Source organism: Melanotaenia boesemani, chromosome 10, assembly GCF_017639745.1.
Source record: "Melanotaenia boesemani isolate fMelBoe1 chromosome 10, fMelBoe1.pri, whole genome shotgun sequence".
In the NCBI taxonomy this organism is placed as follows: Eukaryota; Metazoa; Chordata; class Actinopteri; order Atheriniformes; family Melanotaeniidae; genus Melanotaenia; species Melanotaenia boesemani.
The window spans coordinates 37056301-37195469 of record NC_055691.1 but is presented as its reverse complement, the minus strand read 5'-3'; the positions used below and the strand labels follow the sequence as shown (position 1 = coordinate 37195469).

The 139169-nt window shown below is 44.0% G+C and overlaps 8 protein-coding genes across 21 annotated transcripts in view; 5 read left to right on the top strand and 3 right to left on the bottom strand.

Moving 5' to 3' along the window:
- Positions 1-20916, top strand: part of LOC121647387 (Fanconi anemia group A protein-like) — a 33202-nt gene extending 12286 nt beyond the window's left edge. Inside the window, exons 12-42 of one of the 5 annotated variants that reach the window (XM_041996748.1) lie at positions 1835-1976; positions 2222-2355; positions 2606-2716; positions 3199-3294; positions 3432-3491; positions 3842-3930; positions 4272-4332; positions 4448-4497; positions 4614-4684; positions 5177-5275; positions 5433-5563; positions 6247-6317; positions 6406-6505; positions 6621-6802; positions 7822-7918; positions 9111-9308; positions 11853-11926; positions 13771-13899; positions 14392-14473; positions 14932-15098; positions 15169-15274; positions 15388-15447; positions 15535-15639; positions 16340-16455; positions 17989-18145; positions 18513-18575; positions 19240-19333; positions 19419-19494; positions 20137-20293; positions 20357-20455; positions 20545-20916. In XM_041996748.1, the coding sequence (XP_041852682.1) occupies positions 1835-1976; positions 2222-2355; positions 2606-2716; positions 3199-3294; positions 3432-3491; positions 3842-3930; positions 4272-4332; positions 4448-4497; positions 4614-4684; positions 5177-5275; positions 5433-5563; positions 6247-6317; positions 6406-6505; positions 6621-6802; positions 7822-7918; positions 9111-9308; positions 11853-11926; positions 13771-13899; positions 14392-14473; positions 14932-15098; positions 15169-15274; positions 15388-15447; positions 15535-15639; positions 16340-16455; positions 17989-18145; positions 18513-18575; positions 19240-19333; positions 19419-19494; positions 20137-20293; positions 20357-20455; positions 20545-20643 (3276 nt within the window). In that variant the 3' untranslated portion in view covers positions 20644-20916. Of the gene's footprint in view, positions 1-1834; positions 1977-2221; positions 2356-2605; positions 2717-3198; positions 3295-3431; positions 3492-3841; positions 3931-4271; positions 4333-4447; positions 4498-4613; positions 4685-5176; positions 5276-5432; positions 5564-6246; positions 6318-6405; positions 6506-6620; positions 6803-7821; positions 7919-9110; positions 9309-11852; positions 11927-13770; positions 13900-14391; positions 14474-14931; positions 15099-15168; positions 15275-15387; positions 15448-15534; positions 15640-16339; positions 16456-17988; positions 18146-18512; positions 18576-19239; positions 19334-19418; positions 19495-20136; positions 20456-20544 lie in introns of all 5 variants that reach the window. The other 4 variants (XM_041996746.1, XM_041996747.1, XM_041996749.1 and 1 more) reach the window with 4 other exon arrangements.
- A 574-nt stretch (positions 20917-21490) lies between these two features.
- Positions 21491-31013, bottom strand: znf276 (zinc finger protein 276). 2 transcript variants are annotated; one of them, XM_041996751.1, is made up of 12 exons: positions 30691-31013; positions 30083-30359; positions 29686-29998; positions 29554-29588; positions 29053-29466; positions 28217-28289; positions 26819-26902; positions 24938-25057; positions 24742-24817; positions 23155-23272; positions 22333-22432; positions 21491-22231 (listed from the first exon to the last, which is right to left on the bottom strand). In XM_041996751.1, the coding sequence occupies exons 2-12, from the start codon at positions 30297-30299 to the stop codon at positions 21961-21963; spliced, it is 1821 nt and encodes a 606-aa protein (XP_041852685.1). In that variant the 5' UTR covers positions 30300-30359; positions 30691-31013; the 3' UTR covers positions 21491-21960. The 2 variants fall into 2 exon arrangements, with proteins under 2 accessions (XP_041852685.1, XP_041852686.1); XM_041996752.1 differs by having other exon boundaries at positions 29554-29585.
- Positions 31014-45316: 14303 nt separating this feature from the next.
- On the top strand, positions 45317-46912 carry LOC121647502 (C-C motif chemokine 3-like). Its single transcript, XM_041997015.1, has 3 exons — positions 45317-45748; positions 45836-45959; positions 46582-46912. The coding sequence occupies exons 1-3, from the start codon at positions 45685-45687 to the stop codon at positions 46688-46690; spliced, it is 297 nt and encodes a 98-aa protein (XP_041852949.1). The 5' UTR covers positions 45317-45684; the 3' UTR covers positions 46691-46912.
- An 8364-nt stretch (positions 46913-55276) lies between these two features.
- Positions 55277-100841, top strand: vps9d1 (VPS9 domain containing 1). 2 transcript variants are annotated; one of them, XM_041997012.1, is made up of 17 exons: positions 55277-55381; positions 57085-57157; positions 58644-58841; positions 58984-59140; positions 63553-63664; positions 70176-70238; positions 70711-70763; positions 71713-71800; positions 72139-72221; positions 74367-74515; positions 78069-78437; positions 78537-78666; positions 81055-81260; positions 82250-82334; positions 84573-84677; positions 95966-96081; positions 98771-100841. In XM_041997012.1, exons 1-16 carry the CDS (start codon positions 55289-55291, stop codon positions 96075-96077), a joined length of 2076 nt encoding a protein of 691 aa, XP_041852946.1. In that variant the 5' UTR covers positions 55277-55288; the 3' UTR covers positions 96078-96081; positions 98771-100841. The 2 variants fall into 2 exon arrangements, with proteins under 2 accessions (XP_041852946.1, XP_041852948.1); XM_041997014.1 differs by lacking the exons at positions 95966-96081; positions 98771-100841 and adding an exon at positions 85197-85476.
- Positions 100842-104637: 3796 nt separating this feature from the next.
- On the bottom strand, positions 104638-113803 carry si:dkey-238o13.4 (uncharacterized protein LOC560780 homolog). The gene is made up of 6 exons (XM_041996594.1): positions 113650-113803; positions 110161-110268; positions 106760-106899; positions 106496-106592; positions 106034-106158; positions 104638-105687 (listed from the first exon to the last, which is right to left on the bottom strand). Exons 1-6 carry the CDS (start codon positions 113732-113734, stop codon positions 105511-105513), a joined length of 732 nt encoding a protein of 243 aa, XP_041852528.1. The 5' UTR covers positions 113735-113803; the 3' UTR covers positions 104638-105510.
- A 732-nt stretch (positions 113804-114535) lies between these two features.
- On the top strand, positions 114536-120220 carry spata2l (spermatogenesis associated 2-like). 3 transcript variants are annotated; one of them, XM_041996588.1, is made up of 5 exons: positions 114536-114643; positions 114884-115036; positions 115762-116120; positions 116212-116505; positions 119286-120220. In XM_041996588.1, the coding sequence occupies exons 3-5, from the start codon at positions 115764-115766 to the stop codon at positions 119889-119891; spliced, it is 1257 nt and encodes a 418-aa protein (XP_041852522.1). In that variant the 5' UTR covers positions 114536-114643; positions 114884-115036; positions 115762-115763; the 3' UTR covers positions 119892-120220. The 3 variants fall into 3 exon arrangements, with proteins under 3 accessions (XP_041852522.1, XP_041852521.1, XP_041852523.1); XM_041996587.1 differs by lacking the exon at positions 114884-115036; XM_041996589.1 differs by lacking the exon at positions 114884-115036 and having other exon boundaries at positions 114543-114643; positions 115747-116120.
- A 1132-nt stretch (positions 120221-121352) lies between these two features.
- pdf (peptide deformylase, mitochondrial) lies at positions 121353-129547 on the bottom strand. 4 transcript variants are annotated; one of them, XM_041996591.1, is made up of 4 exons: positions 129454-129547; positions 128847-128925; positions 122025-122646; positions 121353-121861 (listed from the first exon to the last, which is right to left on the bottom strand). In XM_041996591.1, exons 3-4 carry the CDS (start codon positions 122626-122628, stop codon positions 121704-121706), a joined length of 762 nt encoding a protein of 253 aa, XP_041852525.1. In that variant the 5' UTR covers positions 122629-122646; positions 128847-128925; positions 129454-129547; the 3' UTR covers positions 121353-121703. The 4 variants fall into 4 exon arrangements, with proteins under 4 accessions (XP_041852525.1, XP_041852527.1, XP_041852524.1 ...); XM_041996593.1 differs by lacking the exons at positions 128847-128925; positions 129454-129547 and adding exons at positions 122879-122986; positions 123263-123297; XM_041996590.1 differs by lacking the exons at positions 128847-128925; positions 129454-129547 and adding an exon at positions 128150-128810.
- Positions 129548-129722: 175 nt separating this feature from the next.
- Positions 129723-135497, top strand: LOC121647289. 3 transcript variants are annotated; one of them, XM_041996583.1, is made up of 7 exons: positions 129725-129990; positions 130721-130944; positions 131086-131187; positions 132336-132437; positions 132976-133089; positions 133470-133578; positions 133805-135497. In XM_041996583.1, exons 1-7 carry the CDS (start codon positions 129885-129887, stop codon positions 135316-135318), a joined length of 2271 nt encoding a protein of 756 aa, XP_041852517.1. In that variant the 5' UTR covers positions 129725-129884; the 3' UTR covers positions 135319-135497. The 3 variants fall into 3 exon arrangements, with proteins under 3 accessions (XP_041852518.1, XP_041852517.1, XP_041852520.1); XM_041996586.1 differs by having other exon boundaries at positions 129865-129990; positions 130545-130944; XM_041996584.1 differs by lacking the exon at positions 131086-131187 and having other exon boundaries at positions 129723-129990.
- The last annotated feature ends 3672 nt before the right edge of the window (positions 135498-139169 follow it).

The window sequence follows — 139169 nt, the reverse complement described above, 5'->3', positions numbered from 1 at the left end:
CATCTTGCAGCAAGGAATGCAGCAGGACATATCTGTCTGGTAAATACTCGGCGTACCAGCTATAGTCCGATATAACGTTGCCGTCCTTGACTCGGCTTACATATCTGTACATGTCCCTGTTAACAGCTGTACATGTGGCAAATGTACCATGATGAGGTGGAAAACGTCTGCTGCCAAGAAATAGATATGCTAATGATGCTATTTGCTAACACTTTCATATATTGTTACACTGGTAACTGTATTTCCAGCCTCCTCCATGTACATCTATTGTTCCATGTGGCTAACCAGCTGGGTGTTTTTAGCCTGGTTGCTGCGTTTGTAGCTTTTCCATCTACAGTGCTGATCGCTAACTTTCTGCTCGTCATGTGTTACCTGCTGGTAGCGATCAGGTAAAAAAGTGTGGGTTGATTCCTTTAGTTTGACCGTTGCTCACACACTATCAAAACCAAACAGGCAACTTATTCGGTTTTACTTCCAGCTTGTGGCTCAGGATCGGAAAGGTGGCCGTTGATTGTAGGAACAGACCCTCCTTTCAGCTAAAACCTGGTAGCAGATCCCTGGTTGTCCCGGCCCTCTTTCACCCAGCCGTCGGTGAAGTGCTGGTCACAGATACAAACGGTGAAGCAACACTCTGTCTGGCTTCCAGAAACAAACTCCATCCATTGCTTTCTGACTGTTGTTTCCTTCTGGAATTTGAACAAATGCAGCTTTCCCTCACAGCCGAAGAAGCAGTTCTGGGTGACATGTTGACACTGAAAAGGTTGCGATGTCCACCGCGGTGTCTTCCACCTACACGGAGCCGTGAAGGTGGGGATGCCTTTCTTCTTATAAACGTGCACAACCTGGAGAAGATGAGCAATTACTGAGTTGTCGAAGCAGCTCAGTGGGCGTAGCGACACACTGTAAAACTATAGAGAAAATGATATATAAAAAATAATAAAGAAAAAAAATGGCGTCATCGTACAACCTACATATCCATAAAACATAATGGGGACGAATGAATTGTTGAACAGGTTTTTGGAAGCCGATTCCTTCTACTAGACGATAGTAACTCGTATTCAGGATGAAGCATGTGTGATGGATTGGTACAGACTGGTGATGGATGGGTGGAGGGAAAGGTTTCCAGTCCTCCCATCACCTTCATGCCAGATTGTACAAGATGAAGGTCTTCGGTTAATAGACTGTTTAACACACTTGATTGGTTTATATTTAGGTAATGGTGATATTTCAGCCTTTTAACGGCCTTTAATCTACACGTTATGAGCTTTGTTGTAATAAAACATTTAAAATCTTTGTACCGTACATGCTGATGACAACTTGTATGTGGGTCCGCTGGTCCTCTGGGTCCACTGGGTTTGCAGGGTTTGCTGGGTCCACTGGGTCCGCTGGTTCTCTGGGTCCGCTGGTCCTCTGGGTTTGCTGGGTCCACTGGGTCCGCTGGCCCTCTGGGTTTGCAGGGTTTGCTGGTTCCTCTGGGTTCGCTGGTCCGCTGGTCCTCTGGGTTTGCCGGGGTCGCTGGTTCTCTGGGTTTGCTGGGTTCGCTGGTCCTCTGGGTCCACTGGTCCGCTGAGTTTGCTGGGTCCGCTGGTCCTCTGGGTTTGCAGGGTTTGCTGGGTCCTCTGGGTTTGCAGGGTCCGCTGGTCCTCTGGGTCCACTGGGTTCACTGGTCCTCTGGGTTCGCTGGTCCGCTGGTCCTCTGGGTTTGCTGGGTTCGCTGGTCCTCTGGGTTTGCTGGGTTCGCTGGTCCTCTGGGTTTGCTGGGTTCGCTGGTCCTCTGGGTCCGCTGGTCCTCAGGGTCCGAGGTGTGACTCCTCTGTGTTTGTTCCTGTAAAAGCTGGCGTCGATCTTCAGCGTGGAGCAGCTGCTGGGTCATCTGCAGCAGGTTCTGGAAAGCCATGAGGTCAGCTGGAAGCATGTGCTGAGCTTCCTCTCCACTCTGCTGGTGTACGACCAGTCTGGACCGCCCAGTCTGAAAGGTAAACACGAGAGAGCTCTCCACCAATTCCAGCAGCAAAATCACGTTTTATCCTTCTGCTGAGTTTTAAAATCTTCCATGGAAGAGAATATTTTCTTAACCACAATTAACACCATCAGTTTAAACTAACTTAATGGATGGTGTTTAACTCTAAATGAGGAAGCTGCTACGAGGGTTACTCCAGTTTTTGCTCCAGTAAACTCAGCGTAGATGTGGAGGAACATGTTTGTTCTGTGTCTCCGTCAGATCTGCTGTCCAGACTGCTGAGCTCTGCATTTGAAGGCTACGACCTCGAGAACTTGATAACTGCCTTCTTATTGGCTCGACAGGGTGCTCTGGAGGGTCCCTGCATCTTCTCCTCCTACAGTGATTGGTTTAAGGTTTCATGCCTTATTTTTCCTTATTTCATGTTTTTTAAATAAGTAATACTTTTCCATTAACTCCCAGAGAGCTGCAGAGGTACGCCCTGGGGTACAAGCACCCTGAGGTGGAATCTTGGACATAAACTGTGGACGTGGCTAAAGCCATGGGGATAGATGGATGGATGCTTGGGGTCAGAGACGCAGGTCTACGGCACAGCTTTGGGTTTTCCATTTTACCAGCAGGTTTCTCCTTTTTCTGCCTTTTCAGATGTCGTTTGGTGGAGGTAGTGGCTACCATGCAAGCAGTAAGAAGTCTCTGGTGTTTCTGCTGAAGTTCCTCTCTGATCTGGTGCCCTTCGAGCCCCCACAGTACCTGAAGGTAGCTCACTGTCGCTTCTGATCCCGGCTTCTTTTACACATGTGGGGAAATGTAGCTGAATGGTCTTACGTGCTGAAGGTTAGAATATATATTGTAGTTTTGGTTAAATGTGTATTGGTTAAGTGAATTTTTTTAACTTAATGTTTGGATTTATTCAGTGGTACTTTTGTCTTGGGGAGTTTTGATGCTGTGTGTGATAGCTGTGTAGCTGTAGCTGTGATCCCAGATGTTATTTATTCTGAAGATGGTGGAAAAGGTACTCTTTCCTTTTTAACCTACAGCAGATGGAGCTCTCTTGGTCAGTCCGTGGTTTTAAGCTAATTCACAAACTCATTCACTCATTTTTTTTATAAAAGTTCTCTGATATTCTGACAGAAAAAGCTCGACTGTTAAACGACTTTTCTTCAGCAAACAGAGAAGAATTGAAGAAAAGAGCGGAAACGGGCAGGAATGACTTGGTTCTGATGCTTTACACCCGACAGGTTCACATCCTGCATCCTCCTTTCGTGCCAGTGAAACACCGGAGCCTCCTCATGGAGTACGTGTCTCTGGCTAAGACCAGACTAGCCGACCTCAAGGTACAAACGTAAAGCTGTACGTCTGTTATTGCTGTGCCTTTTCTCTTTACCAAAGTAAATATGATAAGATGGGGTGATTAGATGGCTTCTTCAGAGGGGTTTCTATCACGACGGTGTGTGTGTGTGTGTACATGCAGGAGTCGCTGGAGGACATGGGTTTGTATGAGGACATCTCTGCTGCAGGGGCATCAGTGCAGGTAAAAGTACAATGGCGGATATTTGGATTTGACACTGAATGTTGATTTAGTCAGATTCACACTCATCTTTGCTTGTTGTCTGTATGCTTCTTGGGCGCCATTAACTCAGTCCAAAATGCTCTATTTAACTTTTTAATAGTGATGACATAACATTTGTTAGTTGTGTTGTTTTAATCAGAACTGAAGAAAAAAGTGCAACCTTACAATACTGAGCTGAGAGGAAAGCTCTGCAGTCTGTTGGTCTGTCAGTGTTTCTATAGAAGAGACTGTCTTACATGTCGAGATCAGATATGTGGTTTTTTAATGATGAATCCTGGCCGGGTAAGATTGTCATTTCTGTGTGGCTGCAGCCTCAGTGCCAGGCGGCGCAGGATGTGGCGAAGGCAGTGTCTCTGTTTGAGAGCACCGGCAGGATCCCCGCCACCGTCATGGAGGCCAGGTACAACTTCTGGCTTTGACCCACCTGCAGCGTGTTCATGGCACACAGACCGATATGATCAGTGGTCAGAAACGGTCAGATTTATGAGTTGAGTCTCTAAATGTCAAAGAAACAACACTATAACCAGAAATAGAACAAAATGAGCACAGAGACATACGGAGTTACAGCAGTTACACGAATAACCTCAGAAAAGACACGACTCGCCCACATAGCAGCACAAAGGACTACAGGAGACTTAAAATCTGATCAAACAGAAGAAAATCTCAGGATTTGAGGGACCGTTAGAAGAACATTATGAGAGTTGATGTAAGATCAGATTAAACACGCTCTTGTGTTTTCAGTATTTTCCGGAGGCCGTATTTTCTAACACGATTCCTTCTTGCTCTGCTGAAGCCGAGAGTGGTGAGTGTTTCTACCTTTTATCGCTCGTTGCTTCATCTGCACATTTCCTACATGTGAAGCTACTTTCAGCCGGATCGCGTTCATGGATCTTTCTCACCTCGCCTGTTAATTACAGCTCCCGGTGAAACCTGACGCTCGGATGAGTTTCATAGAAGCTCTGAGAAAGTGAGTTATAATCAGAGCCTTGAACTTTGGCACATCTTTCCACAACAACTTTATTCATTTGACTTTTAAAGGAATAAATCTTTCAGTGCGTATAGAGATGTGTTTTCTGTTTGCAGAGCAGATAAGATCCCCGGTGTGCAGTATTCCTCCTACGTGGAGGCCTGTCTGACACACAGGCAGCGGAGTAGTGAGTATTTGTTCAGTTTCAATTTAACAACCACAGGAACCACCTGATTTACGGTGTTCCCCTGGCCTCTCACACGTTTATCTACTGAGATGAACCTGTGATTTTATGAGTGCAGGTCCTTGTTCAGGCCGTTTTCCACCAGCTCAGAACTGAGACTTCTGGCCAGATTTTGTGCTACGGTGTAATTGGACGTGAGAAATAGCAGAAATAAAACTGAATTAGCTCTGACTGATGCTGCAGCTGTAATTTTTACAACTCTGTTCAGCTACGTTCAGATGTTTTAAATCTCATTTCAACCCAACATGTACGTAGCTGGTGTAGAAAACGGCTCGAGAAACGCTGAGAAGAAGAAATGCAGACGTTTGTCGCTTGTAGGAAATGGGTAACGGGATAAAAGCGGATCATTTTCTGGGCTGTTGTCATCTTGCAACCTGGACTTACATGAAACACACCTGCAGTCCAGAAACACATGATCCCGTTGTGTTTATTTAGAGAGCGAAGTGTGTTTGGACACAAATGATGATCCTCTGGAGGTCTTGAAGATCCAGCTGCAGGAGTTCACCGAGCTGGTCGTGGATGGAAATGATGGAGGTGGGAAGATGTCCGTGCTCTGAAATGCATGTGCCTGGTTTCCTGTAGGCGGGAACGCTTCATTTAATTATATGCTGATTTAAAAGCTGTTAATAATATGCAGACTGTCTTCGTACACACTGTTTCTGTATGTGTCATGTTGGTCATGTGTCGTCAGAGATGTCAGCCCAGCTGTCCAGGATCTCACACACGCTGAGCATCATCTTCCCCGGATCTCCTGACGAGCTGATTGGACAAACCGTCATCCGGCTTAACACAGACTCTGTGTTTGCTGAGCTGCATGGAAAAGTACGCACCGATCAGAGTTTTCACCTACTGTGCTCTGTTCCTGCCTGTATGTGTTTCACTATGTATTCTTTACTGTGGTGGTTCCCAAAGTGGGGGCCCGGCCCATAGGGGGCCCAGAGTTGTGACAGGGGGAGCAGCAAGGCTAAATTAAACCTCTAGATTTTGCATTCCTAATAAAACATGGACAGTTTTATAAAAGTACCGATGAGCAAACGACGGTGAATCTATCAACCGATTAAAACTAAAAGAGCAGAGAAGAAGACGAGGTGTGTGTCCCTTGGGCAGGTAATGGTCCAGTAACGGCGGGTAATGAATCATCTGACAGAATGAAGCCGCTCGGCGACGTTTGATCACAAAGCCTGCTGGTCTCTTCAGGATAACCTGCCCATCTGTGGTAAACAGCAGTTATTTTTACTGAAGCAGCATCCGTCTCGTCAGACGTTCAACTCGCCTCCATTTAAAGTCGTTTCCTGGTCTGTAAACCTCAGGCTGCAGCAGAGGATCCCCCCCCCCCCCTCCTCTGCTGTGGTTTAAACAGCCAGTAAACTGAAGACTGTTTCACGGCTCATTTCTGCTGCTGGGGGGGGGGGGGGGGGGGGGGGTGATGTTGTCGATGGAAAGGGGGGCCTGTAGAAAAAATCTGGAAACGACTGCTTCATTTGATTTTTCTGTACTGTCATCAGGTCGTAAATATGATCCTGAGAAGCTTCTGTCAGTGGCTGTTAAAGGCTTCACAAACCAACCCTCCTAATAAGTGAGTCAGATTTCTTCATGAAACGTAGACGAATCCACGAGAAGCAGTTTAATTCTTGCCCTGAACTCTCCCTCTGCTCTGTCTCCAGGCAAAGCCCCTGGGCTTCCAGGTTTGTCTGCATGCTGCTTGGGAACAAACAGCTTCTCTCCAGCTTCATACAAAGACTGTGGGATTTATTTCACCACCAGGTACAGAAATCCACATTCACTCTCTGTATTTTACTGTTAGACAAGATTAAATCCCTCCAGCTCCTTCATATCGACTCAGATAAACACATTTGCTTCAAACCTTTTCCCCTCAAAGGGACCGTCACTGAGTGCAGCACATTTACTCGGTTTAGCCGCATTCATGGTCCACCTGTATGCCTCCCCAAGTCCTCTGGTTCAGCTGCCATCCCCCATCCCTTCCCAGCCAGCGCCGCTTGGAGAAGCTCTCAGCTTGGCCCTGGTGTGCAACACCAGCACCAACATGCTCTTCTGTGTCAGGTGAGGCAGCTTATATGGAGAAAGTTTTTCTCTTGGAAAAATCTGAGCACCTTTCTCAGATATAAACACTTAAACATGCAGACAACTACACACAACTTCACTTTCAGTGAAACGCCTCCGTTGAACATGCAGAGGACGTGGTCAATGAGGTGGGGACATACTGCAGTTTTAAATCTAATTTATTAGAGGAAAGAACAGAATATTCATGAAGCCTGAGGTCATGTAGCTGGAGACGGCCACCAGGAGGAGAGTCTTTACCAATGAACTGATTTACGATCAGAAGTTATTTTTTCATTTTTCATTTCACTTCATTTATTAAGATCCCCACTAGAAACATCAGTAACTGTTCTTCCTGGGTCTCCTCTATGTTACATGACCAATTTTATTATTTACATAATTTTATACACCATGCACACCCACCCACATACACAAACACACACACACATATATATATATATATACACAAACATAAAGTCTCTTACATGTTAGATCAACGTATTGTGTCATTTAGGAACCACAATGCACCATGTTCGTAGACAGCTGTCAGAGCGTCCTCACCTCAACTCCTGCGCATGTCGGGTCACGGCTGCAGCCCGATGCTCTGCACATGACCAGCGGCTTCTGTGTCAAATTCTTCCTTTAAATATAACCTGGAATTCTGATATTTACCTTGTTCCACACGGTTCAATCTTCTTCTCCAAATCACATCCCCATAGAAGCCTTTATTATACAAATGCTGGTTTATTTTCTTTTGCCCAAAACCTGGTTAGAGAGACAGAGTGAGGCAGAAATGGAGAGAAGTTTATTCTACAAGTGGTGATTCGTATTTACTGTTTGCAGATGTGCTCATTGGCTCATATTAGCAGCCACGTCTTGTGATGGGAACATGATCAGAAGATGTACCAGCTGATAGGAAGCTTTTCCTTCAGGGCGTGTTCCTGCTCTTCGCTCTCGCTAACCTGGCTGCTTGGAAAGGCCTGAACTGTGGTCTGGTTCACATTTATCTTGTTGCTGTGCAGGTTGTGTGTTGCAGCTGTGTGTTACGGGATCTGTATTGGGGAGTCGTTGCCACGACAACAGCAGCAGGAGTTCATCCCCAGCAGCCTCTATAAGAAGGTTTGTTATAAATCACGAGATTTTCTTATTGAATAGGAAGTAAATGAGTTTGATCATTAATTGAAGTTTCGTTATACTCTGCCGTCCGTCCACACACACCATGTAGTTTTAATCATCCCTGGTCACGGTCCAGCCCTGCTGGCATGAAAAGGTGTGAAAAGGATTTATCTTCTGCTGTTTACGTGCTGATGTATCTGAAATGTTCATGTTATCTTTACAAAACCTAAAACGTTTCGGAGAAATGTCCCTTATTTTTCATAAGGGTTATATAAATGATTAATTTATTAATAGCCTCATAACAGTAGCATCAAAATCTTAAATTATAATTATCTGTGTGAAACTAATCATCTCAATCAATCCAAACAGCCGTTACTCTTTCATAACACGTATCTGGACAAAGCGACAGGATGATTCAAAGAGCTTTACAGAAAACAAGAAGCATCATTTAACATTAAAAACAAAAGAACATTTAATAAAAACATGATCCAGCTTAAAGAACCAGATCCAGACCTGGACTGGTTCTTTAAGCTGGTTTAAATAAACTGAGTGTTTCAGCTGATCTGAGGCTTTCTGGGAGTTTGTTCCAGACATGTGGAGCATAGAAGCTGAATGCAGCTTCTCCATGTCTGGTTCTAACTTCTATACCCACCTCAAGTCAGCTTTTCCCTCTGGGATTCCTTTTTTTAAGATTTTATTTCATTTTTAATGATAACATTTTGATTCAACGTCTTTAGTTCGAGGACTGTAAATGAAGTGTTTATTAAACCGTATTTTTTATTCATTTTATCAAATGATTATTCATGTCATTTAAAACGCTGATAAAACATGGTCACTGTATCCTGGAGCATTTTTACTCCAAAAACCTCTGAAAAAACAGTTCATTCATGGATATAAGCCAGGATAAAGAACATTTCCACATCTGAGGAGCCAAATTAAGAGCATTTCACTGAAGCTGCTTCATCTTGTTTCGGCTGGAGCAGAACTGTGGTGTTTTTACGCGTGTAAGAGGTAGAAAATGGCAGAAAATGCACCATCACACTGTAAAGCAACTTTAGGCTGTTTACAGAAACAAACACGCGCAGTTGTTGGCGCATCACGTGAAAATGAATCACAACAGCCAAAATAAAGCAAAGAATTCAATGTGATGAGTCAGAAAATGAACACCTCCTCCTCATGTGTCTATTTCCATCAGCTTCTGTACCTCATCCCACGACTGATGCCCGAGGCCAGAAGAGCTCCTGCTGACGGGTGTATGACTGACCGTCCGGAGGAGGAGCTCATCAGCCTGTGGAGCAACATCACGGACAGCGCCACCACCTGGAGGAAGACTGCCAGGCACCTGTGGAGACATGGCACCTTCCAACAGCTGGAAGAGACTCCACAGTATCAGGTAAGGTCTCCCATGTGTGAGACGCACTAAGGTACTTCATAAGCGTTCACAGCCAAATGTTCAGGTGACTCATTAAATTATGCCGTTTAAACGGGCATCTTTTAGATATTTAATCATCCCTTCACACAGCAACATGGGGCTACAGGAGAAATCCTCTGATACATGGAGGAAACAGGTGATTTAAAACGGACTGTGATGCTCCCAGCACCGAGCCCCATTCACCCACATCTTCCATTTTAAGAAGTTTTTTTTCTTTTTATTACGAAAACCCTCCGTCAGATTCATAAACGTGTCGGTGGACCGGGGAATTGTTCGGATTTTTCCTCTCAGACTGGTGAATACCAGTCTCTCTGTAAGCTGAAAGGACAGATCAGCTGATTTTACTTTGCAGGTAAACACCTGAAAATGCCCATAAAAGGTCCAGACTGAGGGGTGGTGTGCAAACACACAGCAGAGAGACTCGCCAGGAAAAGTAATAAACATGATGCCAAAGCAATGAATGAAAACAAAAAGTAATTAGAAAGATGTGCAATGAAGCCTGATTGTTCTCGTTTTTAATGTGATAACGTGATTGTAAATGATCACAGCGAGATTCAGATCTTAGAAAATCAGTTTTTTGTACAAATGGGCTGTTAAGTCCTCCAGAACCTGGAGACCAGCCCGCAGTCTGGTCCTTGAACGCATCAGAACCAACGTCCTGGTGGTGACGCCAGCCCGCAGTCTGGTCCTTGAACGCATCAGAACCAACGTCCTGGTGGTGACGCCAGCCCGCAGTCTGGTCCTTGAACGCATCAGAACCAACGTCCTGGTGGTGACGCCAGCCCGCAGTCTGGTCCTTGAACGCATCAGAACCAACGTCCTGGTGGTGACGCCAGCCCGCAGTCTGGTCCTTGAACGCATCAGAACCAACGTCCTGGTGGTGACGCCAGCCCGCAGTCTGGTCCTTGAACGCATCAGAACCAACGTCTTGGTGGTGACGCCAGCCCGCAGTCTGGTCCTTGAACGCATCAGAACCAACGTCTTGGTGGTGACGCCAGCCCGCAGTCTGGTCCTTGAACGCATCAGAACCAACGTCCTGGTGGTGACGCCAGCCCGCAGTCTGGTCCGTGAACGCATCAGAACCAACGTCCTGGTGGTGACGCCAGCCCGCAGTCTGGTCCTTGAACGCATCAGAACCAATGTCCTGGTGGTGACGCCAGCCCGCAGTCTGGTCCTTGAACGCATCAGAACCAACGTCCTGGTGGTGACGCCAGCCCGCAGTCTGGTCCTTGAACGCATCAGAACCAACGTCCTGGTGGTGACGCCAGCCCGCAGTCTGGTCCTTGAACGCATCAGAACCAACGTCCTGGTGGTGACGCCAGCCCGCAGTCTGGTCCTTGAACGCATCAGAACCAATGTCTTGGTGGTGACGCCAGCCCGCAGTCTGGTCCTTGAACGCATCAGAACCAACGTCCTGGTGGTGACGCCAGCCCGCAGTCTGGTCCTTGAACGCATCAGAACCAACGTCTTGGTGGTGACGCCAGCCCGCAGTCTGGTCCGTGAACGCATCTGTTTGTAAAGCAGATTTCCTCCCGACGTCCTCGCCGATGGAGTGAGTGTTGTATCAGATGAGATGAAACTTGCAGAAACCTGATAGTTGGTCAGTGGTGGTTTTAACCAGGTGATTAGGACATTAAGCGCCAAATAAAACTAATGATTATTATAAAAAGACACTGTTGTAGTAAATTTTTATAATGAAAGACCACATTCAGCAGGTAGATCTTGGGGTCTCAGGTAAGTTGGACATTTATGGAGGGATATTTCGGTGAGGGGGTGCCCAGGATATTCCACAAATGCTTTTAGTAAGACCCGTAATAGAATAGAGCTGATCAGCTGATCACTGAAACCCGTCATGATTGACAGGAGGAGGAGGAGGAAGAAGAGGAGGCAGCTGCAGACACGGAGAGGAAAAACTACTGAAAGTTTTTTTTTTTTATGCGTGGAAGTGCAGGTGTTGAACCGTCTCACCGGGAAAAGCCTGAGTGTTAAAACACCCGCCTCCCCATCGGGCGTGACGCCCTTTAATCCGTCCGTTGAGCCGTCTTTTTCCATCTGGCCAGACACCTCCACGTCTCCTCGGCATAAATGACGAACGCCTGAAATGCTTTAAAAATTTGTTCGGAATATTACTCCGATAAGAGTTGATGTTTTCATGAATGACAACATCTTTGTATAAAGTTGGTGAAAGGGGGCTGGTGAGCGGAGACCCGTGTGCTGGCTGCAGATCAGGCAGAAAACATGTTTAACAAAAGGCTGAATGAAGTTTTTCTTTCCTTGCAAAGAAGCTTTGGATGAAGAATGAAAAGTTAAGGCAGCTTTAATCCTCTGCTCACACTTGTTGGATGAATTCTGTTCAAATGTCATTTGTATTATTCTTGCCATGTTATTATTGGGTCTGATTTGTTCGTGGTGGTAAGTTGTAAAATTACAGGATTTCCTGTTAAAACTTTGTTTGTTTGGATTGTTTGAGTTGATGACAAAGAATTATTGATCCTTGTTGTTAAGTTGTGTTTCTTAGAATGGCTGGATCATGAGCTCCGAGTACAACGAGGTGAAGACGCTCTGTCTGACGCTCAACGGTAAAGCAACAAACTCGCCCACCTCACACATACAAGTACAATCAGTATTTTAGATTAGATTCAGCTCTGTTGTCTTTACACGTGTACAGAGTAATGAAATGCAGTGTGACGTCTAACCAGAAGCAGTTCTACAAATTTACAGTATGTACAGAGTTTACAGACTTATGAGAAAATACAGATATATGTATGCATAAATATAAGGTTCAGATTAAAATACTGATATTTATACCAGAGCTGGGCAGGTTGATGCATTAACATTTTTCTGTTGGAACACTGCTGAGCTGCAGTAGATCCTCTCTGAACCAGAGGAACCTCATACAGAGGAGGCTGCATCCAGGCCTCTTCCTCCATGTCTGGTATATTTCAACTGTTGAGAAAACTGCTGCTAAACCTGTTTATGTGTTTAGTGCAGGGGTCTGCAGCCTTTCCAATCCAAAGAGCCATTTTTCCCTCAGCCAGCTAAATAAAACTCCTTTAGAGACGCAGATGTTACCAGACCTTTGGAAAAAGATGACTTATACCTTCTGATAAATTTCTACTATAGGACGTTTTTGGTCATTTCTGAAGAACCACATTTTTTCTAATTTTAGGTTTTAAAATTAAGAAAAACAAAAAACTTTTGCAAAAAGAGGACAGACAGACTTTCTTCTTTGGGACGTAGATATTTGTGGAAAATTAGTAAAAACAATTTTAAAAAAATAAAAAGGTACTTTAGTATTATGTTGTGGAAATTTAATGCAATTATTCCATGAAAATTTTTTAAAAATTGTTAAAAACCTGCATTTGTTATTATATCTATATTTCATAAGATTGTTAGCCGTGTATTAGAAGCCACTCTGGAAGGTCCAGAGACCCACTTGCTGCTCTGGAACCGCAGGTTGAACCCCCTCATTTAGTGTTTGTAAACCAGAAATTACTGCATTTTTTTCATTTAGCAGCAGGCCTTCTTTAAGAGGAAAAAGACATTTTACACATTTTAAACAATCACAACTAAAAACTTAGTCCTTGCTAAGTTATATACAGTAGATTCTAATAATATGTGGAACGATTTGCTGTAAGCTTACTTCACAGGCTGTGGTATAGAGATCAAGGTGCAGCAGACAAGTGCAAATATATAGATGTGTAGGTGGGGGCAGAGTTCAGTAAGGAAGTGGCTTTGGGGAACAAGCTGGTCCTCTGGTCTGGTGGTCCTCGTCCGGAGGATCCTGAAGGAGTTGGTGGGTGAGAGGAGTCCTTGAGGATGCTGTGAGCTCCGGCAACTTTGACTACAGAGATGCAGTAGATCCTCCCACAGAGATGCAGAGCAGAGAGGACGGAGTTTACCGTCTATATAAGACGAACCTGAAGACCAGGGTCATGTTTGGCTCTGACACCTTGGGGAAGAAGCTGTTTAGTTTTAGATCTGAGTGTCCAGAATCAAGTAAAGCTAGAGTGTAAAAATGTAAATTTATGGATGTACGACAGAAAAAAGTCGTTTTCTTCTTTGTGGTGATGCATGAAGCTTCTGCACAAAGACACAACTTTGTTTAAATTATAAATAAATCACATAAATACACAGAAGAATGAATTAAAGCAAATAAATTTGTTTTAAAAAAATAAAGGCTAAAAGCGATTTGTTGTAAAACAGGCGTTGAGGGGTTGAAGAGTTCTGCGTTTGCTCACTGAGGAAAATAAAATGTTGTGCCGGAAGATTATTGATTAGAATATAAGTTGTTAATAAATAATCAATCAGTAGTGCGTGAACTTTGTTTTTATTTATTCTGGATAGATTTTCCCTTTCATCTGCTAGGAAAGAATGAAAATGATAACTAATGTAGATGTCCATCCCACTCTGCTCTGTGTAGCCAGGAGTACCAGCGGTGGGCCTGCCTGGAGCGCTACCTGGCCCGCCCGGAAGGCCGGGGAGGATGTGGAGGAGACGTGAAGAAGCTCTGCTCCCAGCTGCTCGGCGCCGTCATGGACCAGCAGTCAAGGTGCTTTTTATACCCCCAGCAGCAGCGACGCCTGCAGCCTCCCGTTAATGTCGGGCTGATCATCAGCTGACGTGTTCACATGGACGATGGATAAACGGATCCGAGCAGCTGTGTTTACACGAGGGACAGATTTAATACCATCAACGCTGACGAGCAGTGCTGCTAGTTCAGAAGAAGCTTTTTTATTTTGAACCTTTTGACCATCGAGATGCTCAGAGAATCAGAAGTCAGTTTAACATTTGGTTGAGCTGTTAGAGAGGAATAGATCGGCTACAACTTCGTAATGTATGAACATTAATCATGTAAACATTAGCTTACAGGATTATCTATAATTATGTTTATTCCTTTTGTTTAACAGTTTTATTAAAGGCAATAAAAACTTCAAAGAAAACACATGAAAAGAAAAGCAGCTGACATAAAAAAGTGAAGAAATTGCACATTGATCGTCATGAAATGACATAATGAAAGCGTAACTCTGCTGTTCGCCAACAGTGACCTGAGCCTGGAAAAGCCATGCCGGACGGGCGTTGCAGGAACAGGGACGTGTTTGCCAGACATCCTGTCCAGACTACAGGTAGCTGCTGTTTTACCTGTGCTGTATGTGTGCAGTCCAGCCAGAGCGCTTTACAGATGCAGGGGAACATTGTGGGATATTCGCTGGGAGCAGACAGTCTGGGATAAAGTAAGAAAACTGTGGTGTTTGGATGTGTAGGAAATAAGCAGGTGTGAAGACATGAGGGTCTGAAGGGCCAGACCATCTATGGATCTGTAGCATCAGATCAGACGGTCCACGACTATCGACGTCAAACAAGTTTGATCCAACACGGAGCCAAATCTCATGATGGTCTGAGCTTTGGTGGGTCTGAAAGTGTTCGGTCTGCGGATTCAGAGGTCATCGTGTCTCATGTTTGTATGACTTCAAGTCAACTGCTGAGTAAGGCAGTAAAATAAAAAGGCAGAGAAGCTGTTAATGTTCACAGTGAAGCACCAGAGTAAAACGCTCCTCAGGAAGACGTGTGACTGTGTTTGTAGGAGCTTGTATATGAGATGGAAGTGGCCAACCTCTCCGGCAGCAGAGCGGATCTGAGTGACTTCCTGTTCGACGCGGTGTCCCAGCGATGCTCCTCCATGGCAACCTCCTCCTCTCTGAGCATCGGAGCTGAACTCGGTCTGCAGCGTGCTCTACTCACATGGAACAGGTACGAATCATGGAAATCTTTCCAGACCAGGGAAAACGGTAACGGTGGAATAAACTATGATTTTTCTCAGAGTGCTGCTGGTTCTGCCCGCTGCGCTGTTCATCAAAGTAAAGCCTGAAGGGGGGAGGATGACTCTGGACTGCAACAAGCTGATAGAACATGTCAACCAGCATCAGGTGAACTGACTGAATTCATTTTCTCCATCAACCCAGATCAGCTGTCTGGAAAAACAAACTACAGGTTATTCACCTTGTTCTCTGTGTCTTTGTCTCTCTTTTCTAATACTCAGCGGGAGGTGTGTTCACCAGCTGGTTTCCTCTCCTTCCACATCACTGCACACTTCTTAAAGGTGAGAATTCTTCACTAAAACATTAAAGAGGTGCTTTTGATTGGAAGAGCTCTGGTGTGCAGCCTGTTCACGTGGCCTCTGTTTCAGGGTCTGTTATGTGCCAGCGTTCGGTGTGGACATCCAGGAGAAGAGGTCAGCAGAGTCTGGTCCCAGATGAGTGTTCGCTGTCCTCTGCTGCTGGTCTCCACTGCTGTAAATACATCTACTCTTCACCTAAACTCTAGACGTTTTACCCACATGTCAGAAAGGCTTCACTTTCAGCCTTCATCAAACCTTTTAACACAAGACACTTTATCTTTAAACTACAAACATAAAAAGTAAAAATTCAACCCCCTGACCTTCAATATCTCCTGAAAATTCCAGCCAAAGCGTGTTGGATTTATTATTATTATTATTGTAATTTACAGTTAAAACTGCTTTAAATTTATAGGCAAACTAAAATAATACCACTGTCTGAAGATTAGAGTTTATAGCTTCAAGTTGACATTTGTAGCCTTAAAATGTCTCAATGTTTTATTTGTAATTATTAATTTTCATAAATGTGTCTTCGCAGTAAAACGCTACCAAGGTTGGTCATTTCCTCTAATTCAAAACACTAGCAGTTCATTAAAGACCATTATACAGATTAATAAATAATATGTATTAATGAGCATAGAAAAGTGTCATTATTAGACAGATTTAAACCGTGGAACTGAGCCCAGGTGTGCATAAACACCTATGTGCTGCTTCACAAATAGTCTCCAGTTTTCTCAGTTAAAAGACATTTTTTGTGTCTCGTTAAAATCCTGAAGTTGGCAGTGAGAAGTGTTTCTGTTCAGAGCTTCAAGCTGTGATGTTAAATGTTTAGACGGTGATGAAAGAGGTGCTATGCTGCTTTTTGTGGCCTCTGCAGCGCTGGTGGCAGCATCTGTCTCCACTGCTGCTGTCGCTGTGGCGCCGGCTGCATGACGGAGCGTCTCCACCCGAACAGCTGCAGCTCCTCACCGACTCCCAGCACTGGGCCTGCCGGTAAACACACATCCAGCTGCACCACATTAGCATGCCACCTCCAGCCAGCGGGGTTATTTGGATAAGAGAAAACAAGGTTTAATGGAAACTTTATGCATCTAACTCACATTAAAGAACAAAAAATGTCAACTCAAGGAATTAGAGCGAGTTTCAAATAAAAGCACAGATGTTTGTGGACACACCAGCTTACAACAGTTTTTTCTTTTTATGAAGAAAAACAGCAGTTTGCATTCAAACAGAAGTATGCCAGGTTTTCCTTCTTCATGCTTGGACCTGGGCTCTTAAGGTCACACACTTGTTTTCTCCTTGTTCTCGAGACCATAAGAAAGAAGTTTGTCTGTGACGAGCAGGATTACTGCAGGGGGTGTTTTTATGTCAAACAGCTGACCGGCTTATTTCGTACTTAACGAGAAGCTCCGTCCGCGGCAGGGCGGGTTGTGTCTTTTAATCCAACATGTTCTTTACATTTACATTATTTCTCACCATAGCGATCAGCTGTTCATTAAAAGTGGGATTTAAAGGGGGAAATGCAGAAACCACGACTTTCCGCATTAACCACGCCCACATCTAATGTCCGACCAATCACACGATACTTCTCGGAGCCCCACGAGAAGTTCTGCTTGGCTGATGAGAAGCGTCCCCATTCACGTCCACGAGAACAAAATGACGTAATTTTGTTCTGAAGGCCTCAAGAACAAAGTTCTGTTCGGGCGGAGGATGGGGCAGCCTTTATCATCCTAAATGAGCACGAGGAACCATGTTTGATCTTCATAAAGCATCTGCAGGATGCGACTGCAGCAGCTTCAGCCCCGTTTCCACTGGCCGCTTCGGGCCAGTAGCTATTTTGGGTGTTTCCATTATCATCATACGCACCATTCATGGACCACCATTCAAGACGGAGCTACTGGCATGTAACGATAAAATCCATTGATTATGGGACAGAAAAACGTCACTGCCCACAACGTTGCCGTTCAGTTCGTGGTTCAGCCAGGTGTTGGAAGGATGATAAGAAAAGGTCTGGTCGTAGGACGCGGCGTGTATCGTTCGTACCGCGAACCAAAAGCCAAGCAGAACAACAACCAGCTGCTGATCGGCCTCCATTGTTGTTTGTAGTGTCGTGTTTGTTGTCGTCCCGCTAGTATGACGCCATGCTAGGGATTTGGTGTAAACCCTGCATGCCCGGTGCCGGTTCGACTTGCAGTGGGAACCCTGACCTGAATTGGCCGGACCATTCTAAAACTTCCGAAGCGTACCGGTCCGGACCGAGCCGCTCGGTGGAAACGGGGCTTTAGTTGCAGACCACCAACAGGTCTACATCCTGTTTCAGCTTGTGGTTGTAATTTAGTTTTGTTTTTTTTGCAGAAATTCCCTAAATATATAAATATAAATGGTTCTTCGTGGTTTCCTGCTTTTTGCCATCATACTTCAGTATCTTGGAGGGTATTTAGATGAACTCTTATGAAATGACATTTTGTGTTAAAAATCAAGTGTTAGAGGAACCCTGCAGAACGTCTCATTGTGCCTGGTCTGCAGTCTGGAGGAAGGTCGGGTGCTGCAGACGCCTCCTGCTGCAGCTCTCCTGCTGGCGGCCAGCCTGCATCGTGCCTGGCGAGGCTGCGAAGGAAACCGGCTGAGCTTCAGCGCTGCTCTCAGTTCCCTGCGACCAGAGAGAGATGCCAAAAACAGACAGGTTAGAGTGAAATGCTCGCCCAGGGGTAGAATAAAGTGGGAGCCATTCCAGGATCATGTGTTGTCTTTTTGGGGATGAATCAGCTTGTTAGAACCTATTCGGAGGATCAGGGAGTGGATCCTTGGCTAATTCATAAACACTGATGGATGATTGGTGTAGTAATCTAGTAACCGTAGTAACACTGACTCCTCTGAACAACAAAGTGAGGATTTGGACTCTCACTGTTTTTGTCTCCTGATGGGCACCTTTTATTTCCAGTCAGCACCTGTGCACTAATGAAAACGTTCTGGTCTATGATCTGTATGTAACTGTCTGGATTATCCATCTTTTAGGTATTTACCTGCTGCTGCCTCATGTCTGCTTACAGGTTCTAGTTTTTCTGCTCTTCCTGTGTGTGAACGACTACCTGTCAGCACTCCTGTATCCCCAGGTAACCGACCTTCCACACATCATGCTCAGGTTTAAGAAAAAAAGAGTCCAAACACAACTTTCCAGCTGTGGCTTGTACGATTAAGTCATGAGCCTCAAAGAACACAACGCATGTTACTCATTCCCTCGGGACATAGCATGCCTACAGAATTATAGAGTTAATGTAGTATATGAGCCTGGAAACACGTTTTTAAAAAAAAAAACCTCTGCTACTGTTTGCTGTTTGTTTTATCAGAAACAGGGACGGAAAGTTCCTTTAACAACCACATGAGGAAGCAGATCAGGTGTTTGTTGTTTGGATGTTCAGGGCGCACAACAAACAAGCAAAGCTGCTGTTCACGATGCTGAAGGAACCAGAACGGATCCCCTGCATCATTTAGAAGATTTATTCATTAAATAAATAAACAAAAAACGCTGAAAAATTCATGTTATTCTTTTCAAGAAACACCAGGAACATTAATTAAAAACTAAATGTAACCCAAGAGTGGACTGTGTTCAGGACTCCCCCTCAAAGCATCAGCTGAATGTCTTTAGGGGAGCTCCTCTGCCTTTTAGGGGAGCTCCCCTGCCTTTCAGGGGAGCCGAGCTCCCCATAACTCCCCATAGCTGAATATAAATACGACCAGACCATTTCTTATCATACGGTTTCCATGTTGGCCGTGTAGGAGCGGAGTCACGAGAAAGCTGGAGGTTTCTGCGCAGAGCTCCTGACCGTGTTGGCCGAATCTGCTGATTGGCTGCTCATCTTCAGGTCTAACGGTACAGCATCCAGCTACGTCTCTACACTCAGCGCGTCATTATCACATTAATTAATCTAAGGTTATCGGATATTTTCTTTTTCTAGAGCACAGTGTTTATCAGTCAGTAACCATGGTAACGTCGGATGAGCGTGCACGGCTGATGCCCCTGGCTTTCTGCAGGTGAGTTTTTGGAGGAATAATTCTTCTAAATCTGGTGTAGCTGTTTAAAACCTTCATGTTTTATATGTCTGGGTCTTGATGTCATTCATTCATTAATTTATTTCCGGTCCCAAACTTTGTGATTTCTGCTCTTATCGTTGAGTTGTGAGTCAACCAGTCATCTGCTCATGGCTGCACAAGGCTCTACTCGTGTTCCCTTAAACATGGATGAATAAGAAAGTTGAATGGTTCTGTTTCATCAGTTTTGTGTAAACACTTCTCTGTATCAATGTGGGCCGAAGATGTTCTGGAAAAAACGAGGATCAGGTTCCTAAAGCAGAACTACAGAGCACCGCGTCAGGCCCAGCGTCTCCGAGGAGAAACTGAGTCATGGCTGTTCTGCCGTTCAGAGCTCTGCTTTAATTCAAGAGTTAATCACTAACTCACTCCATAGCTGCGCTGCTACCATCAGACGATATGTTGTTCTGAAGTGAGCTTGACACAAATGTCACTGCCTCCAGCAGTAAACTACCACCTCAACCATCATCATCATCACTTCTGTTTCACACTCAGACGACATGAGCAGGTCTGAGATGTAGTCACAATATTTAAAGAAATATATCTTTTGTAAGTTAACAAGTGAAAACCTTGCTGTGTGTCTAGCCTGCTCCCGCAGCAAAGCGCTGAGCTGCTTCAGACGCTGGTGCGAGGTCCGGGCTTCCTCCATGCTGCCATCCTCTGCTACCTTTCTGTGCTGCAGCTCTGGCTGGACGGACACATCCCGACACCAACCACGCCGCTCTCTAAGGAACAAGCCATGGTGCGTACGGTTCTGCATCTGAAAAGAGCGATGAAAACAAACACTATCACCCTGTATCGCCAGGCGGAGCCCCCCCAGATCCTGAGCCACACCAAGCAGTTTCTTCTCAGCTTGATCTCGCAGACGTCTCCAGCTGGACTCGCCTCCAGCCAGCTCAGACAGGTAACCGGCGACATTAACATCCGCACTCCTCTGTCCTGCACACTCCTCCATCACTTCCTCCTGTATTTTGTCTCTGCTTGTTGCTCCAGCTGGAGTCCCAATGTGCAGACCTGGACCCAGAGCTGGCTGCTGCTCTGTCGGTGAACCTCGAGCCTCACAGTCTCAGTCCGGAGATGGACTTCCTCTGACCTGCTGAGCTCTTCTACAGTCACAGTACAAGACCAGATGCTTCGACTAGTATTATACCTCAGATACAACCACTGCTTCACATTCATCCAGCAACGCTTTACGGCCCACATGTTGCTCTGAAACAAAAATCTACACTTTATTTACATGTTCGTTCTTAGCATGGCAGAATAGACACTTTTATTTCACAGATATGTACATCTGAAGCCTTTCCTGCTACAATTCAGAGATAAACTCTTAAAAAGGGTAAAAACTTAATAAAAACTTTCATACTGCGTCTTCTTGGAGATCATTCGGTGCTTCACAGACAACAAAAATGTTTCTTTAGATCCATAAATGATAAAAGTACGAAAGCCTGCAGCTCAGCCGGCACGTCGCAGCAAACAGAAGCAGGTTTGCTTCTTTCATTTAATCACCCTGCTCCAGTTTACTCGTTTTATTCTACTGGTGCATGTTGAGCTGTTTGGCTGTTCTATACTGGTGGTTCCCAACCTAGGGTCCCTGGACCCCCGAAGAGGACAGGGGGTCCTGAGGCTTTGACTGTTCAGAGCCAGTGTGATTTAAATGAAGTCCATGTCCACACAGAGACCAGTTGAGGTGGATTCTTGTAAGCATGGTTTCGTTCACATGGAACCAGCGTTCGGGGAGCCTGAAAAGCGTAAAACCACAGATGGTTTCAACACGGGCGGCCGGGGGGTCCACAGCTTTCTGGTAGCTACATGAAGGGGGTCCTCAGGGAAAACAGGTTGGAAAGCTCTGGTCTAGTGAATGAAACGGCAGATTTTCATGAAGTCAAACCACTTTTTGATCCAGTTTATGGTCACCTGTTTTTCGGGGGGGGGGGGGGGGGGGGGGGGATTTGGTGCTGGTGCTGATCAGGATCATACATCCAAAAGGAAGCACCAGCAGGATAAACCGGAACCAGCACCAGGCCTGGTTTTCTGCAGGACCATGTTTAAAACATGTCGGATGTTCAGCTCTAGTTTGCTTCTGTGTTGACCAGTTTATAGAGAAAGAAAAGGACTGACCAGGTTTACTGTGGATCCCAGAACGTTAGCCTGCTGCCATCAGACTGCAGGTCTGTGGTGCTTCAAAGAAGTTGGAACGAGTGCTTAAACAGATGAATCCTGGAATAAAAGTCATGTTTGGAGTAGCTTTGAAGGGCTGGTAATGTGATGGAGTGTAACTAACAGATGAGTTATTGTCCACTAAAATGAAACGTGATGCCATGATGATGTGTTATGTGAGACTGGAACCACGCAGCAGGTCTGGATGGGATCCTGGTCTACAGTCTCTGTACATCTGCAGCCAACCTGCTGTCATCTGTCCTGGTCCTGCTGGACCACCTCCCCTGTCAGGGTGATGGTGTGGAGGTCTGCGTACTGCTGCTGCTGCTGGCTGCCGCCCCTCTGAGCCTCAGCCTGAGTCAGCGGATGGACCATGGACATGTGCACGTTCAGGTTGTGGGCTTTCTCAAAGCGCTTCCTGCACATCAGGCACTCGAACTCCAGGTCCGCCTCAGCCTTGTGCTTGGTCATGTGGTATTTAAGAGACGCTCGCTGGCGACACTGGAATCCACACACCTCGCACCTGAAGAGGACAAACCAGACAAGTAGCTTCAATAAAACAGAAACCCGTCCACATCTGGCTCATTAGCTTCACGTTTGGAAATGATTTCTGGTTTTGCTTACTGGAGGGGTTTGGCTCCCGAGTGCCTCATCTGGTGGACAGACAGGTGTTTTCTCTGTTTGAAGGTCTGACCACACTGGTCACAGATGTAATTCCTCTCGTCTGGGATGGAGACAAAGCAACGTAAGAACCAGCTGGATGTGGAGCAAAGCGCGGTAAACGTGATCAGTTCTTTCTTATTCTGTACCGCTGCAAGCGCCCGACCCAATAAATCTGATTCAGCTTGTATGATGAGGAGAGGCAGCTACACGTGTGGAAATGGACACGTATGTACATTTAAAATCACATCTAGATCTGGAAGTTATTAAATGTACATTTGTAGATCTATAGTTATCAGGAAGTTGAAATGCAAGCAAATGAGTCAATAAGCAAAAGATAAATTAATGTATAAAACATTTCATATAGATCGTTAAATTAAAAAATGTTTATATTTAAATATAAAAAATACAACATAAAAGTAAAACCTGTAAATAAAAAAATGTGTAAATGAGGCAAAATACAGTAGAAACAAATTTCAGGTTGATGTTTTATAAAATGGAGCCAGCTTGATGACGTTCGTGTATCAACCCGTACTTATTAAGCCGTTACTGGTCCGGCGCAGACCACATGAACCTGGACATACATGTAAACCGAGCCCCCTGGTTTGGGGGGTACTGGGCTGAAAAACTATTCCAGCAAGGAAAAAGTTGGAGAACCACCTACTTCATGTATTTGTGGGAACAATTCCACCTTTGCTGGACACCTGAACTATTTTTATGCTGAAAAATCCCCCGAATGACCCAGACTCTGACCTGAAGAGGGATGAATATCTGTGCTGGGCTCACCTGTGTGGATGAGCTTCACATGTCGTTGCAGGTAGCGGTCAATCATGAAAACCTTGTTGCAGCCAGGATGAGGGCAGGGTCGCTCCCTCACCTCCTCATGATGCTCTTTGATGTGTTTCTAAAAAGCCACGACAAGAAGACGACCAGTCGTTTAGACGAAGAAACTTTCTGTCAGGTGTCAAACACCTGCATGATCTCACCTTTTACACATTTTCTCTTTATTGCAAAATACACTGACTGGCCAAAAAGAAAAAAAAGGGCTCCACCAAAATGAAAAGGTCAGACACAACATCTGGTTGGACCAACTTTATCTCTGATTCCAGCAGCTTCTCTGAAGCATCGTCTCTAGAAGCTTCTGCAACGTCACCAGATTTATTTCACCCAGTGTTGCATTAATTTCTCTCCAAGATCTGGTGTTGATGATGGAGAATCCGACTGCTGAGCAAAGTCTTCTCCAGCACATCCCAAAGATCCTCCATGGGGTTCAGGTCTGGACTCTGTGGTGGCCGATCCATGTGTGGACAAGTCTCCTGTTCCCTGAACCACTCTTTCACAGTCTGAGCCCCATGAACCCTGAACTGAACCATCAGGGAAGATGGAATAACCTGCTCATTCAGGATATTCAGGTATCAGCTGACCTCATTCTTTGGACACATAATGTTGCTGAACCTAGACCAGAACCTAGACCTGACCGACTGCAGCGACCCCAGATCATAGACATTTGGTGGGGTGGGAGCATCACTATGGAGGACAAAAGCCAAATGAACAAACTGATTAAAAGGCCAGCTCGGTGGTGGGGCTGAGTCTATTAATGTTGGGTTTATGTTGTCTGTTTTTTGTGTGTAAAGCGTCCTTGGAAATTTAGTTTCCCCCCAAGGGATTAATAAAGCATCCAAGCATGCTGGTCCATCCATCCATCCATTTTTTCCTGACCAGATTTCTTCCTGGAAGACGATGGTTCCCTCCATCCTTCCAGTTTTAATGATGGTTGGACAGTTCAGAACCCAGTTTAGTTTCTGCTTCTCCCGACATGTTTTCTCTGCTTGATGATCTGACCCCTCTGGACCAGACTAGCATCTTCTCCACGGATGGTTGTTTAAGACACGAGAAGCTGCTCATTGATCAGTTGGGGTTAAACACCTTGTTGCAGCTGAAAGATGATCGCCCTGCAGGAATTATCCAATAGGAGGCTCCGACCTGTTAGCTTAGTTATATCCAGGTGAGGCAGGTGATGTATGAACTGTACAAAACAGTAAACAGTCATTTGGAGCAAAACAATGAATGAAACTGAGAACTTTTCTTTTTTTTTTTTTTTTACAAACGATTCTGAACCAATGAAAACTCTAAGATGAAAGAAATGAGGCTCGATAGAAGCACAGGTGATTTCACCTGGTGGGACAATAACGTAGAGAAGAACAAATCAGCCAGCTTCTTTAAAAGCAGGAGGAGTTTGCTGTGATGCTATTCAGTGATGATTTAGAGTAAGAAAATAGATTCATGCTGTGAAGCTGCATCACCGCCGAGAGGAATGTAGAAATATTAGACTGCAGGTGAGAAGGGTGGCAGCCTAGACCAGTAAGTCCTGACCTTCAGACCATCCGGCGCTCTGTAGACCGCGGTGCAGCCCTGATATGGACACTTGTAGATGTTGGGAAGCTCCTCTCTTAAAAAAAAGAAAAACAGTGGAACTTCAGCATTTTAAAAAAATAGCTCAAATAGCTGTAAGATGTTGTGTATCTAAAAAACTACAGTGGTCTTTAGTAAAGCTGCATCATCTACACACCCTTTAGGTTTGAACTTGTTCTTCCAGCCTGGTTTGGGTCCAGGTTTCTTTCTGACTTTGGGCTCGTCTAAGGACTTGGGACTTTGTCTTCTCTTGTTCGGGACGTTTTCCCTGCGAGCTCTGAAAGGAAAAAGAGGGTACTACAGAAAAGGGCTTTATAAACACACCTAGTTGAAGCTTTTCCAGATATAAAAAGTGACCAGGACCTAGTTACAGCTCAAAACAATTAGCCAATAATTCATGTTAAGCTTTTAAAAGGTTTGTAATAGACTCTAGAAAACTACCTGCTCACACCTAAAGACAAATGTTTAGAGTTTTAAGTCTCAGCCTGAGATTTGACAGACTGAATCACTATTTACAGACTACAACTCGATTCTTTCAGCATTTTTTGTGACATGTTGGACAGCTGATATGGAGCAGGGCTGATCAGCCCACAGCAAAGCAAACAAGGGAGGAGTTTCCCTCCAGGAGGGAATTACATCAATATTAAGTGTTGCTCACCAGATTTTACACCGACTCATCAGAATCTGGAGGATGAATGAGTTTCTGTTCTTCTCTCATTTGTTAGATCATGATCCACAGCAGACGTTTACTTCTTAATAACATCCGCTCCTCTTCCTGGACGCCCACCGACGACGTTTCATCTCCGCTTCTTGTTTGTCTTTTTCTTTTTTTCACCATTTTTTTGTCCATTTTTGCCGGTGTTCTCACTTTCTGGACTCCTGTTTCTGCTTTTGTCAGAGCTCATCTGTTGGTTGTTGATCATGATTTCGTCACTGCGATTTGCAGATCCAAGACTAGGGAAAGCCTGACGTTAAACAGCACAGATTAGCAGTTTAAACCCAGCGATGGAGACGACCGGAACGCGCTGACTCCAGTAAAAAGACTTCCGATTTTAGTCTGCCACCATGAAAATTGGTGTGAGCCCAGCATGAGTTGGGAATAAAAACTGGGACCTGATTTGCTTTCTAAAAAGACAAAAAGGATATCATCACCTAAGAACAATTATCACAGAGAGCAGAGGACGTAGAAGCGAACACGCCTGAAACCAGTTAAACTTCCGCTGAGGCCCAGTACCTTCGTTACTTACTGACCTCGGTACTTATTGAAGTATCACAAACACACAGAGAGAATTAACTGCATGAGGGTCAAAGTGGTTTTTAAATAATCCTTTAAATTCAACCAGCCAGCACGAGTGAAAACTACACAACCAAAACTTTGAGAACAGCCGTAACAAGGTGAATCCTGTCAGCTCAGCTGATCCGACCGCCTCCATCACAACTTTCCATCCGATCCAGAGGGACGGTTTAAACCAGAGGTCCCAACCCTGGTCCTGCAGGTCTTAGATGTCTCCCTGCTGCAACACAATTCATGGCTCATCAGCAGGCTTGTGCAGAGCTGGTCAGAGAGCCGTTTAATTTGAATCAGGTGTGTTGCAGCAGGGAGACATCTAAGGCCTGCAGGACCAGGGTTGGGACCTCTGGTTTAAACTGTTCCACGATCACATCAGCAGGAAGAAAGTGATTCTGAGCTGGATGATGTTTCTGAGCGTGCTTGGACCAGGTGGGAGTTCGCACACCTGATGAGTTTCAAGGAAGACTTGGAAAATGATGGAACTGAAACTGAAGCAGGATCTTTGAGCATCTCCTCGGTTCTTCTGAATCTGTACGTGTTGCACGTCAGAAATGTTCAGACCAGATTAAATCTGCCCATCACGTTAACACACCACTGATCAACCACTTTACCAGCTGGATTCTGATCAGACTGATTTCTATCGAGTCCATGAAGACGCATCGTACGACTCGTCCTTTCTTCATCACACTGCCACACGACTGGACGACGGAAGCATTTTCTTTTTATTCACAAGGAATCTTTCTTTACCTCTTGTCTGAGTACGGCTCGAACAACTCTTCGTCTGAGAGGCCTCCTTTCCCACGCTCCTCAAACTCATCCTCAGAGATGACCCTGAACACACACACACACACAGTTCTAGTTATTGACCTGTCTCACTTTATTAATCAGGTGAGACAAGTTAAAAGTTGTTGCACATCATTTTAAAAAATGGTGCCCACAGATGTCCAATCAACACAGTCCAGATCATTTTCAGGGCGGAGTGTCGCTCCACTGGCTGAGCAGCCGTCTCATGTAGAGAGGCTGCAGCTCCGCGGTGGCCGGCCCAGGTTGGAGTCCCGGCCTGGGCCCTTTGCTGCGGATCATTCCCTGCTCTCTCCGACCCCCCCATCCTGTCCAGCCACGGGTAAAATGAAGGCCACTAGAGCCCAAAAAGCTTTTTAAAAGGAAAAAAAAGTATAATTTTCATTTCTGTCTTGAGAATCTATTTCAGTAAACCTTTCAGCCATGAACTGTTTCAGTATAATTTCGCTCATCTTCCGCCTCTTCTGTCTCTAAATGACGCCTGGCCTTGTGTCCACCGAGCTTTCCAGAGATCAGCTGATGTCTGAAATCCAGATGCTGTTTGCATGTGGAACCTGCAGAGCAACATGGCTGCAGCCAGGCTGTCGGCTTCCTGTCTGGACTCCAACATAAGAATCATAAACTCTGTTCTGGAGTTAAAACGAGACACAAAACTAAAAGCAGGTTTCACAAGCGGGTGGAGAGATGCCGTTGTCATGACAACGACAAGCCTCAGGATCAGGGTCCTGCAGGTTTTAGATGTTTCCCTGATTTAACGAAACAGATCAAGTTCAACTCAGACTCATTGATTTGAATCAGAAACAAGGCAAAAATCTAAAACCTGCAGGCCTGCAGCCCTGTAGGGCCGAACCTGCCTACTCCTGATCCAGTGGCAAAAGTTTGGAAAATGCTAGAAAATACATTTTCTCTTTGCTAATGTTCTTGAGTTTGAACTCCAGGACGTAGGGAGGCAACACGCTGTAGTCTCATCATGTTTCCAGCCGACACCTCAAAGCTGCAGTTATTTATGAAATTCAGAGGGAGATTATATATTTTTTCTTCATGTCTTTGAGCATCTTAGTCATTCTGCCTGTTTGGACTCTTTAACTTTAAACCTTTTTCCCAATCTACAGCCTCTCTCTACATTAGGTGAGCCGTGGCTGTTTAAGGATTTACTGGACGGGGTTCAATCATTTCTGACCATTTTGACTGGTGACTGTCTTGGATGTAACTCCCTTCTTTCCCGGTTGTATATATGCGATGGGGTCCAGATCCAGATGTTTCACCTCAGCTGGATGTCACTGCAGCGCTACCTAAGAAAAGGATCTGAGTCATCCCACCTGCACTGAGCATGAACTGACCAACCTGTCAGACAGATCGCTGTCAGCAGTCACGTCATCGAGCTGGACCAGAGCCGGAGACATCGCCTCCTCGTGGCCTGCAAAAGGACAGCCCAGTGTTATGGATGAAAGGGAAGGGGATCAGTTAAAGAAGCAACTGCTGTCACTAACTTTACATTTGTGGTGATATCTGCAGAGGAAAACTTTCTGCTCTGTCAGCACATCAGTCTAGAATGTTCTGCATGACGTGAATAAATAGACACGGCGATGCTGATGTTCTGTGTGTCTCAGCTTTGTGTCTCAGCTTTGTGTCTCGGCTTCGAGTCTCGGCTTCGAGTCTCGGCTTGGTGTCTCGGCTTCGAGTCTCGGCTTCGAGTCTCGGCTTGGTGTCTCGGCTTCGAGTCTCGGCTTCGAGTCTCGGCTTCGTGTCTCGGCTTCGTGTCTCGGCTTCGAGTCTCGGCTTCGTGTCTCGGCTTCGTGTCTCGGCTTCGAGTCTCGGCTTCGTGTCTCGGCTTCGTGTCTCGGCTTCGAGTCTCGGCTTCGAGTCTCGGCTTCGAGTCTCGGCTTCGTGTCTCGGCTTCGTGTCTCGGCTTCGAGTCTCGGCTTCGTGTCTCGGCTTCGTGTCTCGGCTTCGAGTCTCGGCTTCGTGTCTCGGCTTCGAGTCTCGGCTTCGTGTCTCGGCTTCGTGTCTCGGCTTCGAGTCTCGGCTTCGTGTCTCGGCTTCGAGTCTCGGCTTCGTGTCTCGGCTTCGTGTCTCGGCTTCGAGTCTCGGCTTCGAGTCTCGGCTTCGAGTCTCGGCTTCGAGTCTCAGCTTCGTGTCTCGGCTTTGAGTCCAGCATCTGCAGCTGGAAATCTTCTCACCTTCACTGCTGCCCGTCCAGTCGTCCAATGGCGAGGTTTGTGTCTGGGCTGTGACTGCAGGTCCGCTGTGTTGAACCAGAGTGTTTACACTTCCATTTCCACCAGACTGCTCTTCTTCTTCTTCTTCATCCTCCTGTTCCCGCTCCTCCTCTTCTGACATCCCTCCATCGCCACTACTTAGCCCTGTACTGATGAATGTCGGCGTGTTCCCTGAATTGGACGCAGTGGTGCACTTGGTGTCCATGATGTATCTGTGACCGTCAACGCAGCCCCACACGGCCTTAACGGAGCCCAAGCACTGGCCCTCCAGCACCTCCTTCAGGTTGGGGCAGGAGCGGCAGGCCTCTCCATGGTGGTGCGCCCACGACACCAGGCTGTGGAGGCACTTTGGGTCTGAGGTAAAGGATGGAGGTGCTACAACAAAACAGGAAAAATTGTTAACTGAGTAAACAAACTGTTAACTTTGGTAAAGAGTAAGAAAGAAGGATTGCTTCCACCTACTCGCACTGTGGTTTACTGGACACTTTGAATTTCTTCTGAAAAGGAAACAAAAACTCACTCGTAGTTTCATGTTTTCTAAGGAAATCCTGGCTTTTATGAACTGACTTAGCTGGATGTTGTTTCTAAACTCACCGGCTTTCGAGGTTCTCCCTCCCAACTGGTGGGAGGTTGACTCTCTGCAGAAACCTGATCAGGATGCTGTGGCACTTGTAAAACTTAGCGTGGCACTTTTTGCAGATAAACTCAGATAGTCTGGGGTCACGGTCCACCTGGACGCCGACCAAGTGCTGGAAGTCTGTATGAAATAAAAGGGCAGATTGGGTCGTCGTGTCTGACTCTTCAACGGTTTCCAGGGAGTCCTGAGGCCATTTGTTGAAGGCGTGCCGCAGGCTGCGTGGGGAGAACTTTCCATGGCAGAGTCGACAGAGGGCAGCTGACACTTTGCCTGCAGGGAGATACAATATATAACTTCTCCATGTACTTGCAGCTGGGAGAGCATCTCCAGTACGGCATGGGTTCAGCCACTCACCTGAAGATCTGGACCTGCTGTCTGGATGTTTCGGTTCATTTTCTGCTGTCATCATGCTCAAGTCTGAGTTGGTGTTGACATCTGTTCCCGCACTGTCACTAAACAAGCCATCTGTTGCTGTGGGAAGGGTCTTCCGGGGTCTTCCTCTGTTGCCAGATCTTTTTCCCCCCTGCCGGGAACTCTCGGATGTCCTTGGACACTTGCTTTTCTTTTTCATGGTTTGTTTTGTGGGCTGTCAGCAGCTGATCTGGTGAATCGAGCCCTGCAATGCGTGCTACTGTAAAAATAAACACAGCAGCAACATAAACCAACAAGTCCTAAAACCCAGGACTCTATACAGTTCTGAGAATTTATAAGAACCCATCTGAAGGTTATTGTAAATAGAATATCAATAATACACTATTTGCTTACTGTTTAATGTTACTTGTTTGCAGAAAAAGTCTAACAAATAATAAAACGGGCATTTTATTTAAAGGAACAAGAATTTTAATAATGTTTCCCTTTTTTAAGGGTTTGTGTATTAATACAGAATCACTGTTAGGATGTTAAAGTCCTCCAAGAAAAACCTAAAACATAATAAATGTTTTCTCTTTACATTCATTACTTACCAAGTTTAATTCTTGTGAAAGCCAAGTATTACCGTCACCTATTTCTCATATTTCCACAAGCAATCGCACAGAAGCATTCGGGACATTTTACATTGATTTCTGATGCTAGCTGCTTAGCTGCTTAGCTCGACTCCGCTACGTTTGCTAACTACTGAGCAAAATATCAAAAGGTTTAATTTATGCTGTTTTCATGTACAACTGATCTAAAACGTGCAAAAATCCCAAGGCTTGAAGAACGTGTATGATATGACAGATGAGTTGTTCACCAAGCAGAACAAACTCCAGCTGCACCGAAGATCCAGTTGTAAACACTAGAACCCGGAAGTGTTACCGGAAACACGGGCGGAAATATTTCATAGCGCCACCTCTTGACCACAAAACTGTCGTCTTCATAATCTTTCATTGTACCCACAAAATAATAATAAGCATTTCTTCTCAGCTGCCACATATTTACTGACTGCTGTTAAAAGAAGAGGAGAAACTATTCAGTAGTATAGATGGATGGATGGACAGATAGACAGACAGACAGACATTAAAATAAGGATGTGCAAACCACCTAGAATGTAAAAAGTAGAATAAAAGTGGTGGATAGAAGCAGCAGGTGGAGCCTGGTGTCTGAGCAGAGCGGCCTTATTGATCAGTGGTGGACAGGGTTCCTATATCGGAGCCTCTCAGTCTGGTGGAGAAGGAGCTCCGCTGGCTGACCAGTGTGGTGGAGAGGAAGCTCGGGTTCTCCATGATGGTGAGGTATCTAAGCATAGCATTTGTATGGTACACACTTAAGTCTTTACCATATGGGGTTCTCTGTCCTACAGACTGGATTGACACACAAACATGCATGCCATGCAAATGAGCATCCTATAGGCAAACTCTATGATTGGAGGACACAGGACTGAGGAATTTTCTTTGTTTAAACCCTATATAAGACAGAATGACACATTAGGTCTTTAGGTCTTCGTTCTGGCTTTGGGACCTCCAGATTTTGCTGCAGAAATCTGTTTTGATGTCTGAACTTTTGTAATAAACTTCTTTTTATTATTCAAGTCAGCGTCCAGAGACGTTTTTGCCTGAAAGCCAATTTTTCCACATCTCCTGATCAAGATACATCAAATTTGACGTCACGAAGTGCTGGACGTGCAGTGCCTTTTTTCCTCCACGCTGACTTCCAGAGGGCAATCTGAAAGACAGGTGTGTTTTTCTCTGCTTTTCTGGGGAGAGGAAAGGGGGTCACTCCGCAAAGTTCTCTGTGTGGGTATGTTGGTGGATTTGTTGTCTGTACAGGTGTCTCTGCTAAATTTATTTTAAGTTGTTTTTCTCTCCACATCGCAGGCGAAGTGGAGAAAGGGGGGTAACTGATGTAGAAAAAAGACAAGACAAGAGAAAAGAAGCAGATAGACAGCATAAAGGCTGCAAGGAAATTTATAGTGAGGACAGAGATCCTGCACTTGTAACAAGGGAAAAGAGATGGTTTAAGCCTCAGAAATAGTGAAGTGTTGTGAGTTTTTGGAGTTTCTAAAATGTACATTTGAAAGTTTATAAATTTATGCAAATTCAGGGTCTGGGCCCGAAACCCTTTGAATAGTAAGACATAAGAATAAATAAATTGTTCTGTGTCATTTGGACTCCAGTTAAGAGCGATTAGTGGTGTAAATTTAAAAGCAAGAGTGTAAGAATCTCAGGCCTGGGATAAGAATTTGATAGATAAATTGTAGGATTTTTAAGGAATTAAGATTAAGATGAGAAGAAGATTTGGTGAGGCATATAAAAAGGTAAAAAGAGTTGAGTTAGCGCTGACTGAGAGGGTGTTGGTGTGAGGTTGAGTGAGAACAGCTGTGTGTGTGTGCGTGTGTATGATAGGAGCCGAGGTGTGTGCATAACTCTGCTAGAGTGTCTGACGTGTGTGTGTGTCCAGCTGGGGTGTGGTCTGAGCAAAATTAAAGTTTTCAATGCATGTTTGTGTTTCTATAACTTTTTAATGATAAATTCTTTTCGAAGGGTTTTCTAATAAGTAATAATCTAATGAACTGCTATTGAAATGCGTCTGTATTTCGATGAGCAGACTTTTTAGAAGTAACTCAATAAACCTTCGGAAAAATAAGCCTTTTATGAGGAACTTTTTCTAAAAATTTTAATTGTAATAATGAGCGTCTGCACTTTGGCAGACAGACTATTATTTTGGCAATAATTTAATAGATATTCCTCAAAAAGGACTTTTATATATGTGTGAATGTTCTGTTAGTGGCTAAAATATTATCAATTGCCTTGCGCATATCTGGACACATATCTTTTGTGTTCTTTTCTTATAAACCACTACAGAAAATTATGAGGGGTGTTTCTTTAACATCACGAGAAAATGAGTTTCTGTGTCTAATTGGGATGGAAAACAGGGACAAAGTTTATTTCACTGTGTGACAAGAAAACATGCACATTTCACTTGCTTCATCTGTACTGATATAAAATATAGGGATGAAGTGTGTGTCTGTGTGTGTGCTGTGCAGTGAAGACAGCTTTTGGAGTCAGCACGTGTGGGTGTGTGAGCGTTCTGCTGATGTGATTTAATGCCTGTAGCTGATTTTCTGCTTTACATGTTTGCATAGACAATGTTTAGTCTTTACTATTTTATGCAAAGGTGTGCATTATTGGTATGATCTCATTAGTGGAAGTATTGGTAAGATAGTGCATTAGTCCTAAAAGAGGATTTAGAAGTATACTTAAGGGGTACAGGAGATTATAAGAGATGACTGTTAGACTATTTTTCCTTAGGGTAGTCACATTTACTACTTTTACAGCTGTCACAGCTGCTCTCTTTAAGTGGTAGAGTGGGAGCAGATTGTTTATCTAAGTTCAACCGGCTCCGGGATGCTTATAGAATTATCAGTTACACTACGGGAAGGTCTGTCACCTCTGACCCTTTTCCCTCTAGGCAGAAGATAGGCCTCTTTTCTCTTTTTTAAAGAAGTTTATCTCTCTCTCTGCCATGAGCAGCTGAGGGGTGGCAGACCCATTACTATTTTTATTTTTTTACCTTTTCCTGTTTTTAGATTTAAACTATGAGAAAATAAAGCCTTATATTTCTTGTAATTTTTTCCTTTTTCTTTAAAGAGGCCAACAAAGCCTAAAATTGGTTTATTAAAAAAAAAAAAAAAAAAAAAGGAAAGAGAGAGAGAAAATGGAGGGAGATTAAGTTAACTCCTCCTTTAGCCTTTAATAATCTTTGTGTTGTTAACATTTGTTTTGAATTGTTTTGAATTATGACATAATGAATTTTTGTTTGTTTTTTATATGACTTATTTGGATCGAGAGTCGAATCAGAGCTGAACAGACCAGGCTCTCCGAGGCCTCAAGGGTTGGCAGTCACCCATCTGTGAGCCGGATGACACATCTCCCCTGAACTGCTTAAGGCTAGTGTGCATTTTATCCACAAACATCTTGTTACCTGCTTTATATATATATATATATATTAATGCATAGTTGTTTCAATACATACAAACATGGTATCGTTTTTCTTAATTTTTGTTAAAACTCAAGTGAAAATAACACACTTTAGTGGTGCATATACATACTAGAAGACACATATCAGAGAGTACATGGTATGTTTACTCCGACAGAAAAGCTTGGCTACTGATTGATTATTAAAATATTTTATTCTTCATTTATTCGTATTAAAGTGATAAATCATTGACGGTGTAAATGGACTATTGAAAGAATGGTTTATTGATGTTACAATGCGGTTTTTGATGTGATTTTGTTCTGTTAATAAGTAAAGGTTTTTGGTTCCCTCTGAAGTTGGTAAATTTGTTTTGCAGGTTTGTGAAAGCGAAATAAATAAATAAAAACAACACAAACAAAAAGAAATTGAGTGTAATAACATAGTATTGGATATACTACTTTTTTAGAAGTTTCCTTTTAATTCATAAATTAGAAAATTATAGAAAGTTGGCATCATGTCAGAGAAGCATGACAAAGCTTCAACTGTAATTACTCCAGTTGATTTAGTCCAGCAGAGCAACCCTCTTATTAAAGGTATAGCCAAGATTTCAAAAAAGTGGAACCGGCGCTGGCCAAGCATCGACCGCCCATGGCCGATCGAGGGGACACTTAATCCAGAGGTAATTAAAACAGTTCAAGTGCTGGTGACTACTTACAAAGCAGACCAGAAGAAAGGAAGGAGAGGACAGAAACGTCATGACAAGCGACAAACGGAGCTGGAAGTTCTTCAGCTGTTCGATAAGGAGCGACAGAGAGTTCTGAAAGCAACAAAAGAGAAGGAAGAAAAACAGAGAGAAGACATCTCGCAGATCAAAAAGGCCACAGAGAAATTAATGGCAGAGATCAACACGCCCTTCTCTCACACCGTTGCAGTAAAGAGCCCCCCCACCGTGTGAGAAAGAAGTGAAATTTCAGGATGTTTATCCTCAGCTCCCAGTGATTTCCCATGAAGGCAGTTATCATGTCACTGATGATGCCAACCAAATAATAGAAACGAAACAAGCAACAACGACCATTCACATGTATCCAAGCCTCAAGAGTAAAAAGAAGACAACAAAGAAGAAACCTGGAGACAAGGCTCAGAGTGATCTGGAGGAAGCCAGAGACGGATACAACTCTGCCATAAGAGAGATATTTGCCAAAGCAGAGAGGAAAGGAGCAGAGCTACTAAAGACAAAGGATCTCAAAGATGACACTTCTGATAGCTCTGACACTGATAGCGAGGAAGAAGAGAGTGAGGGCCTTTCAGAAGAGTTCTACCCAGCTACCACAAGTACAGGGACCAAAGATGATAGCCAACAAGTGCTGATAGAACTTGAAAAGAGCTTAGATCGATGTCTTTCATATTTGGAGGAAGCCAGCAGTCAAGAGGACCAACAGGCGCTTGAGGACCAGTTACAGGAACTTCGGATACAGAAGAAGAAGCTGCGGAAGAAGCTCTCTAAAAAGCCGCAGGCGACATATTTCCTCCGCCCAAGAAGAAGAAAGTCGGTCGGCAAGATGTGTCCAGTGGTCGTCCGAGGACAGAACTTGGAGTATAAACCCTGGCAAAACACTGATTTGTCTGACATTTTGGAGAAATTACCGTCTCTTCACGATGGAGCACATCCGTGGATTTCTAAATTGGAGCAGATCTGCGTGGGAATACAGCTGGCTACAGGAGATGTAAAACGACTTTTGGCTAACATCTTAGGAGTTCCTGCTATGGAGGACATTCTGCAGAAAGCGGGACTTGGTCGTTATGTGGGGACATCTGTATACGACCCAGAACTGTTTGCCGCAAATCGAGGCAGAGCATGGAGAGCTCTAAAAGAGACATTTCCAACAAATGTCCACCCTGACAACATTTTTATTGAGCCATTGGGCCAGGAGGAGAATCCAAGATCCTATGTCTCTAGAGCTCATCAAACATGGAGAGATGTAACAGGAAATGATCCAGATCTGAACCAAATGGAACAATCGATTCTGCGGGCCAAGATTCAGAAGGGGCTGCCACAACCAGTGAGAAGCAAGCTGGCAGAAGTGGTCGGTCTTAATAGCATGACCAAAGCAGTTCATACAGACCACATTGCTCACCAAGTGGAACTGTTCAAGAAGAAAGAGCATGATCAGAAAGAGCAAGACCAAGAGACTCTCAGGAAACTGAATCAAATACAGCTGGTGGATTCGAAAAAGAAGGAGAAAACACAAGCAGTGGTTATCCAGAGCCTGCCATCTTCAAATCAACCATCACCACAGAAGCAGCCGGATAAAGTACAGTTCCAACCACCTCAGTCTGCACCATGGCCTCCAGTTAACTGTTTCCCACCACCGGTTTATGGCCCCCCACAGACCTGGAGAGAAAATTTCGGGAGTTGAAGAAATTTTGCTCCATGCTTCCAACAGCAGCCTGAAGTGTGCTATAATTGTGGTTCACCTGACCATTTTATTCGCAACTGCACAGCCTGCTGAACTTGTAGGTTTAACTGAAGCATGTCCAACCAAACACAAAGATGCACAATCTGTGGCCAAGTTTTTGTGTCATAAGGTCATAAGCAGGTGGGGACATCCAGACAGGATGTCCTCAGACAATGGCAAGGACTTTGTGGATAAAACTGTGGTTTTAGTGTGTATAATCAAGTAGGGAATTAGATATCTTATACTTACTTAATTATCATCTATATTCAACTAAACCTATGTTATGCCTCATTTTTATGCTTGAAATATTTTTGATTCAACCTGTTATTATGACAAAGATACTGGTCATTGTTCTTTTTCTCTCTTCTCAGTACACATGGGGACGACCACCCGGTGGGTGGTTAGTTATTCAGAGGCCCCAACATTCTGGATGGACTCAAAAGTATATATAAGGACACTAAACATGGACAGTGAACCCTGAATGTCAACGCGATGACATCTGCGGACTGAAACATCATCACCATATCGATTTACCCATCTGGAGGTTTCGGAGCCATATATTTTTGTTTGCCTTATTTTGTTTCAATGTTTACTCATATACTGTATTAATCTGAGTGTTAATCTGAAGTTGTTGTGATGTTATGTGTGCTATTGCTATGTATTTCCTTTTTAGGTAGATATAGACGGGGTTTAGCATTAGGCGAATAGATAATATTCTGTGACTCTTATTATGTGGATACATATGGGTGACCTCGAGTGCTTATTTTTTTGTTTCGGGAGGTGAGACTTGCTAGGCAGGACTTAGGCCCGGAGGGGTCCGATGGGTCGACTAGCCTCTTTTGGGCATTTTATGATTTCTTTCGGGGCTCTCATATGTGTTTATTTAATTTGAGTCTTATATAGTTCGTTTTTTTCGGGACTGTTAATTCCAGTCCCGAAGGGGGGAATTATGAGGTATCTAAGCATAGCATTTGTATGGTACACACTTAAGTCTTTACCATATAAGGTTCTCTGTCCCACAGACTGGATTGACACAAGAACATGCATTCCATGCAAATGAGCATCCTATAGGCAAACTCTATGATTGGAGGACACAGAACTGAGGAATTTTCTTTGTTTAAACCCTATATAAGACAGAATGACACATCAGGTCTTTAGGTCTTCGTTCTGGCTTTGGGACCTCCAGATTTTGCTGCAGAAATCTGTTTTGATGTCTGAACTTTTGTAATAAACTTCTTTTTATTATTCAAGTCAGCGTCCAGAGACGTTTTTGCCTGAAAGCCAATTTTTCCACATCTCATGATCAAGATACATCAATGGAAACCAGGTTGTTCAGCACCTCCTCTCCACCAATTCCAGCCTTCTTTTTAAGGTTGTTCAGGCTGCTGGTGCTGCTGCTTCCCAGCACACAGCAGCAAAGAGAAGCTCCTGGAGATGACAGGCTAGTAAAACATCTCCAATATTGAAAGATCTGAGTGTCTCCAGAAGCAGAGCATGCTCATTCCCTCCTGGTGCACAGCATCTCTGTTGGATTCCAGTCCAGTGTGGGGTCCATGGTCCCTCCCAGGTACTTCTAGGTCTCAGCAACCTCCACCTCCTGCCCCATGATCTTCAGTGGAGGTAGAGGAGTCCTCTTCATGTTTAAATGAAGGACAAATAACTAATAATAATAATAATAATACATTTTGTTTAAAGCGCCTTTCAGGGCACCCAAGGACGCTGTACAAAACAAATAATAAAAAATTAACAGTACAGGAAAGGCACACATGTACAACACAATCTAAAAACTTAAACATAAAGGGCAGAGTGGCGAGGATGTGATTGAGAATAATGTTACAGACAGTATGCTGTTCTGAAAAGATGGTTTTGAGTTTGGACATGAAGGTGAGGAGAAAGTCGGTATTGCGGAGGTCAGGAGGAAGAACGTTCCAGAGCTGGTGCTGAGACGGGCAGGAGGGACAGAGAGATGGATAGAAGAGGAAGAGCGAAGACATCCGAGAGGTAAGGGGGTGAGAGTTTATGTATGGATTTGTATGTATGGAGGAGGATCTTGTATTCTATCCTGTACTTGATGGGAAGCCAGTGGAGTTCTTGCAGGATGGGGGTGATGTGATGAAAGGAAGGAGTTCGGGTGATGATGCGGGCAGCAGAGTTCTGAACCATTTGGAGTTTCTGAAGGGATTTTTGTGGGAGGCCAAAGAGGAGAGAGTTACAGTAATCCAGGCGGGAGGTGACAAGTCTGTGCACCAGGATAGAGGTGGTGTGGGGGGTGAGGGAGGGGTGAAGACGGTTGATATTGCGCAGATGGAAATAAGCTGAGCGGGTGATGTTATTGATGTGTGAGGTGAATGATAAGGTGCTGTCGAGGATGACACCCAGACTCTTGACCTGAGGGGAAACTGAGGCGCTGTTGATGGTGAGGGAGAAACTATTAACTTTGGAAAGGGTGGATTTGGTACCAATGAGGAGAATTTCAGTTTTATTACTGTTCAGTTTTAGGAAGTTGGTGGTGAACCAGGATTTTATTTCCAGGAGACAGGCAGAGAGGGAGTGTGGAATTTGGTTTACAGGACAGGTAGAGCTGGGTGTCATCCGTGTAACAGTGGAAACAGATATTGAATTTACGGAAGATGAGACCAAGGGGGAGGAGAATAGAATAGTGATGAATAGAAGAGGCCCCAGGACAGAACCTTGGGGCACACCAGTGGAGACTGGGGAGGGATCGGAAGTGAAAGATTTGAGTTTGATGAACTGAGTGCGGCCACTGAGATAAGACTGGAACCAGAGAAGGGGAGTAGAGGTGACACCGATGGATGAGATATGGTGTCAAAAGCAGCACTTAAGTCAAGCAGGATGAGAATAGAGAGAAAACCACAGTCAGCTGCAAGGAGAAGGTCATTGGTAATTTTAATAAGGGCTGTTTCTGTGCTGTGACGGGGGCGAAAACCAGATAGAAAAGGCTCGTAGAGATTGTTATTGGATAAATGGGAATGAAGTTGAGAAGCGACTGTTTTTTCCAGGATCTTAGACAGAAAGGGCAGATTGGAGATAGGACGGAGGTTATTGAAGTCATTGGGATCTGACCCAGATTTTTTCAGAATGGGGGTGATTGAAGCAGTTTTGAAGGAAGATGGAACAACACCAGTAGAAAGGGAGGAGTGAATAATGGCAGCTATGAGGGGAAGCAGAGAGGGAAGTAAGGATTTGACAAGAAGTGTGGGCATGGGATCAAGATGGTACGGCAGGGCTTAGATTTTTGAATGAGGCCGGTAATCTCAGATGGATCAGGGAGTTGAAAATGAGAAAAAGGTACAGTCTGCATGACGGGATCAAGTGTGTGAGGAGACATAGAGTCGGAGCAGAGGTGTTGGTGGAAGTTGGAAATTTTCTGGATGAAGAATAACAACAGAGAATTGTCAGTGGAGTAGAGATGGGGTGGCAGAGATGGGGGGGTATAAAGATGTTGTGCAGAAGAGAGAAAAGGGTTTTAGAATTTCCTTCATTCGATGAGATGAGTCCAGAGTAATAAACAATTTCCTTTTTGAAATGGAGTCCTTATAGAGAGTTATGTGAGTAATGTACAGTTCTTTTGGTAAGTCCAGTTTTCTTGTATAGCCGTTCCAGTTGAATTAAAAGTTCCACATTAAAAGCCTGTAAGCTGCTGAGGAAGTCCAGGTGTTAGTCACTGCTTCCACGTTGGCATCAAACTTCAGCTTGTCTAAAACCAGACCAGAATCTCTCTGCTGTTCCACTGCTCATGTCTGTCATTTTACCCCGGGTCAGAACCAACTCCAGCCACCGTCACATCTCAGCTGAAAACTCTGCTGTTGTCCTCTGCCTTTTGATTGATTTCCAGCAACTGCTTTTCTTTCCTTTTTATCAGACGTCTTTTACCTCTTTATCTCTTTTTTCTACTTCTGTAAAGCAATTTGAATTGCCTCAGAGTATGAAAGGTGCTATATAAATAAATTTGCCTTTTGTGAGCTCAAGTGAGATGGGTTAGGCTACTGGTCTGAAGTCATCTACATCTGACTACGTGAACAATGACAGACTCTTTCCACAGCGAGGCCTCTCTGCTCCAGTGACATGTTAATGTGTCCAGAACAACATGGCCGAGCTGTTGTTTAACACTGACTAATGAGCCTAAAACGAGACGGAGGGACGCCATGTCTCACATGTCTCATGTCGGGTTTATACCCGTCTTCTTTTCTAGGAACATAAAAATTTCCCCGTGAGGAAGAAAAGTCAAACTGTGAGGAAAACAACAGCTCTCTCATTGACACGTACATGCAAACCAATAATCACTGATGGCTGGGGAAGTGATGTCACTGCACATGCACGCTGAATGTTTGAAATAGGTCGCAGATGTGTTACTGCATGTTACCGAAAACAGCTGCGATAAGATCAGCATCTCTTTCCTTCCTACCACACATGCACCACACAGAAGAACTGAGTCATGAAGAGTCTGCTTCACCCTGGAGGAGGCAGAAGTTTGCATTTTTATTTTCAACGTCAGTGTATTTATGGCATTCTTACACAGAAGATTATGCAAACACAGGAGGAGGAGATGCTTCTTTTCTAAATGTTTGTGAGTTCACTGCAGCAGATAGAAAATATAAAACCTGATATAAAAACGAGGACGTTGGGATGATTTATTGTGGTTATCAGAGTGGTGGATGAGTACTCTGATATTTTCTGAATTCCTCTCATCATCATCATCATAATAATAATAATAATAATAATAAAGGAAGCAGGTATTTAGCAGATGAATTAAAGTTAATATGGTGGTTTTAGTCACACTAACACCACGGCTGGTAAAAAAAAAACAAGAGATACTGCATTAATTTGATTTAAATTAGTACACAAAGAACCTAAAATATTTCCTGTTTTGCCTCATCAACTGTATTTCATAGATATACACATACATAGAACGACACGTGCACAGAACCACTGCATCGGGGAAACTAAAAACTGGGAGTTTAAATATTAGATAAAAACAGACAAAGAATAAAAATAGAAAAATAAAATAGTTAAATATGATAAAAATAATATAAAGTAAAACATAAAATAAATTAAACTCTAGAAAATGGAACAGGTGGGTCGCGGGGGCAGCTGCCTAAGCATGGAAACCCAGACTTCCCTCTCCCCGGCCACATTCACCAGCTCATCCGGAGGGATCCCGAGGCGTTCCCAGGCCAGCCGAGAGATGTAGTCTGTCCAGCGTGTCCTGGGTCTTCCCCGGGGCCTCTTTCTGGTGGGACGTGCCCAGAACACCTCACCAGGGAGGCGTCCAGGAGGCATCCTAACCAGATGCCCGAGCCACCTCATCTGGCTCCTCTCGATGTGGAGGAGCAGCCACTCTACTCTGAGCCCCTCCCGGATCACCAAGCTTCTCACCCTATCTCTAAGGGAGAGCCCGGCCACCCTGCGGAGAAAACTCATTTCGGCCGCTTGTATTCGCGATCTTGTTTTTTCGGTCACTACCCACAGCTCATGACCATAGGTGAGGGTGGGAACATAGGTCGACTGGTAAATCAAGAGCTTTGGCTTTTGGCTCAGCTCCTTCTTCACCACGACAGACCGATGCAGAGTCCACATCACTGCAGACGCCGCACCGATCCGCCTGTCCATCTCCCTCCATCCTTCCCTCACTCGTTAACAAGACCCCGAGATACATGAACTCCTCCACTTGGGGCAGCACTCTATTGCAGACCCGGAGAAAACAGTCCACCCTTTTCCTGCTGAGGAGCATGGTCTCGGACTTGGAGGTGCTGATTCTCATCCCAGCCGCTTCACACTCGGCTGCAAATCGCTCCAGTGAGAGCTGAAGATCACGGCCCGATGAAGCCAACAGAACCACATCATCTGCAAAGAGCAGAGACCCAATACTGAGGCCACCGAACCGGATCCCCTCAACACCTCGGCTGCACCTAGAAATTCTGTCCATAAAAGTTATGAACAGAATCAGTGACAGAGGGCAGCCTTGGCGGAGTCCAACCCGCACTGGAAACGATTCTGATTTACTGCCGGCAATGTGGACCAAGCTCTGACACAGAGGAGCTTTTTAACCACCTCAGCGACCTCAGCCCCAGAGATGGGAGAGCCAGCACCAGGGTCCCAAGATTCTGTTTCCTCATCGGAAGACGTGTTGGTGGGATTGAGAAGGTCTTCGAAGTATTCCCTCCACCACCTCACAACGTCCCGAGTCGAGGTCAGCAGCCCCCCATCCCCACTGTACACAGTGTTGACGGAGCACTGTTTTCTCGTCCTGAGCTGCCAGATGGTGGACCAGAATCTCCTCAAAGCCATCCGGAGGTCATTCTACATGGCCTCTCCAAACTCCTCCCTTGCCCGAGTTTTTGCCTTAGCGACCACCGAAGCTACACTCCGCTTAGCCCGCCGATACCCATCAGCTGCCTCTGGAGTCCCGGTATGGTATTGTACCACTGAGGTATCTAAGCATAGCATTTGTATGGTACACACTCAAGTTTTTACCATATAAGGTTCTCTGTCCTACAGACTGGATTGACACACAAACATGCATTCTATGCAAATGAGCATCCTATAGGCAAACTCTATGATTGGAGGACACAGGACTGAGGAATTTTCTTTGTTTAAACCCTATATAAGACAGAACGACGCATCAGGTCTTTAGGTCTTCGTTCTGGTTTTGGGACCTCCAGATTTTGCTGCAGAAATCTGTTTTGATGTCTGAACTTTTGTAATAAACTTCTTTTTATTATTCAAGTCAGCGTCCAGAGACATATTTGCCTGAAAGCCAATTTTTCCACATCTCCTGATCAAAATACATCACCATCATCATCAAAAACTGCATCCATCACTCCTCTGCTGAAAAAATCTGGTTCAGATCCAAACAATTTCAATAACCACTGCCCCATCTCTCACTTACCATTCATCAAAATTCTAGAAAGAGTAGTAGCCACCCAACTCCACTCACACCTGTCTCAGAATAACCTCTACGAGCTCTTCCAGTCGGTTTTCGCCCCCATCACAGCACAGAAACAGCCCTCATAAAAATGACAAATGACTTCCTCATCGCAGCGGACTCTGGTTTCTCTCCATTCTCATCTTTCTTGATCTGAGTGCTGCCTTTGATAGAATCTTCCCATCGGTATCACTCCCTTCGACTAGTTTAACTCGTATCTCTCCAGCCGAACTGAGTTCATACAGTTAAAATCATTTAGATTCGACCCCTCCTCAGTTAGTACAGGTGTGCCCCAGGGCTCTGTCCTGGGGCCCCTTCTCTTCATCATGGACCTCCTTCCCCTTGGCCATATATTCTGCAAATTTAACATTAATTTTCACTGTTTCACGGATGACACCCAGCTCTACCTCCCATTCAAGCCTAACTTCACACTCCCACCCTCCTCACTCACCTCCTGTCTATCTAAAATAAAAACGTGGTTCTCCTCAAACTTCCTGAAACTAAACAGTAATAAAACAGAACTCATTCTAGTTGGAACAAAATCTATGCTATCCAAAGTTATCCAACAGTTTCTCTATAACCATCACTGACTCCATAGTCTCCCCTTCCCCTCAGGTTAAGAGTCTGGGTGGCATCCTCGACAGTATATTGTCATTTCAGTCTCTAAACTTGCTTTTACTTAGTTTTATTTGTTTTTATTATCTCTGTATTACTGTTATTTGGTGTTTTATCTTGTTGTTAAGCACTTTGTGATTTTATCTTGAAAGGTGCTATATAAATAAACATTTACTTACTTACTTACTTTCATCAATTTCTATATTTTCTCTGTTCACATTAGTGCACTTTGTTTTTATTCTTGATTGCTTTTTATATGTTATTGTTTCTATGTTGTAAAGTGTCCTTGGGGTTCTTGAAAGGCACTTTGAAATAAAATGTATTATTATTATTATTATTACTAAAAAATAGAAGTTTCTTTTTAGAATTTCTCCACTCCTGGCTGCCCTCGGTCTGGTCTGGAAGGCTGTTCCACAGACAAGGACCATAAAAACTGAAAGACGCTTCTCCAGGTCTTAGTCCTCACCTCAGGAATAAATAAGAGACCAGCCCCGATGACCTGAGGTCGTAGAGGCTCGTAATCTGAAAGCAAGTCTGATGAATACTGGGAACCAAAACTTTAAGAACTAATAGAAATATTTTAAAATCAATACTTTTCATTGATTGATTTTGACCTTATTCATTAAACTATTTGATGAATCTGGAGGAATTTATTGTGTAAAGGGATGCAAACCTAAGCTGGACACCTGTGATCACTGACACAGGACTGCATCAAGAATTATTCCTGAGATAAGATTAGATAAAGCTACTGGTGCATGGATGACCGTGGTAGAACTAAAAAGCATTTTGATAAGAAGGTTCACTTGCAAAGACTACGTAAAACTTTACTGTGCAGAAAGGAGCCTCATGTCCATAGAGGTGACTCTGATGGACCATCACACAGTAGAAACTTATATTTGGGTCTCATCCATCAGTTTGCAACATGCTGTTTGGGAGAGATGGACATGACGGGTTCTGGATCAAAGGAGACGAAAACAGACCATCATCAGCAGCTCATCTTCAGGCCAGGCTCCGTGACGCTGGGGTGGGCTACCATCGACATGCTCATGCAGGTTCCAGTAAAACAATGTGAAATCATTCTGCTCACATTATGAAGGCTAACTTGTCCTCGCAGGTGTTGCTGTGGAAGACAGCAGGACAGGTACAGAACTAACCTGTCCCTGTTGCATCTTGAGAGCTTTTTAAACATTTAGAGCAAAATATTAATGCAGAGTAGAATTAGAAGAAGGCTTAATAGTTTCTGGTTAGTGTGTGTTCTGTCTTAGCTGCACGCTGATCTTTCCACGGAGTGAACTCTGATCTAACCTGCCTTACACGAGCTAGATGAGATCAGGGAGGAAAGTAGCTTCCTTCCTCAAAATCTAATGCAGAGGAAACAAACTGAAGCTGGGGAGGTGTTGGGTTTTCCAACCCATAGATTTAGAAACGGGGTATTTTTAAGGAGGAACTGACATCACAAGCATGTACGTTGCACAGGGGTGCAGCATTTATATGGGCTACCTGACAGTCAGCAGCATCATCTTCCTCTTCATCTCACCGCTGACATCATGAAGACTCTCTGCTTCAGTCTGGGGCTGCTGCTGCTCGCCGTCTGCTGCTGCAACGCCATGCGTCAGTCTTTGTGTTCCTTCACTCTTTTATTCTATGGCTCCTTGCGAATATGTTGATTTTAATCTGATCTTTTCAACCTCCTCACAGCTGAAGCAGTGAAGTACAGGGCTCCTGTTAAATGCTGCTTGAAGTTTAGGGATAAGCCCATTGATGCACAGCGTGTGGAAGACGTGTACAAGACCCACAACTCCTGTATGAAGAAGGCATTCATGTAAGTTTATGCTTTTAAAAATCATAACTGTTACTGTGATTATAAAGAGGAAAATGGATAAACATGAACAAGCAGATATTTTGGTTTTAATTCACGTGTTATATTATTTATCTAAGCAGGAAATAAAATGATTTACATTTAAACTGACTTGTAGGATGGTTTCCAAGTCCTGAAACGCAGCAGCTTAATCAGCTGCTTTTAATGTTGATAACGAATGCATCCGCTTCATTATGCTTGTAGTGAAACTTGGTCAGACTCAGGGGCTCTGAAAGGAGTCAGACCTCGTCACGTCACAGATTTCTGCATATTTGTAATATTTGCTAAGTTTTTAAAACTGAATGAAAGACTTGTCTGAATGTGGAACATCAGCTGGTTTAAAATGTGACCTGACTGAACTGTGGTGGCAACACACCACATTTTTAACACAACAGCTTCACAAAGGGCGGATTTTAAGCCAGAGCTGGTGGGAGGCATTTGTACGGAGTCCAGCCGTTAGTTAGAAGCTTTTTCTGTAGGAATCTTTCCTGTTTTCCGTTTTAAAGAAAGAAAAGCCTGATGAAACGTGTAAACCTGACGCTCTGTCCAGCCCAGCAGTAACCTGTTTTACATGTGTGTCCTGCAGAGTGACGACGGTTCGGGGAAGGGAGATTTGCTTCCGTCAGACTTTTGATTGGGCCGTGAAGCTCTTCAATCAGCACCGCGGCGCTGAAGGCAGCGGTCAGCACAGCTGAACATCGTTTATTGGATCATTTTATTCTTACTTTTTACTGTTGGATAGTACAGATCAAAGCAGAATGAAAAAGTTCTCAAGTATATTCAATACTTCAGACACATTTATTACTTATTATGTGATTTTGTACTTTTTGAGTATTTATTCATTTATCAGTGTTTTTCTTTACACTTCAGTTTTTTTCTCTTTGTGTTATTTCAACAAATAAAATTTGTACACCGGCTTCTGAATCCACTTCTGCATTATTATTGGTATAAGTTCTTTCTTTCCTAACAGGCGTTTGAGCGTTAGTTTGTTCGTGGTACCACAGCGAGCTCTTTCCTCGCTCTGCTTGTGTTGATGGGGATGTGGGGAGGATGTCAGGTGATGGTGTCCCACAGGGATCCATTTTCAGCCTAATTCTCTTTCCTTTATATGTGCTCCCCCTGAGCTTGGCATCTTCCTTTCTTGTTATGCAGATGGAAGCCAGATCTGTGCTTAAAAGAAGGATGGGCTCTCTGTGAACTCTCTGCAAACACGTTTGAATCTTGGATGGCACCAAACGTTCTTCATAAAACCTGAGCTGATGGTGTTTGGACCCAGTTCTGCTGCTGTTCCTCCTGTAGATCTGGATAGTTTGAAATCATTTAGCAAGCCAGAAATTTCAAATCTGGGTCTTGAAATGGACCCTGAACTAAAGCTTGAAAGCCAGACTGGGTCTGTTGTTAGATGCAGTCTCTTCCACCAGAGGCAGCCGGCCAACATGAAGCGTTTTCTAGCACAAGATGATCCATGATCCACGCCTTTGTAACCACCCAGCTGGATTACTGCAGTGCACTTTATTTTGGGCTGAGTCGGACCTCTCTTTCTATTTACTGGCTGTCCGCCCACTTTAGGATTCATTTTAAATTGTTTTTTTAATTGGTATTATTTTGCTTGTGAGTGGTGCTGCCCTGCTGAACCTCTCTGAGCGCCTCTGTCCTGCGGGCCCTAGAAGGTCTGGAGGTCTAGAAGTGATGCAACACTCATGAAACACACTAGAGGTGGATTTCCTTTATTTATTTATTTATTCTTAAACAATCCTTTTGTAATTGTTGTCCCAATTTTTTTTTTTTTTTAACTTGTCCTGTCCAGCATCATAGCAGCAAAATGATAATCTGGTTTCTGTGTCGTGCTGAACAAATTTGCTCTGCCAAGGGGAGAGCTATGGGTAAGGCTCCTCTTGATAATCTGATTTATTTATTTATTTATTTACTTTGAATCACGGAATCTATGTAATCTTGCTGGACCTGACCGGAGGGGACAGAAAAAGATGGAAAATAGCAAAAAGAGCAAAAGAAGAAATGAGACAAAAAGATCACAGAGAGAAGGAAACGACCCTTCAATCCACACCATCACCAGACAACAAACTGTTACACCTGTACATGAACACACCAGAAAATTTCCTACAACTTTTACAAAAACAGAAACACACACACAGAAAAAAACTAGTCATTAAGAGTTTTTAAATAATAACCAAATCAAAAAGACATAACAGCGACCAGATACTAACTCACAGGAAAAATAAAAAGAAGAATTATCTCTTAGTATAAAAACCCACTGGACAACTCAGTGACTGTGTCAGCATGCAGAGGATGAGGAAGAGGAGGGATCGGTGATGAAGAGTGGTGAGTGAGATCGTGAAAATGTGACCCCGCCTCCAAGGAGGCCAGAGGCAATTGGACAATTTTATTTTTATTTTTTATTGTCTGATTTTATAGATCAAATAGATAAAAAGCTGCAGGTCATATGCAATTAAAATATATTTAATGCTTTAATAATGTGTGTAGAAGCAAACATTGAAAAGGCTGCTGCAGAGTTCAGTCGGGAGGGGAAGCTAGAATGGCACAGGCCGCTTCCCCTCACCTTAGTTACTGTGTGTTTGTATTGTAGGAGTGAGGCTGGTCAGCGCAGGTGGCCTCAGCTCCGAGTTTGGCAGACGTTTTGGTGGCATAGCTTACTGGGTTTCTACTGTGCTATTTGGTGGTCTTGTGTGTGTTGGACTGTTCGAGTGTGTGTTCCCCGTGGGGGAATGGTAGAATAGTCCGTTTAGTTTAGACGTACCTTTTTGTAATACACTCAGTTCGTTTCAGGCCTTGCTACACTCCAGTTTGTTTTCTGCCATTGTGTTTAATTTTGTTTTGGTGTTGGGCTAGTTTAGGGTTTTTGTTTGTGACAACGGTCACGCTAGTTTATGGAACTGCTGTTTTTTGTTTGGTTTAATTTCCCTCACCGAGTTTAGTTATGTCGTTGTTTGCACTCCGTGGGTCCTGGGGTATGTTTTGTGAGTTTGCATTTTCTGAGTCTTTTTATGAATTTCTGACTTGTTTGTGATAATTTCAGCAAAAGTGATGAAATCTGGAAAACACCAACTTCAGTTATTTTGGTCCTAAAATCTAATAATCCTGGAGAACTGAATGAATTCAGACCAGTTGCTCTAACATTCCTGGTGATGAAAAACTTGGAGAAGATACTGAAAGAGGAGATTGTGACTCGAATTGATGGGAAATTAGACCTACTCCAGTTCGCGAACCAAGCTGGGGAAGGTGTGGAGGATGCTGAGAGTGTTATCTTAGCAACAGGTTAAACAAGCACCTGGAAGAAGCCAATTAACATTCAAGACTTCTATTTGCAGATTTCTCATCAGATTTGAATAAAATGCAACTTTAGTTGAGCGACCTGCTTCTTGACTCCAACATCAGAATCCTGTTCATAGACTTCAGTTCAGCATTCAGCACAATCGTCCTCCAACCTCTCATTCTGAAACTGGACCAGCTGGGAGTTAATGCCTCACTGTGCAGCTGGACTTCCTGACCGGGAGACCACAGGCAGTTCGGATAGACAGGAACATATCTAGCCTCACTACACTGAACACGGGTCCCGGAAGGATCTGTGCTGAGTCCTCTCCTCTTCACTCTGCTGACCCACGACTGCACACCGTCGCCCAGCTCCAACCTCCTCATCGAGCCTGCAGACAACTCGACTGTGGTGGGTCTCATCAGCAACGAGGATGAGCCAGTCTACAGGAGTGAGGTGGACCTCCTGGCCTTGTGGTGGTAACACAACAATCCGAAGGTGAAGAAGATGAAGGAGATGGTTGTGGACTTCAGGAGACCACGCCCCCAGCATGCAGCTCTGACCATCAATGGTGCTACGGTGGATAGAGCAGCACCAAGTTCCTGGGTGTGCATGTCACAGAGGACCTCTCCGGGACCATCAGCACCACATCACTGGCCCAGAAAGCCAACCAGCGCCTCTACATCCTCCACAACCTGAGGAAAGCTAGAGCCCCGCCCCCATCATGTGCACCTTCTACAGAGGAACCATGGAGAGCGTCCTGACCAGTGGCATCTCCATGTGGTACGACGCCTGCTCCACGTCCTCCAGGAAGACCCTCCAACACATCCTGAGAGCAGCTGAGAAGATCGTCGGTGCCTCTCACCTCCCTGCAAACATCTCCACCTCTCCTCACCTGTACAGCCCTCTGCATGAAGAGAGACTCCGCCCACCCGTCACACAGCTTCTTCAGCCTGCTGCCATCAGGAAGGACCCTGCAGGCCGGGACCAGGACCAGGACCAGTGCTTCGTCTGTTTACTATCCTGTTTATTTACTCGGTGAACTAACCGGTTCTGTTTGTTTCATCACACCAAAGTTTGAGAGAACCATAAGTTGAGTTCTTAGTTTGTCCTGTACGCTGCAGAATTGTTGACAAAGCTGACTTTGACTTGTGTTTTCGGGCTTGTTTTTATGTGCTTGTACATGTCTGGCTGTGGCCTTCCTCTGCCTCCTTCTGGTCTCTGTGGTGGCTCCTGGTTGCCCGGGGCCTGGGGCCCTCTCAGTCTGCCTCTGATCCTTGGAGGGGATGTGGTTGCATTAGTATGATCACTCAGCACAACGCACCCCTAATGCTTAGTACACGTCAGGTCCTTGTTTTTCTCTTTGCTGAGTCAAATAAGTTTTCATCTCTGAAACTATCTTTATCTCTGAAACTATCTATATACTTAGTTTAATCTTTACATCAGGCAGCTGCAGAGGTGTTGGTTGCTGTCTAATGTTTTTGGTCTCAGTGTGTTCAGTAGGTGGCGGGACGTCCCTTAAACTTCCTTCCACCCACGTAGACGACTTCTCTCCCCGTGCTGGTTTCTGAGAATCCTGTGATAGCAGATGGGAAAGTGATCAGCGCTGATGACGGAGCAGAGACAGGTGAACGGTGAAGTCAGCATGAGGCCTCGGTGTCAGAGAACAGCACTGCAGATAAACGCCACCTTTAGACACAAGAGACAAGAATGAACTTTAAATGGTCCCTGGCTGTAAAATGCTTTAACATTTATTTCAAAACCCCTTTAGATTTTATTTAACTTAAATTCCAAAACCAATTTATAGCGAACTCAGAGTAGAGAACAATACAGAAACCAGGAGCAGCACTGTAAAAAGAGCTGAACCAACTGAAATGGATCGTTTCAGTTGGTCAGAAGTTACTGAACTAAGTTTATCCAGGTTCAGTCATTCAGTTTGTTCAACTCAATAGTTTGAAGTCAAACTTACTCAAATAATTTAGTTTCTTTCAAAGAATCTAAATGACTCCATTTCATGGAAAGTGGAAACTCCCCATTAAACATGTTAAATACTTCCAAGAATGTCATTTGTTAGTAAAATAAACATCTAAACTCCAGCATGGTGATAAATATTAGACCAGAATTCAGCCTAATTTAAAAATCTGCTGCTTATCCAGAGTCAGGTCGCGGGGGCAGCTGCCTAAGAAGGGAAACCCAGACTGCCCTCTCCCATTCACCAGGTCATCCGGGGGGGGGGGGGGGGGTTCCCAGGCCAGTCGAGAGATGTAGTCCGTCCAATGTGTCCTGGGTCTTCTCCGGGGCCTCTTTCTGTTGGGTCGTACCCAGAACACCTCACCAGGGAGGCGTCCAGGAGGCATCCTGACCAGGTGCCTGAGCCACCTCATCTGGCTCCTCTGGATGTGGAGGAGCAGCAGCTCTACTCCAACAAGACCCCGAGATGCTTGAACTGCTCCAATTAGAGCAGGACCTCATTCACCGACTCGGAGAAGGCACTCCATCCTTTTCCAGCTGAGGACCATGGTCTCGGACTTGGAGGTGCTGATTCTCATCCCAGCTGCTTCACACTCGGCTGTGAATCGCTCCAGTGAGAGCTGAAGATCACGGCCTGATGAAGCCAACAAAACCACATCATCTGCAAAGAGCAGAGACCCAACCCTGAGGCCACTGAACCGGATCCCCTCAACATGTCGGCTGCGCCTAGAAGTTCTGTCCATATATGATGTCCGCCTAGGCAGTGTTGCAAATATTTTTATAAGCATTTTGATTCATTTACTCATTTATTATTCATTTACTCATTTAAGCATTCTTATTCATTTATTCATTTACATTTTATCCTTAGATTTTAGTAACATGCATTAGGCTTTGCTTTTAATAGAACTACAGCTTAATTGTCATCATTGCTTTGCAGGTTACAGATAGTGTATTCACATAAACTCATATAAGGTTACTGAGTTCAATACTGAGAAAACAGCTGACAATTAGCGGCCTTGACAATGTTCTAGATGGCCACTAGGGAGTAAATCGTAAATATTTTTGTATCTCTTTGCTTATCTATTCACTCCTAGCAGAACGGAATTTCCCAGTAACTCAGAAATCATTAAAAAGTACAGCCTTTTGTGTAAAACGGTGGGAACAGGTAGAAGGAGGTCAGCACAGAGAGGCAGACAGATAACAGGGCAGAGCGAAGTATCTTTTTCTTTTCAGCTCTGACGTACCCCAAAAGGAGGACCTGGAGGAATCAAATTCCCGGAAGAAGGATGGACCACCTTGCAAAATACACATTCACATGAATGCTCACCACATGCACGCACATAGCCACAATGCTTTGTATCACTATAAATGAGGAGGATAATTTAGTTAGGCGGGTCTTTTGGCTGAACAGAAGGTTCCCGACACTTCTGTGTTTTAGTGGACCAGAAGCTAAGCTAACAGGCTTCCTTCTCGAGAAGATATGTATTGTTTTCTTATTACTGGCTTAACAAAGAATTGTCAATTCTACTCAAACTCTGGTGTTTTTGCCTTCTTTTAAAAATGTGGATTTTTGAACACTCTTCCTTCTGATGATTGATTTACAGGTGGTGAACAAATCTTTTAAAGCCAACAAAGAATATTTTAAAACTTCAGCAGCCACACACATTGAGCCCGGTCTGGTAACTTTTTTCTTCATTTCAGTCAATTCAATACATATTTTATTTGTAATACTTACCATTTCTTTTATAGTTCACATTTTTTTTAGCAAGTTTGACAGGGTGGTTAACTAATTGGGTGCACACTTTTAGTTGACTCATTCTTGTCACCTGTTAATTTGGTTTATTTTCAGTTAATATACATTTTCCTGGGGAAGTTGCTGTGTTGGAGGCCCAAGCCGGCAAAGAGAGTTAGATTTTCTATTTTTTTGTATTACTTTGTTTATAGTTTCCCTTGTGTGTCAGTTTGTTAGGTCAGTTAGTTTTCAGTTCCTTATGTTGATGTTCTGCTCATTTGACCTCTTTTATGAGCCCAGAACTTTTACTTAGGAATTTGTATTTTTTTTTTGTGTGTGTGTAAAATTAAATGTCAAAGACTTTTTCTTAAAAAACCTCCTGTGCTCTCTTCATACTTGGCCTCGGTCCCTCACACCATAAAGGTTATGAACAGAATCGGTGACAGAGGACAGCCTTGGCGGAGTCCAACCCGCACTGGAAACAATTCTGATTTACTTCCGGTGATGTGGACCAAGCTCTGGCACCGGTTGTACAGGGACCAGACAGCTCGTACAAGCGGGTCCGGCACTCCATACTCCCGGAGTACCCCGCACAGGAGTCCCCGGGGGACACAGTCGAATGCCACAAAACACATGTAGATTGGTTGAGCAAACTCCCATGCCCCCTCAAAGACCCTGAAGAGGGTGTAGAGCTGGTCCACTGTTCCACGACCGGGACGAAAACCACACTGTTCCTCCTCAATCCGAGGTCCGACTATCTGACGGACCCTCCTCTCAGCCGGGCAGGCTGAGGAGTGTGATCCCCTGTAGTTGGAGCACACCCTCCGGTTCCCCTTTTTGAAGAGGGGGACCACCACCCCAGTCTGCCAGTCCAGGGGAACTGTCCCCGATGTCCATACGATGCTGCAGAGGTGTCAACCAAGACAGCCCCCTCTGGGCGGACCTCATCAACCCCCCGGGCCTTGCCACTGAGGAGCTTTTTAACCACCTCAGCGACCTCAGCCCCAGAGATGGGAGAGCCAGCACCAGCTACACCAGACTCTGCTTCCTCATCGGAAGACATGTTGGTAGGATTGAGAAGGTCTTTGAAGTATTCCCTCCACCGTCCCGAGTTGGGGTCAGCAGCCCCCCATCCCCACTGTACACAGTGTTGACGGAGCACTGCTTCTGCCCCGACAGGCCCTGACAACCTTACGGCCACAACTCCAGGTGGCCGCCTCAACAGTAGAGGCACAGAACACAGCCCACTCAGACTCAATGTCCCCCACCTCACTCGGGAGGTCTGCCTGCTCTGCCGGAGATGGGAGTTGAAAGTCTTTCTGACAGGGAACTCATCTGATACATGAATTACAATAAAAAAAAGGTTCCAAATCTTACAGTATTTTTTTTTATCTGCAGACGTGAAGTGATGCTTTACTTTTAATTTTATTTAGCTTTTTATTTATTTTAGCTATTCTATAAAGTATAAAATAATAATATTGAGTGATATTTTTAATAAATTTATTCTATTAAAACACAGCTGGATTATTTTCTGTTCCTTTTTTCTCACTGAGACAAACTTGGTCATTGTGTATATAAGAAAAAACTATAAATATTTTATTTATTCTACTGTGAGTGGCAGTGTATTGGATGACCAGGACGTCCAGTAAAGTGATTAATTTGCAAATAAACCATCCTCACTCATGCATATACTAGAAAAAAGCCTTTCAATATGCCTCCCTTGTAGCAGACCCTATGCATGAAAGGACTAGATGTAAGAAGAGAAACTGTCATAATAAAACAACTGTTATATTGATGTGATGTCTTGACTTCATCATAACTGCCCTTTCTTACTGTGACTGTGGTTCATCATGCTCAGGAAAAGTGCTTCTGTATGAGAAGAGATGTTTAATTTCTTTCTTTTCTCTACAGACCTCCCTGATTTTAATCATTCAGTGACTTTGAGCTTCATCAGAAACGGAAGGGAACAGAAGGAAATTCTTTAGTTAGAAACTTTAAAAGCTATTAAATGAGCTATTGAATGCATACAAGCCCTATTGCAATGCTAACTGTACTGTAGGTAGCCAAGGAAGTACTATCATAGACCTTTCTCAAGAAATGATGATCTTCATTTGGTCTTTCATCTGTTCTTAGTCAAGAAATCTGAGAGAAAATCAAGATACTGGTTAAGTTTTTACATTAAACTGGACCCGATCTGTGATAGCAGACTGTAGGCGGAAGGGGGCAGAAATGCGCCATCAGTGTATCTCATCTTATTTACTGCCGTAGAAGAAGAGAGAGGAGCCCAGACCCGGATGTAACATGGCTACAGCTGATAGTGGAGTGAAACCCCTTCAAAATGCCATGAAAATGGCCAAAGTTGCAATACAGCTGGACGGAGGGAACAAACACAAGGTACTGAGTCAGACAATTGGGCTGTGAAAATCTCCCGCCTTCCAACATGACCGGAAACAGCGGTGCGTGGGAAAGTAAACAGAGACAGAGGGGGCGGGGGCTGTTAGCTAGCCAGCTAGGTAGCTAGGTAGCTAAACATCACAGCAAACAGTAAACACACCTGCTGGGACTGATAACCGTCCTCAGACGACTCATAACAGTTATTATGCGAACCGTTCTTACTTTACGTATTTTAGTTAATGTCAGTTTTAGTTTTCAACACTGTAGTAAATTAATCGCCATGACAAACTCTGAATATGTTTTTTTGCATTACAAATGCTTTAAAATATAAACCAATAGGCCCCAAATCCCCTTGAAATAATGTGTCTTAAACGTGACGCTAAAACCGACAGTAATGCCAGAGGCGTCATTCACATACAACTTGAGGGGCCACGTGCCTTTTCTATTTAACTGATGGACTTTATATAGAAGCTGCTGTAAATTTGTTTTTTGTTAAAATATTCAATTATTTTATTAATCATTTTTAAAAAGAGGGACTGGAGGGTGTGCTCCAACTACAGGGGATCACACTCCTCAGCCTCCCCGGTAAGGTCTCTTCAGGGGTGCTGGAGAGGAGGGTCCATCAGATAGTCGAACCTCGACTGAGGAGAAGCAGTGTGGTTTTCGTCCCGGTCGTGGAACAGTGGACCAGCTCTACACCCTCTTCAGGGTCTTTGAGGGGGCATTGGAGTTTGCCCAACCAGTCTACATGTGTTTTGTGGACTTGTAGAAGGCCTTCGACCGTGTTCCCGGGGACTGCTGTGGGGGGTACTCTGGGAGTATGGAGTGCAGGGCTCCATTTGGGTGGATGGGTGGGTGGATGGGTTTTAGGAATGAATGATTAGTTTTCTGTATTTTCCTGCTCTGGTAGACTACCTACTCTCTTTTTTACCTTGTCCTGCTCTCTGATAATTGCGTTACCAGCAGAGCTCGTGAAGCTGATGAAGCGTTGCTGCATTTGCTCGTACTTTACGTTCGGCACAGGACCATCTTTCAGTTTTTTCCAGCTGTGTGCTATGATGTCTTAGCTGTTGGTGTTCCTTTTGACAAGCGTCATGAATTTTCTCAGGGATGTTTCTATTAAAGATGGCTAAACAAAGACTGATTCCACTTCCAGACATCCCAACAGTTCACGTGCAAACTTTGCTGATAGTGAAAAAGTCCACCAATTCCAGTTTTAAGAATTTGGGAAAGTTAGCCACAATTTTATCACCTTGCAAAATAAATTAATATTCATAGATGGGTAATAGCTGCGGACTCTACATAAAGAACAGTCAAAAGCAATTTGCTCTGAAACGAGGTGTTTAAATGACTATGTGTCATAGCAGTAGGTACTTAGGGGGAGGTGATGTGATCATAACACCAGCCAGTCCTGATCGGTACATTTACATTTGCTTTTAAGGAGGAAGCCAGAGAGCACATCTCATGGTGAGGTAAAGGCTATTGTGAATGAAAACTGTTTTTTTTAAGGGAAATTAATGCAAGTTAATTACTGCTTTTCCCTCCCGTTTCCTTTATGTCAGTATGTGAAGTACTTTGCTACTCTGGGGTTGTACAGCCTGCAGCTGAGTCTGTTAATGCACCGTATAACAATCTCTGTTTATTTCATTGTTTATTCTTTACCCTCATGGTTGGCTCATGTCCTCCTTCTGGTCTCTTTGCAGGAAGCTTACTGTGAATACCTGAGAACCATCAACTACATATCACATGCACTTTTGGAGGAAGCTGGGCCTCAGAGTAAGATCTGAGTAATGTGAAGTAGTAGAACCAGAATATGCTGTATTTATGGTATAAGATCCAAGTTTCTGGTTATTTCTTTTTCTTTAGCAATTTAAAATTGTGCAAGTTGTTCAAGTAAATACATTTTGGTCTAAATTGTTAAGTTAACAACACTTTAAGCTAATTACTTTAGAGTATTTTAGCTCAGTTGGTTGGCCATTTAAGTGAATTACATAACTGCTAACAAACATTTGTTTACAGAAAAAGCATGTTTTTCTGCTGCTTTATGGGTAAACGTGCACAGATTTAAAATGATAAAGTTCTAACTCCAGAGATGCATCAAATATATTTAGTGTAGCTGAGCAAATGTGTGTTGTGGTTAAACTTTGTTTTATCATAAAAGCCCTGTAATTATCCAGACAGGAACAGAGAATAAAACTAGAAATGTCTCGTCTCTGCTGTCACCTCCTTCTCATTTCATATGACATTCAGAAAATGGGAGAAACACAATGCAATGACTTCCGAATCACATGAACTCCATATTTAATTTAATATTTGATCCAAATAACTTCTCAAACGCAAAGCTTTCGTTTCTTTTTTTAAAAGCGAAAGCTTGTTTATGATGACGGCAGCTGTTTAGACGGGAGTTTGCTTCTCTGGTGTTGCGACACATCTTTTAACAACATTCTTCAAATCTTTGCAAACTGAGAAGACAAATTGCTGTACAAATGAAATTGAAGCATCTAACTCAGGGGTGTCCGGTCCTCGACGGCCTCAGTCCTGCAGGTTTTAGATGTTTCCTGCTCCAACACGCCTGATTCCGTTTAAATGGATCTCAGCACCTTGTTCTGCACCTTGCAGTCTGATTCAGCTGTGCTGGAGAAAACATCCAAACCCTGCCGGACAGCCTCCCTCGAGGCCTGACTTTAACTCCGCTGATCTGACCCAAGGTAACACAATCTGTTTGAAGAAGTCACAGATTCCCCTCATTTTTCAAACATCAACTTTTCCAGCATTTTGTTGGCCCAATCAAACTTTTTTATAAATACTTTGTTGGCATTAACTCCTGCATGAGCCTCTAACTTTTGAAAACCAAGAACGTTTCCCAGAGTTTATGTTGTCTTTCTTCTACTTTCCAGGTCAGAATAGGGTTCAAATGATTTGCATATCAATGCATTCTGTTTGAGTTTGACTGTTTTTCCCAGTTACATGGGTAATATGTTAGCTACTCCTGACACTAACAGATATGTATATTAGCAGAAGCATTGGAGGTTTTTAGTGTTTAGCTTCAGTGACACCAGACTTTCTTCACTGGGACCAGAAGAACTGGAGCAGAACCCCTTCCCAGTTAATCATTCCATCGTTCACTTAAACTAATCAGCTTGAATACAGTAGCTGATTGTTATTAGTAAAATGAAATCAGATCTCAGGAAAGCATGCGCCCGGGCACATTCTCTGAAAATAATCCCTTTTTCTGACTTCCTTTCTTCATGTGTGGCCTCAGAGGAGAAGGAGATGGTGGCGGTGGAAGTAGAGCGCATGCTGAGGCTAGCGGAGCAGTGTTTGGAGCGAGCCAAGTCATTTATAGGAAAGAACTCTAACCCTCCTGACCTCTCCGCCTCCACCTCGTCTTCGGGTTTACCTGGCCTATCAGAGCCCCATCAGACCGCTGCCCTCCCCGCCGCCACTGCTGCAAATACTAGTGAGTGCATTCCCCTCCAATCAGAAGCATCTCTTCTATAAACACACCAGTCAATCACTGCTAACTTTAGACCGGAGACCAGCCAGTGTATTTGCCACGTGATTTTACCCGTGAAGCCAATCACCATTTGTTGTCTCTGCAGCTGATACTCATGTTGATACGCAGCACAAAGCGACCAGCCCGACAAAGACCGGCCACCGCAGGGTGTTGTCCGATGGCGGCGGAGAACTCTCCCCTTTTCTGCCTCCCGAAGTCTTCCAGAGATTACAAGCGGTGGCGTCACAGGACACATGTAAAAAGTAAGGGCTGGTTTCTGCCAGTCTGCTCATGTCGCCACCAAATGACAGATACCGTCTGAAGTCAATAACAAAGCACTGATATGCAGATTTATTGGAACCAGGTACTTTTGTATTCAGTCTAAATGACACTGGTTTAAACTGGAACCTGAACCAGATGCGTACTCGCTGAGATGTTGCAGTAATAATGGCTGGCGTAGGTTTCGCAGCTGTGGGAAGAATTCAGACGTTAAAATCATACACGTCAACATGAATTACCTGAAGGGTTAAAAGGCAGTGAAATATTACAATTTATTCCCAAACATGGCATTTAACATAATCTCGGTGGGTTTATAACACATTTATTAAAGCATTTTAAATCTTTTTACATTTTGTGTTTCAAATTAATAATAATATAATTTTTTTTTAACATTTTCTTATTCATTAATTAAAAGAAAGAATAAAATATAAAGTTTCCAGAGTTTCTGGACCTGTTTGTTGTGATAATCAAAGCTGAGTTCTGGTGGTTAGCTCTGCCTTACCCAGTGCCTGGCCTAACACGTCCTGGCCACCATGAACTAGAGACAGCTGAACCTTACCGACGTGGTACCAGTCAGCGTTCCTTCTTCAGTCACCCGAGCAAGAAAGTCCTGTAAGAGTTCGCCAAAACACATCACTTCTTTTTTAAGGATTTTTGGGCCCTAGTGTCCTTTATACAACAATAGCCTGGAAAGGGGGTCAGAGAGAGCAGGCAAAGACCTGCAGCAAAGGGTCCCAGGCCGGGACTCAAACCTGGGCCGGCTGCGCCGAGGACCTGTGGCCTCGGTACGTGAACTGTTGAGGCCTAAAAATGCTCGGAGTGTAAAGACACCTGAAAATAGCTGGTTATTCTTAATATTTCTGTTAAGAGGGGATGGAAGAAACTCTCAAAGATTTGTCAAACTTCACTTCAGGTTGTCATTGCTGCCTACGGTGCTTCAACCAAGACAAGGCAGGTCCGTCTGTACGTCACATTTCATGTACAAGACAACTCAACATGCTTCACATTAAACTTATAACCATTACAGCGAAGGGCAGAGGAAGCATTGAGTAGGAATCGGTTGTAAAATGAGAAATATGGCAGAATTTTCAGTTTTCAGTTAAACTCAGAGATTTCCTGTCTGAGCCAAATGGAGAAGAAACGCAGGACGAGAGTCAAAGCTCTGCAGCTTCCTGTCTGCACGACGTCCCCTGCAGGACTCAGCGACGCCTAGCCCATGTCCAGGAGGCCTTCCCGTAGAAGATCCGTCCACGTCCAGGAGGCCTTCCCAAAGAAGATCCGTCCACGTCCAGGAGGCTGTCCCAGAGAAGATCCGTCCACGTCCAGGAGGCTGTCCCAGAGAAGATCCGTCCACGTCCAGCAGGCTGTCCCAGAGAAGATCCATCCATGTCCAGGAGGCTGTCCCAGAGAAGATCTGTCCATGTCCAGGAGGCCGTCCCAAAGAAGGTCCTTCTACATCCAGGAGGCTGTCCCAGAGAAGATCCGTCCACATCCAGGAGGCCTTCCCAGAGAATATCCGTGCACGTCCAGGAGGCTGTCCCAGAGAAGATCCGTGCATGTCCAGGAGGCCTTCCCAGAGAAGATCCGTCCACGTCCAGGAGGCCTTCCCAGAGAAGATCCATCCACGTCCAGGAGGCCTTCCCAGAGAAGATCCGTGCACGTCCAGGAGGCCTTCCCAGAGAAGATCCGTCCACGTCCAGGAGGCCTTCCCAGAGAAGATCCGTCCACGTCCAGGAGACCTTCCCAGAGAAGATCCGTCCATGTCCAGGAGGCTGTCCCAGAGAAGATCCGTCCACGTCCAGGAGGCCTTCCCAGAGAAGATCCGTCCACGTCCAGGAGACCTTCCCAGAGAAGATCCGTGCACGTCCAGGAGGCCTTCCCAGAGAAGATCCGTCCACGTTCAGGAGACCTTCCCAGAGAAGATCCATCCACGTCCAGGAGGCCTTCCCAGAGAAGATCCGTGCACGTCCAGGAGGCCTTCCCAGAGAAGATCCGTCCACGTCCAGGAGGCCTTCCCAGAGAAGATCCGTCCACGTCCAGGAGGCCTTCCCAGAGAAGATCCGTCCACGTCCAGGAGACCTTCCCAGAGAAGATCCGTGCACGTCCAGGAGGCCTTCCCAGAGAAGATCCATCCACGTCCAGGAGGCCTTCCCAGAGAAGATCCGTCCACGTCCAGGAGGCCTTCCCAGAGAAGATCCGTCCACGTCCAGGAGGCCTTCCCAGAGAAGATCCGTCCACGTCCAGGAGGCTGTCCCAGAGAAGATCCATCCACGTTCAGGAGACTGTCCCAGAGAAGATCCGTCCACGTCCAGGAGGCCTTCCCAGAGAAGATCCGTCCACGTTCAGGAGACCTTCCCAGAGAAGATCCATGCACGTCCAGGAGGCCTTCCCAGAGAAGATCCGTGCACGTCCAGGAGGCTGTCCCAGAGAAGATCCATCCACGTCCAGGAGGCTGTCCCAGAGAAGATCCGTCCACGTCCAGGAGGCTGTCCCAGAGAAGATCCGTCCACGTCCAGGAGGCCTTCCCAGAGAAGATCCATCCATGTCCAGGAGGCTGTCCCAGAGAAGATCCGTCCATGTCCAGGAGGCCGTCCCAAAGAAGGTCCTTCTACATCCAGGAGGCTGTCCCAGAGAAGATCCGTCCATGTCCAGGAGGCCTTCCCAGAGAAGATCTGTCCATGTCCAGGAGGCCTTCCCGAAGAAGATCCGTCCACGTCCAGGAGGCCATCCCAAAGAAGGTCCGTCCACGTCCAGGAGGCCTTCCCAGAGAAGATCCATCCACGTCCAGGAGGCCTTCCCAGAGAAGATCCATCCACGTCCAGGAGGCCTTCCCAGAGAAGATCCGTCCACGTCCAGGAGGCCTTCCCAGAGAAGATCCGTCCACGTCCAGGAGGCCTTCCCAGAGAAGATCCGTCCACGTCCAGGAGGCCTTCCCAGAGAAGATCCGTCCACGTTCAGGAGACCTTCCCAGAGAAGATCCATGCACGTCCAGGAGGCCTTCCCAGAGAAGATCCGTGCACGTCCAGGAGGCTGTCCCAGAGAAGATCCATCCACGTCCAGGAGGCTGTCCCAGAGAAGATCCATCCACGTCCAGGAGGCTGTCCCAGAGAAGATCCATCCACGTCCAGGAGGCTGTCCCAGAGAAGATCCATCCACGTCCAGGAGGCTGTCCCAGAGAAGATCCGTCCACGTCAGGAGGCTGTCCCAGAGAAGATCCGTCCACGTCCAGGAGGCCGTCCCAAAGAAGGTCCGTCCACGTCCAGGAGGCCTTCCCGAAGAAGATCCATCCACGTCCAGGAGGCCTTCCCAGAGAAGATCCATCCATGTCCAGGAGGCTGTCCCAGAGAAGATCCGTCCATGTCCAGGAGGCCGTCCCAAAGAAGGTCCTTCTACATCCAGGAGGCTGTCCCAGAGAAGATCCGTCCACGTCCAGGAGGCCTTCCCAGAGAAGATCCGTCCATGTCTAGGAGGCCTTCCCGAAGAAGATCCGTCCATGTCCAGGAGGCCATCCCAAAGAAGGTCCGTCCACGTCCAGGAGGCCTTCCCGAAAAAGATCCGTCCACGTCCAGGAGGCCTTCCCAAAGAAGATCCGTCCACGTCCAGGAAGCCTTCCCAGAGAAGATCCGTCCATGTCCAGGAGGCCGTCCCAAAGAAGGTCCTTCTACATCCAGGAGGCTGTCCCAGAGAAGATCCATCCACGTCCAGGAGGCCTTCCCAGAGAAGATCCGTCCATGTCCAGGAGGCTGTCCCAAAGAAGATCCGTCCATGTCCAGGAGGCCAACCTGGAGAAGTTCCGTCCACAAACCTACTGGAGGAGAATGTGACGCGTATAACAAACAAAAATATTAATTACAAGTACGTTTCTGGAGCTAAGCTCGTCTGGCTGACGGCTTATGTCGTCGCCAGAGACCACAGCTCCTCCATGCTGCTGGTGGAGGTTCGATTACCGACCTAAAGTCCTTTGCTGGAGGTTGCCCCCTCTGTCTTTGACCCCTTTCCTCTCCAGCTACTGTTCCATAAAGGCCTCTACAGCTAATTAATATCTTTGAGAAAATTATCTTTTTCTTGGTGAACAGCTGAGTTTTTCTACATCCACCTCATGATCCCACACGTTCACCTGGAAAATGTGAGGTTATGGAGTTAAACAGAATTCAGGGGAAGAAACGGAAAACGTGGCATCTGGGAAGAAATAAAATGGATTTCTTTTTTTTCCCAGCCAGTTAATAAAACAATCCAAGTCTGTGTTTTTGAAGATAAGAAGAAGTCAGTGTGGATAGCGAATGACGTTTGATATTTCAAACACAGCTTGTATTGATCAGCTTGCCGTGTTGACAGGTGTGCAGAGAATGGCTCGTTTGCTTGACCCTGCTTGTTCTTGCTTCTGTGTGCACCGCAGGGAGCTGACACCGATTGAAGAAGCATCACGTTTGAACCAGAAGTTGAAAGCAAACTATGAAGCTCGTCTGGCAAGGCTCACGCCTGGTCAGGCCTACCAGAAAACATCCTTAGTAAGTATGGAGTGAGACAAAGCAGGACAGAACCCTCTAATCAGACTTTACTGAATATTTTTTCTTTCTAACATCTGTCCAGAAACCTGAATGGAGTATTTATGGGTTAATGACAAAAGTTAATGATGCGAATAGTTTGAGGCTCAGAATCATTTACAATTTTTAGGAATTACCTTATATTTATTTACAGCTGTGACACATAGGCTGTGGAGTATGTGTGAGACATTCGTTACTGTCCTTCTGATTTATGAACTATAAAAGGGAAATTTGTGAAATGCCATGACTGAGGTGTGGCTGTTCGCTGACTTCCACATCACTAATGTGCATCTTCATTTCAGAATAGGATAAAATGACTGAGACCGTCATGAAGGAGTTGAACCTTTGGCGTGTTTTGTCCAGTTGCTGCTGCTTATGCTTGAGGACATCAGTTTTCTACATAATTTAAAGCTTTCAAGTGTCTGAGTTTTTCCAGACACCTCAGCTGGTCTGTATAATAATATTCAGCATTGATGTAATTTTGTGGCACAAAGAAAGATGGTGCAGAAGAAAAACAAGCTGACAAGTAAACTTGTTTACTGCATAACAAACAGCTGATTTCAGTAGCCAGTTTACTCACATGTGCTGTAGCATGTTCTGCTAAAATGACAAAGATCAGAGTTTGTAATTATCAAGCGTCTCATTGCAAATCTCTTCTGATAAGGATGGCGTTTGCTTCTGGAAACCTCTTCATAGAAGACTTAAGAACTAGCTTGGAACAGTTCAATAATATAGAGTGGCTGCTCTGCCACATCTACACCTGACCAGGTAGACCAGTTGAAGACATAAAGCAGACTGCTTTGTAAGTGTGGTAAAAATGTAGGAGCAGACGTCCAGCGCGAGGCTGTTGCTGTATCTTCAGTAACCTGTGACTGATGTGGTGAAGGCTGGGCTCTGTGCTGCTATCAGGACAAACTGGTCATTAAAAGCATTGTGTCATTTTACTGGCTGTAGTTTGCTTATTCTTCTCACTTCAGCTGTGAAGTCAGTGTTGTCTCCATGTTCTGGCAGGGATTTACATCTTTTATATGGTTGTTAAATGAGGTGATTTTATCTCTTTCTTTTTTTTATATTTTCTTAAAATATCTCAGTGTCCCCTGCTGACAGGCTTAATCAATCTGAGGATAGTGTAATGTTGTGTTAGAGGCAACAGATTGATTAATCAATGTGATTTTGTCTCAACAACATATTCCAGACTTACCGTTCATTTTTTTCCAGGAACAGACAGCAGAACATCTGAGCTGTGGCAGATGCTTGTGGTAATTAATGCGTATCACATGCGTTCCAGTTGTTTTAGACTTTGTACGGCAGTGACAGCAATGTTAGCCCGTGTAGCATCTGACATCAACATGTTAGAGGCCAGTCTGACGCTTGTCTCCCTCATTATCTCAGCATCAAGTGCTTGTTTTTAAACGCCAGGATGGGGCAAGAGTGGCAGCCGGCCTTCAGTCCAGCTAGTCTTTTACTCATATGGATCATTTACAAAGAACAAGTCGACACAGAGTGCTTTCCAATTAGGGCAATAAAAGAAATTCCCAGAAATATATAATAAATAGAATAAATTTTATACAATAATTAAAAAATATAAAATGAATCAATATTATGTCGATAATTAAAACAGATTTAAATGAGTGTGATAAATAAAGCAAACATTAAATATCAGTTAAGAATATGATGATATAATTAAATCTAGGTTAAATTTCCAGTAAGTTAAAATCACAAATGTGTCTTTCTGCTTTTCTAATGTATAGACCAAGTTTACTATTTACACTTTGTAGAGAGTGAATTCTTTCCAGTGGCTGCGATCTGTGCCAACAAGACACAAATACGGCACATTACTTTTGTTGTGTATTTAAAACCTAATATTGGAGTTTGTGTTCTTGCTGCTTAAGACAAAATTATTTATTTGATGTGCCACCAGCGGACCATGAGCCCTAAGGCCCAAAATGACCCAAGCTGCAGTATGTCGGTAACAGCTAGGGACAGTGTTGGGACCTGTTTTACCTGGGTTAGAGGACTGATGGTAAAAAAATACATCAACATTTTGAAGACAAGACATTATGTGATTTATGGGCTTTACATCTACCGCTGCTGAGGTGTTGTTCCTGCCGGGTCTCAGGCTCAACCAAATGCTAACCTCTGTTGTAGCCATCTATATCTAGCTTTTATTTTTGTTTTAACACCCTACAAAATCAGCAGCACTTATCTAGACTGAGTTATCTAATATGGTGGATAACAAACATAGGACACAAACAAGTATGTGAAAAATTAAGCTCAGAGCGCTTCTGGTTGCCTGCACAAATGTGAAATTAAAAAGTATGTTCTTGGCTTTACATTATCTGTAAGTGCTCTCAAATCAATGAACAGATTTTGATCATATTTTGGATATGGTGTTAAGTGGAACATAAACCACCAGGTTTCTAATCATGTCTGTGTAATGTGTTTAAAAACTTTATATGGTCTCATAACCCAGTTGCGTTGCTAATAAAAATTGAAATGTTTAGAGTTGGACTTAACCAGAATACTCCAAAAATGCAATCACAACCACAATATCTAAGTAAAAAACAATAATCTGTAATAACATAAAAACTTAGAAAGCGCCACATATAATAAAGTGAAATTATGTAGAAGTGGGAGTAAAGCAGCAACTTCCGGTGCTTTTATTTGGAATTTCTTTGCTACTTCCGGTGCTGTGCTAGCTTGGTTGATGAGCTAAAAGGGGAGTGTCCCGGTGGAGAGACCGCTCATCTAACACGCTAGATAAAGTCGTGTCAGCGAACCAGAGGCGCTACTTCCCGTCCTTCATCTCTTGACTGAAAAACTCCCAAGAAATAAATAAAGAAAGAAAAAAATAAGAAAGAAAGAAAGAAAGAAGGGGGCAAAATGGTAAGCGATATGCGCCCATTTTTATTTAATATTTTCCAAGTTACCGCGGTTGTACGCAAACGATTATACTTTGATACTTCTTCGTTTTCCCTTTGTGTATTAAAATATATATATATATATATATTAATTGTCATTCAGATGAGGAAAATGTTTCTGCAACAAGTGGAGCTTCGCTCTTACTGGAGGAAACTAAAGACGTTTGTAAAGGTAAAGTGTTCACAGCTAACTTTGTTAGCTAATTAACACCAGGTACGTTTCTCAGTGTACTTTACCAAATGTCAAAGCCTTTGTGGAATGGTACTGAACCGGTATGTGTCTAATACAAGAAAACGTAACTGTAAAATAAACTTTTTTCTTCCATTATGACAGTTGTTTATAGCCCCGTCTTTCCATGTAAAGTTTGCACTACATCAATACAGATAAAATGTTAGCTGTTACACAACAGTTTCCACTTCCACTAACACACACACGTTTAGTTTCTTCTCTGATGGCACTGAGCATACATTAAAGCAGGTTTGTGATGGATTTATCAACGACGTACTGGCTCACAATACTTTGTTTTAACCTCAGCATGTTGGTGTAAGTGCCTTACTTTCGTTTACCCAAGAATACGTAAAAGGAAAGGAAAAAGAAATAACACATTTAGATTAGCTAATGTTCACCATTTAGGTTGAAGTCTTGTTTTTTCAGGAAGAATGGACCAACATGCACCAATTGTACAAGTAGTCAGACCAAAATCTAAAAATATGCTTCATTATGGCCCGGCCCACCTGTTTGTACATAAACAAAACATTTTAAAATCATTTACTTTGAGGAGTTTGGGCCTGTTTCTAGAAAGCGTGTTATGTTGAAACCCTGAGTATGTTAACCCTGTGTTGAGGGAAACTCTGGGTTTTCTGTTCCAGAAGGGGAGGCAAGTCTTACCCCAAGTCTGTTACCATGGTAACTGACTCCTTGAAGTGAACCTCCTTGCCGACAGGTTTCCCATAAAGAAACCCCGAGTTTCTGCCTGTCTCGTCCCACCTGAAGCAGCTGTCAGACATGGGTGTATGTACCAAACGCCATTCCAGAGGTTTAGAAGGTGAATATGATTTACGTAGCGATATAATGTTTCAGAACTGGAACAAACGCTATAATTTCCATATCAATACATCATCAAACAGTACTGTTTTGCAGTCACTCGCCTCCAACCGTACATGTCCACCATGACACACCCTGAAGATTAGACGTCGCAGTAAGATTTGTTCTTTGCTCTGCGATGCTTTGAAATGTTCTCTTGTAAAAGGGACGTTCAGAAACAGTGTGTGGAGTCACGAGGAAAGTCCTCACACACGTCGCAAATCCCAATTCCGTAAGTGTGGGATGGGTAGGGATCTACTGTCAGCCTCTCTGGATCCCAGCGGACCCATCCTCTTCCTCCTCTCCATCCTCTTCCTCCTCTCCATCCTCTTCCTCCTCGCCATCCTCTTCCTCCTCACCATCCTCTTCCTCCTCTCCATCCTCGTCCTCCTCTCCATCCTCTTCCTCCTCTCCATCCTCTTCCTCCTCACCATCCTCTTCCTCCTCTCCATCCTCGTCCTCCTCTCCATCCTCTTCCTCCTCGCCATCCTCTTCCTCCTCACCATCCTCTTCCTCCTCTCCATCCTCGTCCTCCTCTCCATCCTCTTCCTCCTCTCCATCCTCTTCCTCCTCACCATCCTCTTCCTCCTCTCCATCCTCGTCCTCCTCTCCATCCTCTTCCTCCTCTCATCCTCTTCCTCCTCACCATCCTCTTCCTCCTCTCCATCCTCTTCCTCCTCTCCATCCTCTTCCTCCTCACCATCCTCTTCCTCCTCTCCATCCTCGTCCTCCTCTCCATCCTCTTCCTCCTCACCATCCTCTTCCTCCTCTCCATCCTCTTCCTCCTCACCATCCTCTTCCTCCTCTCCATCCTCTTCCTCCTCACCATCCTCTTCCTCCTCTCCATCCTCTTCCTCCTCACCATCCTCTTCCTCCTCTCCATCCTCTTCCTCCTCACCATCCTCTTCCTCCTCTCCATCCTCTTCCTCCTCACCATCCTCTTCCTCCTCACCATCCTCTTCCTCCTCTCCATCCTCTTCCTCCTCTCCATCCTCTTCCTCCTCACCATCCTCTTCCTCCTCTCCATCCTCTTCCTCCTCTCCATCCTCTTCCTCCTCTCCATCCTCTTCCTCCTCTCCATCCTCTTCCTCCTCACCATCCTCTTCCTCCTCACCATCCTCTTCCTCCTCTCCATCCTCTTCCTCCTCTCCATCCTCTTCCTCCTCACCATCCTCTTCCTCCTCTCCATCCTCTTCCTCCTCTCCATCCTCTTCCTCCTCTCCATCCTCTTCCTCCTCTCCATCCTCTTCCTCCTCACCATCCTCTTCCTCCTCACCATCCTCTTCCTCCTCTCCATCCTCTTCCTCCTCTCCATCCAGCAGTGTGCTTCTGTATGTGAAAATCTGAGCATTGAGTTTTTACACCAGCAGTTTTTATTTGAATAATTTAAACAGCGTTTGTCAGGCTGCCTGTAGAAATGGCCTCTGAATATTTATTTTGAATATGACGTCCAATCATGGTGTAGTACAATACAATTCATGTATGTAAGCCACTGAACGTACCATGTGTGGGACTGAATCTAATTAAAACTACGATTTTATTCTGTCAGCATAATTTAACCCACATTCTACAGTTTTTTAATAAAGTTGGATTTTCGGTCAGTGGACCGCTGGATTGAAATTTCCACACTGACTCGGGTAGAAGTTTGTGGTGTATCTCTCTCAGCAGCACCATTACCGTTTATACGAAATACTGTACCTCACTGTGCTTGAAAAAGAGCCTCTTGCTCCAGTTAAATCCTTGGCTTTTTGTCGGTGGTTGCCATGGTGAATCCAGGTATCGGGGCGCCATTTATGATGGCTTTTTGTTGTGGTTCCCAACTCTGGGTAAAGATGCACGGAATTGATTGAACCAATCGGAGCAACTGATCTGGAACTAGAAAGTCAGAGTAAGTTGAGCCAGAGTTTCTTTTTAGACCCGGTTTGTTGAACCTCTTTCTGAAACAGGCCCTTGTCTAACATGTTGTAAACATTTTGGAAATGTCTGTAAGCTGAAAACTGAGACGTCAGACTCAGTTGGATCCTAGAGGACCACATCTCGGACCGGCTGAACCTGCTGCCGGAGTTATATCTGTTCAGGCATCATGAGTCAGGTTTTATTTGCTATTGTTGGATTGTTCACAGAAGCAAGGAATATTTTGACACACAGGAAAGTAAAAGTAGAATTTATCTAGTGTGGAGAGACTTCATACCTCTTTGGATCTCGTGACTTCTGGAAACAGATGGAGGCTTTTTTACCTCCGTCTTTTTTCTGAACCGTGTCTTGGGATTTCAGTGCCGGGACATTTGGGAGTTTGTGTATCAGCTGTGTCACCAGCTTGCTTTTGTTTACCCAACTTTTGCTTTAAATAGTTTTTTAATTCAATAAAAACACCAGGAATGTTTCTTGTCTTTCTCTTTTAAAGGAAATGTGGTTCCAGGTATTCAGTGGATTCATGTTTAAAGTCATTTTCTCATGTTTTTCTGGTCAGACCCTCTCTCTCCAGCGGCAGATGATGGAGAACCTCATCATAGCGAAAGCCAGGCAGGATGCTGTATCCTTCTGTCAGTTTGTCTTCTGTTTGTTTGTTTGTTTGGGGGTTTTCTGCTTTTGTTGTGATTTATGTGTTGAAATGGGCAAATGGCAAGCATGTCAGAAGAAAGCAAATATTGCAGTGTTATGACATTTTGTAGTCATAAAATCTAGAGATCTTAACGGCTTTCTGCAGTTCTCGGTGATTAAAGACGCTGCTTTGGTCCAAGCGGGGCAACTCATTCTGCCATTTCTTGCTCAAAGCTCAGTAGGAGCTTTACTTTGAAGAATTTATTTTTCCTCATCAATCATTTAAAATCATGTTTTGGGTTCCTGAAAATAGCCAGATATCTTAAAAGTAGTAAAATATAAGATATATGCATTGCCATTTACTAAAATAAAACCATTTTATTACTATTTTTTACCATTACCATCACATCTGGCTGATTATGTGGGACTGTGATGTCTGGATGTTTCCTTAATGTTGACTTTAGCTGCAGCGGAAGATGGAGGAGAGAAGATTGAGGCTACAGGAAGAAGCCAACAGGTACAAAGTGGTTCTTAACAAACAGACTGAATTAAGTTTAGATATGAATCTCCGGTATGAACTGAGTATGTCCTGTTCTTCTCCTGGCCAGTCACGGCTGCTTGTGTTAATGTGGAACAGGTTTGTCACATTACTGGTTGAAAGCCTGTCGCAGTGCGTCCAGAGACATTATCAGTTACTGGTTTCCTTTCCTGGTGCCTCCATCTTTAAGCAATGTAATAATAATAATACATTTAATTTATGGGCGCTTTTCATGACACTCAAAATCAGTTATCAGCAAAATCAAAACATTAAAAATGGTAAATATCCATACTTGCATAAATCAATTAAAATGATTGATTAAAAGCAGCTCTGGAAAGATGTGTTTTGGTCAGTTTTTTAAACAATGTTAGGTCAGAGCATGCACGGATGTCTTCAGGGAGTGAGGTCCAGAGGGTCTGGCTCTGGCCACCCAGGTCCTATCACTGATATCGTTGCTTACAGTCTTTGTGCTCCAAAGTGCATTTAAAATACTCACATGAGTTGCTTTTGTCTGTTTTTGTGATTATCTCCAACTAAAGATAAACCTCTGCAGGGGTTCAGTGAGATTTACCCTCAAGTTTGTTATTTATCCAAACAACATGCTCTGATATCACGTTTAAAGAACTATGAGAAGAGCTATGGTAAACTCATCGTTTGGGTTAGAATATGAAGGGATACTTCTATATCCCCTATTTTTTTGTTTCGGTAAATACAGTTTTTACGTTTATTTGCCCCAGACTCACTTGGTTTGTGGTGTCCTTATATAAATTAAACTTAGCTAAAATGTACAGAAATCACCAAAACGATTACCCTTTGAGTGGCGATGATTTTATAGCTCACATATTTGGTTAAAACTGATTAATCAGTGTTATACCTCCAAGCTTGTCAAGTGTTCTAATCTAAAACGTCTGTGTGTTTGCCATAATAGGAGATTTGCAGCATCTGGGGCAATGACTCCAGAAGAGCAAGAGCAGCGTCTTCTCTACACCAACGTGTTAGAATATGAGCAAGACCACGTAAGTGTGCAAGAAAAGTGCTTTAAAGATGGTAAATAATACTGGTCACTATGAAGTTTATAACCTTTTAGAATTTACTCAGTTGGCTAGCTGCCATGAAGGTTTGCTAACTGGAGACATTTTGCACTAATACATTAATAATAGTGGATAGATTTTTACATTACAGCCTCGATATACATTTAAACTCAAACTTTTTAAAGTCAAAACCCTGTCAACAATCTGGAAAACCGACAGACAAACCAGATTTATGTTGATTAACAACTAATAAGAGTGAAACTGTCACAATTCATTTCAGATTTTGTCTTCATTTTCAAATGAATTTTGTTGCGCCTTTTTAGGACTGGCCCAAAGAGTGGAAAGCCAAATTAAAGAGGAATCCTGATGCCACGGTAGTGTCAGATTTGGTCTCCTATCTCCTCAGGTAACTGGCTGTCATATGAGTGTTGACGAGTAGCAGATTTCCCCACAAGCACAGCAGGAGGGACAGATGATGCAGCCATGCCCTCCTGGTTGTTTGTTCTGTTTACAAGGTTTTTGGTAAAGGGGAGGAGTCTTCTTATTTGGTTCTTCAGGTCTTTGTCATGTGGGGGTTGGACTTTGTGTTTTGGTGTCAAGTGCCCCAGCTTTTAGTTGAGCTTATCAGAATGTCTGCTGTGTCTTTGTCAGCTTATTCTTGCATAATATGCTGCTAGATGAACAGCTCTTTTAATCTTAAATCCTTATCATAATTGAATGTATTAACCCTAGTCACAGCACAGAAGAACAGATTTTCAAAAACAGTCAATAAGCCTGTCTGAAAGGCTAAACAGCTTCGTTTTTACATCAGATTGGAGTATGCTGTTTTCACACTGTCGGATCACGCTGGTCGCAGCTAATCTAGCACTTGATTAAAAAACACCGGTGGCTTTAGTTGTTATTGTACCGCCAGATAGCAAATATCTTTCTGATGTGTTGCAAAGGTTAAGTCAGGACTATTGGTGTTAACATTTGAGCTCGGGATGGACCGAACAATGAAGGACAGTTTAAAGCTCAGAAAGGGTTTTTATTTTAACCCCCAAAAAATTATTACAGACAGTTTACTAAATAAATGAGTTATCAGCCCATAAAAGAGGTCAGCGTAACAGAACTCTACTGAAACAACTTGTGGCAGAAATAACAAACAAACAGAGCAAACAAATGAAACGAAGTGACCTCACAAATGAGACACAAGGGTAAACTTAAATAGTGATCAGCCCGAACGAAGACACACAAAGACCAAAGACCAAACATAGTGACTAAGCTAACAAGGGGAATCCCCCCCCCGTTGATGCTGAGGTGTGGTACGGTCCAATTAGTTGTACTGTTCATTGCAGGTTACCACTTATGTGTGGCGGTAAATGCAGCCATCACAGAGCTTTTAGTTTGAAACTCAAGATTCCAATGAGATTTATGGTATATGAGCATTTTTCTTGCCTGTGGAAGGTATAAAGCAGTGGTGGGGAACCTTGGCCCTCGTCCTGCCCATTTTCCACATGTCCCTGGTCCAGTACACCCGATTCAAAATTAAGGAGTCACCGTGCAGAACTTGATAGGCTTTTGGATCCATTTGATTTGAATCAGGTGTGTTAGAGTGGGGAATCATGGAAAACCTGCAGGACTGCGGCCCCCCGAGGACCAGGGTATAAAGTGTGGATTCCTTTGACTATTGAAGGTTTCAAAGGCATGTAGTGAAGATGCTGGTTTCCGCTGTTGTGGTCCTCGTCTGTGGAACGGCCTGCCAGACAACCTCAGGGCTGCTTTGTGTGTATATGTGCATGTTTGTGCGCGCAACTGCATGAAAGACTTTGACTGTTTTTGACGCTTTAATATGCATAATTTTTTTTCCTGTAAAGCACTTTGTGTTGCCCCAGCATGAGAAGTGCTTTATAAATAAAGTTTTATTTGATTTGATGTGTCCTGTTGTGGTGTGTTATTTGTTTTGGTCCTTCTCCCCCCAAAGGCCCATTTCTGCTCTCTTACGTATGTAAATAGCGACGTCTGTTTCAAGCTTTGTCATATGTCACCATTGTTGTTAAGTCAGTTCCTCCACTAGGGGGCAGCACTGAGTTCAGAGTTCACTCCTGCGAGCCAACGTCAGTTTCAGACCCTGTTTAACAGAAATGCGTCACTATAACGTTTCCAATCGCACAACACGCCCTAAACACTTGCAGAAAAGTCTTTATTCAAAGCTCGCACAATTTCTACAGCTGTTGTGGTATTCCTCCGTCTTCTGCGTCAAGCAACAGATAGCTAAGCTCCCTGAAAACCAACCAAATTATGCAGGTAACCGACGCAGGAGACGGGCGAAACTGTCCGTCCGTCTGCGTGTCCATCTTCTGCATCCAGCATAAATGGGCCTTAACTTGGTCAGACATCCTAAGAGGGTAAAGACTGTAGTTAGGAAACATTGAGCTCTTCATTCTGAACTAAACTGTTACTGTTATTTACTTTCTCTGACGAGAATCTGCAGTCTAACTGAATGCTGTCTTAATACTACATATATCTGGACACTGAGGATTAACTGACTTTTTTTTTTCTGTGTCCTCAGTCGGTCTGACCATCCAGTGGTGAAGCTGCTGAGGAAGCACCAGTACAGAATTTACAACAGACTTTACCCCATTGTGAGCAAAGGCCTCCCTCAGAGTCCTGCCATGCCCCTTAGGCCATCACGCAGCGTTCACAATCTGCTTCATCCAGGTAAGACAAGGCAAGCTTTTTTTTATAGCACAATTCAGCGACAGGGTGATTTAAAGCGCTTAACATAAAATAAGCATAATTTAACATTAAAAACAAAAGAAAAACATGATCCAGTTTAAAGATTCCAGCTTAAAGAACCAGATCCAGATCTGGACTCTAAATAAAAACTAGTCCATGCAGCAGAGAACAGGTGGGTCTTTAACCTGGATCTAAATAAACTGAGTGTTTCAGCTGATCTGAGGCTTTCTGGGAGTTTGTTCCAGACATGTGGAGCATAGAAGCTGAATGCAGCTTCTCCATGTCTGGTTCTGACTCTGGGAACTGATAAGAACCTGGATCCAGATGACCTGAGGGTTCTGGTAGGTTCATACTGGGTCAAGAGGTCTCTGATGTATGTTGGTCCTAAACCATTCAGATCTTTATAGACCAGCAGCAGAACTTTAAAGTCTATCCTCTGACAGACCGGCAGCCAGTGTAAAGACCTCAGAGCTGGACTGATGTGGTCCACTTTCTTGGTCTTAGTAAGGACTGGAGCAGCAGAGTTCTGGATCAGCTGCAGGAGTCTGACTGATGTTTTAGGTAGAACCTGTAAAAACACTGTTACAATAATCAAGCCGACTAAAGATGGAAGCTGGACTAGTTTTTCCAGGTCCTGCTGACACATCACATCTTTTTCCCTTGATATGTTCTTAAGCTGATAGTAGGCTGACTTTGTGGTTCCCTTCATGTGTTTCTCAAAGTTTAGGTCTGAGTCCATCAATACACCCAGATTTCTGGTCTGGTTGGTGGTTTTTAGTTGTATAGAATGAAGCTCTGTGGTGACTTTTAATCGTTTCTCTTTGGCTCCAAAGACAATCACCTCAGTTTAGTTTTTGTTTAACTGGAGAAAGTTTAGACACATCCAGTCATTAATCTCCTCAATACATTTACAAAGAGCCTGTACGGGGCCTTGGTCTCCTGGTAACATTGTAATATATACCTGTGTGTCATCTGCGTAGCTATGGTAACTAATGTTGTTCTTTATGACCTGTGCCAGTGGGAGCATGTAGATGTTAAACAGAAGAAGCCCCAGGATGGAACCTTGGGGAACTCCACGTGTAATTCTTGTCTGTTCAGATGTAAAGTTACCTATTGACATAAAGTACTTCCTGTTCTCTAAATAAGATTTAAACCAGTGTAGCACCAGAGAGGCCACCAAGTTCTCCAGTTGGGAGTAATATATTGTGGTGCCATTAATGACTTCGGTCAGAGCATCTTGGTGCTGTGGTGCTGTCTAAAACCTGACTGGAAGACATCGTAGCAGTTGTTTTGTGTTTTGTGTTGCAGCCTTGGTGGAATAAAGTTCAGGTGCTACTGACACAGGAGGGTTTGTTGTCCTGTCCACAGCAGCGAATAAGACCCGAGCTTTATGACACTTTCTGCTACTAATGTCAGAGAAACAGGACTTTCTGCTTTCCTCAGGTGTAAATTATAAGAGTGAAGTTTCTCTTTATGTCATAATGAACCTGTAGATGTGTTTTTCTCTATCTGCGCTCGGCTTTCCAACACTCTCTTTTTCCATTTTTCACCAGTGTGGAATTTCTCCATGGAGACTTTTTCTTTCCAGAGACAACTTTCACCTTAACAGGAGCAATAGCATCCATAATATTTAACATGTTAGCATTAAAACTAGCAACACGCTCATTGGCTGAAGCCCCTGATGGGACAGGTGTTAAAGAGAAGACCTGGTTAAACATCCCACTCCTGTTTTCAGCTATACAGTGTTTTGTGATGACCTCTATTGAGACATTAGTGTGAACAGGAATCGTATCTCAAAGAAAACACAGTAATGATCAGACAGGCCACATCACACACAGTAACCATGGAAACGTCCACACCCTTCCACACCAGTAAATCTAGAGTGTGTCCTTTAGTGTGTGTGGGCTCTGTTATATGCTGAGTCAGCCCAACGTTGTCCAGACTGTGACTCAGGTCTTTAGTCCCTCTGTCCCTCTTGTCTACATGGATGTTAAAATCACCAACAATAACTACACAGTCAGAATCTCCACAGATTGTAGCAGCAGGTCACTAAAACCATCATGAAACGCTGTGCAGTGTCCTAGAGGCCGGTAAATATTTAGAAACATGATTCTGGAAGAGGCCTTCAGCTGAAGAGCCACGTATTAAAACGATTCAAGAGATCACTGCTTACACACATAAATAACTTCTACCAAAATATTTAAAGTATAAACACATCCCCCAGATGTATTCCATGGATCAGGTTTATGGGAAAATTTCCATAAGTCTGGCTCATCAAAGTTAGAGTTCTAGTCCATCATCGTGGCATAAATGAGTCCCAGTTGAGTTACTATGGTAACTAGTGATGGCGAATCAGTCTGCTTCGGACCAGGATAACTGCCCAGCTGAGTTACCATGTTTACAAAGACCTTATTATCGCAAAAGTAAAACATTATATGCAATGGGTTGAAATATACAGAATATTTAAGATTAAAAAACCTTTCAGTCCCTCAGTGGGGAAACTGCTTTGTTGCAGCAGTACAGGTGCAGTAAGCAGAACACACACACAATAAGTAATAATATGTCCAGTGTCTGGTCTCCAGGGTGAGTATGTACAGGATATAAACATGTACATAAACATCAGATACAGTGGTATTTGTTATTGGAATAAAAATTTTTTATTTAATATACCAACATGAATATGTTTAAGTATAACCATGTCATACCACCACCGTTTAAGAAATAGAAAGACATACATTGTTTTTATAGGGGACCTGTTAAATTTCCCAGGGACCCACTTAAATAGCCACCCGTGGGTCCCAGGGACTCACTACATTGAAAGCCTATCAACACCACTGTATTTAAGAACAAAAGCACAACTACATTTACCATTAATTCAAATTCATTCTCAATTGAGATTATTGATCATCAGACATTAGGCTTGAACCTGGGTCTACCAAGCCCAAAGCCACCTCTATCACCATCGTTTCATCCACTTTTCCTTCATCCATCATCTGGGAATGTTAGACATTCCGGGTGCTGCACTAAGTGCAACTATGGAAGTCTGTCTGGAATCAGTCTGGATTAAATAAGCCTGAGCTGCATTAGTGATACGACTGATCGACGGGCTGGTCTTCTGTATAGTTAAATCATATCAAATTTATTAAACAGACTCGGGTCCATGTTTTAAAAACAGTCAAGAATGTAAATGAGGAAAATTTCCTATTATATATGTATTATTAAGATGTTGGAATTTAAATCTATTTGTGTGTATCAGATCTGAACGTCTACACGACTGCAGCGATAATTCAGTGTAATGTTGGAATTAAAGGGCTGGAACTGCTCTTCATACGATGGTGTAGGTGAACATGTATGTTCTGTGCCTGCTTGTTGGGTACTGATATTGCTTAAAGGACAGTTTGATTCTTGTGAGGAAAGTTTTAAATGGTACATAGAGTAAAGGTCATATGTCCAACTATGTCCTAGATGTATTTTTTTATAAAAGGAAGGGTTTCATTAATTCATCTGTTAATGTGAGAATGCTGTGAATCACTAGACAGTTACAGGAAGCCAGTGAGGACTGCAGGTAGCAGCGTTGGTTGCCAGAGCTTCAGCACCGACTCCTCCCTTTCCCCGTCGCGCTCTCATGAGCTCAACGCCAACTACGATGATGAGGATGTGGAGGAGCCTCACACACAAGAGACAGTGGATCGGGAGAACTCTTTTGAAGATCTGGAGCAGTTCCTTTCCCAGCTGGAATGGACTCCACCCCTTAGCGGCACAGATGAGACCTCCTCAGATTCTGAGCTGGCATGTGATCCATCGCTGCAGTCGGACAGGGACGAGGGCCACATCCAGGAGATGGAGATGAGAGCACTGAAAGAACACTTGAAGGCGATTGTCAAAGAGATCCATATCGCTATTGGTGAGGATTGTGATGTAAGATGGATGTTCATTAAGTGTCTTATCAGTGTAGCAACGTCGATATAAAATACTACGGCTGCTTTGTTTCTTAAAATTTCAGATCAACTTCTCTCGCTGTGTTTGCTGTCCTTCGAGTGTCTCAACACAGCCAGCTCTAAGGACTTGTGTCTCGCCAGCATAGAGGAGGCCTTCTTCACGCCCCTATGGAGCGCCCTGGTGGCTCTTTTCAGGTACTGCATCCATTATCTTCCATCTAAACAAATTTAAAACATTCAAACTTTTATTGTGAATTCCCCAAATGTCAGAACATACAAATAAATTTAAATACTGTTCCCTCTCACCATAGAGAAAACTAATTAAAGGTCATATAAAAATAAGACAATAGAAAAATAAAGTAAAAAAACACACATGAAGTAAGACTATGTTCAAAAGAAAATAGTGGCTGACAGTTAAGGTGTTCAAGGTGTGCAAATATGTGCAACAGCAGTAAGAGTCAGTTGTTGGTTTTTATGTTTTACAATATTTAGTTCGTAGGGAGGGTGTATAGGTAGTGAATGGAGTTCATCATCCTGACAGTCTGGTGGATGAAGCTGGAGGATGGATAGCTGACAGTCTGGTGAAGCACCCTGGATTTCCAGAACCTTCTCCCTGAAGGCAGGTGACTGAAGAGGGAATGTGAGAGATCCTCCACAATCCTAATGGCTTTACGGGTGAGACAGGTGTGGAAAATGTCACAGGGCAGAAGGACACCAGTGACCTTGCTGGCTGCCTTCACTTCCTTACCACAGTGGCTGGCTTGTCATGCTGCGCTTGCATTAAAAATGTTATCACATTTAAATTAGTTAGCATCGTTAACACATTATTTTTGACAGCCTTCATTTTTATTTTAAATTTGCATTCTGGGGGATGGAATTTGTGGCACTTGGAGTTGATTCTGTGGTGCTGCGCCACACCGTGGTTTATTTGTGGGAAACCCTGGAAAGTCTCCACTGGCGCCCCGCTGGTTACTTTAGTCTCCACTGGCTCCCCGCTGGTTGCTTTAGTCTCCACTGGTTCCCCGCTGGTTGCTCGGGCTCCACTGGCTCCCCGCTGGTTACTTTAGTCTCCACTGGCTCCCCGCTGGTTGCTTTAGTCTCCACTGGTTCCCCGCTGGTTGCTTGGGCTCCACTGGCTCCCCGCTGGTTGCTTTAGTCTCCACTGGTTCCCCGCTGGTTGCTCGGGCTCCACTGGCTCCCCGCTGGTTGCTTTAGTCTCCACTGGTTCCCCGCTGGTTGCTCGGGCTCCACTGGCTCCCCGCTGGTTACTTTAGTCTCCACTGGCTCCCCGCTGGTTGCTTTAGTCTCCACTGGTTCCCCGCTGGTTGCTCGGGCTCCACTGGCTCCCCGCTGGTTACTTTAGTCTCCACTGGCTCCCCGCTGGTTGCTTTAGTCTCCACTGGCTCCCCGCTGGTTGCTTTAGTCTCCACTGGTTCCCCGCTGGTTGCTCGGGCTCCACTGGCTCCCTGCTGGTTGCGTTAGTCTTCACTGGTTCCCCGCTGGTTGCTATAGTCTCCACTGGTTCCCCGCTGGTTGCTCAGGCTCCACTGGCTCCCCGCTGGTTGCTTTAGTCTTCACTGGTTCCCCGCTGGTTTCTATAGTCTCCACTGGTTCCCCGCTGGTTGCTCGGGCTCCACTGGCTTCCCGCTGGTTGCTTTAGTCTCAACTGGTTCCCCGCTGGTTGCTTTTCAACATAACATAACATGAATCCATTCAAGAGACAATTCACAGGCGTGTGACTGTGTGTGTGTGCGTGTAGGACTGTGTGCTTGCGTGTGAGATTGTGTGTGTGTGTGTAACTGACAGTGTGTGTGTGACTCACGTTCCCTCCCATGCTGCTCGGCCTGGCTGAAGCTTCTCTTTCCAGGGAGGGGGGCAGAGAGGCTACCTGGTCCAGGTGCTCCTGGTTAACCTTCTCCTGCAGCTTTTCAAATGGATTTTCAGATTTGTGGTTTTCCTTCCACATATTCAACCACCTGCTTCTTTTATCTTTGGCATGGTCATAACGAAAGAAATCCCAAATAGGACTCTCCTCGCTTTCTCCTAACTTCCTCCGTAGCATCACGCTAGCCGGCTCGGGCGCCACGCTGTTGACACGCTGTTGACACGCTGTTGACACGTGACGTCGGACCTTCAGGTGGTGTATGACGCAGACACCTGGTGTAAATCCGGCAGAGCGAAGTAAACAGATTTCACATCAACCCTGAGGGCTTATGTATGAAATAAATTTACAAAAATCTAAAATAAAGGACATTTTTGCTAAAGTTTTAGTTCGTTTTAGTTTGTTTTGTAAACACACAATACAGCTTCAGTTAGTCTTCGTTTTTTTTTAAACTCTCGTTTTTATTTCAGTTAACGAAAGTGTTTTTTTAATTCTAGTTTTCGTTAGTTTTCGTTAACTATAATAACCTTGTAACCAGCAGGGAGCCAGTTTGTGTGTGTGCCTGTTTATGCATCAAATATTTAAGGAACTGATCAACAACATCAACTTCACTGTAAAAATGATTCCTCTTAAAAGTGATTTTCACATCTGAATTATTGTCCTGTGTTGGGTTTAGTCTGACTTTTGTCCTTCTTTGTCAGGAGGGTCCACGGAGAGAGGGAGCAGGCCTTTGAAAAAAGCATCAGGCTGTACTGCAGTGCTTCTCCAGGAGATGTCGGTGTTCCCCTGAAACTGTTTCCTCGGGACCCTGCTGCATTGCAAGCCTCCTACCCCTATGAATCTGCAGTGCATGAGCTTAAGCTTCTTGTTCAGGACTTCTGTCCACAGAGAAAGCTGGAATGCATAGGTAAGTCACATCATGTTGGTACATCCCATTTCATTCCAGTGGATGGCTTCCCTTCAGAAACAATCAATTCTATTAGAGATGGAGATTTTTCTTAGATTTAAGGTTTATTCTGCAGTTTGAAGCTAATTTAGGAATAAATAGTAAACTAAATACTATCAAAACTAAAGCATAACCCTTTTCAGTAGGGGGTTACTTAATATACCTGATTCATTAGCAGTTACGTTGTATTTGTCCGTGTTCTCTAAATCATAAAAAAAACTGTCGAAATGAACATGTTAAATCAAAGAGATTAATCTGTGGAACTAACCTGTTAAATGTTAATGCATAAAGTTATTATTCATGCTAGATTAAAAATCTGAATTTGGTATTACCGCTGCAAGGTAAGCTGATTTTGGGCATGTAGCTGCCTTGTTAGCGAGGTGTACCAAACCCAGCAAATGCCACTTTATCCTCCTTATTTTGCAGCCTTATGCTGCAGGATGACCCATCTGATATGTAACACGTTAACCACTCAGTCGTCGGGGCGTCTTTGGGGCTGAAATATCTCATTTAAAGCAGAAAACGGTTCATTCTTCTAACATTGAGCCTTCTGACAGGTTCTTGTTCGACACCTTCCTCTAGGTCAGGCATCACTAACTCCGGCCCTTTTGAGCCAGTGTCCTGCAGGTTTTGATGCTACCCTGCTGCAACACGCCACATTCATATCAGTGGTTTGTTAAAAGGCTTGTGCAGAACTTGACAGCAAGCAGTTGGAGAACTTTTTAAATTGAACCAGGCGTTTTCAAAAGGGAACCATCTAAAACCTGCAGGATGCTGGCCCAAGAGGTCCGGAGTTGGTGGACCTTGCTTTAGGTGGTGCTCTTTTCTTGGTGTTGGAAGTAGTTTAACTCTTACTGTGCATCACTCCCATGGACCTGTTTGTTGTGGGAAGATTACAGATGAAATAACGGCGGATCATTCACAGTAAATGCTTCTATCTTTTGCTCCAGTTAGGACATTACGGCTGATCTGTGCCTGTGCTGAGGATTACAGGTGTCTTCAAGAAGTGGATTCCACTCCCAGAACAGCGGCTATGTGAGTAAATCCTCTGAAAGGCAATAAGTGTTTATCTTTGTTCATTCCTTGGATCACTGCAAAAACTGTTTAATGGGTAGAAAAAGCTTTCTTGTCCTTTTCTCTGGTTAAAGAATTGATTGTAAGAAGTGTCTTTCAGAGCAGTGAAGGTTATAAAAAGTGGTGCACCTCATTAAACTTCAAAATAAGTCATTTCCTTATTAACTCCGATCTTATAATAGGGAGGGAAAGTCTACCTCAAAGTCCCAAACATCATTTAGGGCTCTCTGCTTGGGTAGCTGCTCTGTCTGGTCTCATCAGTGCTCACTCAGGCCTGGCACAGCAGGAGCTGTCCTGGGTCAGTTGCCCCCCTGTAGAGTGTGCCTTCCTGGCCAGACCCTAAAGTGGGTCGTTCTGTCTGAGCTTGGAACAAACCAGGGCCCAACAAGGAGGTTTGGAGAACAGACAAGGGGGGTTTGTGGACTCCCGTGTTAATGCATAGAGAGTCAGACAAAGGCTCAGTGGGTTGCCGCGCTCACAATGAAGAATGTGCATCCGAGTTTGGTGTGTGAACTGAAACTTTAAGACAAAAAACACGAAGATTCAGAGTTTTAAACTCGTTTCAGACACTGAACCAGACCCAGAAAGAGAAAAGCGTGCTGCGCTTACACCACTGAAAGTTTTACCACGAATCAGAGATTAAGATTAATAATCAACACATGCAAAGTGGTGGAAAAAGTTACGTCACATTAGCTCTTAGAAGAGTTATTTGATATCTCGTCTTTATCATACACTCTTGTCCTCGTTCTTTTTCTCCTGATGATGGATCTGCTAATGGTCTTTGAGAATGACTCTGGCAATGTCTGCTGCTCCATTTCTGTCTCTTTGTATTTGATTCAGAGATGGAAAAGTAGAGTTGGCCACTTAAACCTTTTTATCCCAAAAAGTTGTGACACTGAAGGATTGTTGTATAACCTCTGCTAAAATACAAAACTAGCAGCAAGATGAGGGTTGACCACTGAGACGCAGCGAGTGGGATCAATAATGGAAACATGAGTCAAACCAGGACAAAGCACAAAAGGAATCTAATTTCCTGATTGTTTTGTTTCTGAGACCATGCGTGTTTGGCATTTTTCTGAGGGAGGATGGTGACGGGCAGAGGCAGATCACTTTCATTTGAATATTCTAGTTTGTTTCAGTGAAACATCAGCGTCCTCAGGGTTTAAAGATCACCTAAAAAACGATGGTAAAGTCACTGAATGGGTACATTTTCCCAGGAACTTTCTGATGTTAGTGCTTCTGTCCAGAAATGGTTTCTGAGTCCATCTAAATACAGGTTGAATGTTTCCAGTTCACACAAAGCTTTTTTTCTACGCCTGACTCAGGATTTGGAAATGAATTTAGCCATGATGTTCTGCTGATAGAAAAGCTATGTGTACCGTGACTTATTTACATAGTATATTCATGTAAAATTTCACAAGCACTCTTTTGTACTCATTACCCTCTTTTTAAAAGCATTTCCTTGTGCGTTAATTGTCTGGGACCAACTGGGAGTGCATTTGTTCTCTCTTCTATTGTATCGCTCGGTTGGTTGTCTTTCCCTCTCAGTATCCTTTTAATTAAGACATTTCCACTGTGTCTATTTCAGTTTTCATGTCTCCATTGTCTGATGAACAGTGTAACAGAGCAAACTGAGAGTGAAGCCAGATCTTCTGGAGTCTTGCTATGCGACTGGATCGTGTCTCTGGAATGCAGGGACACAAACTGTCGTGTGAGAGATCAGTGTTTACAAAGTGAACTCTGCAGATTATAATTCAGGGTTGCGATTTGAGACCATGTGAGGTCCAGCTCTCTGCAGTTACATGAGCTTGTCCACACCTTCCAGACCCTGCAGAAGAAGAGTATCCGGTTGCATGCAGCCAGGTCAGTTGGGAGCCATCAAACTAGCTTCTCACGCAAACTAGCAAGCCAGCGGTTAGCCCTGCGTGTGAGTCCTGATAAACAAATGATCACTGTCTGCAAACGCTATCAGGCTGTTATCATCTTCCAGGCGGCAGTTTGTCCTCCCAGCTGATCTTGTGGAGAGAAAATAGCTTTATCATTTCCAACCCTGAACACGCACCCCATTAAGACCTGCAGTGGATTTTGTTTTCATTCAGTCCCCCTGGGAAAACATGACAAAGTACTTTGTAAATGTCATTCCTTTTTAAATGTATGTGTATGTAAATACAGCCTCCACTTTCCACTTTGACCTGACAGCGGGGCCGATGACCTCCTGCCCATCCTGTCCTTCGTGGCTCTGCGGTGTCAGTGTCCCCAGCTGGTGTCGGAATGTGCTGCTTTGGAGGAGTTCATTCATGAGGGGTGAGTCATCTTAATAGGAAGATAGAAGTTCTGCTATTTATTGAGAAAAAGAAAATTACCCATCATCCCCCAGTCCCTCCCAAAGCAGCATACTGTATAAGTGACAATGGCCACGTTTACATGAGTATTAATTCTTTCTTCTTCTTCTTTGAAACGACCTTGTAAACACCTGATTCCAAATGAAAAATGGCCATTCTGAATTAAAATTAAATCCAAATTAAATGGGAAACATGGTTTAATTCAGAATTACTATTTCCATGTGAACGCGAAGGAGAATATGTTCATTCCAAGTTATTTCATTCTGAATAATTAATCCTGAATTAAAAAAACGCTGTATAACCGTGGCCATTTTACTGAGAATAAATCTGATTGGTCGGGTCCTCCAATGGAAGCAAGTACAAGACATAAACGGAGGGCGTGTCGCGATAACACGCTTGCCCTACTTTAAACACTAAGTGCGCAGTTCGCTGACACTGAAATTTAAGAATAACTTAAACGGACGCCATTTTGCCGACGTAGCAGAAGAGGAGGGACTTTCGAGCAGTTTTCCAAAGCTGAATAATGGAGGCCAGCGACTCAGCAGTGCGGCGGAGGCCATTTTCTACAGATGTAAGTATAAAGAAATATGATCATAATTCTAACATATACGGCAGCTTGCTACGTATCCTTTCTGTCCCTGATGACAGTGATGGATCTGATCATTTGTTGGAGGCTGCCGTTAAACCGACTCAGCAGAGTTAGCACACGTAAATGTTAGCAGCTTTTTAGCCGGTTTCACGTACGTAGATAGACTATAAGTGTCGCAGATGATGAATATTTTTGTTTCTGTATGTTCTTTCCACGTTGTTGAATTGTTAATTCATTTTTGTCCTCAAAATTCTACACACAACACCCCATCATGAGAAAAATGGTTTTATTTATTTATTTTTGCAAATTTATTAGAAAAAAAACACTAAGAAATCACATGTACATAAGTATTCACTGCCTTTGGCAGCAGTTACAGCCTCCAGTCTTTCTGAATATGAAGCCACCAGCTCAGCCCTCCAGTCTCTGGCAGCTTCGCCCGTTCCTCTTTGCAGCACCTCTCAAGCTCCATCAGGTTGGATGGGAAGCGTTGGTGCACAGCCATTTTCAAATCTCTCCAGAGATGTTCAATCGGATTCAGGTCTGGACTCTGGCTGGGCCACTCCTGTGGTATCCTGGCTGCTTCGGGTCGTTGTCCTCCTGAAAGATGATCCGTTGCCCCAGTCTGAGATCAGGAGCTCTGGAGCAGGTTTTCATCCAGGATGTCTCTGTACATTGCTGCATTCATCTTTGTCTCTATCCTAACTAGTCTCCCAGTTGTGCTGAACAACTTCCCCACAGCATGATGCTGCCACCACCATGCTTCACTGTAGGGATGGTATTGGCCTGGTGATGAGCGTTGCCTGGTTTCCTCCAAATATGGCGCCTGGCATTCACGCCAAAGACTTCAATCTTTGTCTCATCAGACCAGAAAATCTTTTTCTCGTGGTCTAAGAGTCTTTCAGGTGGATTTTGGCAAACTCCAGGCGGGCTGCCGTGTGCTTTTTCCTAAGAAATGGCTTCTGTCTGGCCACATACAGGCTTGATGGGTGGATTGCTGCAGAGATGATTGTCCTTCTGGAAGGTTCTCCTCTCTCCACAGAGGAATGCTGGAGCTCCTACAGAGTGACCCTCTGGTTCTTGGTCACCTCCCTGATTAGGGCCCTTCTTTCCCCTGATGGCTCAGTTCAGGCAGCTCTAGGAAGAGTCCTGCTGGTTCCGAACTTCTTCCATTTACAGACGATGGAGGCCACTGTGCTCATTGGGAGCTTAAAGGCAGCAGATATTTTTCTGTACCCTTCCCCAGATTTGTGCCTCGAGCCATTCCTGTCTTGGAGGTCTACAGACAATTCCTTTGATTCGTGCTTGGTTTGTGCTCTACCATGCTCTGTCAGGTGTGGGACCTTATAGACAGGCGTGTGGCTCTCCACATGTCCAATCAGCTGAATTTAGCACAGGTGGACTCCAGTTAAGCTGTAGGAACATCTTAAGGACGATCAGATGAAGCAGGAAGGACCTGAGCTCACTTTTGAGCTTCATGGCAAAGGCTGGGAATATTTATGTACATGTGATTTCTTAGTGTTTTATTTCTAATAAATTAGCAAAAATCTAAAAAAACAAAAAAAAAAAACATTTTTCACATTCTTAAGTGTGGTGTGCAGACATCTGAGTACAAAAATGAATTTATTCCATTGTGGAATAAGGCTGTACCATAACATGTGGAAATAGTGAAGCGCTGTGAATTCTTTCCGGATGCCTTGTAGCATGGAAGCAAAATATGGAAAAATGAAACTAAATAATGGATTTGATTGATATGAAGGCCCATGCAAGACATATGTTTACATTATGACATTATATGGGGTCAGATCTGATCTGCCCAGACGGAGCTGAAAAAAAGAGATATAGATGTACAGGTAGCTTTTACAATGACCGAAACATTGATCAATAGTAGTAGGGCTGCAACTAATGACTATTCTGATGGTTGATTGGTCGACTAGTCGTTTTAATAGTCGATAACTAATCGGATTCTGTATCTCATGATTATTATAAATGGATCTTATTTCACTTTCAGCTTTGAAATCTTGCATGAGGTTGTTAAGTCCGACGTTCCTCCTCTTTAAATGTTCGAGCATTGCAGACGTACTTCCGTGGTACACAAGGTCCTCTTTACAAATCTCACATGTATTTAATTTATTTTGTAAGTTTAACACGAAGTTATCCCAAACTTTTTGACGTCCTCTGCCACTGTTCTATTCCCTGGTAGGTCGCCATATTTTTCACCTGGCGGACTTTATTGCACATGTGCAGGAGATGGAAAAGAAGATGATGTCTTACGCTGTAGTTTTTATTTTCTTTTTTTTTGCCCACTATAGTCGACGGTCACAAGCAAACCACTGTGGAGATTTACAGCCAAACAACGGCTGGGAGCGTCTGTAAAGTTAAATAATCACATTTTAAAAGGTAGAACTTTGTGTAATAAGACATCAAGGAGAGGTAAAGGTGCACTATTGCTGAGTCATGCTTGAAGTCTCATTCACCATCACTGTTTTTGCTCAGCGTTTTTCAGCAAGAGCCCACAGTGGAGTTTTCTCCCTGGAAAATCACTTGTCAAGTCCTGAAGTCCAGCTTTCTGTTCTATCAGCTGTACTATAAAATAATATCTCCAACGATGTAATGTCATGTGTAACAGCATCACAATCATTATTTCTGGTGGCCTCCCACTATTTGTTTTACTTAAAGGTGCTTTCAGTGATTTCACCAACAATGTGAAGGGAAACTGATCTGACTACCAATCCTCCACGTCATCGTCTCCTCATGTAGCAACACATGAAGTCTAATTTATCTCCACATCTGCAGACTCACAGGTGAAGCTTTAGATTAGTGGGGAACATATATGATGCTATATGCTTGTTGCTGGTTAATCTTCTAGAAAATGTAAATATTTCTCTGGTTGGATTGAAAGCCGTCACCCAGTCTGCTGCTCTAGAAATGTTCCTACTGCAAAGCAGGAGGATGAGTCCAAACTACTGACCTGACCTATGTTACAGAGACAGCTGAGAACCGTTCAAATCAGTCTAAAATAAATACAAACTAGTTTTTATTTATTATCAATAATTCAGAACAATTTTATTCTATTATATAATGTTTTTTTCTCCACAATAATCAATTAATTCAACACTCAGCTGCTCACCTCCTTCCTCAGGACCACCTGGACATGTTCAGGTGGGGTGGGGTGGACACATGTTCGGGTGGGGGGGGACATGTTCGGGGTGGGGGGGGGGGTTTAGCAGCATCTGCTTCGACTGCTGTCGTGTCTGTTCAAACATGCGTGATTTTTTTTTTTTTTAGCAGTTTGCTAATCGTTTACCTGCATTGATTATTTGATTAAATCAACAGTAAAATTTAATAAAATCCAGAGTTTTCTTCAGAAATATGAGCTAATATGGAGCAAAGTGAGCTAGCTTATATGGACAAAGTTTAGAAGAGACAACAAGCTGATGTTCCACAACCTTCCATCAGACGAGCTGACCGACCACCTCGTCTCTGGAAGAACTGGGTGACGTACTGTCGACTCCTCTGTTCTCTCTCCAGTCTCAGCTTTTTCATTTCTTTTTAAACTTCCCCATTTTTGGGGAATCCTGCCGTCTTACCATCCACTCGCTGTTTGTCTGTTGCTCAGCAGCTGATGGAGCAGCTGATGGAGCAGGTGGACTGAACCATTTAAGGGAAATATAGAGGGGTGGTGGGTGTTCAGAAATGTTTCCAAAACAAATAAACTTAGTGACACCAATGCATTATAACTAAAATGTTTGCATGATTGTAAGTTTATCATTGAGTATTAGATAATTTTGTTAGTATTGCAGTTGAGGTCCCTTGTGGGCACCTGTCATTCATGGGCCCCTAGAATCCTTCTCCTTTACCCCCTTTTTGGCGCTCCAGCGCACACGTATGCCTAATGTCCACGGGGTGCGTGTGCACCGCGGTTTCATTCTGACCTCCGTGGCGGATCCTTCCACATCAGGAGCGTATTGGAGCAGAGCGCCCATGAGTGCAGTCCGCCTAGCTAAGGGCCGCAAGGTCGTGAAGTCACAGGAGAATGTTGTGATTTTCCACTTCCAGGAGAAACGTCCAGTCGTTCATCATGGAAAAACTGAACTCTGAGACCCCCTGATGATTAAAGATGTAATGTTTACATGGTTTAGCTGCACAAATCTGCACAGCGTTTGATTTAGAAAATTACCAGAAGCTTTAACACTACGTCTGACTTCCTGTCTGCCCCGGTCTGAGCTGCTGAGTTTGTCGCGTTCTGGAGCGTGCTCCACCACGAATAGACTTGGTGTATGTTTGGCGGAGAGCCGCGATCCGGAGGGAACCAAACCGTTGGCTAAAACGGCCGCGAGTAGCAGCGGAGGCTGCGACACACACACACCCGCTGGAAAATGGGTTTAAAGCCTTCAGGATGTTCCTGCTTGTTTCCTGGTGCAGCAGCTGTTTGGTCTGCGGTTAGCTGGTTGCAGCTGTTCTGGTTTGTTTTCTTCTCTTCCCATTTCTCCTCTATACACCTTTTTTCTTGTTTCTCCGGTCCAGCATTTAGAAGCAAACACAGATATTAAAATAATAAAGGATATCATTTAAGATTCAAGGGGAGCCCCAGATCCAGAATGCTCCGCACAACATGGCAGCCAGACCATCATCCTGCTGTCGTCATGCTGGGCAGGGTAAAATAAAAATGGAGCTCCTGCACCTTTTTAATAGAAGACAACCAGCACATAAAGAAAATCAGATATTTCACAAGAAAAAATCATTTACACAATGTTTTTCATTTTTACATGAAATATAATCTGATTTAAAATGCTTGTCTTGACTAGTAAAGCAGTTTTAAAATAAAAGTAAGTCATCTATTAAGGTCAACTTTTTCCCACGCTAACGTCAGTACTGACAACCAATGCTCTGTTAGGAGTTTAGGATGGACATTTACCATTTAACTCCTATTTCTTTCCAGTAAGCATAGAAGGGAAAAAAAGTCCAAAAACATTGCTGTATTACATAAAATTAAAGATATTTATAATAAACAGTCATTATGCATGTTATACTGCTCCCTAAAAGTTCCATACATACCTGCTGTGTTTGGGGAAGCCCATATAAAACTTTTACTAAAGCAGTTTACAAGCTGCAGAAGGAAGCTAGAGGCATCGTCAACGGATCAGAACCAACTAGAGGAATATTTATCAAACTCCACGTTGTTAAATTTTATGACGTAGTGCTCAGTACGGCATTGATGAAGGCACAAAATAACCTCCTTCCATGTTACATCCTGACATCTGACATTGGAGAAAGAAAATATAAAGTCAGGGGAAAGGGCCTGATGGATATAAAAACATTCAGATATTTTTACACTTCCATCCAGGTCAGAGACCGTAACCAGGGATGGAGGTCATGTTGGTACAGAATGGGGTCTGTGCGGTGGGGGGAGGGGCTATCTCTTTGTTTGTATGTGTGTGTGTGTGTGTGTGTGTGTGTGTGTGTGTTTTAATTTTCTCTTACATACTCTGGTGTGTGAAGGCTTTTAATTTAGTTTTTAATATGCAGAATTAGTTTGTATTATGTAAAGCACTTTGTGTTGCTTTATGCATGAAAAGTGCTGTATAAATCAAACTTGATTTGATTAGACGTGGGGCCGTATGAAATCCATTTTATTTCATCCTGGATTCCATGTTTTCCGTTTTTTCCCCTGAATTCTGTTTAACTCCGTAACCTGCAGAAAAACTCAGCCGTTCACCAGGAAAAGTTCATTTTCATAGACATTATTTTAGCTGTAGAGGTCTTTATGGCACAGTAGCTGGAGAGAAAAGGGACCTCCAGCAAAGGACTTCAAACCGAGAATCAAACCTGCGGCAGCTGCACAGAAGAGCTGTGGTCTCTGGAGACTATGTCTGCTCAAGATGAGCTTATCTCCAGAAACGTCCTTTTCTTTTTAAATAAATATTCTTTGTTTATTAAATGCGTCAGTTTATCCTCCAGTTTAGTATTTAGTTGCATTAACAAAAGGTCCATCTGTGCTCCCGCATGTACGTAACAAACAATTCCGTTTCAAGCGTTGTCATACATCTCTACCTTCATACTTCCATGTGTCGTTTACGTTGCCATGGTGATGAAGTCGCCACCTTCATAGTTCCATGTGTCTTTTACGTTACCATGGCGATGAAGGTGAACGGTTTCAGACACCAGCTGGTCGCGGTAATGCACCGCTATAAAGTTGTTTCAAACATGCCTGACACACTTACACAGCCTTTCTTCAAAGCTCCCCTCCTCTTCCTCCTGCTCTTCCTCTTTGTCTCTGGCCTCTTGGTTTTTGATGGTTTTGCTGCGTCAAGCAACCGCTCCACAAAGCCCCCCTAAACAGACCAGTTACGTACGTAAGTGATGCCGTAGACAGACGAAAGTGTCCGTCTGCTGTCACTTCTACATCCAGCATGAATCTTTAAGGACCCCAACCACCTCAGTCACAAACTGTTCTGTCTGCTACCGTCCGGCCGACGGTTTGGCAGCATTCAAGCCCGTCCCTCCAGCTCAGGGACGGCTTCATACTGCAGAACGTAAGACTTCTAAACGCTGTCAGCAGCAACGCCGCCTTTAAATAACAACATCTTCATCATTGCTTATTATATATTTTACTGGATAACTTATTTGTAGTGTTCTTGCTTTTTGTGTTTGACTATTTTCATGTGGTTTATATTCTTTTTAGCTTTGTTAGGAGAGCCTGGGATCTGAGAATTTCACTGCCAATAATTATGATGTAATTGTTGTGCAATGACAATAAAATTCATTCAAATGGGCCTTTAGTTTTTCTTAAGTTCCATATTTAATGCAGTTTAATAGTTGTCCTATTTCAGGTTGAAATTTCCGCTGTGAAAGGTCCAGTTTTTAAACAGTTTATAACAGTTCTTCCATGCAGACCGTGGCGTTCAAACTTAGAGATTTTTTTTTTCTGAATGAACAAACCTCTTCAGCTAAAAAGCCGTGTGCATTTAGTGGTTTGTTTTGAGCTGGTTTTCCCCAGAAAACCAGCTCCATGAGAAGATCGAAAGGCTCCAATTTGGGTTCATTTGGATTTGGCTTGGTTTGTTTTAGACTGGGATGCTGCTATATTAGTGTAACATTTAGTCCTAGGTTGTATTTGGAACTTTTTTAAGGAAAAACATTAGTGCTGAGAGTTTTATTATGTATAGATTAAATTAATTTCAGCATCATATATATCACAGATATGGCTGAATATTCATGTAGCTGATGCTGACCTTTCTACACTTGTGATGCTGATGAAGGCTGAGTACATGTTTCCAAAAACTAAGAAAAGCAGTCCAGTATGACCGTTGAGGGCTGGTGGTCTTGAAGTGATAAATGTCATTTCAGTATCATCGCGTGTGAGTTCTAACCACACCTAAGAGGTCTAGTCATGGCCATTAAAAACTGTGTGTTGTAAAAGGCAGCTGGTTAGATTGCCTGTTGCCAAAGAATGTCAGGATATTTGGGATTTGGGTTTTTCTTCCCCATAAAAATCTAAAAGAAGTCCTATTTTATTTTTATACAGTGGAGTGGGTTGGGAGAGTTGGGAGAGATGAAACCACCAGACTTGGAGATCTGAATGATCATATGTGGGATTTTACACTCACCGGACCACCTTCCAGTACCGGTTCTAGTACCAGCGCCAGGACAAAGAACCAGGGCGGGTAGTTGATTGCTGTGTGCGGGCCCATTTATCAAATGAATTTTGACTTTATAAGAGGACAAATTCCAGTTTAATTAGCCCATGTCGAAGCACATTAGGAAAAGAATACAATAAGTTTAAAGTTTTTTTCCTCTACTATTGGGGAAAAAACCAAACTTCTGGTGACACTTAAAATGGGATCCAGCCGGTATCAGATGTAACTGCACAGATTTAACAGAAAATAGAAGATTTAACATATGAATAGCAAAGTCAATCTAGTCATTTTAACCAATAATCACTTAAGAACTACATGACAGACTGTCAACGCTCGAGATCTGTTATTAAAAACCTAAACAGCAACATTATGACAGACGTTCGGATCCACACAGAACCCCATAAACACTAAACCTGATGTTTCCATCAGGCTCGGCCCGCTCAACAAGCTTCCACATCCAGCCAAGCTGCTTAACCTGCACAGGTTTACATAAGTTGGTCTTAGAGAAAGGCAACTAGAGCTCAACCAAACTGGTCCTGGATCAGGGAACATCTGCAGCCAACAGAAACCGGACAGACTGAACATGGGACTGGGACTTAGTCCCAGTCGTCCTTACTAAGTGCAGTGAGTTCATGCAGCTGCAGACGAGAGCAAGAGACGGGACACCTGCGCCTGTGGTTGCCATGGTTACTGTCCGCTAGGTCTTGTCACACTGCTGGAACCATCCAACCTGTTCTTTCTTCACGTTCTCATTGGACCGCTTCCTGATGTCCGTCGTCCAGGTATCAGTCTGCTGCTGAGGCAAAAAATACAGCTTGGAACTGATTCTACTTTTAGTACCACTTGAAAAATAACTGTTAAATTATTATAAATGAAGATATTAAAAATATATGAATTAAAATAAAAAGGCTGGTGGTGAGGGCCTGACTTGTGAATGGGTGGGGTTTGCCCACTGGGGCCCGCCTGTAGCTCCGGGTCTGACTGGGTTGTCCTCTTCATCGGGACCATCTTCTAGTACCAACCCCTTTTTAATCCTGGTGTGTTAGATGGAAGCAGGTGGTGGAAACCTTCCTCAGAGGTTTTCTTCATATTGACATGACAGCATCACACAGTTGCTGCAGGTTTGTCGGCTGCAGCAGATGGACACGGTCGGTTAGTCACGGTCAGCTGGACACGGTCGGTTAGTCACGGTCGGATGGTCACGTTGGTACTAAGGGACCCAAAGTGGGAGAAGAAAATCTCCCCCCACCGTTACACCAGCAGCAGCCTGAAGCGTTGATCCAAGGCAGGATGGATCCATGTTTTCCTGATGTTTCCAGCAGGTTCTGAGCCGAGCATCTGAATGTGGAGCTGAAATGGGATGCTGTAAAGCATGGAGCACAAGCCCACCTACTGCTGCTATATTCCTCCCTCAGAAAGAGATTTTATCTTAAAGGACTTCCTGGTGAAATGATTAGAAAGTGAATGTTGTTGGCTCCAGAACATCAGTCTCCAGGACTCTCGTTCACTATTTTCCTCACAGAGCTTATTAGTCTGATTGCTGCGTGAACTAAACCCAATCTGCTTTTCTGTTGGCATGCTTTTGCAAACCATAACTGCAGCACTCAAGCCAGAGCTCACAGTTTGTTGAGTTTTCTGGCCATATACCACAAGATGTATGTAGAACATTAGAATGTAGTCAGAGCCTTTTTTCCAGCCATAAAAATCTGTCTTACTGCTGCTTTTTGTCTTATTGGGATGATGAATTCTGCCCACGAATCTTTGTTTTCTTTACACATCCAGCAACATTTGCTAGAATCAGTGTTGGAGACGTCCATTAATAAATTATAAGACAGGATATTGTCTCAAAGTAAGCTCTGCGTTGGAAGAGGAGACGGCTCTGGGCAGCTGACGATACTGATCAGCCATTTTGGGATCATTCTGGTTTCAGGTTAATTTGTTTCTCCTCTTCGATGCAAGCAGTTCCTGTGTTGGTTCAGGACTGACGCTAGAGCCACTTTTAGGTTGTTTGAAAGTAAAGAGCTGGTTTGGTTGTCCGCAGCCAGAAAGCTGAAACAGAGCCACATTATTACACCACTGTAGCTCCCTCCAGTACATTATGAAGTTACTGGTGCCCACAGTGCAGGGACACAGTTTGCCTCCATTCTGCAGCAAATATATCACCAGCTCAGCATCTTCGTGCTGTCTGCAGTGTTCTGTTTCTAAATGATGCAAACAGGTTTTGTACCCAGCGATTCAAGCGGGATCCATAAATCCAGATGACTGCATTGAACACCGAACTCATGAACAAACAGCTGCAGATGGTGAGCGTGAACGTGGTGTTCAGACGTGGGAAGACAACATGGAACACCGAGCTCGTGTTCAGCTCTGTGTAGACGCTGAGTGTTTTCATTGCTCCGTTCTGACAGATCCAGACTAAACGCTGCTCTGACTTCTTAAACATGCTGGTCAGAGTATTTATTTGGTTGGTGTTTCCTGCGGTGCCAGTGTCGACCCACAGCTATGGCAAACACAAAGAACTGGTTGGGCTTTGCCTCTGAACTCCCCCCCACGCCACTGACTGAGTTTAAAAGGAGTGAAATGTCTGCTGATTGGACTGTGAGGTCAAGTCTGGACAGAAGGGTGATAACTGGTGGTGGTTTCAGACCCTCTCCTGGTGTTCATCCATGCGATGCAACAAGCTGGCTGCGGTCGGCCTCGTGTTCAGCTCTTAACCCGAGTGGACTTGTTGCCTCCCTTCCCTCCTCTCCCTCCATAGCCTCTGGAAAAACTTCTCACTCATCACTTGCTTTTTCATGAATCTTCATGTAATTTATTTTTCCAGCCCTGAAATATGTGGAGGAAATAAAGAGAAACAAATGGGTTTTAGATTGTTTGGTTCTTTTTCTTGACATGAGAAATAAACCGACACTGGGGTTAAAACAGAGTGAAAAGATGGACTTTCTGTGGTCAGCTGTGGCTTGTCCTGCTCTGGGTTCCTGTGTTGCTGGACGTTGGTATTAACGGACTTCTTTTCTCTTGCAGTTACTTGATCGGAGAGGAAGGCTACTGCCTGACCTCCCTGCAGAGTGCCTTGGCTTATGTTGAGTCGCTGAACACGGGAGGAGCTCACCTTCCTTCAGACAAGCTCATCTGATAAGGTAACAGACTTTCCTAAATATTGTGCTTTTTATGAGTAAAACAACTGGAACTGCTCCTGATCATTTCATCGAAGCAGAGAAAATAAAACTGGTTGGTATTTCATGTCCAATGAGACAAGCAACATGCTAAACGAACTTATAGTTACCGCCTGCACTTCACACGGGACGCTCGGCTTCAGGTCATATTAGAAGCAGATGAGCGGGGGCGTGGCACTGTCCCCAGAGATTTCCACTCCCCGCTCCAGTTAGACACATCTTATCGCATCATTGTTAAACTTGAATGAGTTCCTGAATCTTATCTAACATCGTGTGTAGCAGTGGTTGTCAAACTTAAGCCCCTCCGGCCCACCACCACCAGCACCAAACAACAAAACGTAGCAGAGATGAGCCGTGAAAGTCTCTAGTTTATTGTCTGCTGCTTTCATTCTAGTTAAACCACAGAAGGGGGGGGGGGGGGGGGGGGGGGGTCCTCTGCTGCTGTCTGAGGTTTACAGACCAGGAACGACTTTAAATGGAGGCGAGTTGAACATCTGACGAGACGGATGCTGCTTCAGTAAAAATAACTGCTGTTTACCACAGATGGGCAGGTTATCCTGAAGAGACCAGCAGGATGAGACGTATATTAGTGCTGGGCAACCATCACATTTTTAATCATGATTAATCACATGAAAGGCTGCAATTTTTCAGTTTTTTTCATGGAATAATTGAAATTTTTATCTATTTTTCTTGTCATTCGGCTGGAAACTTTTCCACAAACATTTTCCACAAATATCTACAAAAGCCTGTCTGTCCGCTTTTTGAAAAAGTTTTGTTTTTCTTTATTTTAAAACCTAAAAATAGAAATAAAATGTGGTTCTTCAATGACAACAAATGTCATATAATACTGTAGATATTTATCAGAAGTTGTGTTTTTCCAAAAGTCTCTAAAGGAGTTTTATTTAGCTGGCTGAGGGAAAAATGGCTCTGACCCCTGCACTAACCACATAAACAGGTTTACCAGCAGTTTTCCCTTTAAACAGCAACAGTTAAAGTATTTCGTAATAAATATACCTCCACTGAAGACTCGCCTCTCGCTATGACCAAGATTCACCCAACGAGAGGCAAAAGGCCCAGTTTATGCTTCACGTCAGAAAATGTCTCACCTTTGCTGTCTGGCCTCAAGACTTTTAACCACCAGGAGCCACATTTAGTAAAAAAATGTTAAAAAATGTTTCTGGTTGTTTTCTGGGAGCAGTTTCCTGTTCAAAAATCAGTTTTCTACCATCTGCATGCATTTAGATGGACAGAGAAACGTGGGGTCTTTTTCTTCTTAAGTTCCAGACAGAAAATGTGTCGTCATGCTAATAAAGCCGCTCTCTCCTGGTTCCATCATCACTGCGGCAGCAGGACCAGACATGGAGGAAGAGGCCTGATGCAGCCTCTGTATGAGGTTCCTCTGGTTCAGACCAGTAGCAAGAAGTTCGGGGAAAAAACTGCGTTAACGTGATAAACGATCAATGCCGTTAATTAATTAATGTGATAACACATTAACATGACAGCGCCAATATATACGCACACACACACACACACACATATACATAACACCTGTAGAAATGTTATAAAATAAGTTTCGTCTGTTTAACACCATATTTCCCTCATTGAGCACTAAAATAAATACGAAGAATATTCCACGTTGGGACGTACACACCGACTCTAATCATTGGTTATTATCAGACTTTCGCAGAGCTTGATGAAGCCGAGTCGGGGCTGTCGCAGCAGCCTGTAGGAGCTCGGCCTCGGAGGACCAGGATGAAGGATCCCTGCTGTAGAGCATCAGTGACGTGACAGACGTCACGAATTCCTGGATGCTAACACAGCTAGCAGAAGCAAACACAACAAAGCACACGATGGAGGGCCCGATGATTTACTTTGGCTGCTTGTCAGCCAGGCCAGGACTGCACATGCATCAGAGCCAGCTGGGTCTTAACTGGCTGCAAAAACACATGCCAGACTTGTAAAGTGAGGTACATGTGAGGTCCAAACATGCTTCAGGTTTCTGGTCTTATATTTGAAGCTAGAAGTGGTTTTATGACACATTCCTGCTACAGCACCTGCTTCGTTGTTTATATTTTTGCTCTTTGTGCTTATTGGCTGGCAGCTTGATGAACTCTACAGCACTAGTCGTTCTGCCTTCAGCGCACGTCGAAGCAACTTCTCGTTTTAGGAATAAAATTCATGGAGAAAAGAGATGAACCTGAAAGCTTTGTACTGCTTTTCACAACAATGTCTTTTTTCTTGTATTGCAACTGATCTGTTTTCTATTTAAACCTCATTGACCTCATTCTTCTCTGCTTCAAATTTATCTTGTTTTTCAAAAATCAGGCCAGAAAAATGATGTTATTCTGAAATGTAGGGTGTAATGTCTGCGGAACGGGCTGGCTTGGAGAGCGTATTCATACCAGCAGCTCTCGCTGACACGCAGACCAATCTGCTGTTAGTTTATCTAAACCTTGGTGTTTCTTCATATCTGCTGTTTGACAGAGGAAGTTAGAACATGAAGGTGGCCTCTTAGGAGCAGGATTTATGCTCATCACGGTGACGCGCTGTAGTTTAATTAGTATCGCATACGTAGTCCTACGTGTGGATGAATCTGTGGCTGGAAACGGTTCCAGACAAGTACAAAAATAATCCCATTGTTGTTCTGTTTCAGACTGACTGGTGGTGGACTGCTGCTCGACATCCAGACGGTTAATTTCCGGCTCCGCTGTGGAGAAGAAACGGCCAACCCTGCAGCTCCTGCAAGTTGATGCATGCTATCGTGCACACTCACCTTTCACACTAGCTAAAGAGCTGTTTTTGCTGTTTCCTACTCCGGTGCCTGTGAGTTGAACCCTACATGGACCCGAGCTTGACCAAGAACAGCTGGGAGCTTCCTGCTGAGCATCTCTCGGACTCTGATATGGCTGATATCAGTACTGCTGGACTTTTCAACCCTGTTTCTTTTCCTCTTTTTCTGTTGTCTTTGATTTCTCGACTGTTTGTGGCACTTTTCATGTCAGCTATCAAAGCATGCCTGTCTGGATATGTTCTCTATCTCGTGTACACGCCCCTGTACGATGATGGATGTCTGGACAAGCCTCTGCATCTTACAAACAGCTTCATTCAGACACGATTCTGCTGCTGGAGGATGAAATATTCCCTCTGGTTTCTCATCACTCTGGACAAGACTGGAAGGTGCAGGTTGGAGTCACCCACCTGGGCAGGTAATATTAAAATCTCCTTGTCTGAATGGGGGTAAAACCCTGCCGTGGGGAGATGCATCTGTTCCACAAACCAGCAGTTTTTCCTGTTCAGTAAATAAATGGGGTGTAATGGAGCCGGGATTCGTGCTGGTGCTCTGATACTTGTCCAGCTTGGAGTTTCCAAAACCTCTGGAACTGAAATCGGACTAAAGCAGAAATCACCACAGAACGTAAATCGTTTTCATTTGTGCACTTTGTGTGTGGAGGGGATGAGGGCTGGACGTGGGCTGGACGTGGGCTGGACGGGCGGTGGGCCGGGAAGGTCGGAGAACACTGGAAAACTGGAGGAGCACAGGAATGACGTGAGTGCTGCTGCTGTAAAGTCTGCATGGAGCAGCAGATCAGGTGGAACTTACCGGAGGAAACGTTTGCACTTTGCTAGTCTGCAGCACTTTCTAGTGTCTGCTTGTGAACTAGATTACAAGCCAAAGGGACCAAAGGTGCATCGACCTTATTTTTCAGTTCAGTATGCAGCAGTCGAACTTGTTTTTCTCTCGTATCCACTTGCATACATTTTTTCTGCTTTTTTTTTATTTACTTTGAATAATCTTTTTCGAGTTAACAGCTCATGTCATTCCTCCCCTCTGACCTCTACGGCTACGTTAGCGTAGCATGCTAACCTTCGTGGTTTAACGAGTCGACCAAGCGGCGCTGAAACTTTCAGGTGTAAAAATGAGTCTTTTTTTATGCTTTTCTGTGCTTCAGTTTTAAACACAAACATTGAAATGGGTGTTAACTTGAAGAGCTCATGTTATCTTTTTTTTTTTTTTTTAAGCCCACCACCTGCAAATTCAGGAATTCTGGAGGTTAATGTTCGTATTTCCAGTCTGTTCCCGCCCAGTCGGCTACTGGTTTCCACTGATAGCCTGCAGACTGCTGCAGCATGTCGCGTGTTAAAGCGTTTCCCACAGCAGTGAGTTTGTAGTTTCTTCTGGAGCAAAGTGGGTTATCTAATGCTGGAAGCAAGTTTAGCTGGTGGGAATCGAACTCCTGGACTAAAATAAGATGAAACCCAGACGTCCTCAGGAACCAGAGTGAGTTGGTTAACAAACTCAGATGTGCAGAAATGTTGATTTAATGTGTTTTAAAGACAAACCGGAAGCAGTCCAATCACACAGAAAACCTTTTCATTTTTATTTGTTTTGTATGTTTGAATTCACTATTTAAGATGCATATTTTTATTTTCTATAGGTTGTAAAAAGATGTCTTAAAAACTTTTTGGAACTGTTTTCTATTATCTGCATTGTGTGAAGTATATTCATGTCTTTATAAAGGATGGAATGAAAATGGAAGGAAACTGATCATTGTGAGCCATTATGTTCATGAACATGATTTATTGTACATTTGCTCCAGAAAAATGAATGTCATTTTATTATTAAACTGTCCAGCGAATGCTTGAAAATTATAAATTTTGAGAGGCGAGTCAATAAAGAGAAGACAAATGTTTAAATGAAATTAAAGGTCTGTGGAACTGATTTTACTACATTTATTTCATGGATCATCAAACTGCTTCCTGTGTAGATCCACAAATGACTTTTTAAAAAGGTCACATGACTTACAGATGTTTAATGGTCTTGCTGGGAAATGCGGTTAACACCAGTACAGTGATCCAGGCTACTGCAGAGGAACGCATGGAGCAGTTTCTACCAGAACTTTTGGCTCGGACACTTTTTTAGGTTAAGAACCTTGTTGGAGAAAAGCTTGTTGTGCAGTAAAAACTGCTGCAGCGTCTCTACATTCACACATAAACATTAACTCTGTTAGTTCTCAGGTTTTGGTTTTAAAAAAAATGGGCAGGAATTTATAAAGTATAAAAAAAAGGATAAAAATAAAATATGTGTATATACATATATATATATATATATATATATATAAAAATAAACCTTCCCTCACCCACCCTCCCATCTCTCCTGGGTAGGCTGGGTCCATCTCCAGCTCTGGGAGCTTGAGGGTCCTCCAGTTTCTTAGCTGTTCCTAGGACTGCTCTCTTCTGGATGGAGATGTCTGATGGTTCTCCAGGTTTCTGTTGGAGCCACTTCTCCAGTGTGGGGGTACTACTGTTGCCTTCACCTTCCAGGCTTTCTCCAGCTCTTCCTTGAGTCCTTGGTGTTCCTCCAGGTTCTCGTGTTTCTTTTCCTGATATTTCCATCGGTGGAGATGCTACATCCATCACTACAGCCTTCCTTTGCTGCTTATCCATGATTTCCATGTCCAGTTGGCTGGCCACCACCATTTAGTCAGTCTGTATCTGGAAGTCCTGCAGGATCTTAGTCCTTTCATTCTCCACCACCTTGGGAGGTGTTTCCATTGTGACCTAGGGGTCTCCAGTTCATATTCTGCTCAGATGTTTCTGGACACGATGCCAGTTACTTGGTTATGGAGTTCCATGTATTCTTTGTCTGCCAGTATCTTGCCCGGTGCGGTAAATCTGGGGTCCTCCTGGTGTGGTAGACCTGGGGTCCTGCTTTGTGCGGTAGATCAGGACCTCCATTGCCCTGGTTCTCCTGTGCTGCCATGGTTACTGCCTCTGTGCTGTCCTTCAGTCCAGCCCTCTCTAGCCACTGGTAGGACTTGTTCATATCCACCACTTCAGCTCTCTGTCGGTGGTACATCCCATGCAGGGCTTGTCCTCCATGATGGTTCCTCCATTTCTCACTTTTGAAAGCCTGAAACCAACATGGTTTCAGCACAAGGTGGAGCAGGAGGTCCACGACATTTTAGTATGCATGAAGGGGGTCCCTGAGGAAAAAAGGTTGGGAACCAGTGTGCTAGATGACAGAACTGATGGTGCTTAGTCATTTGTTTTAAAGTATAAAATAAATATGTCCACATACATCTGAGACTGGTCGCAGTTTATTTAGTGTTAAATAATTACACTCAGAGGAAGACCTGCAGGTGCAGAAGGACACCATCACCACGATTAACCAGGTGGACAAGGAGCTGCGGGACATAAAGACCGTCTGAAGGGAAATGAGGACAATAATAAAAAGCTTTGTGTAAGAATAAATAAATAAAGGAAATCCTCCTCTTGTGTGTTTCATTAGTTTAGCATCACGCTCTACTGGAATGAAGGACTGAAGCTACTTAACCGCCTGTTCTTTTACTGGCTGCTACATGCTGGCAGCAGACTGGCTCCTTATTTATCTGGATGGGTTTTATAACATGAAAGTTTTGTTCCACAGTGACAGAACATGTTTTAGTGGTTGAGCTTCTTCCCTCCGAGCGTGGCTCTCAGGAGAGTTTATATGGAACGTGTGTCTTCATTCGTTTCTGCAAACAGCTTTAATATCTGTATATGTGGTGTGAAAGGTAATAGTGGATTGTGCACAAATGCCTCACCTTTCCTTTCACATCCCGTCCTTGGTTTTATTCTGTCATTGGTGTCGCCGTTTTCCAGACTGAGTCCGTACGGGAGGATCAGAGTTGCCGTGGAGGAACGAACATTTTCCCGCCAAGTTTGGATTTTTTATAAATCCCAGAAGTTGACTATATTTGGCTGGTTTTTGTTCCTATGCCGGCTTCAGAAATGAGGCCTCTGGTGACACTTTTTCTATTTTTGTGCTTTAATTATTCGTCTTAATTTTACTTATGTGCTTGTTTTCTGGTGTGTTTTTACATTGTTTTCATCTGTTGTAAAGCACTTTGGTTCACCGGTGGGTTGTTATAAAGTGCTATTTAAATAAAGTACTTTTACATTTTACGTGCTTGTTTATGTGTGTGCGTGTTACAGCTGATTGTTGGCGAGGTGAACACGCTCCGTTGACGTCAGACGGAGGACTCGGCCTCCTTCACCCCAAATCTGGCTGTTGAGAAAGATCTGGAGTTTATAAGACAGTTATTAAGCAAAAACAGTGTTTATGGGCTAATTTCATGGTTTCTGACAGACTCCAACTTTCTGTGATAATTTACTGACTTTTGTTTTTCTTTAATGGAAAACACTTCACTCAAAAGGCAGAGCTGCACGTGATCTTGGTGTTTTTCCTTCTGGCTTAAAATTTCTGGTGTCGCCCTTCCCAGCTTTTAATCAGAAGCAGATCAGCTGTTTGACACTCGCCTCCAAACTGTTCACATACTGTCACCATACCGTGACATTACTAACCACATACACACATACGAGACGAGGGGATGATGGTGGTCTTGGGACTATTAAGAGAAAAATCCAGAACTGAAAGAAACAACCGATTGGAGACGGCGTGAACACAGCTTTTATATCCTTCCTGGATCTCCAGTCAGCTCGCTCTCTGATTGGCTGCTTTCCGTTCCACGTCACCACGCACGCAGTCACGACTCGTCGGCTTTCCTCACGTGAAGATTTTGGGTCGTAAATATTGAACATGTTCAATACACCTCCTGTGTGAAACCAGTGCCAAAGAAATTTCACACCCGAGAACTCAGCAGCTACAAGCCGGTAGCCCTCACGTCCCATCTGATGAAGACTCTGGAGAGACTGGTCCTGGGACACCTCCGCTCCACGGTGGGACCCTCCATGGATCCACTGCAGTTCTCCTACCGGCCATTACGTGTTTTTTTTGGAGAAAGAAAAGTGTGCAGCCTTCATGATGAAATCTCTTAAGGATGCCCAGACGTTTGTAATTTATGCCACACATGAATAAAAAAACATACCAATGACAAGCCCATAATATTTGCATCCCTCACGACACGAATAAGAACCAGATCAGCCGGTGTTTAACTAGTCCTCATCTAGTCCCACCCAGTTTTCTCTCTTTTCATCTTTTCACCCACATTTCCATCCTGCCTGAATCCCAGCCTGCTGGGATCCTTCTGGAAGACTCTGGCCCCTCATTCCTTCTGAAACAAAGGTCATCTTTCTTTTCTTATTAGAATGAGTCACACGAGCAAACATGCTGCTTTGTGTGGGTAATTTGACTGTTTCCTCCTTTTTCCGGGGCAGAAAGGGAGGGAGCTGGCCGAGGAGATGAGGAGGAGGTGCTGCCCATTGGGCCTCAATTTGCAGTTCAATGATAATTTAGCCTAATTGAGCTTTCAGCCGCAAGTTCAAAACAACCCCCAACCACCCACCTAAAACAACTTCTACTCTTCATTCCTGCCTGTAACGAAGTTTGTTTGTGCGATTAATTTCTTTTCACACAAATAGGACAACATGCAAGACAACAATGCCCTCTGTGTTACCCCCACAAACATGCAGACGAAGCAGCCTGGTGCATGTGAACAGGTCTCGCCCCACCCTGTTTAACCCGTTTTAGCTGCTTGATGACACAGAGGCAAATACAGTTACCACACAGGACTGAGAATGTATAATATATCAAGTTTATTTGTGTTTTTAATGCAAAATGAACAAATTTAAACATTAAGATTCACCGCTAATAGAAGCTTGCTGGATCAGCTAAATGGTCCGAGCTGTAACCAGGAAGGTTGTGACCCGTCACCGTGCTGTATGGATGGTACAGCTCACATTCTCATTCTCTGCACAACAGGTAACAGATGTTGAGCTAAGCTCCCGTTTTACATTTCAACTAATCAAAGACTTCAGGCTGGGAAAGCCTCCGTTTTCTACCTCACGTCCATCAGGACAGATTGACATCTGAGACTTAAAAGTCCTGAAAGTCCTGAACGTCTCAGGCTTATGTTCTCTGTACTTAACAACACTCAGATGTTAAAGATACCCTGCAGAGTCCAGAGCTTTATTTGTCTGTTTTCTCCTCTAACTGCACATTGCTGCACATTTCTGCATCTACATGACTTGACAACCAAAGAAACATCCAAATATTCCTCTGTTGTTCTATAAATGGAGAAAACTCCTTAATCCCAACTTTTTAGTTGAAAGATGCTAAAATCTGTTGAGGAATTTGACCTTCTCGGGTTCCTCTTCCCTTTGCCATCAAGCTCTGCCTCCTCTATCTAGTTACTTACAAAAGTCAGATTTTATACCAAACAGTTTATCAGATGGATCCGGAAACTGCTGCGTCACTGGTTAACATGCAAAAACAAAGCTGGATAATAATACAGGCAGAGAATGTGGAAAACAAATCCTGTGTTTTTATATCACAATGGCACATGCAGATAAATGACTGGCTAATCATGAGAGAAGAGGCAGGACAACATAGACACAGACCCAGACCACAGCGTGGACGGGGTTCAGAGCTGCGTTCAGCAAAGCTCTCCCAGTCTAAAGGTTTCCCTCCAGAAGGACGGTCTTTAAGTCCGCCGGGCAGTTGATGGTGAACACCATGTGCGAGGTGTTTCGTCTCTCCACAAGGGTGGCCACAGCCTCACCCAGGTCCAGGTGGTTCAGGAAGCCGGGCGCCATGCGCTCAGGGGTGGCGACGCCCGTGTCAATCTTCACCTGCCGGAGGAAAGAAGAAGAGGATAAATGGAAAGCAAGGTTGCAGAGAGGCAGGAAGAGAGGATTTCCAGATGTCTCACACGAGCTGGTTCTCCAGTCCTGCTCTGGTCTCCATGCAGAGGACAGAGAATCCTTTAATAAATTACAGGTTTGAACCTTTTCTCGGTCGAGAGGGCAGAACTCTGGATATCTGTGTGACAGCTTTATTATTTACTCTGTTCTGAAAAAAACTGAACACATTTAGATGAATTTGTTGATTAAATATTATAAAGTCAAAACTTCAAGGCCAGCTGTGAGTGACATGATGTCCCGCTCAGGTCACGTGATTCTAGCTGTTTAATCTCACCTGGTTCAGTCTGCAGGGCAGCTCGGGGTATTCCTCCCGCAGCACCTGGCAGAAGGCCAGAGCGCTGGCCGCTCCCACCGTCAGGAAGCCGGTACCAGGCATCAGCAGCTTCTCTCCAGCTCCTCCTGTGGAACCAGGCAGCAAACCAGGCGTCGTTCTACAGAATCAGCAGGTTTTTAAAACATGTTTCCACCCTGCGGAGGAGGTTTGGATGCTGGGATGTTGTGGAATAAAATTACTTTTAATATTTTTAGTTTATTGTTTGTTATTTGGAAGTTTGAGCTATAAAGACTCGTGTCCCTTTGGATTCTGTGTAACTGGAAGAGTAGAAAACTACTTGTGGAGAGTCCGCTAAGCCAGATTTCCTGCAGCATCATAAATGACATAAAAGGCAACTGACGCTTTATGGATTTACTTCTCAACAATGGAACGTTTTATGAAGAATTCCCCCGACAGACTCACCCGTGATGAAGGTGTATGTACAGTCAGAGTTGTCCCTCACCAGGGGGAAGAAAGCCTTCCATGACACAAACGTGGAGTATAGTAAAGTGTCAATGACCTGCAGAGTTGAAAGGGGGAATGTTAAGCTGCAGAAAGTCCTGCAGACTTGCCTTAACTACTATTAAAGACCTGCTACCAGGAAGATCACTAAAAGCAAATAAAGCATCCAGGTTTGGGTGCTAAGGAAAGTCAGCGTGCTTTAGCTAACAGCTGCTGTGTGCTCACCCAGTGAAGATCTTTGAGGGACTGGGTATGTGGGGGTCCGCCCTGCCACCAGCTGAAACCCAGAGAGGAAATGATGTCGGTCACTTTTCCCACCTCCTTCAGCAGCGCCTGCTTCACCTGCTCGGCTCCCTCCTCTGAACCTGAAACAGTTGCAGGAATTCAGGAGAGGAAAGGCTTCCAGCTGGTTCTCCACCCTGGATTCATGGCATCTGGTTCTGATCACGTTCACACAGCTTTGCCAGTATTTAGCTGACACTTGCTAATGTCACATAAAAACATCCGTCATATGAAAAAGAAAGCACACGCTTTTTTATTTTAAGGTTTGTTACGTCAGGACAAAGAAGAAAATCTTCTGGTCTTTTCCAAGTCCTAGAGTTTGATCAACCGAGCTGCAGATGAACAACATGATATGTGACATCTTGTCATTAAATGCAGAAGCAGCTGACACCCCAACAGCCCGTAGGACGCCGTTTGGCAGCCAGAACCTAAAGTCATCATATTCCGTGTGATGTTATCAGGCTTGCACATGGCTGTGGGAAATCTTTTGGCCTCTCTTCTTTATACTTTACTTAAGTTCATTGAGATTTGAAGGCAGGTTCCACCACAGCACTTCAGTCAGGCTGAGATCTGGACCACTCCCAGACAGCAGACACGTTGGGCCCAATCCAGACCACTTTTGGCTCCTATGGCTCAGTTACGCCACTGGCTGGCATGAATGGGCCAGAGGTGGACCCGATGTCAACAGCTGGCCTAGACGTGGATTACGGCAGTGTTTTCTGGGCCAGAAGTGGTCCTGAAACAGAAAGCCTTCCTTATGTGGTGGTCAGGTGACTGAATTCTGGCAGCTACACTCACATCTCTGTACTACATGCTGTCTGGTGAACCAGCTTGCATTCACACTAGTTTGACTGGAACCAAAGTGGGAGGACTTCGTGAAGTAACTGGAAGCAAAGTGGTCCCATTATTTGCAAACTTTTGTCCTGTATGTCTTCTACCTACCACCTTCATTTGTGGAGGACCCGGGGTAGGAGGTGGTCCTCGGTCGGCTTCTTCTGTGGTTGTGGCGGCTGCAGGAAGTGAATTCTGTGCCCCCGTTAGGTGGTTTCTGTTTGATGCCCCGTCATGCTGCTCAGCAGCTTGACAGATGTGACACCACATCCAGCTGTTTCCTGTTGCAGTGCTCCCTCTTCACTTTCCTAAGCCGATAGGTTATTGGATCCGGCGTTTCAGGCGAGCGCAGCCTTCACCCACTGTTAAATATTTGGTAAATGGTCTGTACTTATAAAGCGTTTATAAGTACGTCACATTCACCCAGTCACACACACATTCACACACTGATGGCGGAAGCTGCCATGCAAGGCGCTCAACCACGACCCATCAGGAGCAATTAGGGGTTTGGTGTCTTGCTCAAGGACACCTCGACATGAGCTCAATTGGCCCGGGACTGAACCGTCAACCCTTGGGCTACAGGATGACCGCTCTACCCACTGAGCCACACTGCCCCACAGTTCATGAGGAACAGCCACAATGTTTTGTTTCTGGTTGAAAAATGACTTTTCAGTTTCAGAACCAGCTATTTTTCATCCTGGATGGGCTGGTTGATCTCATAAAACCACATATTATGGAGATGACATCACCAGGTGTGGGCGGGTCATCAGTGATGACCTCATCACCACCGTGATGAGACACCAAACGTGTTGCTGACGACCAAAATTCCTTGACTTTTTCCTTTCCTTTCTTTTCTTTTCTTTTCTTTTCTATTCTTTTCTTTTCTATTCTTTTCTATCCTTTTCTTTTCTATTCTTTTCTATTCTATTCTTTTCTTTTCTTTTCTATTCTATTCTATTCTATTCTTTTCTTTTCTATTCTATTCTATTCTATTCTATTCTATTCTTTTCTATTCTTTTCTTTTCTATTCTATTCTTTTCTATTCTTTTCTATTCTTTTCTATTCTTTTCTATTCTATTCTTTTCTTTTCTTTTCTATTCTTTTCTTTTCTTTTCTATTCTTTTCTTTTCTTTTCTTTTCTATTCTATTCTTTTCTATTCTATTCTATTCTATTCTTTTCTATTCTTTTCTTTTCTATTCTATTCTTTTCTTTACTTTTCTTTTCTATTCTTTTCTTTTATATTCTATTCTATTCTATTCTATTCTTTTCTTTTCTTTTCTATTCTATTCTATTCTTTTCTTTTCTATTCTTTTCTATTCTATTCTATTCTTTTCTATTCTATTCTATTCTATTCTTTTCTATTCTTTTCTTTTCTATTCTTTTCTATTCTATTCTATTCTATTCTTTTCTTTTCTATTCTTTTCTATTCTATTCTATTCTTTTCTATTCTATTCTATTCTTTTCTATTCTTTTCTATTCTATTCTATTCTTTTCTTTTCTTTTCTTTTCTTTTCTTTTCTTTTCTTTTCTATTCTATTCTATTCTATTCTATTCTATTCTATTCTTTTCTTTTCTATTCTATTCTATTCTATTCTATTCTTTTCTTTTCTTTTCTATTCTTTTCTTTTCTTTTCTTTTCTTTTCTTTTCTTTTCTATTCTATTCTTTTCTATTCTATTCTATTCTTTTCTATTCTTTTCTTTTCTATTCTTTTCTTTTCTATTCTATTCTTTTCTTTACTTTTCTTTTCTATTCTTTTCTTTTATATTCTATTCTATTCTATTCTATTCTTTTCTTTTCTTTTCTTTTCTTTTCTTTTCTTTTCTTTTCTTTTCTTTTCTTTTCTTTTCTATTCTTTTCTTTTCTATTCTTTTCTATTCTATTCTATTCTTTTCTATTCTATTCTATTCTTTTCTATTCTTTTCTTTTCTATTCTTTTCTATTCTATTCTATTCTTTTCTTTTCTTTTCTTTTCTTTTCTATTCTATTCTTTCTTGTCATTGTGTTCTGTATTAACACACCTGAAAGACCAGCCAGAGGTCCTGCTTTAACAGGCGTGTTCATACTTCCTGATGATCCTTTAATCAGTAGAAATTCATCAGCTGCACCTGGTTGCTACCAACCCTCTGAACTCCTGTGGAAGCAGCGAGGGTGGCCTTCCTGTTTCACACACTGCTTTTTGCCAAATAAATAACGACGCAGTATAATATGTCATGTTGTTGCACATCGGAGGTAAAATTTTCCCACATTAAAGACCTCGCCAGGAACTGAGGATTTTTTTTATGTACTATAGAATTAAACGATTAAACGTTTGCAGCCATTAGCTCATGAGAACAGTCTGGAATCCTCAGTGGAACTGATGCAAATACTACACCCCATTTTAATTTCTATTAAGCTAATATGAAAAACATATTTTAAATACGTAGGAGTAGTTAGGAGGAGTTGGAAATTATGCATTAAGAGCTGTGGACAAGAACACAGAATCCCCACAGGAGAGAGTGAGGATAACTTACCCACATTCCCCACTATGGTGGTGAGGTTATTCTTTGTGTTTGGAGAGACGAGTGATCGGAGTTTCTCCAGCCGGCTGCTGTCCCTGGAGATAACCGCCACTTTAAAACCTATAAAAACCCAGCACATTGTCAAAGAAATGATTTGCACAGACATGTATGAGCAACACATTTAACACTAATGAGTGTGTATGAAAGCCAACAGAGGAATAAAAATGAGGGAAAATTGTTGTTTTCTCTTCAGTTTAAACAACGAAGCTGCATCCTCCTCCATGGAAGAAAAGCAGGGATTTAAATTCTGAGACACAAACAGCCTCCAAGCAGGGATGAAGACTGGACACTCATCTACCTCCGACTAGAAACTATGACCTTATTGTTGATGGCAATAAAGAAAAGTGCTGAAAGCAAAGTTCTGATTAATATCATGTTACCACGGCAACCAAACCACCAGCAGAAGAACCCCAAAAATTTCAAAAATCAGCTGCTTTCTATACACACTCTTTCCATCTCAGGTTGCAAGAAGAATCCAAAACACAACCATGCCAACTTTATTTATAAAGCACTTGTACACAATGACAGCTGAGATCAGGAATACAAAACGTGTAAAAACACAAAACGTGTAAAAACACAAAACGTGTAAAAACACAAGATGTAAAACTGATAATAAAACAACAGAAGACAAACAGAATCAAAGTCCAACAATAAAAACCATAAAATACATTAAATGAATAAAATCAGTGGATGTCTAACAATCAAAGGCAGCCTTGAAGCAGCAATAGAAGAGGGTTTGAACCAGGTTCTGGTTCTGGTTCTGGTTCTGCCGGAGGTTTTTCCTTCCTGTCAAAGGGGAGTTTTTCCTCTCTGTGCAGCTCCAGATGGGGATTGAATCACAGCTGCTGGTTTTCCTTGGCTAGACTTTATTTATTATGAACTGGCTTGTATGAATATTGATTGGATGATGAGTTGGCTCCAACTGATTGTATGTAAAGACGACATTGTTGTAAAATGGTGCTACACAAATAAAGCTGAATTGATTTGAATTGAATAAGGACCAGGGGCCTCCTTTCTAAAGCACCGGTGTACACCAGTAATCAACTTCTGGGTTTATAAAACCAAACCTGGTGGGAGAATGTTCCTACCGCCTTCCGTACGCACAAAATCTGGAGAAACGGGAAACAATCCAGAATAAAACCAGAGATGATGTGAGACATTCGTTAGCTTTCACACCACGTTAAATATTACAGCTGTTTGCAAAAGCCAATAATTAACAAGAGGAAGGAAGATGTTATTAATAAGAACCTCAGCCACTAAAACATGTTCTGTCGTTGTGAAACGAAACTTCTATGTTATAAAATCCATCCAGATAAATAAGGCGACAGTCTGCAGCCAGTGTGTTCCAGTGTGTTTGAGCTGTAAACAACACAGAATTACTTAACCGTGATGAAAACCACCTTTACTGTTGATAAAATTTTTTATTTTTTTTTCTTTAAAAAACGGGATTTTGTGGGTAAAAAAAATGGTTCATAGCGCCCCCTATAGGATAAAACCAGGTTTAGTTTTTCATGATTTGGAGCCATACTGGTGCTTCTCTAGGTAACATGAGACAATTTTAAAAACCCCACAGTCCCTCCCTCCAGATGCAGGTAGGCGGGGCCTCACCTTTCAGGCATAGAAAGCCCCGCCCACCTGCATGTATGAAGGGATATGAGCTGATCTGGTGTAGATCTGCTAGTTTCAGACTTCTGTTCTTCCACAGAGTTTTTGGTGAAATCTTCCTGCAATGGGACGGATTTGTGCTTCTGGGGGTGTAAAAGTAAAACCGGACTTTATTCTTTACCTGCTGATCCTCATCTGGCAACAGACAGCAGCTCATATCGTAGCAGCAGCAACTTCCAGCAGCTCTTCCTGCAGCTGCCACAACCTGCTGCGAGTCTCCACAGCTTTCCAGAGCTGCTGGAGCTGCTGACAGGCAGCTAACAGCTAACAGCGCTAACGGCTCAGACTGATACGTTCAGGACCACCTGGTTCATGTGTAGCTGAGGAGGTTCAGGAGGGAAAGTCTTCCACCTCAAAGACGCTCTGTGGTGAAGCTGCTTTGTGAATCTCTCTTTCCATCCATCTAGTGGCCTCTGAGCTGTTGTCTGTCAATCATTTCTGCCTGTTTATCCCGACACGCCCACTCTCTGGCAGTAGGTGGAGTTACACCGGAAGTAGGGGGTGTAGTTACACTTTAAATAATAATTACTATTAAAATAACATGATCGTCATGGAAACGTGCTCATCAGTCAGGCTACAATCAGGGTGTTTTCCACCTGTAGCTGTTCAGATCATTGATGGTGAGATATAAAAGAGCGTAAAGACAAACAACAACTCATCTGCTGGACCATATGCCACGAGGCTCCGGAGTGAGCTGGTTTTCAGAGACCAGCAAGACCTGCTGCATGGCTCCTTAACTACTTTTTATTGGTGTCCCAGTTTCCCTCCAGACGTTATCTCCTGCAGCTCCTTGTCCACCTGGTTAATAGGGGTGATGGTTCCCTCTGCATCTGCAAGACTTCCCCCTGAGGACACGGCTGCTGTGGTGCTGGGTGGAGTCTCTGGCCTCACCCTCTCCACCCACAGCTGCAGCCCCGCCCACCTGGCTGGAACACCCAGGAACTAGAAATATTTACCACAAAATAAACTGCTGCCAGTCTCAGACGTATCCGTACATGTTTATTTTCTAGATGAAAACAAATGACTAAATGAGCTGGCGCGTCTTTCCTCTGACTCGACAGCATCTCCACCTGCTGCCCTCCTCCGCCTTTCTGACCTGGTGATGACCACGTCGTCCCCACCAGATAAAACCTGTTCTAGTTTTCCAACATGGTCCATCAGGATCTCAGTCTCACATTCCAGAGAAATCCTCTTCCTCCCTCCTTTCCCTCCTGAGCCATCATGGAAATGATGATTCAGACATTGTTAAAGATTTCACACAAGTTTTTGAGCACAGCTGTGCATATGTAGACTTGTAACCTCTTATTCTGAGTGAAAACTTCCAAAGGAACTTCTCTGGACTTCAACAATCTAAAAATATCCTCGTAAAGGGCATTCCTTGCCAGTACTTGGTTTGTTTGTTGTTGATACTGATGATTAATAAATTGAACTGTAAAAAAATCTCCAAAACAGTTTATTACTGTGTAGCTCATCCTGCACATAGTCAACATAGCTTAAAGATTATCTAAACTGTGTGTGTTTGGGGAGGGTTTATGCTCATGCAAATCAAATCAGAGGGAATTATATTTAGTTACTTTTAGCAGTAAAACTGTCTAATAAATAATCTAACAGTGCAAAACAAGAAAATGCTGATTAAAAAACACTGAAACTCCATGCTTGACCCCCTGTGTATAAAATTTCACTAAATTAGCAGGTCATGGAAAGCAAACACAAAGAAAAACGTTTGCAGGGTAAAATCATCTCTTTGCATCTCCAAGTGGTACAAGATGAGCTTACCTTTATCCAACAGGGCTTTAACTATTCCAGAGCCCACTGTCCCTGCTCCTCCCAGAGCTAACACTACCCTGTCTGAGTTTGACATGCTGACTCCAGCTGCACAGACCTGCACGAGGATGAAGGATGGAGGGTGGCCCGCTGAGTCTGCTGGAAGAGAAGCTGCTGGCTTGTGAAGAGCATCTCGCTCAAACCAGGGAGCTTTAAACTAAACCAATGGGACACAGTTCCACCCCTCCAAAGCCACCGAAGCCCCGCCTGCAGGCCAACAAAGGAGACTCAACACTACAGTGTGTGTTTGTGGAGGCTGGACCAGTTTCAGATGATGGAGAGTAGAGGCATTTTGAAAAGTAGAAGTTAACTTCTTGGTCTCTCTTTGCAGAAATTTGTCTTGGACAGAGGAATCCCATGCACCGACAACACATACACACCTACTGTAAATCAATAAATAACCATCTATAAAAAACTAAACAAAAACAATAAAACAAATCAATAATCAGAATCAGAGAACTTTCTAAATCCCCGGATGGAAACTGAATTGTAGCCGTGTAGTAGTACACATGTTTCAGTAGTATTACCCCAGATGTCCCCAAAAGTGTGTCCCAGGTGACAGGTCAGTGAGTTCATGCAAAAGTTGTAGTGGATGAAATGCTGACATCTAGTGTATGAAACACCTCACAAGCAAATTATATTTTTATAAAATATTTTCTTAGAACGCCGTCTAGTTCCCCGTGTTTTCTTTTGTTTGACACTCCTACCAGTGTATTTATTTATTTAGAAATAGCATTGTTTTTATTGTCTGCATATTGATGAAAACTTAATGGAAGACCGCCTCTCTTTCGGCCCGTCCTGACACACATTCCAAGCGCACCCATCTGGGAAAATCCGTGCCACGTGACAATGTTTACTTTATCACCGTAGCGCAGAGACGTCTGAGCGGTAGGAAATGTACCTGTTCTACTCGTCCGGGAATCATCTGAAGAAATATTAAGTACAGGTGAGTTGTTTTTTCTTCCGCGTGTTAGAATAAAGTTAATATTTGAATCGATATTTGGACATTCGACTTCTAGATAAAGTTATTTTAGCTCACACGCCCATTGTTTCTCCTGGACTCACGTTTCATTCGGAATTCATATTCATTTATTTAGTTTTAGAAAATTTTAGTTTTACAGTCTGAAACTCCAACCATGGGGGTATGTTAGTCAGAAGATGAATTTTTTTCTTTTGTATTTTTAAGCTTCTGGAATATTTCCTTTCACTTCCTGGTACCTCCACACTGACCCACTGGTTAGACCGTGAAATTGGGACTTTGGGTGTGAATATTAGGCGAGCTGAAGAACCTCTTCCACATTTCTGAATCCATTTTGTTCCATTTATAAAAAATAAAAAAGTAAGGACTTTTTGTTGTGTGGCATGTTTGAGTTTTGAAGTAGAAACCAGTTCGGTTAGCTAACGTTAGCTGTAGTTAAAACAGGCTAAGCTAATGCTAATGCAGACGTTGAAATCTGTTTCACTTTCGGTCTGAGTTAGCTTAAAACTAACCGTTACTGTAATGATTTGTTGTACAAAGTCAGTTTCAGGGTTTTATTTCTCAGTTTGTTCAGTGTCTACAGCTTCATCCGGATGTGTGTCAGTCACACAAGAACTTTACTAAATACCAGCTAGTTAGCAGCTAGTTAGCAGGTTAATGTGGAACTGGTGAAGCTAGTAAATGGAAGACAATGAAGAGTATAGTTACTGGAATTAACAGAATGGATTTTGGTTATTTTGGTTTCCTTTTGCTTTTCAGCGTCCATGTATGTGTTTGCTGAAATGATTGTACAGTTTTGACAGATACATGATGATAATGTCATTTTATCATCATGCTAACGGATGTTTGCTTTAGTTGGTTCATTTCTAACAAACTGCTGGTAATCCAGAGATTCAGGTAGAATTAAACCACTTTGTTCTGTTTCATAGTGAGATCTGTCAGTATTGTATAAGTTATCATCAGTCACTCATTTTATGTACATTTTATTGCAAACAAATACAGTTATTTTTATTTAATAAACAATCAAGGTTCAGTTCTTAATTTGAACAATTTTCTGGTCTGTCTCTCTGATGGGTGATTGGAAGAGATGAGCGTCTCCAGGCAGGTTGCCATAGAACTGGTGAGGGTGTACGATAACAGATTGGAGCAGCAAATTGTGCAGCGGGGCTCCAGCCTGGCTTGCAGAGATGAGGAACTGTGGAATGAGGTGGAGGGCTTGTTGAGGGATGGAGATGCTAAGGAGAAACACTGTCTGGGTCTGGATCCACTCGTGGTAATGGAGGAGTCTTTGAAGGCCGCTGCATCAGCACCAGCAGCAACATGCAGCAGACGAGTGAAAGCCAGAGGAGAGCTTCACGGCTTGGCGAAAGCTTTTGAGGTTCTAGAGCAAGCAGCCCTAAACCTGTATCTGGGTCCCTGGAGGAAGGAGTACAGCGTCATCAAGGTAGTCCCAGAACGATGAAATGATCAAATATGCTGTTACATGTCTGAGCGGGATTGATCATTTTCTTTCTCTTTGTATCTTTATATCCCAGATGTACTCTGGTACATTTACCCACTGCATCACACCCGTGCTGTCCATGCCCCAGATTGAGAAACTCTTCGGGCTGTTGGGATACCAGCCCAGTGCCACCTGGCCTCAGCAGCTCTGCCTCCAGCCACCCAGAGTCAGCCCTGCTTTCCTGGATGATCTCCTACGTTTGTCTTGTGCCTTCTTCCTCGCCCGCTGTGAGTGCTACCTTCTGCTGACGGCTCTAGGGAAGCACGTCGGCGATGCTCAGTGGGAGCTGGGCGTGGTGAGGGAGCGGCGGAAAGGAAACAGCTTGCAGGTGCGTCTGCTTCAATCAAACCAGCCAACCTGTGATCATCAGCAGTGATGCGTTTGTTTCTTCGTTTGTTTAGAGGACGGGATCATTTTCTTTTGTAGCCCCACGTTGTGATTAAACAGCAGCTGTGCTGTCAGACACTTCAGTCACACGTTTTTGTTCATTAAGTTATTGCAGAAAATAATGCTGTAAACATAAAATATTTCATCTGAAAACTTTGCATCTTGAGTGCATTTTACTCACGCTGGGCTTTTAAAAGATGTGGAAAAGACTGCAGAAGCTCACACCTGCTCACATCTAACGACGAGTGTTTAGAGCTTTAGGTCTGAGCCGAGTGTCAGACTGAGATTTTACAAAGACTGAATCACTGTTTACGAGACTACAACCAGATTCTTTTAGCTTTTCTGTGTGGAGAGCTGATGTGGAACAGGGCTGATCTGCCCACAGCGAGCAGAAGGGAGAGTTTCCCTCCAGGATCAGTTATCAGTGTGGCTCTGCACCTCCACCAGGTGTTCCACCGCCTCATCAGCACCTGGAGGAGTTTCTGTTCTTCTCTCATTTGTTAGATCATGATACTGTAACACAGAAATGATGCACAGCAGACGTTTACTTCTGATAGCATCCGCTCCTCGTCCTGGACGCTCCACCTGCAACGTTCCATCACCGCTTCTTCTTCCTCTGTTTCCCGTCTGTTCTTGTTCTGTCGGGATTCCTGTTCCTGCTTTCGTCAGAGCTCATCTATTGGCTGGCGATTGTGTTACGTTGCTGCGACTTGCGATAATATCAAACACGTTTGATATTGTTGCAGACCAGAGACCAGAGAAAGACAGACATGAAACAGATTACAAGCTCAAACCAACGGTGGAGATGACGGAGCGCTGCGACTCCAGAAAGACTCCTAGATTTCCTAAAGACTTCCGTTTGTCGTCTGCGGCTGGAAACCGTCTGGTGGAAGCCGGCACAAGCCATGACATGTTTTGTATTATCATGTCTCTTATTCCAAACTCAGCCTGCAGGGTTTTAGCTGCCAGTTTAAGACCAACGGATCAGGTACTTTATACCCATCCTGATCAGATGGTTTATTAAAGACCAGGCTGTCAGAAAGCTGGACTCTGTCCCTTCCCTCTGACCCCCGTCAGCACTTACTGGACACAGAAATGACTATAAAAAGAAAAAACCTGATGCTGCTACAGAATCACCAGAATTGTATATGTTCACAGACAAACTCTTTTCTATTGTATTTCACACTGTTTTTCTTTATTCTTTGTATTTTTGCACGGTGGGATGTAGAGAAACGTCCTTTTCGATTCCTGTGTATGTGCTCATGAACTGCAGAAACAGTAACAAAGCTTGAATCTTGACTAAATATATCTGTTCAGTCCGGCCTGTTTTCAGACGAAAACAAAGATTTCCTGTTGGGCTCGGACACCTCTAGAGCTGGGTTAGAAAAATCAATCCATTCAGATTTAATTAATCCAAGATAAAACGCGGAGACGTTTTTATATGTTTCCTTTTCCGGTGCGTGCTGAGGCGCGACTGACCGATGCTCGGCCATGTCGCTTCCGTCCAATCAGCTTCCGACTTTATGCCACATTCAGATGTTTTCACCAGTTAAATCATACTTTTATTGTCAAAATCTGCAATTTTATCCACATTTTCAGCCTCGTGGAAATCGTAGGGCTCCAAAACTTAACATTGGTTAGTATCTGGGTACACCTTCATTCCTCTTTCACAACCTTAAAGGGAAACACATGAACTTGCTGCAGATGGATAAGATGGTCTGAAGTCAGTCTAGACCAGAGGTGTCCACAGTCAGTCCTGGAGGTCCTGCAGGTTTTGGTTGTTTCCTGCTGCGGCACCTGAATCAGATTAATGGGTCGACATTTTTGGGCAGAACTTGAAAACAAGCTGTTGAAGAGATCCATTTAATTTGAATCAGGTGTGTTGGAGCAGGAAACATCTAAAACCTGCAGGCTTTCGATCTACCGTATCTCTCCTCTTTCTGCTTTCCTTCTTACTTCTCTTAACTATTCTCCTTTTTCTCTATTCCCTCTGGTCCAGCAACATTACATAAATTCCACAATTCAAAATAAATAAATGAGATTTAAAATAATAATAATTATATATATATATATAATATATATATATATGTATGTATGTATGTGTGTGTGTGTGTGTGTGTGTGTGTGTGTGTGTGTGTGTGTGTGTGTGTGTGTGTGTGTGTGTGTGTGTGTATGTATGTATGTATGTATGTATGCATGCATGCATATATATATATATATATATATATATGTATGTATGTATGTATGTATGTATGTATGTATGTGTGTGTGTGTGTGTGTGTGCGTGTGTGTATGTATGTATGTATATATGTGTGTGTGTGTGTGTGTGTGTGTGTGTGTATGTATGTATGTATGTATGTATGTATGTATGTATGTATGTATGTATGTATGTATGCATGTATGCATGTATGCATGCATGCATGCATATATATATATATATATGTATATGTATATGTATATGTATGTATGTACATAATCTTTCTTCGCCACAACACAGCAGCCAGACCATGATTCTGCTGCCACTGTGCTGGACAGGACAAGGTAGAAAGAAAAACCTGTGGCCCTCGAGGACCAGAGCTGGATGTCTCTGATCTAGACTCTCGGGTTTTTTTCAGCGTTAGATTTGTGCTGAATTAAAGAATTTAAGTTTGGTGTGATCACCACCTCAGCCAACCTGAACAGAGCAATACTTAAGAAGCCATTGTTCATGCCTCCCTACAGGTTGCCCTGGACAACACCAAGAAGACGCTTGAGATCAGCCAGTCTGCAGTGGAGCCACCAGACAGGGAACCGGATCTGTACAGAGATGACCTGGTTAATGGGGGGCAGGAAGATCTGAATGAAGGTGGAAAGAGTCCAGATTCCCAGCAGGGGCTCAGTAAGGCTGAACCTGAAGCCGACCACTCCTGCACATGTCTCCGTTCTCCTGTTTGTCCTAAACACTGCCTTGAATGCAACACCTTGCACAATATCACCTGTGCCTTTCTTGGTAGTTGTGAAGCAGAAGGTCACAACGTGCTGTTCCAAGACCCTTCCTGCCTTTATCCAATCACTTTCCACGAGTGCTGCGACTTGTCCACACCGGACCCTCAGGTCCTGTGTCGAGGCTGCAGGGTCTTCCACTCTGGTTCCTGCAAAGAGGGGAAATTGTGCCAAACCAACCACAACGTGAGCTCCCTGGGAGAGTGCTTCTGTGGGAAGGTGTGCTCCAGGAGTCCACTGGTTCTGTGCAGATATTGTGGAACTGAGTATTGTAGCAACTGTTGGTACAAAAATCCTATTACGTGCACATGTGGCCAAACGTTTGACCAGTCTTCATCTGTGTGATTTGTATGTGACAAGTTTTGCACTAATGAGGCACATTTAGCTAAATCACTGTGCCTTAAATCTGCAAACTGGAAGCAGCTTTCTTCTTTTGGATCAACAGATTTAAATGTTGCCTTGTGAGAAATGCAGTATTATTCGTGCTTCAGCGTTTGTCTTTCACTCATCTAGTTAATCTGTGTGTTGCCACATGTTCATTATTATAAAAGTAATGTAGTGTGAAGACAGCGTGGATAATTTGTGCACCTGTGTCACTTTACCTGATGTGAAGCACAACAGTTTTTTATGTTTGTCATTTACGTACAATGTGGAGTAAAAAGGGTCAACTAGCAGTTTGTTCTGTGTTTTATAATCCATGAGCTTTATTAGTTCACAGCAACTCTGTTCAAAAGCAAAGATGGAAAGAAACGCCCGTCAGACGTGCTGGAAGACGACAACTCCTGCTTGGTCAGGAGAAACTTAAGAGGCCTGAAAAAGTGATGGATACCTTTTAAATAGTTTAACTGAGCCGTTAAACCCTAGAGAAGAAACGCTTGTCAACCTGAGCATAGAAGGTGTAAATGTTTAAAGAGATCCGAGTCGTGAAGTCCCTGTGGCCCCGCGTGGCTGCCGTAGTTGACCCGTTAGTATTAAACTGAAGATGTTAATGGAGCCTTATTGTGACAACATGAAAGGGGGCTCAGAGGAAGAACGTGTTTAGATGCCACAACGCCTGAGTGGTGCAAACTCAATCTGAACTTTTAAAGCTGCATTCGCTCTGCTGGCAGAAATCAAAGCGTTGGCCTGCTTTGAGTCCTGATCTTCATCCACATAAACAAACCTGGGTGATGCTACCTACGAGTCGCAGCAGCATCTGAGAAGGGAACATAAAAGCTGCATGAAGAGTTTTTTTTTTCCTGGAGTGATTGCTCCAGTGTCCGGAGCGGCGTCCAGCTCCACCTCGTCCTACTCGGGTAGAACACGGCTTTAAACTCTCCACCTGGTGCTCACAGTTCATCCTTCATGGTGTAGGACAGTAGTTCCCAACCTGTTTTCCCTGAGGACCTCCGTCATGGAACGACCAACAAGCTGTGGACCCCCGCCCGCCCCGTGTTGGTTTTATGCTTCATTACCTGCTTCTCACTATAAATGATGCATTCAGGCTCCTTTCCTTTGATAAAACCCAAGTTAAGCTAGTTATGGCCTGACTTCACTTTTTCCTCTCTAAATAAGGACGGATCCTCTGCTCTGTGGTGTTCCTCAGACACGTCTCATTAATGAAACACTGCAAAGTCTTTTCAGGCTCCAGGCCTCTGGTTCCATGTGAATAAAACACCCAGATGATAAAAACCTAAACGCATACACCTCGACTGGTCTGTGGACATGGACTTGATTTAAATCACACTGGCTCTGAACGGGCCAGGGACCTCAGGTTGGGAACCACTGATGTAGGAGACACTGCCTTTTAAATTCTGAGTTTTTTTCTATTAATACAGATCAGTAGACATAAAGGAAACATGGCTGAAGTTCATGAAGCTGATAGAGCCACAGGTTTATTTCCCGTGGTCACGCCCCAGTTCACCATCACAAACCAGCCTCTTTATTCATGAAACATGGAGCTGAGGCCCACAGAACTCGTCCATCTTGGCTTCCTCGTTGAAATGAAACACTGAAATCACTCTTTTCTCTTTTACCAAAGCACCTCCGCTGCAGGGAGCTGGACTCTTCCTCCAACCACAAACTAACTTTCTCACATCAGAGGTTTAGTTAATACTTATAAAAGGTTTAATGTCCTCATGGATTTATTTTACATGTAGGGTTGGCCTTCAGTGCCTTCTACTCATTGTGTTCCTGCCAGTTGACGTTAATGAAGGTCTTGCTGTCCATGTGGTCAATATAGAGGACCCCGTCCAGGTGGTCCATCTCGTGCTGGAGGATCCGTGCCGACCAGCCGGTAGCCTGCCACCTGACGGCTTCACCTTTTTCATTCAGACCTGGATGACAAAAAGGTGCAGAAGTACTTCAGCAACCGACTCCAGAAAGATTTCTTTCACAAGAGGAACTAGGGAACGTTTGTTCTAATTTTGGTTAAAACTCAAACGTTTTCATCTGTTTTTTACAGTTATAAGCAGGAAACAGAAGTACAGGCATACGTACCAGAGACTTCCACAGACAGGTAGCGAGGAACCGTGGCAGAGAAGCCCGAGATGCTCTCACATGCCTCCTGAAAGAGCACCGTCCGACCATCCAGGACCCTCAGCTGGGGGTTCACAAAGATCCTCAAAGGCTGGACGGAGAGACCACGGACCTCCCTTGATGCTGGGGAACTCTCCTCCAACATCTTCTCTGGATACTCCATGGCCAGTATGCGAAGTGGCACCCCAACCTGAGGTGCACTCAGCCCCACACACTCGAGCTTCCGCATGACTTTCACCATGGTGCTGATGAGCTGCTGGATCTCGGGGCCTGGTATGGCTGCAGGGTCAACAGCAGCTGCACGCGAACGCAGGACAGGATCCCCCACCTGGCAGACGTGGCTGTACGGAGGACTGGGAGGGGGTATGACCTTGCGTTTCAGGTACTGAAGATAAGAGCGCACTTTCACATGGCTAGATAATGAGCGCCTGCAGGCTGAGGTGTCTGGAAGGAGGGTGGAAGCGGTTGCCACTAGGCTCCAGGCCCGGGGAGCAGAGTTACAGGCACAAAGGCTGAAGCCCACCCTGGAGAGCTGGAGCAGAGACAGAGATGACTTGGTGTTCATGGTGCAGCTGGGATGAGGCTGTAGGGACAAAAGAAAGCGTTTTGTCAGATTTGTTGGTTCTAGTTTTAAGCTTTCCTGCAACCTGCTGCAGAGATTTGCATATGATATAAACTGGATCAGTTCCAGTTCATCCCATCGGAGCTGGAGAGAGTTTAAGCTCCTCCACAAGAAAACAAACTTTTTTTCATGGCTCTGCCTTTGTGCACAATGTTTATTTGTTCTTTGATTTCAGTCTGAATACCCTGCTCACATGTAACACCAGCAGTATTTGCACTAGTCCATGAAGCTCTGCTTCTTCATCAGTAACAAGTTCAGTCTGGAATTAACACCCAGAGGATGGGAGAATCATGCTGAGTGGCTGCAGGGCGAGACAACAGCAGAATTATATGGAGACAGATATTCTTTAACTAAATGTATTCATTGCATTTTTCTCATTGCTAAATTAAACATGTGGAACATTACAGAACATCATCATCACATCCAGCAAGATGGGGGTTTGGTTACATAATTCCAAATTTCCACCAAGCTGAGTTTTTATTTAACAAAGTTCAGGGTTTTCATCACTCCACTTTATCCTCTAACAGGTCTTTAGTTTCACACCAGCTGTTAAAGGCTCCGGGTCCTTCGAACCCACCTGCTTCCCTTTCAGTACAAGTTAGTTTCTGTAAAGGAAAACATCAACATTGGCCTGATTCCTTTCAGAGTAAAATTATCACGTTTTCAGCCTGCAGAACCCACATATCCTCCTTTCAGTTTTTACACAGTTTGTGTTAAAGCCCTAAAATAAAAAAAAACTTTGGGTCCAGTGGGATTCCCTCAGAGATCATCTTTTCCATCATTATCTTTACCTCCTCCCAGTAAGTTTGAATTTTACTCCGCTGCCAGATACAATGAAAAAACGTCCTCTTCGCTGCATATGTCTGGTATAATATCATTAATTTATGTAATTTTACCTGAGTAACACAAGCTGTCATCAATCGTGTATATTCTGATATTCTCAGTGTTAGCTAAGTTGTAGCTAAGTTGTTGCTAGGTGTTAGCTACAGTGTAGCTTAGTTGGAGCTAGGCTGTAGCCAAGTTGTAGCTAAGTTATAGCTTACTTGGGGCTAAGTTGTAGCTAAGTGTTAGCTATGTTGTAGCTTAGTTGTAGCTAAGTTGTAGCTGAGTGTTAGCTGAGTTGTAGCTTAGTTGGAGCTAAGTTGGAACTAATTTGCAGCTAAGTTGTAGCTTAGTTGGAGTTAAGTTGTAGCTAAGTGTTACCTAAGCTGTAGCTTAGTTGGAGCTAAGTTGTAGCTTAGTTGGAGTTAAGTTGGAGCTGAGTGTTAGCTAAGATGTAGCTTAGTTGGAGCTAAGTTGGAGCTTAGTTGGGGCTAAGTTGTAGCTAAGTGTTAGCTAAGTTGTAGCTTAGTTGGAGTTAAGTTGGAGCTAAGTGTTAGCTAAGTTGTAGCTTAGTTGGAGCTAAGTTGTAGCTAAGTGTTACCTAAGCTGTAGCTTAGTTGGAGCTAAGTTGTAGCTGAGTGTTAGCAAAGTTGTAGCTTAGTTGGAGCTAAGTTGTAGCTTAGTTGGAGGTAAGTTGGAGCTAAGTGTTAGCTAAGTTGTAGCTTAGTTGGAGCTAAGTTGTAGCTTAGTTGGAGTTAAGTTGGAGCTGAGTGTTAGCTAAGTTGTAGGTTAGTTGGAGTTAAGTTGGAGCTTAGTTGGGGCTAAGTTGTAGCTTAGTTGGAGCTAAGTTGTAGCTTAGTTGGAACTAAGTTGCAGCTAAGTTGTAGCTTAGTTGGAGCTAAGTTGTAGCTTAGTTGGAGTTAAGTTGGAGCTGAGTGTTAGCTAAGTTGTAGCTTAGTTGGAGCTAAGTTGGAACTAAGTTGCAGCTAAGTTGTAGCTTAGTTGGAGTTAAGTTGTAGCTAAGTGTTACCTAAGCTGTAGCTTAGTTGGAGCTAAGTTGTAGCTTAGTTGGAGTTAAGTTGGAGCTAAGTGTTAGCTAAGTTAATAATAATAATAATAATAATACATTTTATTTAAAGGGCCTTTCAGGGCACCCAAGGACGCTTAAGTTGTAGCTTAGTTGGGGCTAAGTTGTAGCTAAGTTGTAGCTAAGTGTTACCTAAGTTGTAGCTTAGTTGGAGGTAAGTTGGAGCTAAGTGTTAGCTAAGTTGTAGCTTAGTTGGAGCTAAGTTGTAGCTTAGTTGGAGTTAAGTTGGAGCTGAGTGTTAGCTAAGTTGTAGGTTAGTTGGAGTTAAGTTGGAGCTTAGTTGGGGCTAAGTTGTAGCTTAGTTGGAGCTAAGTTGTAGCTTAGTTGGAACTAAGTTGCAGCTAAGTTGTAGCTTAGTTGGAGCTAAGTTGTAGCTTAGTTGGAGTTAAGTTGGAGCTGAGTGTTAGCTAAGTTGTAGCTTAGTTGGAGCTAAGTTGGAACTAAGTTGCAGCTAAGTTGTAGCTTAGTTGGAGTTAAGTTGTAGCTAAGTGTTACCTAAGCTGTAGCTTAGTTGGAGCTAAGTTGTAGCTTAGTTGGAGTTAAGTTGGAGCTAAGTGTTAGCTAAGTTGTAGCTTAGTTGGGGCTAAGTTGTAGCTAAGTGTTACCTAAGTTGTAGCTTAGTTGGAGCTAAGTTGGAACTAAGTTGCAGCTAAGCTGTAGCTTAGTTGTAGCTAAGTTGTACCTAAGTTGTGCTGACCAGTAGTAGAATAGATTAGAATAGAATGCCTTTTATTGTCATTATACAAATATACAATGAGATTAAGCCATCCCCAATGTCAGTGCAAAGAGAGCAGTATAGAAGATAAATAAATAAATAAAAGATCTAAGGTATAAAATATTTACAGAAATAAACAGATGTGCACACTCGAGTTATTTGCAGATATAAGTATGATGTATATATCTGTATACTACACATGTGTATAGTATTCGAGCTGAAAATATATAAATTACACTGAAACATATTCATGTCAGAAAATATATTGCACATTCAGAGTATTGTTGCACTTATCATGATATGTTGTATATGTCACATGACAGAATGTATTGCACATATGTAGTTGGTGTCCAGAGTATTTCAGATTTGAAGTCCTACAGGAGTTTAGGGCAGTTATTGCTTTTGGAAAGAAACTGTTTTTGAGTCTGTTTGTTTTAGTCCTGATGCACCTGTAGCGCCTCCCAGAAGGTAGCAGGGCAAACAGATCAGAGCCAGGGTGGGAGCTGTCATTTATGATGTTTCTGGCTCTGCTGATTATCCTGCTGAGGCAGCGGGAGGTGTAAATGTCCATCAGGGAGGGGAGAGGACAGCCAATGATCTTCTGTGCTGTCTTTACAACTCTCTGTAGCCTCTCCCTGTCTGCTACAGTGCAGCTGCCGTACCATACTGTGATGCAGTATGTCAGCAGGCTCTCGATGGATGAGCGGTAGAAGGTCAGCAGCAGGTTGGAGTTTAGTTTGTGCTTCCTGAGGACTCTCAGGAAGCGTAGCCGCTGCTGAGCCTTCTTGGTGATTGACGTGATGTTCTCTGACCAGGAGATGTCGGCCGAGATGATGACGCCAAGAAACCTGATGGTGTGGACCCTCTCCACACACTCGCCGTTTATGTAGAGGGGGGCTGGGTCTGTGCTGAACCTCCTGAAGTCGATGATAATCTCCCTGGTTTTCTTGGTGTTGAGAGCGAGGTTGTTCTCAGAACACCAAGCAGCCAGCTTCAGGATCTCCTCCCTGTAGGCAGCCTCATCGCCCCTGGAGATGAGTCCGACCACTGTAGTGTCGTCAGCGAACTTGACGATGAGGTTGTCATTGTGGGCCGGCCTGCAGTCGTGGGTGTAGAGGCAGTACAGGAGGGGACTCAGCACACAGCCCTGTGGGGAGCCGATGCTCAGCGTGCTGGTGGAGGAGAGGTGGGGACCTAGTCTCACAGTCTGGGGTCGGTCTGTTAGAAAGTCCTTTATCCAGGCACATGTGAGAGGGGGGAGGCCAACAGTGTCCAGTTTTGTGCATAATCTGTCTGGGATTATTGTGTTGAACGCAGAACTGTAATCCACAAAGAGCATCCGGACGTAGTTCTGCTGCTGCTCCAGGTGGTTCAGCGCAGAGTGAAGAGCTACAGCTATGGCGTCCTCAGTGGATCTGTTCGCGCGGTATGCAAACTGGTGGGAGTCGAAGTCTGGGGGGAGATGGTCCTTGATGTGCTGAAGAACAAGTCTCTCAAAGCACTTCATGATTACCGGAGTGAGGGCCACCGGTCGGTAATCGTTCAGGCTGGTGATGGGAGACTTCTTCGGCACCGGGACTATTATGGAAGATTTGAGGCAGTGTGGGATGACTGCCTGATCCAGGGAGAGGTTGAAGATCCTGGTAAAGGTGGGGGCGAGCTGGTGGGCGCACGCTCTGAGCACCCCGCCCGGTACTCCGTCTGGGCCAGTAGCCTTCTTGGTGTTCACTGCCAGGAGCACCCGTCTGACATCGTGCTCCTGGATGGTGAGTGGGGTGGTGCGGGAGCCAGATGGGGATGTGGGTGGGGGTGTGGGTGGGGGCATGGTTGGAGCAGGTGCATGCTGCTGTGATTCGAACCGGGCAAAGAAGCAGTTTAGCTCCTCTGCCAGTGTTGCACTCTGATCTGCTGTCGACACATCACAACCTCTGAAGTTGGTGATGTCCTGTATGCCCCGCCACACCTCCCGAGTGTTGTTGCTGGACAGGTGGGACTCTATGCGCATCCTGTGGTCCGCCTTGGCTCTTTTTATGCCTCTTTTCAGGTCAGCTCGAGCAGCACTACACAGTGTTCTGTCCCCTGACCTGAAGGCAGCGTCCCAGGCTCTGAGGAGTGCGTGGACCTGGCTGGTCATCCAGGGTTTCTGGTTAGGGAAAGTCCTGATGGTTTTGTCCACAGTCACATTCCCGATGCAGAACTGAATATAGTCCAGTACCGTTCCTGTAAATGTCTCCAGCTCCTGTTGTTCAAACACGTCCCAGTCTGTCTGTTGGAAACAGTCTTGGAGTTTGGCGAGGGCATCTTCAGGCCAGGTTGTTACAGTTTTTGTGGTGGGCCTGTTCCTACGTCTAAGGGGGGTGTAGGCTGGGGGAAGCAGGAGGGAAAGATGGTCTGACTGTCCGAGGTGGAGGAGGGGTACGGCCCTGTATGCATGCTTGATGTAGTACCACAGTGTACTGGGACATTTGGTTGTTTATTATTCCTTCCATTAAGCATTCATAATTCATGTTAACAACCATGTCTAGTTCTGAAGCCATCTTCACTCCCAGATATGTAAATTGGTCGACTGTTTAAGGATAAATCATTTATTCTGGTGGCTCTTCAATTCAAATTACGAGGAAAAGGGGTCCCCATGATGACATCTTTCAATTGTGGATGACTGCGATATATTTCTATTTGTTCATATTTGTACATCCAGGAACAGCAGAGCTTTACTTGAGGATCCTTTAAGCCTTACCTGAGGATTCTGGGAGCACCTTTCTAACATCTGGCTACAGGTCTTGCAGCCACTGTGTGAGTACTTTGCACAGGGTTGTAAGACCTGAGTCAAGTCAACTTACTGGCCTCATGGTTTCACATCCATTGCTTGGTTTTCCTGCTTGTGGCAGCAGGATAATTAATGCTTCTGCTGTTGATTTGGGAAGGCTCTTGCTTTGGAATGACCCCAGAAACATTTCCAATAATGGCTTCAACAGCTTCCTATTAAATTCCTCATACAGGTCAGCTGGAAGCCCATCTGGTCCTAACTCCCACTTTTCATGCTGCCGATCACCATCCTGATCTCTTCCTGGGATGGTTGCTGGTTTAGAAACTTGTCTTGGGGCCATGGACCAGGTCTGAATTCTACAGAGTCTCATAGAATTTCCTATATCTGATCTTTATTAGGCAGGTTCTATGACTGTAAGACCATCAGATCAAGCTGTTAAATCTGCCGAACCAGAACCGGCTGGATTTCTCCTCCTGGTCATAAAATGTTCTTGGTGAGTCAGACGTTGCTGTACCAGATTACAGCGTTCTGCTCATTTCCATCTGCAGTCGTGGTTATTCCAGCTGCTCCCTTTTCTTACGAAGCTCTCTTGATTTAGAAGAGGTAAAACTAATTATCTTTCCTCTTATGTAGGTTTTGAAAACTTCCCACTTGATACTAGCTGTCACTTGTGTTGTTAGTAAAGCATTTGTCCATTTCATTTTCCTTGTTTTTAATAAAAGATGATCTTTTAAACTTGGACCATCCACTTATCAGAAGTGCTTTCTCACCTTGCAAGTCTACGGGCCAGCAGGATCTGTTGTAAACTCTGTTTTGTAGTAACTGATCAGCTGTAGCATCATGAGGTAACTGAAGGAAATAAAATAAAGTGTAATCAGTGTTTAATCTTTGCTTGTTATTTCCTTTTCCTGCTAAGATAAACTCCAGTTAGGAAAATTAAGTTTCTTTTAACCAAATTTAAACAAATCCACACACACCGAGACTGATTATACTTGATTTAAAGAAATCACCTTTCCCAGGTTGCACCTGTTTACTAACCAAAACAAAGATGGTCGCCACCACCTACCTCATTACAGACCCAACATAGGAAAGGAGCTAAAATCATTTTAACAATAAGTTGATAATATTTATTTATTTAGTGGAATATGGAATTTTGCTAACTGAGAAAACTGTCGGTAAGTGGTTTCAACATAGACATGGTGATTTAACACCGCCCAAATGTGTTGGCAGTTACAACAAAACATGCGCCCCCATTCAACAGATGGCTGCCTACCGGCTAAGCTAACTGATGAGCATGCTAATGTAGTTCCAATTATGATGTTGTTATTATTATTACTTTTATATCTGCCTCTTTAAAAAGACATAAATATCTCTTACCTAGCAGCTGAGCACGCAGTCCGGTGGAAACGGGAAAAGATGAGACGCTCAGGTCAAAGGAAACGATGCTTCGCCGAATCATTTCCGGGTTGTTACGTTGAGTTTCGCGTAAGACGGGCAGTCGTTTTCATAATAAAAGTTCAACAAAACGACTTAAGGGAAACATACCCGCTCTAATAAGAATTGGAAACTTATTTTGACAGCAACCTGTTACTGGATTGCCGGAAGTAAATTGCTCCAATTTTGAACCCGAAACCGCTTCAGAAGAACCGGGGGAAGTCCAACGGTTCATGTCCTCGACATGCCGGTACTTGTCCAGCTGGGAGGATGAGAGGTTGGTCGCAGTCCCATTCATGAACGGGGGCTTAAAGAGGCCCACCGGGCTCACATCTCCCCGGATCCCGCAGAGTTGATCGGCACAGACGCACCGGATGGACGGAGGCGAGCAGCGGACTGGACGTTCACGGAGCTCCAGAAAGTTACCGGTGTGGATCATAGAGCACGTCTGGGCTCACAAACTGATGGATATACAAGAAGGTTGGTTTTCCTAATACAGCATGATAAAATCTTTATTAAAATCCAACTATTTAGTGTGTTTTTGCAGCCCGGGGCACATGTAAAAATAACATGAATACTTTCTAAAAATCTGTCTGGTGCCCCTGAAACAAATGTTTACCTGGGAAGCCTCAGATGCCCAGGTGTAACTGAATACAACATGTAAGGTACTTATGATGATCCTACATCAGTACTACCTCAGTCCAGGTCATAATGCAGCATAACGCCAGTTTACCGTTTATAGAGAGGATGTAAAAGTTCTAAAACTACCAGATGCAAAGTAAAACGGTCAAGAATGCAGAAGAAACACAGATAAAAAGTCAGTTTTTCTCTAGTTATAAATACACAGCAGTGATTAAATGTAAGATCATCCTAAATTAACGGATGAAAAATATCACAAGCTGCTTGCTTTTACTAAATTTGTGGTATTTATTTAATACATTATGTGACCCCTGTAGTTGTAAGAATCAGTTAATTGATTAAAATCTAGATTTTTTTTTTTTAAAGGCCTGTTTTCATGTGCCACTCTATTCCAGGTCTGTCAGGGGTCTACCTGCCCCCTCCCATCAAACATTTTCCAGACCCAGCCTTGTTCAAACTATTTAAAAATAAAGATCATTGTGGCACAGGCCAGCAGAGGTTGGGTTGTTCTCCTGGTAGAAGCAGTGGAATTCGGTGAGTGACGCGTTGGCTTCGTGTTGTGTTGTCGCAGTTGTCGACCCCTCCAGCTGGCCGGATGTGGACTCCCAGCCTCTGAGTCTGGAAGACTCCTGGAGGCTGCGTGTTGCCTCTGCTCAGGCGTTTTCCATCGTGAAGAGCAGGGACATGGGGAACTTTGAGAGAGTGCTGGACTTTCTAGAATCCACTTACAGGCTTCTTCCCAGACTGGTGGCTGCCATCAAACACATGAAGATCCTGTTTGGCCTTAAGACCATGGTAGGAGACACACAGTGGCGTTCACACATTTAGAAACTTGTGCAATTATGTAAAATTGAACTTGCATATATGTTTGTTCTTGTCTGTGTTTTTTAACACGTGAATTTCCACCGTTCTTGTGGGGGTTCTTGCTCTTTTCAGGTCATTATGTGGATGCTGAAGGAGGGCAAAGGAATGGTTCACACTGTGTGTAAAATCGGAGAGTTCTTCCCAAACAAACTACCTCAGTACCAATACCATTGTGTAAGTTTCAGAAACTGGAAGCGGCTGCACATTTTTTATTAAAATGGCTCTTATGCAATTAATTTAGCTGCATGAATTTGAAGCATTGATCTCACCGTATTACAGAAGACTTCCTCTGACATCCACAGAGCACAGAAGCATTTTTATAGATGGTAGTTTCACTCTTTAGATTCACATTCACCTCCTTCCCAGTAAACAGGCTTTACCTGGCAGGTGGACAAAGTGGGTCATTTCCCAGCTTAAGAGTCAGAAACTGGCTGAAACTGAAACAGAGAAGAGGAAAATTGTTTTTGTGTTTATCTGCTGGGCGCTGACAGGATGTTGCTCCGTGTTTGCTGGATGTGACGGCGGGAAGCTGATTGATAACCTCAGCCATGTCCCTTCATTAGCTTGTCTAGAGATGCAGGATATCGGTATCGAACAGTATCAGTTTCAAAATTAAATATCGGATGTTGGCCATTCCACCGATATAATGAAGCGATAAAATAACAGATGCTGAGAGAAAATAATCCAAGGAGGACAGGAGGCTCATCTCTTACTTTTCTAGTGTAGAAACTTGTGTCACAATTCAGTGTGACGTGTTGTACGTGGTGCAATTGACTCTAATGACCTGTAAAATATTGGATAGGCAAAAATCCAACGTGGTGCAAACCTAAGCTTGTCCTACACAACATGTTTGAAAGTCCATCAAACAATTTATAGCAACCAGCAAAGGAAAAGCAAAGGCTGCTGAAACATGGCGGTTTATTCCAGGTGTAGGTCAGGATGCAGGCCATTAGCTAGTAGCCAGGCTGGTGTTGCTCTGCCATTCACCACAGCCTGTCTGCATAGCTTTGACATCTGTGTAGACTCAGTTACGTCCATGTTTACAGCATCTTCTCTGTAACCTGCTTTTCCTGCATCACAGTAACTTCATGTAAAAGCTCTGCGTGGTCGTTGAACTGTGGTTTGGCTCCTCAGGACTCAGAGCCGGAGGACTCTGTTCAGCTTTGTCCTTCAGATTCAGCACAGAAATTTTAATGGCTTTGAAGAGTCTGAGGAACAAATTTACTCCAGGCTTTTAGTTATTTTTACAGCTAAAATTCTGGAAATATGCCAGAACAAAGTTGTTGCTCTCAGTGAATCTTTGTTGTTTCGTTTCTTAACAGAGCCAACGTGAAATGTTCCTCATGAGGAAGAACCATGTGGACTTTAAGAGTTTTGCACAAACTCTCGCTGTAGACAAAAGCAAACTGGAAGATTACATGAAGGTGAGTTTTCTCCACCTGCCGGCTTCTGATGAAAGTTTCTGTTTGCTTGAAGATGTTGACATTTCTGCTTCGTATGCAACGATTGTAAAACAGACAAATATGAATTAGTTCTGTATTATTTACAGTGCTGAATTTACGACATCAGTACCTTTAGTACTACTCAGGCTGCTGAGGGAAACTCCTGTTCTGTGCAGCAGGTTGCACCACTGATCCACGTCTAACAGTCAGTCATTATGTAAGTGGAGCAGATCAAAGCAACCCAGGAACAAATGATGCTGAGCCCCAGCTAGCTTCTTCCTTTGGCCAAATGCACCTAATGACCTCCTGTGAGGGAAGCAGGAACATAGTTTATGTTTAACTGATACTTGGAAAACTCCAAGTATCAGGTCCCGTTTTAACACGAAGAAAACAAAAATCCAAAGAAAAAAAGAAGAGTTGAGCATTTTCATTTAAAAGGACTTTTTCACTTTAATTTACTGCATAACCGTAAGGAGACATTGCATGTTTCTATATGATGGACGCTGTGTTTATCTCTCAGAATCAGATGGAGGAGCAGTACGGGCAGCGATACGCCCGCAAGGTGGAGGACAGGCTGCTGGACTACCTGCAGCAGCTGGAGACCGTGCTGCCTGCAGATACCTACATCGACAAGGTGTGTTGGCATCTCTGCAGCGTAGGTGTGGGGCTCAGGTCTCAGCTCACTCATCCAAGCTTTGCTCCACCGTGATCCCGAGCAGTAAAATCCTTTAGAGCAGGGATCCTCAGTCCTGGTCCTGGAGGGCCAGCGTCCTGCAGGTTTTAGAGGTTTCCCTGCTGCAGCAAGCCTGACTCAGATCAGTGGGTAATAGTCGAGTTGTGCAGAGCTTGATGTGTCTGAATCAGGAAACCTCTAAAACCTGCAGGACGCTGGCCCTCCAGGACCAGGACTGAGGATTCCTGATTTAAAGGAACAAAAACAGTCAGGAAAAATGTCAAACTGGCCTGCTTCTCTCCACTGATTCCATTGGTGCATTTTACAAATGTGTGACCCAGATCATGAAGAAACAAAGTCCTGCGACGCAGGAGGAGAAGTTGCTTCTGGAGGTCATCACCTCGGACTCCACCACCATCGTGGCAACGCTCAGGAAACTGCTGCACTGTGGTGAGAAGCAGCTAAACATCAACTACCAGCTGAATGAAGAGAAGCAGATGTTCCCTGCATGTGTTTCCTCCTCTAGCAGATCAGGTTTTAGCTGCTCTGATTCTCTACCTGGATATTTTAAACCTTTAATGTGATCTAAGTGAGGAGACTTCAGCCTTGAACATCGATGTTTGTGTGTTTGATGCGAGTCATAAAGTTTCTGATATGATTCCTGGTTCCTCTCTAGATGTCGCTTCCTGCCGTCCAGCCGGGATTTCTCAGCCTCCTGAAAGAGGAAAGCAAGGAGTGGAAATCTCTCACCTCTCTAGCCCGTCTCTGGATGGGAGCTCCTCTAACGGAAGCCCTCTGTTGCTGGGGAACCACGATGCTGGAGACCCTCAGCAACCAGAGGAGGGTTGTGAGGCCATAAAGATGGAGGAAGACAAGGACAGCAGTGAATGTGCCCCCTCTCCACAGTTCTGCTCCAGACACCAGCGATGGGTGAAGAGCATCCTGCGAGGGTGTCCAGATGATTGCTCTGAAGAGCTGCTGCATCACGCTAACGTTTCTTCATCTCCCCTGATGTTCCAGTCATCCTCATCTACCTCTTCATCCCAGGACCTCACCCCGTCCAACCTCATCCCCTGTCACCCTGATAAGCCTCCTTCACAGACCTCCACCCACCTTCAGACAGCAGTCCAAGCATCCCAACCAGCAAACCCTGGAGACGAGCAGAGCTCAGGGCCTCATGGAGCAGCAAGACTTGCCTCTGGAACAGAACATCTGCCTCAGTCCTTGCTGTCCAGACTCCCCGTCCAGCCATCCCTGCTGTTGCCGGTGGTTCGACTGGTTGACATCGCCTCCTTCTGGAGGAGCTGCTCGGCCTCTAAGCACCACCAGAGCTCCACCATGCTTCGCAGCAAACCAGCACCCTCCAGTTCCAGTCCACAGGCTTCCACTGGACCACGCTGCCGCACCTCAAACATAGACTCTACGTTTGTTCCAGCAGAAACTCGACCGACTATGCAAACAGCTCCTGAATCTTCATCTAGCAGCTGGCAAGCAGCAGCTCCACGTACTGTTTCCAAACTGTCACGAAGGTTCAGACGGGCCTGCACGACCCCCAGACATTCGCAGGTTCTAACAGAGAAACCTTCAGCTGAGCAGCTTCTGAACGGCCCAGGTTCCTTCCCAGCGACTTGCCTCTATGTCCCCCAGCCTCCTGCACATGATTCCTCTACCTCCTCTTCCCACGCAGAGAACTGGTCCTCAGCATGTGATGCTCCACCAGCTGAGTCTGCCAGACCTCCTTCTCAAACATACACCAACCTTTTTCCATGTAGTACCCGCCCACACTCCACCATAATCTCCGCCATGTCTGCTGGCCGGCCGGCCTCGTCTGAGGTCCACAGAGTCCAGAGAGACGAGCGAAGTCGGGCTGCCCCTCTGCAGGCCCTGCAGGCCGGACTGCTTCAGCCCTATGTGAGTCTTACCAGGCTGAGCACCGCGGAGCGTGTACGAGCGAGCACGTGGACGGCCTCAGCCAGGCGAGGGGAGGCGGAGCAAAGCTGCAGCCAAGAGGAAGAAAGGAAGGAGATGGAAGGAAACACAGATTCCTCCTTTGACGTGAACTCTCTTTATTCCAGCGGCTCCTCCAGCAGTGATGGCGAGGACTTCCCTCGTCGGGATCCCGACTACAAACCTCACATGAAAAGGAAAAGACTCATCTTAGAGTACGAAAGCGCCCGAGTGCTGAAGTAGATCGAATCAAAGGAAACGGAGCGCAGCTTTTAAAAACACTGATGAATAAAACAAGCCAGAAAAATGATTTTATCCTGATGATTCTGATCCAGAAACATGAGAATTCTATTGTTAGAAATCAGTGGAAATCTCTACCTTATAGATCTGTTAGATAGATCTGCCACGTAGATCTGTTAGATTAAGATAAAGTCTTCATGCAAATAGTTGTTTGTTGCAAATGAAGGAAACTCCGCCTCAGCTGCGTGTGTTTATGGATCAGCTGAGAAGGAGGAAACTAGCGTTCATGTTCACACCGTCACATATTTGCCTCAAAGTCTTGTTGTTGGCAGGACCTTCTCTAACAGTAGCTGCTGGTGGTAGACAGGGTTTATACTCCAGCTATGCAGGGGCGGGTCTAGAAAAGTTCTGATGGGGGCCAGGCAGGTGCATCAACCGGGGGGCACAAATTAGATCTTTTTTAGGTTTAGATTTTATGAAATATTGAACTGATTATTACAACTAAAGTGATCATCTGATGTAAAAAGTGAATAAAAACTAGTAAAACAAGCAGCCAGTGATGTGTTTTATCAGCAGGTGTTACTTTGGGTGAAGCTGCTGGAGGACTTTTATCACTGCTGCACAAACACACTTCAATGTTAAAAGGAAAAAGCTGTTTTTATCCAGATCATCTGTTTTATCAGTTTCTTCATCGATGTCGGCTGTTTAACTTCAGTCGTCACATCTGCTGCTTTTTTATTTTTATGAATAATAAAAAAGGTTTTAATTCTGAATTATGATCTAGAACACGGTAGAGATGATGCAGAACAACAGAAGTACATTACATGCTGCATTCACTGACCATGGGACATCTGACGTTTACCCAAGAGAAGGTCAGTGAAAAGTAAATATTTGTAGCATCGGCTCGTTCTGGTGATACGATGCAGTAAAAACAGACAGATTTTAGGCTTAGTGGCGAATGGTGATTAATCATGATTAGTTTGTAAGCTGTGATTAATCTGAATAAAACTTTTAATCATTTGACAGCCCTAAAGATTTTATGAACTTCCATTGCAGCCAAATGAATAAATGATAAGGGAAAGTGTTCTCTTCTTGAGTGATTATCAGAACTTTAGGTTGGCATTCGGTTCTTTCAGGCATTTGAATGCATATTTCTGAGCTGGTTGTTTTGGTTTTACAACCGTTACCTGATTTCAAGGTGAAACAAGCATCTGCTTTTATTGGCAGTTCCAATAAATCTGTTGTTTTTGCCTCCAAGTGGCCATAAATGGCTAACTGCACCTTTAAATAAACTCAAAGTTGTCTTCTTGCATTACTGAAAGGAATATGTTTTTATTTAACCAGGAAAAGATCCCATTGAGATTAAAAACCTCTTTTACAAGTGAGTCCTGGTCCAAGAAAGGCAGCACGTAACAGCAAATAACGTTAGCGTGACGTCAGCTTTGCATCACGCGTGGCTTGCTGTGATTGGCTCTTTTCCTGAGCATCCTTCCATAACCTGCCATGTTTTCTATCAAGCTCAGTAAGAAGTGGACAGAAAAAGTAAAACTGGCTTCTTTTTTACAGGGTCCTCACTCAGATCCACATTTCTGATATAAAATATTCCAACATTTGTAAAAAGCTGCTCTAACAAGGTTGTGTGTGAACAGAAGGGGGCGCTTGCTATGCTTCCTGATACTGGGACTCACTGGTTTGTTCCTGTCCCAGTTTTAAGTGTGTGTCTGACTTGGTGAAATGACATGAGGACGGACATGAGAGGAAAATTACTGAGGGTCAGCTGTGGGGGCGACCGTGCCCCCCAGCCCTCTTTCTGTTTGCAGATGTGTTTGCACAGTGAATTTGGACAGAGTAGAGATGGTGCTGGCCCCGTGCAGGAGGTAAAATGAGGACACCAGCACCTGGCTTCTGACCCCTGCCTTGATTTTTTTTAAAGGTGTCCTTGAATGACACCACCTGAGCAGAGTTGAACTTGGGAAATGCTGCCTTATTGTACCTCAACCTGGCTCTTTAGTTGGTGGTTCAGTTAACTGGAAACTGGACAGAAATGTGCGTAGTGCAATATCTCTTTTGATAAGAAAAAAAATAAAATAAAATAAGTGATCTTATAACTTTACCAGTAAGACTCCAGACTTCATTTCTTCACTGTGTTTGTAGACAAGTAAGTTCTTTGGATTAGACAGACAAAGTCAACAGACCAAGACATTTAGGTTTAGAGCAGCTGTACAGGTGGAGGGGATTTGCTCTCATTGTTCGTAGTTGACGGAGAGGAAAGATTTAAACGTGTGAGTTAATAAAGAAGAGTAAAAATGTCTGCAGCTGAGAGGATGCAGACTTCTAATCTGAAGGTACTTCACATCTCGTTGCATGCTGGGATGGAAGTAACCTCCATCACTCGCTCGACGTTTACTTTGTCCTGTCCAGCACGGAGGCGGCAGAATGATGGTCTGGCTGCTGTGTCGTTCCGAACAAATTAGCTTTGCAAAGAGGAGCTTTCTGTGTTTAAGGCTCCTCTTGACAATCTCATGTTTTTATTTTTTGTTTAAATATATTGTTTTATTTATTTTGTATTATGGAATTTATGTAATCATGCTGGACGAGTAATGAAGAGAAGTAAAAAGGAAAGTAGAAAACAGAAGAGGAGACAAAGATCCAGCAGATAGAAGCAACGAGCTTCAATCCAGCCTAACAGCAGACAAGCAGCTGCTACACCTGTACAGAGAATTTCATACAGCTTTTACAGGTAAACTAAGCAGACAATCATTAGGAGTTCCTAAAAATAAACAAGAGTGGGGGGGGGGGGGGGGCACCCTGGTACCCGGGGTGTGAGGCTGGAACATCGGGGTGTGTACTGGCCTACGCCGGATGGTTGTCTGGGGGGGCCTGGTCCTCCTAGGAATGGTGCAGGCCCTCTGCCTTTGGGGGGTGGGGCGGCCGCCTCTGGGCTCCTGGGGCCCTGGGCCCTTCGCTTGGGCTGCCCTGGGTGGCCGGTCCCTGGTGGGGCCGGCGGCTGCTGATCTTGGCCCACTGGGACCTGTGCCCGGGACCGTGGGGGGCTCTTGCTGGGGCTCTCCTCTGCCGCCCTTCGGGTGGGGCTGGAGTCGTCTTTGTGGTGGGGTGGCTTGGGTTGGTGCTCCAGGTCTGCTGCTGATGGCCCGGGCCTCTGGTCCTGGTCTGCCTCTGGCCTCCTTGGAGGCGGGGTCACATTTGCATAATCTCACTCACCACTCTTCATCACTGCGCCCTCCTCTTCCTCATGCTCTGCATGCTGACAGTCACTGAGTTGTCCAGTGGGTTTTATACTAAGAGATAATTATTTTTTGTATTTTTCCTGTGAGTTAGTATCTGGTCGCTGTTATGTCTTTTTGATTTAGTTATTATTTAAAAACTCTTAATGACTAGCAGCCCTGTTTTTTCTGTGTGTGTGTTTCTGTTTTAGTAAAAGTTGTAGGAAATGTTCTGGTGTGTTCATGTACAGGTGTAACAGTTTGTTGTCTGGTGATGGTGTGGATTGAAGGGTCGTTTTCCTTCTGTCTGTGATCTTTTTGTCTCCTTTCTTCTTTCCCTTTTGCTCTTTTTGCTATTTTCCATCTTTTTCTGTCCCCTCCGGTCAGGTCCAGCAAGATTACATAGATTCCGTGATTCAAAGTAAATAAATTAATAAATGAATCACATTATCAAGAGGAGCCTTACCCATAGGCCTCCCCTTGGCAGAGCAAATTTGTTCAGCACGATACAGCAAGCAGATTATCATTCTGCTGCTATGATGCTGGACAGGACAAGTTAAAAAAAAAAATAAAAATAAACAAGACAACAACAACATGTGTCACAACAACAACCAAAGAACCAGAAACATA

Excerpts from the sequence above, each read along its gene's own strand:
- spata2l (XM_041996587.1), top strand. The coding sequence starts at position 115,764 with ATGAGCGTCTCCAGGCAGGTTGCCATAGAACTGGTGAGGGTGTACGAT. Across the intron at positions 116,121-116,211 it reads AGGAGTACAGCGTCATCAAG|ATGTACTCTGGTACATTTAC; the intron begins GTAGTCCCAGAA and ends TTTATATCCCAG. Across the intron at positions 116,506-119,285 it reads GGAAAGGAAACAGCTTGCAG|GTTGCCCTGGACAACACCAA; the intron begins GTGCGTCTGCTT and ends GCCTCCCTACAG.
- si:dkey-238o13.4 (XM_041996594.1), bottom strand. The coding sequence starts at position 113,734 with ATGTCAAACTCAGACAGGGTAGTGTTAGCTCTGGGAGGAGCAGGGACA. Across the intron at positions 106,593-106,759 it reads CCCTCAAAGATCTTCACTGG|GTCATTGACACTTTACTATA; the intron begins GTGAGCACACAG and ends TCAACTCTGCAG. Across the intron at positions 105,688-106,033 it reads TGCCCTGCAGACTGAACCAG|GTGAAGATTGACACGGGCGT; the intron begins GTGAGATTAAAC and ends TTCCTCCGGCAG.
- pdf (XM_041996590.1), bottom strand. The coding sequence starts at position 128,446 with ATGAGACTCTGTAGAATTCAGACCTGGTCCATGGCCCCAAGACAAGTT. Across the intron at positions 122,647-128,149 it reads GATGTGAAACCATGAGGCCA|CCTCATCCCAGCTGCACCAT; the intron begins GTAAGTTGACTT and ends TTGTCCCTACAG. Across the intron at positions 121,862-122,024 it reads CCTGTCTGTGGAAGTCTCTG|GTCTGAATGAAAAAGGTGAA; the intron begins GTACGTATGCCT and ends TTTGTCATCCAG.
- vps9d1 (XM_041997012.1), top strand. The coding sequence starts at position 55,289 with ATGGCTACAGCTGATAGTGGAGTGAAACCCCTTCAAAATGCCATGAAA. Across the intron at positions 59,141-63,552 it reads TCACAGGACACATGTAAAAA|GGAGCTGACACCGATTGAAG; the intron begins GTAAGGGCTGGT and ends TGTGCACCGCAG. Across the intron at positions 74,516-78,068 it reads TCACAATCTGCTTCATCCAG|ACAGTTACAGGAAGCCAGTG; the intron begins GTAAGACAAGGC and ends GTGAATCACTAG.
- LOC121647289 (XM_041996583.1), top strand. The coding sequence starts at position 129,885 with ATGGACGGAGGCGAGCAGCGGACTGGACGTTCACGGAGCTCCAGAAAG. Across the intron at positions 132,438-132,975 it reads AACTGGAAGATTACATGAAG|AATCAGATGGAGGAGCAGTA; the intron begins GTGAGTTTTCTC and ends TTTATCTCTCAG. Across the intron at positions 133,579-133,804 it reads CAGGAAACTGCTGCACTGTG|ATGTCGCTTCCTGCCGTCCA; the intron begins GTGAGAAGCAGC and ends GTTCCTCTCTAG.
- znf276 (XM_041996751.1), bottom strand. The coding sequence starts at position 30,299 with ATGAAAAAGAAAAGCAAGTGTCCAAGGACATCCGAGAGTTCCCGGCAG. Across the intron at positions 25,058-26,818 it reads GAGCCGTACTCAGACAAGAG|AGCTCGCAGGGAAAACGTCC; the intron begins GTAAAGAAAGAT and ends TTTTCCTTTCAG. Across the intron at positions 23,273-24,741 it reads GAGCGCCGGATGGTCTGAAG|AAACACATCAAAGAGCATCA; the intron begins GTCAGGACTTAC and ends GTGGCTTTTTAG.
- LOC121647502 (XM_041997015.1), top strand. The coding sequence starts at position 45,685 with ATGAAGACTCTCTGCTTCAGTCTGGGGCTGCTGCTGCTCGCCGTCTGC. Across the intron at positions 45,749-45,835 it reads CTGCTGCTGCAACGCCATGC|CTGAAGCAGTGAAGTACAGG; the intron begins GTCAGTCTTTGT and ends ACCTCCTCACAG. Across the intron at positions 45,960-46,581 it reads TGTATGAAGAAGGCATTCAT|AGTGACGACGGTTCGGGGAA; the intron begins GTAAGTTTATGC and ends TGTGTCCTGCAG.